This window comes from Oryzias latipes, chromosome 15 (assembly GCF_002234675.1).
Source record: "Oryzias latipes chromosome 15, ASM223467v1".
Classification (NCBI taxonomy): Eukaryota; Metazoa; Chordata; class Actinopteri; order Beloniformes; family Adrianichthyidae; genus Oryzias; species Oryzias latipes.
The window spans coordinates 25,254,573-25,356,357 of record NC_019873.2 but is presented as its reverse complement, the minus strand read 5'-3'; the positions used below and the strand labels follow the sequence as shown (position 1 = coordinate 25,356,357).

The 101,785-nt window shown below is 39.3% G+C and overlaps 4 protein-coding genes and 1 long non-coding RNA gene across 9 annotated transcripts; 3 read left to right on the top strand and 2 right to left on the bottom strand.

Moving 5' to 3' along the window:
• Nucleotides 1-4,676: 4,676 nt before the first annotated feature.
• Nucleotides 4,677-21,956, top strand: thbs2 (thrombospondin 2). Of its 2 annotated transcripts, XM_011484578.3 has the most exons (23): nucleotides 4,677-4,934; nucleotides 5,214-5,279; nucleotides 5,435-5,988; nucleotides 6,299-6,383; nucleotides 8,521-8,720; nucleotides 9,751-9,891; nucleotides 9,969-10,062; nucleotides 10,316-10,486; nucleotides 11,077-11,253; nucleotides 13,214-13,387; nucleotides 13,565-13,692; nucleotides 13,766-13,918; nucleotides 14,481-14,699; nucleotides 14,809-14,916; nucleotides 16,037-16,196; nucleotides 16,280-16,398; nucleotides 16,470-16,704; nucleotides 18,408-18,635; nucleotides 18,726-18,997; nucleotides 19,077-19,174; nucleotides 19,256-19,395; nucleotides 20,121-20,152; nucleotides 20,614-21,956. In XM_011484578.3, exons 2-23 carry the CDS (start codon nucleotides 5,219-5,221, stop codon nucleotides 20,674-20,676), a joined length of 3,612 nt encoding a protein of 1,203 aa, XP_011482880.1. In that variant the 5' UTR covers nucleotides 4,677-4,934; nucleotides 5,214-5,218; the 3' UTR covers nucleotides 20,677-21,956. The 2 variants fall into 2 exon arrangements, with proteins under 2 accessions (XP_011482880.1, XP_011482881.1); XM_011484579.3 differs by lacking the exon at nucleotides 20,121-20,152 and having other exon boundaries at nucleotides 4,678-4,934; nucleotides 20,614-21,757.
• Nucleotides 16,149-27,200, bottom strand: LOC110016538. Of its 2 annotated transcripts, none has more exons than XR_002291866.2 (3): nucleotides 27,058-27,200; nucleotides 26,793-26,846; nucleotides 16,149-16,223 (listed from the first exon to the last, which is right to left on the bottom strand). It is a non-coding gene; the product is annotated as an uncharacterized LOC110016538 (long non-coding RNA). The 2 variants fall into 2 exon arrangements; XR_002291867.2 differs by lacking the exon at nucleotides 16,149-16,223 and adding an exon at nucleotides 23,754-23,857.
• A 9,669-nt stretch (nucleotides 27,201-36,869) lies between these two features.
• Nucleotides 36,870-40,170, top strand: agpat4 (1-acylglycerol-3-phosphate O-acyltransferase 4). 2 transcript variants are annotated; one of them, XM_023963609.1, is made up of 10 exons: nucleotides 36,870-37,033; nucleotides 37,395-37,585; nucleotides 37,711-37,880; nucleotides 37,975-38,136; nucleotides 38,225-38,378; nucleotides 38,459-38,561; nucleotides 38,645-38,720; nucleotides 38,813-39,011; nucleotides 39,378-39,507; nucleotides 39,589-40,170. In XM_023963609.1, the coding sequence occupies exons 2-9, from the start codon at nucleotides 37,408-37,410 to the stop codon at nucleotides 39,476-39,478; spliced, it is 1,143 nt and encodes a 380-aa protein (XP_023819377.1). In that variant the 5' UTR covers nucleotides 36,870-37,033; nucleotides 37,395-37,407; the 3' UTR covers nucleotides 39,479-39,507; nucleotides 39,589-40,170. The 2 variants fall into 2 exon arrangements, with proteins under 2 accessions (XP_023819377.1, XP_011482877.1); XM_011484575.3 differs by having other exon boundaries at nucleotides 39,378-40,170.
• Nucleotides 40,171-41,670: 1,500 nt separating this feature from the next.
• On the bottom strand, nucleotides 41,671-68,162 carry map3k4 (mitogen-activated protein kinase kinase kinase 4). 2 transcript variants are annotated; one of them, XM_023963251.1, is made up of 27 exons: nucleotides 67,915-68,162; nucleotides 60,852-61,042; nucleotides 57,661-59,075; nucleotides 57,164-57,424; nucleotides 55,614-55,766; nucleotides 54,458-54,615; nucleotides 53,768-53,884; nucleotides 53,588-53,687; nucleotides 53,368-53,451; nucleotides 53,026-53,295; nucleotides 52,800-52,949; nucleotides 51,923-52,084; nucleotides 51,701-51,834; nucleotides 49,953-50,031; nucleotides 49,777-49,855; nucleotides 49,352-49,454; nucleotides 48,919-49,041; nucleotides 47,505-47,599; nucleotides 47,322-47,402; nucleotides 47,049-47,240; nucleotides 46,899-46,969; nucleotides 46,692-46,808; nucleotides 46,448-46,607; nucleotides 46,232-46,354; nucleotides 44,859-44,965; nucleotides 44,133-44,312; nucleotides 41,671-42,561 (listed from the first exon to the last, which is right to left on the bottom strand). In XM_023963251.1, exons 1-27 carry the CDS (start codon nucleotides 67,947-67,949, stop codon nucleotides 42,541-42,543), a joined length of 4,761 nt encoding a protein of 1,586 aa, XP_023819019.1. In that variant the 5' UTR covers nucleotides 67,950-68,162; the 3' UTR covers nucleotides 41,671-42,540. The 2 variants fall into 2 exon arrangements, with proteins under 2 accessions (XP_023819019.1, XP_023819020.1); XM_023963252.1 differs by lacking the exon at nucleotides 48,919-49,041 and having other exon boundaries at nucleotides 67,915-68,161.
• A 12,333-nt stretch (nucleotides 68,163-80,495) lies between these two features.
• Nucleotides 80,496-88,363, top strand: kcnk1 (potassium two pore domain channel subfamily K member 1). Its single transcript, XM_004077438.4, has 3 exons — nucleotides 80,496-81,212; nucleotides 84,487-84,882; nucleotides 86,923-88,363. The coding sequence occupies exons 1-3, from the start codon at nucleotides 80,858-80,860 to the stop codon at nucleotides 87,177-87,179; spliced, it is 1,008 nt and encodes a 335-aa protein (XP_004077486.1). The 5' UTR covers nucleotides 80,496-80,857; the 3' UTR covers nucleotides 87,180-88,363.
• The last annotated feature ends 13,422 nt before the right edge of the window (nucleotides 88,364-101,785 follow it).

Sequence of the window (101,785 nt, the reverse complement as noted above, 5' to 3'; positions counted from 1 at the left end):
GCGCGCACGAGAAAAGGTTTCAAACGGGTTCAAACGGGTAAAACTGTTAATGTTCCACAGTTGTTAATGGTATACAGTGACTTTGTTAACTAAAGAGTAGTACCATCTGGGAAACTTTTATTTTGTGACATTTATTTTGTAAATTGGGTTGAAAACCAGTGTTTACCTTTGTTTAGATTAGGCCAAAAGGGGACATTTTGAGTATATTTTAGGGTAAGTGGAGTAATTTAATTTTATACATTTTTTAGACTTACTGGAGTCTAGCCGAATCTTCATGCTGGCTATCGTCATGATCGGCATGATCACTAGACCTACTACTTTCTGCTATATCCTCCTCACTTTCGCAAAAGGGTTCGAATCGATACGGTTGCAAAAGTGACTCATCATCATGATAATCTCCGCAACTTTCCTCTTCATCTTTCTGTTCATCTGATGATAAATCGCTAATAGAGACGGTAGCATCACTCTGTGCTTCGCTATCGGTGCTAGCCATGTTGTCTGCCTTGTCTTCCTTTCGTTACGTCACAAACAGGGCGGCGCGAATTCGGCGGAATGCGTGAAGCCGGCGGCCGTCCTCGTTGTTTATATTGCGTTTTTCGCTATTTATTCTTTTTCGAAAAATATTAAAAACAATCGCAACATGAAATAGAAACTATTTACTATATTTTGGCTTATTAAAATAGGCCATGTCACCCACACTTTAATCCAATAGAAAAGCTCTGGAAGGAGTTGAAAGTCTACATGAAATAATGGACCAAAAAAGCAGCTATAGTGTGAGCAAACCCGGTGAAGACCTACAACGTAAACTTTTGCTGTGACAAAATACTTTACCTTTGTGCCATTCTGCAAATGAATTCTTAATTTACTGAATACGTTTTAACTTTCTCACTCCCAGTTTATCTACAATGAACATTAGACCTCTCTCATCCTAATAAGTGGGGTAAATGTTTTCAAGCCTCGCTGTAAGTACGTTTAAATTGAAATCTAGAGTGGACAGTGAGCCAGTAGACTTATTTTAGAATGGGGGTAACTTTATGAGAAGGATTAGTTTGGGCATTGATCCAGGCAGCAGAATTCTGGACAAACTGGAGTTTGTTTTGGGGAAACAAAAAAAGAGGAGAGTTGCAGTCATCAGTGCAGGAATATACCTGTCAGGTAATCAGCTTTGTGCTCTCCACTTTTGAATAAGGCTTTACCAGTAGATCTCTGTCAAAGGATTTACTCTTCATTAAAGGCTCATGTTGTGGGTATTTTTTACTGCTATTGCCACATTCTGGATTTTAATCTTGCTGCCTTTTAACCACAGTCTTTCATACAGATTCACCTTCTTTAAAATGATTTCTTGAATAGATTTTGTTAGGAATGATTAGAAACAGAATAGTTAGAAACTCCCTTTTTACATTTTATTATACTAACTTTTACCTTTTATCACATTAATGGCTTAAACTCGATTCACTATGTATTATAATCTCAATATTATATTACACTCCAGACAGAGCACAACCAAGACTATTGTCTTGCAAACATTCCTTTAACATCCTCCCTTTTCATCTTTGTGTGTTCTGGTGTTTGCGTTCTGGCAAATGTCTGTAATAACCCCAGAGAGATCTGACACTTTAGGTGCTCTGACCTTCGAACATCTAGCCTGCAACAGTCTGTGGGTGGGTTTTTCACACCATGATCCATCGAATGAAGTTCTGAATATGCAAATGCAAGGTATATATGTCAACCCTTTTTCTGAACCCCTTTGTTCAGACTTTGAATGCACCATGTTCATCTGTCTGTAACCCTGTGTACAAATCCGTGGTCTTTGTGCGGAGTAAACCTAAAAAAGATAAGTTACTGTCTCTGAGTCATTATTCATTATTTCTGTGTGCAAGAAACTGACGGGGTTACGAACTAATACAATACAGTCCTTTCTAGAGAATCCAGTTTCTTCACAGATTTCTAGGGATTTAAACAGTATTTCACATCTTGACAGTAAGGAGGGAGATGGTGTTATGCATGATATCAGTGGAACTGCATCAGACCAGTGACCTGCCAAGGGTGTACTCCTCTGTCTTCACCCTACAGTCGTCAGTTTAGGCCATCCATCAGGATGGATGGATGGATGGATGCTGACTGAGTAACTGTATTGATATGTATTAATATGGGGCTGGACAACAGAAGGCTGCCAAGGATCGCAGCATTTTGAAGCTTTACTCAGCTACTTCTAGACCTCTAAATAAATTAATCTGTTGCCATAAGATTAGCTGTGTCCATATGAATCAATAAACAAGTTTTATATAAGTAGATTTGAAAATATTTGAATCTTATTTGCTTTATATGGTTTCCTTCAGACCATCTTCCTGATTTTACAATGTTTTATCTTTCTTCTTCAAAAGACATTGATGTGATGTAAAATAACATCCAATGGTTGCTTCAAGCTGAAGCTCCAGATGATGGATTCCTATTCATTAATCAGTTTCAAAGTGTTTAAACTGTTCAAAAGTCTTGGCACCAAATGAAAGCATTAGTGGGCTCGTGCTCTAGCCAAAACATTGAGGCTTTTACAGGCTACCTGTTCCTGACTGTTCCAACAACAACAGCCTTTGTTTAATGGTTGCTCCAAAACAGTAGAACAACAATAAACTCTACACAGATTAGAACTGCTTCTTTTTAAATCAAATTTGAATCAGGCAATCTGTTTTAGGGTTTTAAGTCATTTCTGTTTTAAACGATAAATTTTAGTTGTTTTGATTTTTTTGCATCCATTGAGTTATTGCTTTAATTGAAACTTACTTAGTTTTTTTTATTTGGTAGCTGATAATAGCACGCAGTTGATGACCCAGATTTGGTACACTGCAGGGATTTTCTACGGGTGTATTCAGATCGGACACATTTGGTCTACTTAAAGTGAACCAGAGTTTGTTACTTCCAATAATCCAGAACAACTTTCAGTTTAAATACACCCAAGCGGACCCTGGTCCTGGAACAGGAATCACTTTCTAACCCATCTTTTGAGGTGGTCTCGATTGATTTTCAAACTGAGCTTTGGTTCTGAGGTTCCTCAGTCTGAATACTCCTGGTGCCCAGAGTGGAACAAGTGGACCAAAACGGAGACCAGAGCGAGGCATAACAACTCAGCAAAATCTGGTTGAATGAATCCAGGCTTATTTAAATAACTTTTAACATGATACACATTGCCTCTCACCGTTTTCCTGACAATCTATATGTCATAAACACTGATCAGCGTACCTTCTTAGCCGTTTCCTCAGCAACTACCTTGCATGCCTCCCCTTTATCAAATAAAAAGTGTTGTACCTGACGTTGACACAAACGTTCAACACCGGTCAGTGAAATATAATGTTACCAACAGAATCTTCCGTAATTTCTTCCTCTCATTGTTTTCCCCCAGTCTTATAATACCCGGCCAATGACTAAAGAGCCTTTTAGTCATGTGGTTTTGTTTACAAGCTTCGGTTCAAAACAGGAAAGTCTGCTTGACGGAAGTCTGAATACAGACCAAAATAAGAGGACCTGGTCCGGACCAACGGATTTTCCTAGTCTGAGTACACACCAGGTTTTCCTTCCTTTTTTTTTTTTTTCATATAGCGTAATTGCTACTTTTTGTGTCACAAAGACCACACACACACTGGGGAAAAAGGGTAAAAGATCAAACATGACCATAAAAAGCATAAATAACAAATGTGTGTGTATATATATTTATATATTATTTGTTATTTATGCTTTTTATGGTTGTTTTTGCCATAATATTGTAACAACAAACAACACTATGTAAAACATCTGTTTTCATAGCAGAGTTACATCAAAAAATTACCTGCCAGACAGGGACTGAAACATCAATGCACAAAGACTACTTGCTTTAAAAAAATATTAATATTATTTGTTAGGTTGAAAGGTAATATGACTCTGCTGATTGATTTTTTAGACCAAGTCTGATGTTTGCAATCACTGCTTTTCTGGAGAAATTCTAAGTGACAAGTGTATCTACTTTAAATGAGATTAAATCTGCAGAGAGCTTCAACTTCTTTCCACTCCTAATAACTTTAATCTGGTCAAGTCTGGTATCCGCAGATGCTTTGATTATCAGCCAGCATTGTATCATGTATGTCTGACAAACTAATCATTTCTGCCCCCATAACTCTAAAATTTTCCCCTGAATGGAATGCACGATTCAAAATTGATTCAAACCATTCCACAAACCAAAGATGATGCTGCAGTAAGGGGATTTGGCAAAAATGGGGATTCAGAAACAAAGCATGGACATATAACACAAGGGTATAGGAATACATATATTTATCAAACCATTCCAGAAAGTCCAGAATGCTGTGATGGACGTTTTCCATCATTCTCATTTTTAGAATCTTTCCATTTTGCATGAAACTGTGGGAACACCAGAAGAAGTGCAGCTCTTCGTGTTTCTCTGGAGGATACCTGCGGATCTGGGCAGAGAAAGCGATTCTTACGCGCGCGCTGGAGAAGAGAAGGTTTTTTTGGGGGATGAAGACATCAAGGTGGGAGACCTAAGGGAGAGGGGGTCATGTATCACACAATTGTAGCTTCTGATTGAGCAACGATCAGAACATTACGCAATCGGAAGAGAATTATAAAACTCTGTCGCCTAACAACCGGACATAAAACTCGCATACCCCCAGACACTGTGATTGACGGGCGCACGGCGAGGCACGGTATATAAGAGGAGGGAACAGGGAGCCGCAGCCACTGTTGCGCCTCAAGTCTGCCAGACTGGATGTAGAGCGCCAAAGAAGCGGACCAAAACGCCCTTTACGCAGGGGGAGATACTGGGGATCCCACTTCTAATTCAATGGTCCCTGGATTCAAACCATCGTCCAGTCCATAATCGATTAATTTCGTCGTTGCTGGTGGATATTTGCTTGAATTTTATTCTTTATTTTTATTCAATTTCACAGGTGAGTTTTTCGGCGGATTTTACACGCGCGAATCTGAACACAAATATGGATGAGTGTAAAAAAATATGTAGATTTTAATCCGACAAGTCAAAACTGCTCTGCTACAACATTTAAGCGTCCAGAAACTTAAATCCTATATATGTTACAACAATATATCTTTATTTCAAACTAAAATTATTTTTTTGCACTTATTTTACTTTATGTGATGTAGTGCAAACTAAACTTTCACTTAAAGTGGGAACAAAAAATAACTTAAACTGCTTTTTTTCTTTTGTGAAGGAGAAATGAAACTGTGGAGACATCTCTTCTTGTTTTTATCTGTGTTTCATCAAGCAGCATCTCAAGGTTGGTGGAAAATGTGCATGTCACTGCCATTTGTATATTTTTGACACAGCATAGTGTCAACATGAAAAGAAGACTAACAGGGAGATTAACCAGTCTGTTAGTTTGATTTGAAAAGAGGGACATAAAATTTATTTTCACTTTGTCTGATTTTCTAGATGAAGAGCAGTTGGACGAGACATCATTTGACTTGTTTGAAATCAGTCATATCACACGGAAGACTCTGGGTGCCAAACAATTTCGGGGCCAAAATTTAGATGCCCCTGCCTACCGCTTCATCCGCTTTGACTTTCTGCCTCCAGTAGATCCCCCAATACTCAAACAAATACTGGAACAGATCCAGAACAATGAGGGCTTTGTCTTTGTGGCCAGTATGCGGCAGGATCACACCTCACGCGGCACTCTGGTGGCTCTGGAGGGTCCTGGTGGCAGGCGACAATTTGAGATCATATCCAATGGACCGGCCAACACTCTGGATCTAGTGTACTGGGTCGATGGCTCACAAAACGTGGTCTCATTCGAGGATGTGGACCTATCTGACTCTCAGTGGAAAAATATCACACTTCATATTCACGGGGAGAACGCAAACCTTTTTGTGGGCTGCAACCTGTTAGACAGCTTTGTCCTGGATGAGCCGTTCTATGAGCACCTGCGGGCTGAAGGGAGTCGCATGTATGTCGCAAAAGGATCCAACCGAGAAAACCACTTCAGGGTAAGATGGAGATGGCGGCTTTAAGCAGCAGGTTACGTCTTATGTTTCCTTTGAAGGAACTAGATTACTGCCTTTGCTGAACCTGTGATGACAGTTTACATGAAACAAAGGCTTCCCAAAGCAGATTGTGGCAAAGGAAATGTTTTGTATTTCCTTATAGTTCTTGTGTGGAATACATTTCCATTTTTAGGTCTGAAATTGCCACTTGGGTAAAAAAAACTAAGAGGGTGACCGGATTATACCACTTTATGGTATAAACCTTTAAAGTAAATGAATGTTTGTACAGTAACTGCATTTTCCTGCCTCACAGGGCCTTCTTCAAAGTGTGCGTTTCATCTTTGACACGCCGGTGGAAAGCATTCTCCAAAACAGAGGCTGTGAGGTCATAAAGCAAGGTGAGAGTGGAGGTCTGTCCTTTTATGTTTCCTTATCTCATCATTACCAGCATCCAAACCGGCACGCAGATTAAGGTTCCTGCTTTTCTGGAGGAGTGGAAACTATTCCTATTCTGTGTGATTTTCAGAACTCAAAAGATGAGTCAAGCTAATTATATTTCCAAAGCCTGATACCTTGCAGATGTGATTTGAAAACTCCTTCACATGCGATCCTCCCCCCTGCACACAATGCCTGTGTTTTGTTAAGTATCAACCACAACAAACACTTTAGCATGATTCTTGTCTCTCATCGGTTTGAATTCGCCACCCTTTGTTTTACTTTGAGAGTCGAAAAGCCACAGGATTCATGCCCTGCCAGATATAATGTTCAAGGAAACAACACTGTCAATTAAGGAGTTGAAGCTGAGCATTGAATAAAAGAAGATACAGATGCTTACATTTATTTCCACTGGCAGTAGACTCAGAAAACTGGCTTAAACAAAATAAAATAAAAGTTGAATTGAATGCTGCAGAGCTTCCACTTCACGCCACTCTCACACACATGCACACACAGGGTGAGGTCATGAATTGGACAATCGGCCTACTTTTCTCAGCTAAAGCTGAACTCACATGAAGAAAATGCGCAGCAGAGCTTACACAAAGAGCAACATCAACACAGACCTTTTGTTTGCAAAAATCAACACGACCATCACAAAGTGAATGCGTTTACATATCCATTCTGTGCTGTTGTTTTTATATCTGCAGCCACAAGAAAAGTCACCTAAATGAGTTTTTGTCCTCGAGATGATGAAAGACACTGCGGTCCGGGCGCTGCCTGTCTCACTTCTCAAGAGTTCAACACCAAAAGTCATCTTTGAACCCGCACAGCCCACACTCATAAAAACTGTTAAAGTGGACATTAATAAGCGGCTTTAAAATTAGGCCTGTTTGCTCACTTCAGAATACTTTCCTGTGTCTGTGTGTGCTTTGACAAATAAAGTGTCTACGGGAGAGAAGAATGTGTAAACGCTTTAACAGACGAGCCCTCCAGAGACCTAAATGAATCCAGCAGACCAAGAGGAAATAAAGCATAGCGGGACATCACTTGGCAATTTGCATGACTTCTTGATTTAGAGTCTCCAATCTGCTGTTATTCTTCACCAGCTTAAGTAGCTCCATCCAAAGCAGTTGCAGATTTGTGCTGCGCTCTGGCTGAGTGACAGGATTCCACAGAGCTTTGATACTTGCCTTGTGTGTGTTTATTTTGGAAATGCTATCATTTTCCCCCGATATTACCAAAGCTTAGGAGTTTTTTGGATGGAAATTGGGGGAAAACTAGAGGGGTAAAGTGAGGCAATGTGGGTTACTATTTGTCATATGGTCCACTGCAGCCTCCACCCTTAAATGCTGCCTGTCTTGCCGTGCGACCTCTTTTTTTTTTTTTTTTTTCCCCCGTCTGTGTTGTGCAGCTCACAGCTGGTGGACACGTTACACTTGGTTAGACTTCCTACTCCAGATGTGTTGATTGTGCAGAGAAAGCTAAACATTTAGCCCTATTACTTCATTCAAACTGCCCTCTAGTTAACAACCGTGCCTCTCCTCCATGTTATGAAAGGAAGGAGGTCATAATTTCAAGCCCTCAGTGCAAGTAATGAATGAAAACCGTTGAGGTTTCACACACTCATTAACAGACCACCTCTGGTTCTACTGTTTCTTAGCAATTAACACTAGAATCCATAGATGTTCAGTTTTTATTTGCGTAATCTAGTCTGCCAAAACTTTTGGCTCATTTAAAAAGGTGAAGGAGATTGACATCTTGAAACGTCTGCTTCTCAGCAGTGCCGGCTACTCTGGTCCTCCTATAGTCAATCCTGTTGATATTTCTGCAGAAAGATCGATTATCACAGCTTCATATAAATTTTCCTTTAAACACTACAGCTGACAGCACATCCCGATTTGGAAATGAAATAGCTGTCAGCATCAACCACTGCACATTTGAAGAAAAAAAAAATGTTCATCTTCCTTCTTCCTCACTCTTTAATTGAATTGTCTTTTGAGCAATATTTTAAATTGTCAAAATTAATATATTGAGTGATTTTATTCTGTGTGGCTCACCTTTCTAATTCACCTGACAAGCCCCACCTCTCCCTTCTTCCAGATGATCCTAACACTGTGAGAGAGAGCACAGAAGTGATAGACGTAAGGCCCTCCATCACCACCAACATCATAGGTCAGAAGACGGATGACCTTGGCTCAGATATGTGTGAACGCTCCTGTGAGGAACTTAGCACCATGTTCCACGAGCTCAAAGGACTGCGTGTTGTCGTCAGTAACCTCATCGACGGTTTGCAAAAAGTGGTAAGTTGAGAAATAGGAAAGAGTTACATGGATCACCAATCAGCATATTTTTAACTCAACCCAAATCATGACTTATGATGATTGAATTTGTGTTTTTATAAAACCCAAGTTTCAGAATAAAAGTAAAATCCAAATTTTTGCAAGCAAAAGAATTGGACATTTTTGAGTACCGATACAGCCATTGGCACAACAATGTTTCAGTTTGAAGTTTGAACTGGGCTAACAAGTACCTTTGTCTGAAAATAAATAGTACGGAGCCACAGGACTGTTTATAGCCACGATGACTGAACCCATTTGACTCCTGCTATCTCTGCAAGCATGAGTCAGACAACTTTTATGACATGTTACATGTGGAAATAGGAAGTATTCCCCTGCCAGTGACTGGGTCCAGTCTAATGTCTGGCTTTGTTTAAACAGCCTGTGTGTTTCCTCTGGGAGCCTCCCAGCTATAAGAGTGTCTGGGCATGAACCTTCGGGGAAAAAAGAAAAAAAAAAAGAGGCTGGTATGAAAAGGGTCCCCGAGGCTCTTCCAGATCGAGTGGTGTCCTAGAGTTTTGTGCTTCTATTTTACTGTTAAAAAAGACACACTCACACACATAAGCCGTTGATGGTGGTTTATCAACTGACAGTTTCTGAGTGGTCGAGTAAGAGATCCCTCAGTCTCCAAGTGGGTTTGAGGTTGCAGTGTGCTCAACTATACAGCACTTCACAGTGGGCTGTTTCCTTGTAAAAATAGAGATGTAAAGAAGATTAATGCTGTGAAAGTTGGAGTTTGTAAAAAAAATAGATCTACAGACATTACAGCTTATTAGCTTTGTGTGGAGGTGCACCTTTGAATGACAGAGAGAGCAACATTTACTCTTCCTTTTCTACATCTGGGGAAAAAGCAAACTCACACATCCAGAAAATAACTTTTGTCTGGAGCTTAAGCTCCTCTACCTGCCAGTGGCGACAACTTTGTGATGAATTTGCACTAATCACTTGCGATTGGCTTCCTAGCTAACTGCAGATGTGCTTGCTGTATGTTCAGACAGAGGAGAACACAGTCATGAAGGAGGCCCTTGGGAGAATGAAAGAGACTAAGGAGAAAAACATGTGCTGGCAGGATGGTCGCCTGTTTGAAGATAAGGAAGACTGGGTTGTAGACAGCTGCACTAAATGTACCTGCCAGGTAGAGCCAAGTACCATCAGATTTATCAAATATACTGTGGGTATATCATGTACTTTAAATATTTTTGTTACTTGCAGGAGTCCAAGATTGTGTGTCATCAAATAACATGTCCTCCAGTGGCCTGTGCAAGCCCGTCATTTGTTGATGGTGAATGCTGTCCTGTGTGCATGCGTAAGTAGTCACAACCTTCTCAGCAAGCAACACTAAGTTGTAAACATGATAAACAAGTGTGTTATAAATGATGGGGCAGATTTCCATGAACCTGGATATGAAACTTTAATGACGTGCTTGCTGCAGCCAACTTGTCTGTTGTTGGACTGAACAAGCTGCTTCCTAAATAATTTTTTTACACCAGTTTTGTAATTCTAAAAAAAAGAAGTGTTTCTGCAAAGAAAGAGAATTTAAAAATGTCTGCCTCTTCCAGCAAAGGATAGTGAAGATGGTTGGTCCCCCTGGTCTGAGTGGACAGAGTGCACAGTCACCTGTGGGATAGGAACTCAACAGAGGGGTCGGTCATGTGACGCTACCAGCAACCCCTGCAGTGGGCCTTCCATCCAGACTCGGAAGTGCAGCCTGGGCAAATGTGATAGTCGCGGTGAGAAAACTTGGGTAAACCTTTGTGTGAGACTATAGGAGGGAAATAGAACTTTGTGGGGGGAAAAAAAACCCCAGAAAAGCTCAGATGTTATGAGGTTAGATCCCTCAAAGTGTGAACTGATTGACTGAAATCTGAATCTCATGTTTGGGATGCGTGAATCACCTTCTAAGATGCTATTCCACATAAAATTACTCATCACTGACTTGAGTGTAAAAAAAATTAAATATTTATGCATCCCTATATTGGGATTTAGTACAAAATAGACTCTAAAGATGATAAAATTTTAACATGACACATAATGGGAGCAACGTGTGTTATTGTTTGTATCTTAAATTACTTTAATGTTATACTAAATCAGTCTTATAAGGATACACTTTATCCACAAAGCCATAAATAGCAGCACCAGAATCTGAGGCCACTGCCAGCATCACCCAGTGTTTACTTGTAAAAATCTGGTGACCATTTCTTTTCCGTACTGGTTCAAAGTATACAGTCTGTAAGTGTTTAGATGAAGAAAAAACAGAGGATGAAAAATGGCTTGGATGTTTTGGTGATCTTTGTCTGATGCTTTGATGACTTACATCCAGTTCGCCAAGACGGAGGGTGGAGTTTGTGGTCACCATGGTCGTCTTGCTCCGTGACGTGTGGGGAGGGACAAATCACCAGGATACGCCACTGCAATGCTCCTGTGCCACAGCTGGGGGGCACAGACTGTGAGGGCAGTGGAAGGGAGACTCAGAACTGCACTGCCACGCCATGTCCGAGTGAGTATTTTAGTCCAAGAGAACTTTGGTCCAAAGCAGCATCTCTGTTACAGAAACCAGTGCACCTGTTTGTCCAACAGTCATTCTTTGAGGTCCCTCAGGCAACATTCCTTGTGCTTCAGACAAGCCAGCTTCAAATCTTGATCTATGTTCTCTCTTGGAGCCTTATGTTCTTTCCTTTTGCTTCCAACTTCAATTGAAAACCCTCAGCCGTTACATTTTGGGATTTGCAAAGGCATTGACCTCTTTGGAAATGTTTTACATTTTTCTGACCTCAAGCCTAAACATCTAATGGAATCTCAGAGGCCTAACCTAAGAGTAAAAAATCTGATGCCATCCATACATTCATTTTCAATATTCACCTATTCTTGGACAGTTCACCGGTCCATTGCAGGCCCATGCATGAACCCAGTTTTCAATTCACACCCAAAGGACAACTTAGAATCACCAACTAACATATTAAGTAGGATTGTGGCCACAATCTATAAATTTCAAGTTCACCTCCAAGAAGTCAATGTCTGTAGTGCTCCTTTGCAGTTTAGTCTCTGGTGTTTTCCTCGTCAGGTTTGTCACATCTACAAAAGGTCATTGGGATCCCATTCCTGAAGATCATGTCAAATCTGTTCACGCTAATTTTACTTGAAGGTATTCTTCAGGGGAACATCTTTTTTTTTGGAAATACCACAGATTCCAAATGGGATTTTGCTCCAGGCGAAGCAATTTTCAGATACTGAAGCATTTTCTTTTAAACCAACTTAGTTTTGCTTTAGAATTGTATTGATAGGTATGTCCCAAAGAGAGGCCACGGGGGAGACCATTGGTAATCTATTAGGGCCCACTCAAGTTGAAAAAATAAATATTATATAAAAACAATTGGAGAAGTAGTTAAGTTCCTTGCAGTAAACCAACTTCCACTTCGTGGCAGCGTGGAAAGCTTAAATGATGAGGATTTCTCTGCAGGACTGTTCTTAAAAATGATTGACTACACACTGACATGTTTAACGAAATAAACAACTTCCACAAACTGCAAAATACACCTCTCACAGCATCCGAAACAAAATTATTGAATCATTGGCCAAAAGGATTTTAAATTAAATCAAGGATAATTATGACAAAAGCAGATTCTGCTGGGTTTTGCATCAAATGGGATGGAACCAGAGACAGATGAAATGTGGAGAACCTGTCAGTCATGATTGCATTTGTTTGTAAAGGTATTCCAGAGGAACACCTCATGTGTTCTGCGTGACATCATGGTAAATGGTAAATGGTGTATACTTATATAGTGCTTTTCTACCTTGTTCAAGGCCCAAAGCGCTTTACAGTCACAGACCCATTTACCCATGCACACACACATTCACACATCAGTCAGTTAAATTCAGAATTTATAATCCCCCAAATTCTTGAACATCTTTCTGCATCAGGTTACAGTGCAGCTGAAATTGTCAGTCAGTGCTATGATGGAGCTCCTGTCATGAGTGGGGTTAGGGATGGTGTTCAGACCTTATTGTAAAAGAAGGTTGGAAAGGATATCCACTACTATTACCACCAGCTGCATTTGGCAGTGGTCCGGGCAGTGCAAGCAGAGCCATGTGCAAAAACCTTTTCTGATCTCAGAAACAGAACTATGATGTTCCCTTCCTAAAACAAGTGTTGGAAATCAGGTGGACAAGCCATCATGATGTGACCAAGTGCCTAGTGGAGAATCAGGATGTTATTATGAGTATCCTGTTAGAGGTTACAGAGGACAGAGCTGCTGCTGTTGACATCTGCCCCGAGGCATCAGGGTTACTGATGATGTTAAGAAGGGAACATTTCTTTGAAACAGGAAAGTTTATTTTAAAAGTTTTGGGTTCCTTAAAGTCTTCATCTTGATTCACGTCCAGCTCCAGCTATAGAGTGTAATTCTTGTTTGTTTGGGAAAAACAATTCAAATGTGTTTCCAAACTACAAATTTTTTTAGTTGATGGCGGATGGGGGCCGTGGTCTCCATGGGCTAGCTGTTCTGCAACCTGTGGAGGGGGCATAAAAAGTCGGACGCGCGAGTGCAACAGCCCTCAACCTCAGCACGGTGGCAAGAAGTGTCTTGGGGAAGCAAGTGACAGTGACAGTTGTAACAAGAAAGACTGTCCTATTGGTGAGCATCAGTAACGAACATCTTTACTTCTAAAAAAATAAATAAATAAAGCTCCTCTGGAAAGCCAACACTTTGGTCCAAATAAAAATCGTTCTAAAAACTTCTGCTTCTCAATTGTTGGCAAACCTTAAGGCTGAGACTTGTGGTTTTGTTTTATAAAATGTCATCTTCTCTCAGATGGCTGCCTCTCTAACCCCTGTTTTGGTGGAGTGGACTGCAGCAGCTCTCCAGACGGCTCTTGGGAGTGTGGTCCATGCCCGGCTGGTTTTCGTGGAAATGGTACCCATTGTGAGGACATTAATGAGGTGAGGGAAATGTCATTTCTCTTGTGTGTACTGCTGTTTTTCAAGTGTTAAATTCATTTTCTTCTTCTTCTAGTGTGACATGGTGTCTGATGTTTGCTACAAAGTCAGTGGAACACAGCGCTGCGTCAACACAAATCCAGGTTTCCACTGCCTGCCCTGTCCAAAGCGATACAAGGGGACCCAGCCTTTCGGCATGGGTGTGGAATCGGCCAAGAGAAACAAACAAGTGAGTTTGTGTTACTCCTATTTGTTCACAACAAATCAAAAGTTGAGGGAAGTAATCTGAGCTTTCTGCTTCAAGGTAAGTAGCTGAGTGAATTTTTACATGTCAGATGTCAATTTTAAAACTAGTAACACACTGAGGTAGTTTAGTTGTCTTGGGAGAGTACATTAGAAAAACCTTTGAACAGGCAAAGAAAAAAAGAGGCATATTTTAGGCTTTTTTACACTTTTGACTATTTTGATTGTACTCTTTATTGCAGTTGAAATAATACTTTGTGAAGTTGTAACAAAAAAATAACATCAAGTTATACTAGTATTGCAGTAAATGTTCTGTATCTCTCATCAGCCATTGTTTATGAACATCCCTCGTGAGCTATTGTGCTCCTCTTTGCTTTCAGTAGTTGTTTAAAGAAGCTAAGTTGTGTCAAATGTGTTTGGAAGTGCTCTACAATATAGACTGCTATAAAAATCAATCCAGCAACCAATCATTTTGGTTTGTGTAGCTCTGAATCTGGTCTTCCAATATTTCCACCTTAAGATATATGTCTGGTCTTTCTCTATTGAAGGTTTGTGAGCCAGAGAACCCATGCAAAGACAAAACTCACAGCTGTCACAAATTCGCCGAATGCATTTACATCAGCCATTTCAGTGACCCGATGTACAAGTGCGAGTGTCGAACTGGTTATGCCGGGGACGGCTTCATTTGCGGCGAAGACTCAGACTTGGATGGATGGCCCAATCAGAACCTTGTATGTGGAGCCAATACCACCTATAACTGCCAGAAGGTATTTCACTCCATGTTTATTTTTTTTCAAAGTAGATAATTTGCTTCTTTTTGACTTACTCTTGACTGCAATCATACATCAAAACCGAAAATGTAATTTTCTTTTTTAGGATAACTGTCCTGATTTACCAAATTCTGGACAAGAAGACTTTGACAGAGATGGTCAAGGAGATGCTTGTGATAAGGATGATGACAATGATGGAATCCTGGATGAAAGGGTGTGTAATTTTTACAAATGATACTGCTATATGTGCTATGTGTTTTTTTTTGTTTTTTTTTTTCTCTGATGACAGCTGACACTGTGGTGTAGGACCCAATATGCACCAGAAACATAAACCTTTTATAAATAAACAAACCTCATTGCCGAAAAGAAAGGCAGAAAAGCAGAAGATGAACAGATAGAACTGAAAACCAGACACTTATGTGCATGTGCATGCATATGTAGATGATTGGCAACCTAAACCTAGTGTGACGGACAGTGGGAAAACAGCAAACAGAACATGACCAAAACCAAGAACACAAATGAAACACCAAACTAAAGCTCTCAGTCTTCACAGAGTCTTAATAGACTTCAAAACTAAACAACATTAACCACTATAAATAGGTGATATTTCAATGACTAAGAGTATTTACAGGTTGAAAGAAATGCCTGGAATACATCCTGTTAGGGTGTAGATCTGAGGATGGGATGGTCACCTTTGAACAAGCACAGATTTTTGGGTAACAATTTGGATGGATGCTAAAGATGGGCATAATTAGGATAATTTTTGGTGCTGGCTTATCCCAAGATGTTCTCACAAAGTAGTCACATTTTGCTGCTGCAGCTAAAGCATCCTTTCTCATGCATGCAGAATTAGTTCACAGCTGTTTTGTTGCATGGAGTTAGATGTTTTTTATTTTTTACTTGGCAGAGGTTTTGCCTGTTAGTATCCCACCGTTCACACAGAGTAAAAATGAAAGGTTGTAAATGTGCAAAGAACAGTTTGGCCAGTGGTTAATAGTTCTTGACGCACACAAGGTCCAGAGTTAAACCCCACTGAGAGTCTTTAGGATGTTGAGAGAAACTGGAAAGAGTAAAAAGACTCTCCCATCATCAATCAAGAACAGTCCAGAAATTTTATTTAACTCTAAATGGGAAAAATATGCTGCAATGTTGCATAATTGGGAAACTACAATTGCAATAATTCCAAACTTAAAGTGGGCCAAGAACATATTTAAGAACATGTTGGGTTGGTTTAGGGATCAGATACAAATGCTGATTTAAAAAGAACATTTCTGCCTCTGTGAATCAATTCTCAATTAAATGCATTTTCTTAATGAAAACCTTTCTCTCCACAGGACAACTGCGCCCTTCTCTACAATCCACGTCAGTTTGACTTTGACAAAGATGAAGTGGGTGACCGCTGTGATAACTGTCCCTATGAACACAATCCGGCACAGATCGATACAGACCATAATGGAGAAGGAGACGCCTGTGCAGTGGACATTGATGGAGATGGTAAACAAGTCCAAACTGTGCTAAAACCTAAAAAAACACACAAAACAATAGAACATATAATTAAACTTTTTTTCCCCCTCCAGATATTCATAATGACAATGACAACTGCCCCTATGTTTACAACACTGACCAGAAGGACACAGATATGGATGGAGTTGGTGACCAGTGTGACAACTGCCCATTGCTTCATAACCCTGACCAGGTCAAATACAGATAATCACTACAGTCTTCACTCTAAGATAGTTCATGCTAACTTTGCTATTTTCCCCACAGTCAGACATAGACAATGACCTGGTTGGAGATCAGTGTGACAATAATCAGGACATTGATGAAGATGGCCACCAAAACAACTTGGATAACTGTCCATATGTGGCCAATGCCAACCAGGCTGACCATGACAAGGATGGCAAAGGAGACGCATGTGACTATGATGATGATAACGACGGGGTACCTGACGACAAAGATAATTGCAGACTTACACCCAACGCAGACCAGGTGGATTCTGATGGTGAGTGTTATTTGATGCGTTTGATCAGGATTCTATTTGGAAATTATCGAGCACATAGGCCACCTCATATTTCAGCAATACAGCTGTTTTCAGTTACGTTTTAAAATGAGTCGATGAAGGACACCCATTGGAGCAATGTTGCAATACAGAAAAAAGTGCTCGATTTTGAATGCGTGCAATGACTAAAGTGGATCATTTTTACCAAATTAATCTTTCTATGCATTGCCATGGAATTGCGTTATTTTATGTAAGTGTTTTTGATCAATGAAACGTGACTTCACTCTATATTACTGTTTGTAGGATTCCTAAGTTTATCCTTTTGGTTGCGAATTTTTGGAGCTGCAGTTACTCAGATTTCAGTTTGTATTCCACCAGTTTCTCTCTGGGATGATGGTTCATTATAGAGCACGTCTGACATAAGCATGGATGGTAAGCATCTTTGAAAGCATCCCCATAGGATGGCAGCTGAGAGATTTATGGTCAAATCAGATGCCATGAGCCACTTCTCACTTACCATCTTAGAATGACATGAAATGAAGTAATCAAGGGTATTTAAGGTGAAATTTACTATGTTTCCATATATAATCAGTTTGTAACAGTAAAAAGATCTACTTTGGTCACTTAGGTAAGAGCTAAAAAAATTTCTTGTTGAAGCAGCTTTTAGGGGTTTATATTATTTCATTAAAAAAAATGCTGAATGCTCAAAAATGCTCCCTGTGTTTAATTTAGAAGCATCTGCCATATCACTGCACAAATGAAATTGCTGCAGTGTTATAACACAGATAATGCTGCACAACATATACAAATAATTACATTACAATCCAAGTAGCACAGATATGCCACCTTTGCTTAGGTTTTTTTTAGACCTTGAAAGGCAAAGAATATCCTCCAGTTTAACATTTCCCTAATATCTTAGCATTTGATGTTATTTATATGATACTATTTACAATACAAATTTAAAATCTGAAAACAAAAAGAAAATATAGTCTATAGAACACCAAGTAATGGAAAAACACATTTGGTGTCTGTGCAGTGTGTGTAGAATATGGCAAATGTGGAAAAAGCTAGCAGCAGAGGTTGGTGTGGGTGATGTCATTCCAGCTTGCGTTTAGTTAGCCGGCCAGGAGGAGACATGCCAGGCTGTGAAGTTCTTATTTCCATCAAGTTTTGCTCACGTTTAATCCAGAGCACCCAATTAAAACAAGGTTACTTAGATTTTTGCAGCTGTTTGTAACTGGAAACATACTAAGAAGAAGGAATGCTTGGACACTGCGCTTTCACCCTCCTCAAAGCTTGTCAGATAGTGTTTATTTGATAGAACTGTTTGAGCCCCTTGTGTAATAAAAAAAAAGAAAACTAGTGACAGAAGCTACTTCCAGGCAGTGGTCTTCATTAGCCACTGGCATTTTTCCCTCTGTGAGTTCCTGGCCTGCAGTCAAGCTTTAATAGACCTCAGGCTTCTCATCCTTGCTAGTATCAGTGAAAGCTGATTTGCTTTTGCAGACTTGGCCCGATATTTAAGGTCAGATTCCTTAGAGGATTTGTTATTTTTCCAGTCATTTTTCATACTGACCTGGAGGAGCTCCTCTTTAGTCATTGCAGTGGGAGTATTCGGATATTCACTTTAGCTGCTGTCAATATTTTTCCAACCTATTCAAAATTAGGTCAACCATTTCCATGTGTATGCTGCTCTCGTCAATCAGGTGATGGAAGAGGGGATGCCTGCAAAGACGACTTTGACAACGACAGCATCCCAGATATCCTTGATGTTTGTCCGGAGAACAATGCCATCAGTGTGACAGATTTTAGGAAGTTCCAGATGGTCCACTTGGATCCAAAGGGAACCACTCAAATTGATCCCAACTGGGTGGTAAGACACCAAGGCAAAGAACTAGTTCAGACTGCCAACTCTGATCCAGGAATTGCAGTAGGTGAGTGGCACACCCAGCACTTTTGCTCTCAAATCAACTGGTTTGAAACTTTTGGGTCTCCAGTTGACCATTTTGCTAACATCGTTACAGGTTTTGATGAATTCAACGCCGTGGACTTCAGTGGAACAATGTATGTAAACACAGACAGAGATGATGACTATGCTGGCTTTGTGTTCGGATACCAGTCGAGTGGGCGTTTCTATGTGGTGATGTGGAAGCAGATCACCCAGACCTACTGGGAGTACAAGCCATCCAAAGCTTTTGGCATCTCAGGTGTTTCGCTTAAGGTTGTCAACTCAACCACAGGCACTGGAGAAAACCTAAGAAATGCTTTATGGCACACAGGCAACACTCAAGGACAGGTGGGAGGGGAGACTTCATGCTACATGGTCTATTTTAAAGGCTGGAATTATATCCTGTGTTATTAAATATTTCACATAGGTGCGCACTCTGTGGCATGACCCAAAAAACATTGGTTGGAAGGATTACACAGCATACAGGTGGCATCTCATCCACAGACCAAAGACTGGTTTTATAAGGTAAATCTGTCTGTTTCTCCTGCGTCTGCATCACTGGTGAACTTCAGCAAATCCTGACAAAATGTTTTTACTGCTTTTCAGGGTAGTGGTCTATGAGGGAAAACAGATCATGGCCGACTCGGGACCCATTTACGATAAGACATTTGCAGGAGGGAGGTTAGGCTTGTTTGTCTTTTCGCAGGAGCTGGTTTTCTTTTCCGACCTCAAATATGAATGCAGAGGTGAGTTTTAAGCCGAATTTTATGTTTTCATTTGAAGAAATTGACACATGCATGTGTGCGTGAGAGCAATAATACCGTTTTTTTTTTTGTGGCTTACTTTTAGAAACTGCCACCATGTTTGGCTATTTATTTCTTTGTTTTACCAGTTTATCCACTGTAACAAAAAAGTTGCGCACACTGCTAAAAACTTCAAATAAATAATTACTGCTTATAAATCAAAAGCTGAAAGCATTTGGAGCTTTCTTAACTACCAAAAGCTAGCATTGTTAAAGACCCATTTCAATCATCTTTTAATCTATTTGAAAAGCCTTTCCAGTGTTTTTTTATTATTATTATGCCATCTTTAACCAAAATAATAATAATAACAATATAATATAACGTTATTTTTTTCAAATAGCATTCTTTTCCTGTTTACTCTCGACTTGAGTGCAAATAAATACTTAGAAATGCTCTTTTAAACTGAATTTTGTTACTATATGTCATCCATCATCAGAGAAATGGGACAAGAACACCTTAAAAAAAAAAAAAAACACTATTCTCATTGGATTGGCTCTTTAAGAGTAGAGGCAAAATCTATATTTGTGTTTTGTCCTGAGCAAATTTTTTCCTCTCGATAAACAATTTAGTGCATTTTGCAGCAAAAAACTACAAGAGAGAAATATATCTCTGTTTCTGTTCAATGTGGTTCAAATCTTTAAACCTTCAACATCTTTCTCAAACCTCAGATAAGCCGGAGTACCGTACAGTGATTCTCAAGGTAACGGTTAAAGGGGTTTTGTGTTGTATCTTGCCTGAAGAAACTTTTAACCCCTTGATGCCTGAATTGATTTCCAGCTATGAAAAAAAAAAATCCCTCATGTTCAAGTAGATTCTAAATTAAGGTGAGTTTGCAGCAGAAGGGGCTTAATGCATATTACCATCAAGAGGAGTCAAGGGGTTAAAAAACAAAGTTGTTCTTTTTTCTGCTTGTTAGCTTGTACAATGCCCCAGACGCATTGTGAAAGACCTTGTGTTTTAGTCCAAGGACTTTAAATCGGCTGATTGCAAAACACACTGTGGTCTTTTTTTCCAGAGCACAGCTGCATCACTGAGCACACGCTTCCTAATGCACACATTTCACATGTTCCTGCACTCCAGCACTTCAAATGCGAGTCTCTTCTCTTTTTTTCTCTTTTCTAATGCACAAGTAATGAAGCCGTTTTCTCAATCTTTCCACAGACAACTGAACCAGGTTGGGAAGACAATTCAAAAAGGGCGAAAGAGAAGACTCCTTTGCAGTAAACCACATTGCTGAGGATGTTTAAGCATCAGACTTTGCACTTTGCATGCTTGATCCACTAACTGAAGGAGATTTGGAAAAAAAAAGTCCTACTCACTTGTGATCAATACAACCCTTCTTTGACACAAAATTTGATGAAAGTGGATTTTTTTTTAAAGCATCCCAAAAATTATATTTAGTGTACTTACTCTACTTTTTAGCCACTTTGCAACCACTTCAGCTTCATTTTTTCCAAACAAATAATGTAAAATAAATATGGACTATAGCCAGAAATGTCAATATTTTCTGATTTTTCTGATCCCAATTGTGCCATTTTTAGATGCTGAACTTAAGTGGAGCATTTCCAAAGATGTTTATAATAAGTCTGTACTATAATTTCTTTTTGTAAATTATTTAAGCCTTGCCTTTTTGTTTTTTTTTTGTTGACATTTTTGCAAGATTGTAAATAATTTATTTATTTGTGTACACTGACTCATATATATGAATATCAAAATGACAAGAAAACACATTACAGTATTGCAGTATTTTCTTTTTGTGTGTATTCTGAGCTTCCTGCGAGGTTAAAAATCTAACAAAGAAATTGTTGCATTAAGTTTTTTTTTTTTTTATTCTGTTTTGAAACAATTTTTATAGTTGAGTTTATATGTCATCCTCATAATTTTTAGGCAACATAAAAAATAAAATAAAAAAGCTGATCTATATCTTTCAAGTAACATGGATGCTGTGGTTTTCATTTTAGAGGAGTCCCGCTCAGAGCTTCAAATGATTTATCAACACCTGAGAGTCTGAGGTTCAACAGTCAGCATTTTAGTGTTGGATTTGTGACGACTAAATATACAAAGTTAGATTTTTTTGTTTCATTCGAAAGTTATAAATATCAATACTGTTATTTTTTTTTGCGTGGAAGTGTCCAGAAGTCAGTCTATGATGACGTTTGTTTTTGGTTCACTCTGAGGTGAATTTCTTTTTTTACAAAAATGCCCATAAATGTTTTTGCACACTTCTGTCTTTGAATACACATTTTCTAAAAATAAAAGAATGGATCAAGTTTGCTTTATTTAATAAACAAAAACTTCTGTACTACTTTGTTGTTGTTGTTTTTTTACTTCAACAGAGTATGCACAGACTATTAAAATCAATGTGTCAATTTTGGAAGCATTTTTGGTACTTTTCCATCTCTAAAGTGCACACAAGGATCTGGGTTTTTCTGAGACAGGCCCTTCAATCCTTTCATTTGTGGAGTTTGTAGCTCACCCTCTGGACAATAAAGGAATTACAGCCTTTGTTTGTGCCACGGTGAGTTTTTACTTCTTTTTATTCCATTTTCGATTAAATCAGATGGTAAAAAAAGAGTCATTGGCAAGAACTTAGAGAAATTTAATATTTTCTCTCGTATATTTCTCAGACTGCATTGGTTTCTAAATTGTAGTACAATTAAAACATGGCAGTCTGAACACCTACCACCCAGCAAATTAAAAAGTGTATTATTCTAGCTTAAATTTTAGAATTTTAAATAGTCTCCCTTTTCCTTTGAGAAATGTCATTTTTTATCTATATTCACGTCTTTGGTTGATTATTTTGTGACAAAACAGTTTGTTAAGACAGTTTTACATACAATTCAAATGAGAAAATTGAAAAAGAAAAACAACCAAACAAAAATATTATTTGTTCTTTATCCAATCGATATGACTTTTTTTTTCCATTTACTGCTGTTTATAGCTTGTACTATAATAGGTTGAAGTTGAATTTCCCTCAAAAGGCAATCTCTGCACATTAGTGTCAGGTTTATCCATTAAATTTAACCTCCTTTTACCAACAAACTGACTCAATACCAGTCACTTCCACCACCTCCGGCAGTGGATGTTGATACCATGCGGCTTCATCGGTGTTTATTCCCATTGCAAACATTTGACCAATAGACGCTCACCAAAGTGTAACACTTTGGCAATGCAAGTGTCACTCAGTCGTTTTAGTTGCAGAAAGTTGCCGAAAGGGCTAAAAAAAAATGAAACAAGTAAAAAGCTAAAAGTTTGACTACAAGTGTGACATTTAGCTTCTTGCTCCTTTGCTTTTTTGGCTTGACGTAAAGAACTCCCGGCTGATGTTAGAGTTATGGCGACTTATCCGCCTTAGCCAGATATTCATCTACCCAGGATTCATTTCTGGAGAGCTTCTGATAGTTTTGCTGATTTATAATCTAAAGAGAAAAGGGTTTGACGCAAACCCAGACTTTGCTGGCAGAATTGTATCCTGTGGTTGGCTTTAGAACGCCTCTGCACCCTCAGACAACCTAAAGAAGAAAACTGGGGATAGAAGAGGGAAATGGATTTGCATGAGAGCTAGATTAAGAAATGATGGATGAACGGATGGATTCCAGGATTTATTTTCCTCCAGACACCCAAACCTTGACTCCCATGAGCTAGTATGACAGTGCTATTATTTATTTTGTGCCACCAGCTGGCACCAGTTTCCTTTTCCATGTCAAATGCTCTCTATACCAACGTCTCTGCACTTTCCAAGAAAATTTAAAAGGATCCTCAATTTTTTACTAAGTCCCCCCACTGTGGTCTGTGGTTCACACTGGCCAAAAAAAAAAAAAAAAGAAGTCTATCAAGTTATGTAACATATGACACTTGCACAGAGATTTGTCTAGTTTTATATCAGAAAACGTCGTCGTAAAGAGAAAATGCATCACATCAGCAGTTATGTTTTTAAAAAATCTGGTACAATTTTCTATAAAAGTCTGGTTGCATTAACTCAAAGTCCCTAAATCCTCATCTGCAGAAAATAAAATAACAGTTTACATCAGCTCAAATTTAAATACAGCTGATTCCAATGCTCCATTGCCTAAAGATCTACAGGTTTTAGGGTTTGAATTAACACAATGTGCCTCATATCCTGCAGAATCTGGGACATGAAGGGGTTAAAAATATGTGAGAGCGGGGGGGACAAAAAAGCTCTATTAGGGGAAAATGTGACAGGAAAATCTGGGTTCAAGTTTGCAGAATTGTCCACGTGGCACAAAGACTTGCAATCTGGCTCTGAGGCTGAGCTGGTTTAAAGGCCAGAACTTATTCCATGGTGGTTCATAAGAGGATGCCAAAGACTGGTTTTAAACCAGCAGTTTCCAGCAGAGGCAAGCACTTCAACACTGTTGAACTGAAGACGACAACCTGCTGCAAACTGGATCAAATGGGAGAGAAAAAAAAAAGCTTTTTAGGAGACGTTCGTTGTGATGTGTCAAGAGGTTTGGGGTTACATTTCGTTTAAAGTTCTCCTTTAAAGTCTCTTCGGTTCTTTCAAAGTTGTTTCGGCTTTTCCCATCAGGGGTCGCCACAGCGAACGAGTCGCACGGTAAACTTGGCAATGTTTTATGCTGGATGCCCTTCCTGACGCAACCCTCTCAAAGCAACCGGGCTTGGGACCGGCACAGAAGTAGAGAAGGGAACAGGGAGCAGCCCGGAGTCAAACCCTGGTTTCACGGACGGAAGGCGCCGCAAACCAGCACGAGCTAAACCGGCTCCCTCTTCAGTTCTTTCAAAGTAAAAGACTTTAAACGAGTCCAGTTAGTGTTTAAGTGTTCAGTTCAACTAAAAGGCATGTGTCATCTCAAAGACCCACTCTGATAAAAATAAAGCTTAAAGCATTTCTGAGGATTTCTTTATTCAAATCGCTGTGAACCTGAAGCAGAAAAAAACACAGAGTTTGAAAAAAGACTGTATTTGTGACAGCAAACAAACTAGCTCCCTACTCCACTTCATTCTTGCAGAGAAATAGATCCTCGTATGAGCTGGCATCTGGCTGAATACCTCCAATATTTCTCGTCATTTTTGTTGCACTGGTAATGCTAGGTTGGGGGTTGAGGGGCTGTAAGCTAGCTGGAGAGCTTGAAACAGATGGCTCTCAGTGATAGGAAGGGGAAGAGGGGTAGGGGTTGCACAGTACCAACAGTCCCGCCCACAACTCAGAGTTGAATTTCAAATGAACTCCTGCTGCTCTGCAGAAACTGTTCTAGACAAAGACTGTTGTTTTTTTTGTTTTTTTTTTATTTGTCTTTGTTTTTTTGACCTTCTCCAACAGATTTTTCCTCCTAGTGTGTATGTGGTGGAGTTTGAGACAAAAAAAGGGTTTTTGGAAAATTATTTGTTTTATTTAGGCACCATTTGAGGTGTTATTGACGGCCTTCTAGCAGAGAATTTCCTAAAATCAATCATTCAAAAAAATAAATATCCAGCCTTGGCTACTGGAAAGCTCTTTTTTTTTTCATCCTTCCCAGAAACCAAATGCAGTCTGCCTTTCAGTTTTGCCGCTCGCTCCTTTAAAGGTAGAACCCCTGTTGTTGCTGAAAAAGTGACTAAGATGCAGCTGAGGGAAAGCGTGCTCGGAAAGAAGTGGGTCTGTCTCTTGAAATAAAGTAAGCCATTCATTTTTGGCCGTGAGCCCCTCCAGTCACTGGAAAGTATCCACAGTTTTTCACTTCACCAGCTCTGTGGACACTCACTCATTTCTCCCTGACAACAGAGAAGCCAAAAGTAACGGGCTGCAATTGGAGGCGAAGTGGCACTTTGAAACTGTTCAGATTCCAGTAAACCAAGCAGAAAAAAAGTTAAATGGTTCAGATGCATTCTGTGGTTAATTCCAACAAATTTGAAATGTTGCGAGTTGGTCCACATTTGCAGGCTCTTTCTATTGACCTGATTTTAGCCATAAATGGCTGCAGATGAATGCAGACACTCAGATTTTGCTTTTAGGTTGCGACGTTTCGATTTTAAGAGACTTACAGATGAAAGCAACAACTAAGGAGCAACTGTAATTCATGCAGGCAAACACGCTTGTTTTCCAGCACAGAAATGAAATGATTTTTTTTCCTTTTTTTGTTCATGGAGTTTTAGGAAAAAGAGGAACAACAACTGATTGGAAACAGGAAATAAAGTGGATTCCAAAGTTTCATAACTGGTTGTCTATTTAGAGATTAACAAGAAAAAAAATATGGCAAAATCAAAGATGTGCAGAAAGCTGCCACCTATAAGCTACCACAAATAGACAGAGATGGGGTCCCTCCTGTTATCACAGCCTCATTGATGTCAAGTAATGATCTGGAGGGAGGCAAAACTGTTCAGTAGGAATAATATTAACCTTTTTTTTTAAACAAACTCAAAGCCTGATGCATTATATTTTTTGTAATTCTCAATAAAAAAAATATTTTTTCCTTTAAAGTTGCAATCAGGAAACAAACTGCACATTTGCCCAATCAAAATGTGGATAAAAATAAAGATTTTATAGCATTAGATTTGATGTAAAAATATGAATTTGAGACACACAAAATCTGGTTTTAAACTTTGTACTTAAAATCTTTACACAGTGTGAATTTCTGAAACCCTCAAATCGTGATCAACTACAACCTTCGGGATTTCCATTATTTTCTGGAATTCCAGAAATGGGCGCCGCCTGAGTGGCAGCCTCTTGCAGCATCTCGCTGATAAGTCTTAAGTCCTTCTTTAGCCACAGGCTTCTTCAATCCAGCTGCTCCAAGGAGCAAAATGAAAAATCTTTCATGCCAGCAGCTATACATTTCATTTACTTCAGCCCCTATTGGTACATAAACTAAGCAATTAATCTATGATTTGTAAATTAATGTATTGTATATTGTGCAAATGTGTGTTTTGTAAATTTGCTGCATATTATTATTAGTTTGGTAATTCTTCATTGTAAATTTCTGTAAGTTAAACTTTTTTACCCACTATTATTGATAATACTGTTGTTGAGCTACCGTACTAATCCGATTTCCCAGATGGGATAAATTAAGTAACTATTCAATTCTATTCAATTAACAGGCCTATCTTCTGAAGAACAAGAACACGTGAAATAATTCTCTCTTTCCTGTAATCATTTTTACATAATAATTTGGATTTGAGATCTAGCCTTTTCTAACAAAATTGGTAAAAAACTTGATGTGTTCATTTAACATTAAGTTAAGGTTTGCACAAGTTCACAGAAACTTTTGTTTAACTGTAAAATAAAAGTTAAGCAAAAGACAAAAAGACATTGTTTTCAACTCGAAGAGAACATGGACATTAAACACTGAGGCAAATTTGTGCAGGATGTACAAAGCACCTACCAGAGACACGTGTATGACGGTGAGTTTGACAGTCAGTCCAGTCATCCTGTACATCTGGAATAATAGAGGGCAAAGCAGCTTCTATTAGTTATTAAAAGTCCACTTTGCGATTTATTGTTACAACTAAAGATAATAAATTATAAATTACAAGAACCTTTAATTTAAAACCCTCAAAAAAGGGTTAAAATTCACCTCGTTTAAGAGGTGTAAAGCTTAGAAATATGAGTTCTCTCTGTTTGGTCTCAAAAATAAAGAGAAACCTTACTGGTGATGTTGTATAATTACTGTAGCCTCCATCATCTATGGCTCCTGGTCATTCTTGTCACTGTAAGGGATCTGCGGTTTAGTTTGGTTGTGTTTTGGTCATGTTCTTAGTTGCTCTTTGTCCATCCCAGCAGTTTCAGGTTAATCATGATCCACAGCTGCCTTCATTTCAGTTAATTGCCCTCACCCTCTAGAAGTGTCTGGTTTTCAGCTCATCTGATCTGTTGTGTCACCTTTTTGTTTCTCCAGTGTTTGTTAGTGGTTCCGTTTTCGTATTAAATGTTTTAGTTTCGGTCACCATGCCTTGTCTCCTGCATTTTGGGTCCTTCACCTCCAGTTCTTGACAGTCCCAGTTCTCATCATTGACTGCACACCATAACATCAGAAAAGGGAAGCTTTCTGACCTTTTTGGCCCTCAAAACTCAAAACTGAGCTTCTAAACATATTACTATTGCTTCCATTTAAGATTTTGGACTGACAAACCAAAATGACAGAATTCGTGGGAATCCCTTTTCCTTTTCACGCCATGGATGGCACTACTGGTAGCGTTTGACTATTAATTCCTTCCGTCTTCCAAACCAACTGATTGCATCTTAGGGTCATGGGGTTGCTGGAGCCTATTCCACCTACTGTTGGGCAAAGTGTGACAGTGAGGCCTGGGGGGGGAGGCAAGAGCAGGAAGAATCAACACAGGTCCCAATTCCAAGTAGAAGACTTTTAATGCAAAGAGCAAACCCAAAACTCGACCTTGAGCATAGACATAAAGATGCTTTGACACAGAGCATAGAATGGTCACAGCTTAAATAGAGAGAACATAATACACATGATGCAGAACACCTGTGACTCTTGCAGGAGACCTCAGGAAGGGGAGGGCCTCCAGGAGAGACTGCAGCTGAAACTAAGTCAGACCTTTCCATGACACAAAATCAGGGTACACGCTAAGGTCCACACGGTCAGTTGAGAGACATCAATGAACCAACAGTTTCCTGAGAAAACGGAACCGGGAATTATTTCAGTTTTTTAAATTACATTATTTGATGCTCTTGCTCTAATGTTAAAACCGTTTTTTACAGGCGTGTTTGACACGTCAGATCATGGAGACAGTGTGAGGCTCGTTTGATTCAGTAGAACATCCCTACAAGGTCACACAGTAAGCGTTCATTTTTCAGCAGTGGAAACAAGAGATCAGCCCAAATCCTTTTCTGATGGCTTTTCAGACTTGTGTGTACAGTTGTAAAGGAACGTCTCATGAAAACGCACAAACTGTTCACTGCTTAAAGGGAATCTTAAAGTAAAATGTCCCAAGTTTCAAGAAAAGAGTCTTATTTTCTGTATTGTAGGGAAAAGATTCATCTAGTAAGTTTTTAAATTGCAAAAAAAAAAATCTTAGTTTAAAAAAAAAAACACCTTTTTAGGGACTAGTATATTTTCTTTAAAAAATGTAAGATTATTTTTCTTACCTAAGTGACAGATTTTTTTATTTTATTCTTTTGCTTAAAGAAAATCTGCCGATGGGGTAATAACTTGACTTATTTCCAAGGGGCCAGTTTTTGCAGTATACTAGCTCTTAAATCCTCCCTTTTTCTGTTTCTATTTGGTTTATTTAGGGTTTTTTAAGAGCTGCACATATAAAGAATTACTGATAGTCAAGACTAAAAACACAGAATGGCTGTTTTCCATGTAGTTCCATTTAAAGGGGTGGTTTTAAATTTCCAGCACAGAAATACGTAGAAATATCGTGCTGTCATTGCAGTTTAGTGCCACTGCTTTTGCCGTTTACATCCTTTAGTTCTGTGTGTGACCTCTGCCTGAATCACTTTCTCACTCCCCAGCATTAAAATGCCAAACCTGACATCTGTCACACAAAGCAGGAGGAAAAGTTTGAAGTAAGGGCCTCAAAGTTCCACAAATGTTCAGTATTACGTCTTCCTCATCTTGATGATGGCCTTACTTCAAATAATTTCACTCCTGCCGGTCTCAGGGACCCCTGGGAGCAGCAGAGCAGGTGTCTCCAGGAAAAAAATAAGAACAATGTAAGCATCAGGTTCTCATTACTGACAAAATGGACTCTGTGTCGAGTTTAAGCTCATACGCATCCACTTCCTGTGTTCAGAACGGCTGAGCACCATCGCTCCATGACTTTACAATGTGGATCCTTATAAAATCTGGCTTTCTGATTTGTTTTTTTCTACTGAAACCATTTTAATGCACAAAAAAAGAAAAAACCTTTAAATAGGAAAATAATCTTAAGAAGAAGAACATTTTTTAAAAAAAATCACTAGAAAGTAGAAATATATGTCAATGCAGAAGGTATTTTTACTTCACTGTCAGGACATGGTGGTGAAGGACCCAAAATGCAGGAGACAAAGCTTGGTGACAGAAAAAAAAACTTAAATTGATAAATTGAAACTTGGCAAAAACCCTGGGAGCAACAAACAAGTGACAAAGCAGAACAGAGTAGATGACCTGACAAGGACAAACAGAAAACCAGTAACTAAAATAGGCTGAAGGCAATTAACTGAACTGAAGTGGATCATCCACCTGAAACTGGTGTGAGTGACAAAAAGGAAACCAAAAACATGATCAAGAACAACAAAACCAAACTAAACCACAGAATAGAAATCTTATAATATGACATTTAAATCTAGAAATTCAAAACAAGAAACATAACATTGCTTACCTATAAGGCCTTACATGGTATGGCCCCGTCCTATATTAAGGACCTCATAGTCCCTTACCACCCAAACAGAATAGAAGCCCATCGAGACGACTGTTGTTGTGAATTCGGGCCATATAAATAACATTGAAATGAATCGAATAAGTTAAAAAAGCTTACTATTAGACTTACTTCAAATCTAATGTTATACAGCCCATAAGAAGTATCTTTGGTAGTTCTAAGCAAATTGAATTGTTTGAGGGGGTTTTTTTTGTTCCTATTGTAGTTTATTTTGATTACAGTGGCAAATAACTAGTATAATAAGTGACTCATTTTAGAACAAAAAATGAACAAAATACGAACAAAATCTTAGTACATCTAAATAAATCCTCATTAATCATAAAACTAACATTTATTTTTTGAGCAATTATCTATTTTTTTGTTTCCACAATGATGACAATGAAGGTTAATCAATGAGTGATGTGTAATGATCTTTACAGAAATGACTCGAAAGTGTTTTTCTGATGACAAACAACAAGCTTTCACATCTGCAATGAGTGGTGGTGATTTCTGGATTAATATGATGATGTATTCTGATGATAACCTTTGAGTTTTATCCAGTAAATGACATGTGATTCAAGTCAATGTCTACTGAAATATGAAAGGATTTTTTCTTAAGGTAATCCGAGGATAACCTTGTCACTTAACAAAAGAATCTACACTTGATCTGACAAGATCTGGATTATTGCAACAATCCAAAAATATCAAAAGGTAATATAGTATAGCTTGAAATAAACCAATAAATCAAATCAAATCAAATTTCAGTCTAAATTGTCAACATTTTTTTTATTTCAAAATAATATCCTAAAATTATATTAAAATTTGACGCATTACTTGAGTATTACATCAGGTTTTTCTATTGTCAATAGTAAGAGAATTTTGACTCATTTTATTATTTTTTTTCATTCATCTTCTTCTGTTTTATCCCTTTCGGGGTCACAGGGCTGCCAGAGCCTATCCCAGCCACTTATGGGCGAAGGCAGGGGATGCCATGGACAGGTCACCGGTCTGCCGCAGGGCCACATATCACACATCCATTCACTGTCACACCTCTGGACAATTTAGAGTTGCCAATTGACCTATGAAGCATGTTTTTGGATGGTGGGAGGAGGCCGGAGACCCTGGAGAGAACCCACGCATGCACGGGGAGAACATGCAAACTCCACACAGAAAGGTCCCCCCATTGATGTTCTGTTTCAAGTCCCCCAGCCCGGAATTGAACCAGCGACCTTCTTGCTGTGGGGCACGAGCGCTAACCACTGTGCAGCCCTTTTTTTTTTATAATAATTCTCATATTTGAACATCCAAGCTTTTAATAAGACAAAAGATTCTCGACTGACTCGATTTTGAGAAAAGTTGGGAAAGATGTAGAGCAAAGCTAAGAAGTTGAAACCTGGCAAAATGTAAAAAAAAATGTCTGAAAACAGGGTTTGCAAGTGTTTAAGTAGTTAGTGCATTACCTGTGGATTTATTAACAATTACATTTTGGATTTATATCATTGAAATGAATCTTGTGCCATTTGAATTTCTTGCAAGACAGTCACACCAACTGCAAGCTTTCCCATAGTGGGAGTGAGTGTCTAGAGACATCCAGTGACAAACATTTTTCCTTTAAAAAATTGGGAGACAGGCTGAATGTGTGTCAATTTTTCAAAGCCGGTCTCAGTCAGGTGACGCAGAAGACTCCGTAAATCACATTCGTGCAGCAATTTCACTTAATCCCCTGCACATTCTTTATGGAGCATTTTCTTCCAGTTTACCCCCCCTCCCTTGTGCTGCCGTGCCAAAAAGCAGAGCTCGTCCTGGCCACAAGTGTCTGAAAGCTGTTGGCTTTGGCAAGTCGAGTCCGTCTGACTCAAAGACATCATAAGCGTTTTTTTAATGGTTTTTTTTAAAAAAAACGAATTATTTTAGATCAAACAGGGGCCAAACAGAGAGCGTTATTCCAGTTAAATAGGATATTTAGGTGTCTAAACTGATGTTATTTTATTCATGCCACAAAAATCCATCTCTTCTAACTGGCTTTACCTGTTACAAAAGTTTTTTTTTTTTTTTGTTTCATTATCTTTTTGTTTTATTTTAAGGAGAACAATGAAAACAGAGTGGGATCTTACCAAGCAACAAATGTCAAAAGTTCCACTCACATTCACAACATGACACAGCTCTTATATGGTATCCAGTTCCACTTGGTACCAGAAAAAGGACCCTCAGGGCAAATTTAAGGGTAACCCATTACTTATTTAATTGGAGATGGCAGTTCTTGGAAAGGGGAACTTCTTGTGGTGTACAGCCTCTCTGTTACATCTTAAACTCCTGTTACCTTTTTTTTCATTCAGCCTCCATAACATTGTGTTCACTTAACATATGCTTCTATTTAGGCTGACCTGTGTGTCAGCAACTTACTGGATGGAAACGTGGAACTCGGTATCTTGTTCAAGGGTACTCAGCTTGAGCCCCAAAGCTAATTGAAGGACAAATACTGCTCCTCTTGAGAGGAAGACGCACCACCATAAAGAGAAATATGTGTATTGTAAAGACAAATTCCCCTATGGTTGAGGTTTGAGAAGCTTTTAGGTACTGTGTTTCAATCAAATTTCTTTTTCATTGTTGTTTTGGAGTTTAGTGACGGTGGCCGACACCCGTCATTGCAGTAAAAAAAAAAGTATCTGCAAACAAAAACAAAAACCTCTGCAAATAAAAGAAACACTGCCGCAAATAAAATAAATGAAATTGTAAATAAAAGAGAGGATATGGATACCGACTCAGAAATGGGGCCACCATCAGTCACCTCCTCTACATGGATGACATCAAGCCATATGCTAAGACATTGACTCCCCGATCCACACCACCAGGATCTACAGTACTGACATTGGGGTGACATTCAGGCTCGAGAAATGAACTTGGATAGTGACAAAAAGAGGCAAGGTAGTCCACACAGGAGGGGTCTCACTCCCAGAAGGAACAATAGCAGACATTGAGGACGTTACAAGTACCTTGGAATTCCACAGGCAAATGGCAACCTGGAGCAGGCAACAAGGAAAGCTGCAACAGCTAAATACCTCCAACGACAAAGGCAAGTCCTGAGAAGCCAGCTCAATGGCAAAAATAAGACCTGGGCAATAAACAGCTACGCACTGCCAGTTATCAGATACCCTGCAGGAATAATAAGATGGCCAAAGGAAGAGGTGCAGACCATGGATGTTAAAACACGAAAGCTCCTCACAGTAAATGGAGGGTTCCATCCCAAATCCAGCACCCTGAGACTGTATGCTAGCCGCAAGGAAGGAGGCTGAGGACTAGTGAACGTAGAAGCCACTATCCAGGATGAAACATCCAAGATCCATGAGTACATCCAGCTCAAGGCCCCAACTGACAGTGTGCTCAGTGAATGTCTCAGGCAATGGAGAGCAGAGGATGCAGTGCTGGAGGACAGACCCTCATGGGAGGACAAACCCCTGCATGGGATGTACCACCGGACCATAACTGAAGTGGCTGATATCAAGAAGTCTTACCAATGGCTAGAAAGGGCTGGCCTACAGGACAGCACTGAAGCGCTTAGCCTGGCAGCTCAGGAACAAGCCCTGAGCACCAGAGCCATAGAGGCTCAGATCTACCACACCAGACAAGACCCAAGGTGTAGGCTGTGCAAAGAGGCGCCTGAAACAATCCAGCACATAACTGCAGGATGTAAAATGCTGGCAGGGAAAGCATACATGGAGCGCCACAATCAAGTGGCTGGAATAATATACAGGAACATGTGTGCAGAATATGAACTGGAAACCCCAAGGTCAAAATGGGAAACACCTCCGAAGGTGGTAAAGAATGAGAGGGCAAAGATCCTGTGGGACCTCCAGATCCAGACTGATAGAATGGTAATGGTGAACCAACCAGACATTGTAGTGGTGGATAAAGAACAGAGGAAAGCCGTTGTAGTGGATGTGGCAGTGCCAAGCGATGGGAACATCAGGAAGAAGGAACATGAGAAACTGGAGAAATACCAGGGACTCAGAGAAGAACTGGAAAAAGTCTGGAAAGTGAAGGTGACAGTGGTGCCTGTGATAATTGGAGCACTAGAGGCAGTAACCCCCAAGCTGGAAGAGTGGCTACAACAGATACCTGGAAGGACCTCAGACCTCTCAGTCCAGAAAAGCGCAGTGCTAGGAACAGCTAAGATACTGTGCAGGACCCTCGAGCTCCCAGGCCTCTGGTAGAGGACCCGAGCTTGCGGAGGGTGAGAGGGGAAAGAATATGTTTAATTGCTTTTATTGTTAGATAAAATTCTTTTATGTTTTTAATAGGCTGCTAAACGTTTGCCTCATTTCTCCAAAAACTTTTATTCATACTGGTCAAGATTAAAATATTTCTGACTTACATACTTTTGCAGTTTTGCCAACAAATTTTCCTTTACAGCAATGACTTTAGCCAAAGTCCTTAATATTCCTTGAAATATCTCTTTTTTACCACAACTGTGAAAACATTCCTGAAGAAATCGTTGATTTGGAAAAACATTGGAGTTTTGTTCATTGATTTTAATGTCTGTTTGCATTTACATACCTTGTAATGAACCGAGTAAAATGAGTAAAGTGCTGCTGTCTTAAAATAATTCTTACCACAAAGATTAGCCACAACATGATGGTACCATGTTGTGTATTTTCAATTATTTTCAAGTTGAAGAAAATAGTTACAGGATTACTGCAATATTTTACTTTAGACATAAAAGTGTTCATTTTACTCTCCAAGTTAGAAAAAAATGCTTTATCTGTATGAATATTTCTAACAGTACTGACTCAAATCAGGGCTTCTAAAATATTAAAAGCGTTGAAATGTTGAAATAGACATTTTGTGTGTCTAAATGTATGACCCAGTTTCACTTTTACTTTTACTAAACAAAAAAAAAAACTGAGGCATTTTTTAAAATGCCTTGTGTCTGTGGCTTTTAGTATCAAATATATTGCACTTTAACTCTTGCACTTTAACTCCTCTCAACCCGCACAGTGACTCTTAGTGTTTAAACCTGCTTCCCATAGGGACTTGTGTAACGCTGACAGAGAACCATTTGAACATGAAGGACTTCCTGAGCTTTTCACCAGCTCTTAAGTTGTAAAAGCCACAAGGGCTAAGCATTACAGCGCCTCAGAAACTCCCCTCTACCATCATACTTGTACCTCATTGCTCACCTTGCAAGTGTTTCTAGGGGGGGAAAAAATACGTTTCTACATATGATAAAAAATTTAATTTCATCTAGAAAATGTATTTTTAATCTTTCAGCTGCAAATCTAAAAATGACAATGAAAGCTTCCTTCCTGAGATAGGCTATTATGTCATTTCTCATGTAATATATTTTTACCTATTGTCATTTGCTGTCCTTAGTGGAAGTGTTCAAAACTTACAATAAAAGAAATAAACAATTCTTTATTTATGCCCAAATTTTAGACATTTTTAACACTTGCAATTTAAAAATGCCAAAAAAAAATTTAGAATAATAGAAAAAATATATCATTACATTTGTGTTATAAGAACAAATATCACGCTGATAGCTTTCAAACATTTTGTAAAACATTTATGGGGCAGCAATAAAAACAAATTTAAAGTATTTACTGTCCCTCAAGCAGCCAAGGTAAAAAGGAAACCCAAACCCTGAAGATGTATTTATTTATCTTCCTTTTCTTTTCAACGGCGACGTTTTATGTTTCATCACTGGTTTTATTTATGAGTCTACATGTTGCGACCAGCAGAGGGAGCTATTCATTAAGGCAATGTTGTGGCTGAGAGAAATGGAGAAAAAATGAAGTTTATTAAACTATATGAATGAAATATCACTTTTGGGGGTAAATAATTCAATTTTTTTACATAGAAAAGACATAAAATATAATAATCCTTCATTCTTTCATCCTGTGCATTTTTATGTAATTATTCATTGTGAGATTTTTTTCTACTCTTCTTGTTCTCTATCAGTTCTTCAAGCTGTAGTTAAAATGTTTTTAGTTCAATTCTAATGTTCCAAGAATCCAACTTAGACTGAAGAAAAACATAGCAAACAGCACAACTCATTCGTATTGACATGTTTTCAGTCATTTTAAGAATAATAAAGCATAACCTTGCTTTAAAATCTTTTCTACTTTATTTGCATTTTTATTTTTTATTTTACTGGATTTTCATTCAAAATAATGCTTAAAGTAAAAAATAATAAAAGTAAAGTAAAGTAATTATGCTGTAACAAGCCTAGTGAGACATAATAGCCAAAGTTAAGCTCAATATCTCAATTTTTTTTAATAAAGTAGTCTAAAGTCAAAATCTAAAGAATGTTTTTTTGCATTGGGTCACACGGCCAAAGGGCAGCCATCTTTTTTCAGTCTTCTCACCTTTTTTTATCTACTTTCTGCACGTTCAACTTATCTTCTATTCTTTTGCCTCTAAATTAGAAGTTCACAGAACATAAAAAAAATAATAATAATAATTGCATTTAAAAAAAATGCACCTCTGACATGTCAGCAGCAGCAAGTAAAACATTAAGTGCAACTTATTCTACTTGAATTAAAAAATGGCAAAATCCCAAGAGGTATATTTTAACCAAAACATTTTACCCAATGTTGTAAACATGCATAATAGATCATTAAGATCAAAAGTTGTTGTTAGAAATGACATTTTCAAATAAAACCTTCTAAACTTGAAGCCACTTCTTTGTTTTAGGACATACAATACTAGATCTAAACACTGAATTAATAGCATTTCTTCCTGTAGATTTAAATTGTTTTCTACCTTTATAGTTTATACGTGATTCACATCTTGTTTCATAAGTGCGATAAAGTCATTGAGCTTGCAAAAGATGAACATTTCCTGCAGCTGAACATGGGTAAAACAGAGAATGCTAATTGTGGAAAGCTGACTCACTCTGTCGCGTTTTACGGCAAAAGACAAACCCCAATCATATTATATTATTTTATCCTTTTTAATTTTTATTATGGTTTCCCTCATTTATATTAGTGACTAATGTATTTGTTGTAAATGTAACGAGCAGATGGCATCAGTAACTTGGTTTGGGAGCGGCGCTCTGCGGACAGCCTGAGATGAATAGACGATCTTCGTAGAAGGGCGTGGTGCTCCTCATCGGGAAGTTTCTTCTAGGAGGTGAACCTTCTTACCGTTTAATGAATCACACCTAAAATCTAAAGGACGAAGCGGGGAAGTTTCTTTTATAGAATTAATCTGTGCAGAGAGAGTCTAAAAACGTCAGAGAAAGAATAGCTGCTCATCCGAAACGGTAATATTTCATGTTTTATATCAATGGTTTGCTTAAAATTTGAATGTCAAGTACAACTGTCATAAACGTGCTATAAAAATAAATTAAAGTGAATTATTTGACTTTTGAGTCCAGTTTGACACCACTGGATGACACCACTAGAAGGTTCTTACTGATGTTCAGCTGTATTCTGGCCTGGATGGGTCTTTGGAGAGCTCTGTAACTACAGACTCCCAGCTCAAAGGCTTCTTTCATTTATTCAAACAAGAAAGACTTGTCAGGGATTTTTTTTTAGACAAGTAAATACCAGGATGACCCACAACAGTTGGTATGTAAACAAGAAAATCATGTTTACTTTTAGAGTAAATGTAGTGTTTTTTAGGCTTTCCTGGAGGATGGGGCTGCTGTCCACGCTGAAATCCCTGTTCATCTGCCACCTGATCATCGGCTATGTGTTTCTGGTGAGCGGCCTCCTCATCAACCTGCTTCAGGTGTGCACTTTACCCGTGGGGTTGGTCAGCAAGCAGCTGGCTCGCAGGATCAACATCCGGCTGGGCTACTGCATCGCCAGTCGTGAGTACTCCCTGTCTCTTTTATCCTAGTACATTCTGTCCTCTTTTTTTTGTCCGAATCTGTCCTTCCAGATGATAAGATAACCAACGTGACAATTCTCATGAAAATGCATTTGTGTGTCGCAGAGGTAGTTGCAGTCCTGGAGTGGTGGTCTGGCACGGAATGCACACTTTACACCGACCCAAAAAGCTATCCTCTGTATGGAAAGGAGAACGCGATTGTTCTTCTCAACCATAATTTTGAGATCGACTTTCTGTGTGGCTGGACCTTCTGTGAACGCTTTGGAGTTCTGGGAGTGAGATGGCACAAAGATGAGGAAATGATCTTCGCCGACTTAAACACCACTTAACCCACCCTTCTTGTTTTTGTTTTTTCTTGATACTTTTCAGAGCTCAAAGGTTTTGGCCAAACAGGAGCTGGCATATGTGCCGGTGATTGGCTGGATGTGGTACTTCCTGGAGATAGTTTTCTGCAAGAGGAAGTGGGAAGAGGACCGGAGGTTGGTGGCTCAGAGTCTTCAGAATCTGCGGGATTACCCAGAAAACTACTGGGTGGGTTTTTCGCCTCCCTTTGTAGTTTTTTTTTTTATCAATAAAAGTGATATGTATAAAAAGTTTCTTATATATTTCTTTAAACTAGTTTCTGCTGTTCTGTGAGGGAACACGCTTCACACCAGAGAAACACCAGGCCAGCATGCAAGTGGCTGAGAGTAAAGGCTTACCTAAACTTAAGTACCATCTTCTGCCCAGAACAAAGGGGTTCTGGATGACGGTCCAAAACCTTAGGGGAACTGGTGAGCATCCCTTCTACCTTCAGTCTGGATCCAGTTCCCCCGAAAGCTGCTAACCCCTTCTGTTTGCCTGTCCTGAGCAGTCTCCGCTGTTTATGACTCCACCCTGAACTTCAGGGACAACGAAACGCCAACCATGCTTGGAGTCCTCAATGGGAAGAAGTATCATGCAGATTTATACGTTCGGTAGACAAATATTTGGTATTGTTTGACTTTTGCTCCAATTTAGCTCCAGGTTCTTGATGTTTTGCCTCTGTTTAACTTCACAGGAGAATTCCTCTGGAGTTGATTCCTGAAGAGGAGAAGGAGTGCGCTGCCTGGCTCCACAAACTTTACCAGGAAAAGGTGGGAAAGTGTTCCAACTGAAAGGTTTTAGTGAGTCGCAGGCAGCAGCTCTTTTCAGCCATACATATTTCACTCCGCTGTGTCGTGTACAGGATGAGCTGCAGGGGGCTTATGAAAAGACGGGACTCTTCCCTGGCCCTAAAACGAGTCCTCCCCGTCAGCTGCGGACTCTGATGAACTGGTTGTTCTGGTCCTGTGTGGTTCTCTACCCTCTGGGCCTCATGCTCACTCACGTAATCAGCTCTGGATCGGCGCTTACCATCATCGCCGCTGTGGTGGTCTCCTCAGCAGGTCGGTTTCCTAAATTCACTTTTTCTGAGAACATGAATCGGTCGACTTAATCAATACATTTTTATCCAACATTTCAATAAAGCAGCAGATTTGCCGTCTTCACTGTAAGTTCTTTCTTCCTATTTTACAAACTGGAAACTATCCAGACTTGAGATTTCCAAAATAGAGATGTAGATTCAAACGTATAACTACTTTTTTTTTCTTTTTTAAAAGGCATGACTGTTCAAAAGCTTAAAAGTTTGCCAGATTTTTTCCTAAAAATCTGTAAAAGGTTCACCTGGATCACAATGAGTAGAAAAACCTGAAATTAAACCCCAATAACTTGATTCTTTCTAAATGAACAGGACATCCTTTCTGTTTTTGCAGCGTCGGTGGCTGTTCGGTGGATGATTGGCCAGACTGAGATCGGAAAAGGTTCTAAATATGGTAACAGGGAGGTTCCTCCAAACACCAACGGAAGCAGCTAGGCCTGTGAACTGCTGTCAGACAAGACGAGGTCTGCTCAACAAGTTCCGACCTGCACCCATTCACCTCTGATCCGACTGAAACACACCTAACAGCCTTTTCACTGTTCAAGGGAAACTCAATCGAGCGACGCAAAGATGGACTCCCTCTTTAAGAAGCTACAATACTATCTTTTTACAGTTAAATGCATCATTTGACATTATACCACACATGTAAAAAAGCACAACAGCTCCTCTTGTTACACTTTTGAACCAGGAGTTTTGCCACAAGTGTCTCCAGTCAAAGTGAAATATATGAGGTTATTTTGACAGCAGAAGCAGCCAAAGAGGAGGCAGAACCTTCATGGAGTTCTAGAAGAAACCGGACTACAGCCTGGTCAACACAGATGATCTTCCTAAGCTTTCTATTTGCCAAGAGCCCTGCAGTGTTAAAACAAAAATGTTTCGATTACCTTACATTTGTTCTGAATGGTGCCAACAAGCCATCTCCAAAGGGAATAAAGGGTCAAACTATGACAATCCAAGTAATGATATGATTACCTTCCTGCTGCTGTAAATGTGCTGCAATCACATCTGTTTTTGTTTTGTTTTTGTGCAACATTCTTTAGATTTTAAGAGTTGATTTTTCAAAAGTACAAGGAATTGTCTCAGAAAGTTACTATATATTAAATAAAAAAGTGTCTCAACCTCAAAAACGTTTTTTTTTTACGTTCAATACCAGTAAATCGAAAATGGTTTCGTTTTTTTGTTAATAGGTTTACGTTTTAGCAGTTTTTCACGATTTTATATTTTGGTTTTTCTGTAGAGATCTGTCCTTAAGTCTTGATCATTCAGAGAACTTTTATTTGACATTAAAAGAAAAATGATAAGATAAAAAGATAAAGATAAATGAATCCCTTTTGGGGGCAAGGGTCACTGAAAACATGGATCATTTTTGTTTCCCTCAAATTTGTAACAGTGGGGAAACATTTCATGTTTCAGGTCAGCTAGCAGCCACGCTTTTATTTATTTTAGGGGTGTAGTTTAATCAAAATGGAAATAAGACATTTTCTTGTGCGAGTTAAACATTTGCTTGCGTACAGCTGCCTCTTCCAAAGTGTAGAGCGTTTGGTTCAATCCTGATGTTTTTCTGGACTTCCTTTTGGCAAAGCTGATGGAGCAGTTTGCCTTCTTACTCACACGCCTGTTTGGATCCAACATAACCAACTACCTCTTGGACTGAGGTCAAGGATTTCTGCTCTAGTAAATTTTTCTTGCATGTTTCTGTTTTAACTAAATGCTTTGGGAGCCTTAGACATGTATCTGACTCATCTAAGGATGAGTCAAACTTGTGAAAGTCGACCTTTTTTTTATATATAAATTTTTTGTCCTGTTCTTAACTTTTTCCATTTAATAAAGAAAAGCTTGAGTTTAAAAGTGTGTCTTAGAATCTTAGATCAATCAAATTTAGATCAATCCAGACTGAGTTTCTCCTTTCTTTTTTAATTTTTGGATGCTGGTGTGCCGCGGGATTTTTTTTAAGGTTAAAGTGTGCCGTGGCTCAGAAAAGGTTGAAAAACACTGCCTTAGATAAACTCCTGGTGCTTTGACATTTTTTTCTTTTTGGCTCCAGAAAGTGATCTGAAGGATCAGGTCACTGGAACCTTGATGTTTAGAGTAAATATGGGTCCCACAGAACAACACTGAGATGCGGGAAACATTTCAAATAATGGATGTAAAGATCATGTAGACTGAATAAGGTGTAAAAGTCTTGAGAGTTCCTTTATTTATAACAAAGGAATTTGCTTCAAAAGAAAAAAAACTGTTATCAAAGTGGTTTAGTGCAAGAGAATTTGGCTCCGGTTTTGGTTCATTGGCGTGGCTGAACAAACACAAATGGAACAAAACAAAAACAAAAAATTCACCTGAAATGACAAGTCTAAAAACTACTTGTTTGGAGAACAAGAAATTTTAGATTTAAAGACTGGCTCTTTGAAAGCAAAGTAAAGTTTTAGATAAATTGGGTCTTTAAGATTTGTTTTTGCAGATTTTGAAAAAAAATCCATAAATTATCAATTCTCTGTTTTGATCTAATCTGGGCCTGATTTAGATTTGAGCATTTTTCAATTCTATTTTTTATAAAAATATTTTAATTTTAATATAATTAGAAAGCTGTGTTCGAATTCTCGGACATAAAAAGAACAAAACAAGCAAGCTTTAAAAAAATGTCTGGTTTATTAATATTGTTTGTACATAGCAAACACTGTAAGAGCAGCAGAGGACTAGACGTGTGTCAGTGTGTGTTTGGTTGTGTTCAGCAGCAGGGAGGGAGAGCTGGTCCGTTTCTCCTCTCATTTGGCTCCGCCCCTCTCATGGGCAGCTCTTCACTGGTGACCAGCAGACTTGACTATTGCTCCATCTTGACTTTTTTTCCTCCTCAGTGGAGGCAAAAAAAAAAAAAAAAAAAAGAAAGGAAATCCTTCTAAGGTTTATGAGCTTGTTGGAAGTGATAAATGCATTTAAATATTCAGATGCTTTTCATTTTAAGGTAAACCGACGCCTCCTTCCATTCACTGAGGCTCACCACACCCCCTTTTCAGCCTCGTCGGATAACTGAACTAAAAATTCAGCCCACATCTAATCAACTGCCCCCTTGGGAGAGCAGTTTGAAAGTGCTATAGATATCTTCGTTCCCTCTCCCTCCCGTTCATTAAAAAAAAAAAAAGTTTTCCTCAGCATCTTTTTAGAGGTCTCTTCACCAGTAAGAAAAAGCAAAGGCGCCAATAATTACTTTAACTTTACAATATCATTTATACAGGAATTAAAGCCAATCCTATTCTTACAGAATGTACAGTGTCACCCCAGCTCTCCTCTGTGGTCATAATAGAGACACAATCCTAAAATCCATAGATCCAGTTGTCGTCTGAAATGATATCTGAATAGTTCCTCAGTTTAACTCCATGTGCCTTCAGCTGTTCCTCTTCTTCCTCCTCCTCCTCTTCCTCCACAGTTCAGCTTTCTTTAGCCAACAGTATGTACAGTAGTGCTTTGTTCTGTAAACGTACGAGCTAACAGGGAGAGGCCTTTCACTCTTCATCTGTGCACACCTGAAACAGAGGAGAGTGCTGTGAGAACATGCAGGAGCGATGGGACAGTCTGGGGTTTCCATGACGAAACGCAGGGAGGCGACGTCTGAATTCCTTCACTGCAGCCTAACCCGGGGTCTGCAACACTCAGCTGGGTCCATTTCTGACTGACCACAACCCAGTAAAAGACGCAAAGTCTCATCACGGCACTGCTTTTGTTACTATTAGGATAAATATAAATTAACTATTATTTTTTTAGATTTAATACAATATAAAAGAGAAAAAACAGTTCCTAACTTCCTCTATAAATGAAATGCATAATTTAAAAAAAAAAAAGTCCCACTCAAATCATCTTTTGATCTATTTTAAAAGCTGGTCTTTTAATTATTATTTTTTACAGTTTTATCCAAAATATAATTTGTCGTTTTTGCAGAACGGCAGTAGTTTATAAGAAATTTGCCTCCGAGTTATGGGCGGGACCGCCGGTGCAGCATAAGCCCACCCCTTCCCATCATCCATCTGTTTGCACTCACTCCCACTAGTTTACAGCTCCAACCTAAAATCACCGGTGTAACAAAAGTGGCGAGCAATATTGGAGCCGTCCATGAGTACAGTCTTAAGCCAGACTGCAGCTGAGATGAGGAAAACAAAGACGTTCATGGATCTATTTGTCTGCTGCATTGTCGGAATGGAGCAGAGAGCTCTCAGTTTGCCGTTGTAGCTTCTACATCAAACCTACAAGCTTTTTTCATTTTTTTCGACTGCTCCTGATTATAAACATATTGATAAATTGCAGAAATGCAATTTTAAGCTTAGTTTTCTTTCTATATGTCCTGCATCATCAGAAAAATATCCCATGAACCTGTTATAAACACCAAAAACTCATCTTTCATCATCTTTTTCCTCATTATTTGACCTTTGTTGGTGCACCTCAAATATACATTTGTAAAATAAACCAGAGGAAACCAAGTAACCTGACCTGTATTTGTGGAAACTTAAAAAGCGTTTAATATTTTTCAAAAATTGACTGTGCGCTCAAAGACTTTGGTAATCGACGAAGCTGCACCACATCAGGGACTGTTGGAGCATTATGGGTACCGTAGTCAGAAGCCTCATTGAGTGAAACATACGGTGCTTGAACTGTTTGTGAATGGGTTGAATTACTTATATTAAATTATAAAAAATTTAAAACATATTAATTTTCACAATGGAGGGATAAAAGAGCCACATGTGGCGCCAAAGCAGACCCCCCCCGATCTAACCCCGAAAACACTGTTTTAAACAGTTTTAGGGGTTAGAGTGCAGGACCATCCAGCGCCCTGGATTTTAATGCAATGTGGACAAATGCTCACTACTTTTTCTGAATAAATTAAAAACTAATTTTTTTCAACTGAAAAAGCGTTTAATCATGTAATCGTCTATATACGCAAATCCAGTCAGCGTGGATGCACAACAGTTCTGCAAAGAGACTTCTGGGAACATTTCCAGCACACTGCATATTGAAATTGTGGATTCAGAAACCTCGACAAAACGGCGAACACCCTATATGGTGCACTAATGGTGAGTGAATTTGGACAAAGCCCGAGTCTGACCTTTACAAACGGGTGGTCCAGCAGCATGCTAGCAGTCCAGCGGCGTTTGGGTTCACTCTCCAGACAGTGGCAGAGGAAGTCCTTCCCCTCTGTGCTCAGCTTCTCAGGAATGGGGGGTTTGTGGCCCATGCCCACTTTGTACATGATCTGAAAGTTGTGCTCGTACTCGTGCCAGGGCCTCTGCACAGAGACATCAGCGCCGCCACAGAGTGAGTCACTTTCTTCTGGCTTTCATTCGTTTCCTCTTTAATGAGGAAGGAACACAGCAAGTTTATTGCTAAGTGGGAAGCTACGTACACACTGGGCACGGGTGGTGCATTCAAGAACGCGCCGAGCGTGGGGATTTAGAACACACTTTTAGCATACGGTGTTCACAGCGGACTGTTGCTACTCGAAACAACACCTCAATGCACGAGTTCACATAGACTTTTCGTTGGAAGTGGTCGCTTGAACACGCGTTTCCGAGCCCAGTGTGAACATAGCATAAAACTCATTTCTTAATTGCAGCAGAAACTGTAGGTGTTTCTTTCAAAATATTACAGTGATAACAGAACTACCAGCTAAACACTAATGTGTGTAATGATTAAATACATAAAGCATACATGCTGATCAACCAGTGTCAAACCTTCTGTTAAACTCTTTTCCACCACAGTGTGGGGCTGCAGTTGATCTGCTGTACAGGGTGGTAGGAGATAGTTTTATTTTTTCATTTCTTCTGCATCTCACCTTTCCGGTAACCATTTCTATCAGGACACAGCCCAAACTCCAGATGTCAGCTGCTCGTCCATGACCTTCTCCCTTTGCTCTGGTGATGACTTCAGGAGCCATGTAAGCTGAAACGATAAATGAGCTGGAATTAACAAATTAAGAAACACACACACACAAAAACTAGAACTAGAACCTAGAAAAACAGGAAAAACTTGGAAAAATGTACCGTTCCTTTATTATAGCTATGTTTTTTTTAAGAGCTTTTAAAGATTTATTGGCCGTTTTTGCTTGTTTTCTTCATTTAGGGTAGCAGCAATTAACAGCAGCCCAAAAACAAATAAAACATTTTTGAAAACAAAATAAAAAATTTGACCTGTGGTTTTATCTCCAGAGATAAAATAAATATTTTTGTTTTATTTCCCATATCTGTGAGGAGAACTACAAACACATGTGTACAGCAGGAATCACTAAATGCAGTTCTTCTGTCTATAGTCTTTTTCTATGAAACCGCAAAAAGGCAAAAATAAGAAGGCTCTGCTTAAAATTGCAATTACTCCTTCTACTGACTTATTACTGAGCAGCTAAACGGGTGAAAGCCCCTCCAAGGTATGACACCTTTCCAGATGTTCAATGTAATGTTTTTACATCTCTTTAAATCAATTTACTAACCACATTTTTGAAATAATTATCAGTTTAAAACTACAGAAGAGTTAACTACCTCTAAAGGTAATAAATTTATGATTTCTTAAAATAAAGACTTGTTTTTATTTCAGTGGAGACAAGAAGTCCTGATCTGTTTCAGCCATGCGGAAAACCGTGTCGGAGTAAAATGGAAACAAAAGAAGCAACAAGGACCTGGAATTTAGGACTAACTAACTCTTTAAAAATGTATACAATTATACTTCTTAAGCATTTGTATCTGTTGCTTATTGCAGTTTTTTTAAAAGATTAATTTGACAATTTTTTTATTTTTTTCATCTCTAGAGTATATTAATGCGCAGTGCAAACAAAGCATCCCGACTCCAAAAGAAAGTTATGAACTCTTAAGTTATTTTTGCTCACCAAACATACACTGGACAGATACTCTGACACCATCTGTTGAATTCTGCCCTCTAAAAACGAAGCCTGAGGTTGGATAGCTTTATCATTTTTGGTGTAAACTTTGAAAAAACAACTTAATTATTGGGAAACTGCCTCCAGTGGTCTTTGATAGAACTGCAACATGTGGTTTGTATCTAAAAACTACTAACACCTAAAAAGAAATCTGCATAAATGCATATGCACACATATTCATAAATGTGGTTAAAACTTTACTTTTGTACACTAAAGCAGAAAATAAAAAAGGAAACTTGTTAAATATGGTAAAAAACAAAACATTTTTCTTTTCCCACCTGCTGTTCCCAGCGTGCTGTTCACCTCCCCTGGCATTGTGTGAGTGTTGTTCCTTAACTTCACAGAGCAGCCAAAGTCCCCCAGCTTAATCAGGCCTGAAGATGTCAGGAAAATGTTGGCTCCTGTTCCAAAACACAGTTCCTGGTCACGGACGCCTTTCTTCTGATTGCAGATATATACTTTTTTTTTGCATGTAGCTAGCACACACCACTGACCCTTAATGTCCCGGTGCACAATGCCGTGCTCATGGAGGACATTGATGGCTGTAGTGATCTGTTTGCTGTACAGTCGGATGACGTGCTCCTGCAGCCCCAGCTTGGACACCTCCTCCAGAGTGCCCTCATCACAGTACTCCATGAAGATGTACATCTCCTCCTAGAAATGAGCAAATGCACGTCGGTGCTGTACTTCTGTAGCTCACATGCTGGCTGATTTGATGCTAAAATTCCAGAATCTCACCCGATGAAGCTCCACTCCGAAATATCGCACCAGGTTGGGGTGTTTGATGCCCTCAAAGATTTTCAGCTCGTCTGCGGTCTCCTTGATGGTTTTGTGGTCGTTTGGCTGAAATCGGATCTTTAAAAAGGAGAGGAAATGTTTCCTCCTTTAGCATGTAACATTTTTTTGTTTTCCTACTTCTTCAATAAAGTTGCCTGTGCTGCATACCTCCTTCATGGCCATTAATTCTCCAGTGTCAACGTTAATGCAGGTGTAGACCTTCCCATACTGGCCTTCGCCTAATATCACACACAAAGATCTGACTGAATGCATCCTTAGGAAAAAAATACTTTAGAAGAAGTTTTTACACCGTCATACCTATCTTGTTGCCTCTCTGCCACTTGAAAGTAACCTTCCTGAGCCCGACATGCATCACATTGTCGAAGGACTTGGGCGTGTGACACACTTGACCAATGATGTTGCGCTGCTTCATCATGGCGTACCGTTTCTCCTCAAACTTGTGAATGGAGCAACGGACAGACTCCATGGGGTTCTGCTGCGCGGCGATGCCTGAAAACAGAAACCAGCTTTAGTCGGATTCCATTCATTAGATTAGTGGGCGGAGTTTTGCTCATCGTCCAGCGAGCTCACCCTTCAATTGTGCGATGTAGTTGCGGAGTTCCCAGCTTCGGCGTGAGGCATTGTTTGGGTCTATTTTAGGATATGAAGGTTCTAAAGGAAAAAAAACGTTAACCCATCAGGAAAAAAAGTTACGTAAAAAGTTCGATATGCTAAAACGGGTAACAAACCCTGCGGATCCCCACATGCACCCACCTTCTCTGTCCTCAGTAGGGCTCGAGTGACGACTAAGGGATCTGAACTCTGCTGCAACCGATGACAGACGGTCATTCTCATGAAGACTGGATATCCTTCAATTTGTAAGGACAGAACGCTCTGATTCAGTCTCTTTTTAGCTTATATGGTCATTCTGAAAACAATTATTTTGTTCAACTGAGAAAAATAAATATATAAGAAAAGAATATGTAAGAAAAAATTGCCTTAAATAAGCCAATACTTTCAGAAGTATATATATATTTTAACGTCTTCTCAACCATTTCTTTTATTTGAAATCATTTCTTCTCCACAATCTCCCTTTGTTATAAGCAACAAAATGTTTTTTGATGTTTTTTGTAAATTTCCAGTCATTAAAAACCTCATCATACTGCCCCTCATCATCCTACAATGAAGCACAGCGGCGGAAGTTACATTACTTCGTTTTTTTTCTTTCCAATGATTTAGGAAAGATTTCCAAAACATCAAATTGACTGAAAACTATGTTTTAAATAAAATTGCATTTACAAATGAACAAAAAGTACATTAGTTCAGTAAAAAACAGTTACTTCATTTGAAGCTTGCCATGCATCAAAATGAAATATTTGCAGAACAAATACGAGTCTCAGTACCAAACAGGAATATGCTGGAAATGTTAACAGCACTGAAGCGCAGAGCAAGAGGCGTGTAGAGCGGGAGAAAGCTCAAAAGCAGAATATCACAGCCATTCTGCCAGCAAAGTAGTGTTCACTTTCACACCGTCAACAATCACAGTCACCAGCATGATTGGCAACAGGACTTGTGAGCTGAGATTTTTCCTGCAGACTTACCGATGCTTTCCTGAAACTATAAGAGAAGAACATTTGTTTTATTTTAATGACTATGCGGAGTTGAGCTGAGGTGAATTTGATGTTCTCTATCAAAATATCAAAGAGTTATCAGTTTTATGCAAATAAAATTAAGCAAACTAATAGAAAGTAATATTTTTAATTAAAAAATTGAATTTAAAAAATTTGGGTTTAACTTCAACAGATTTAACTGAGGTGAATTTCATGTTCTATATTTCTATAAAAATCGGTCATCCGTTCTAAGCAAATAAACTGATTAAACTAAAGTGAAAAGGACACATTTTAATTAAAACAGAGGTGAAAATTATGTCTTTTATTAAAGAATCTTGTTTATGCAAATTTGAAGCCTTTGGCAGCAAGGGAAATTGATGCAAATAACTTTGGCAAACATACATCCTGCATAATCTTTTTGATTACTAAAAGATTATATTTTAGGAGAGGCAAAAAATAACATTTCTTTGTGCATAAGCCCTCGAAAACTGAGCTTGTATAAGAGAATTCTGAAGAGCTAGGGTTGGCAATTTCCTTTATGCTAGATCTTCTCCAAGAGTTTCTAAAGACAGGGCTACCTGACGTCACTGGGGCTGTTGCCGGGCGGTTTGGCGTTGCCGTGCTCCCCTGGGCCCTGAGGAACAGGGCGAGGGCCGCTGGGCAACAGCTGGTTCCGGAGATCGCAGGGGAGACTTCGAGAGCTGTGTGGCGAAAAAACAAACTGAGCAGCACCGCTTTAGGAGGCGAGATGGTTTGTGTGGGATGTGTGTGTAGATATGCGAGCGTGCTGGGTGAGGAACAGATGTGCACATTCATTCCAGACGCTATAAACATGAAGGGGGGACAAAATGAAATGTTTTTTTTTTTTAAATCTGCTGACAATAGCATATGTGAGAACACACCATCACATATGCTAAATTTAAGAACAAAGAGATGAAAAAACAAAAACAAAAGAGCTAAGCCAAGCAGAATAGAGAAGAATGACAGAGGTTTTTACAATGTTGCCCCTACCTAAAACTTTCAGGGTTTGGAATAAATGAATTAGGGTTTGGTGGGTCACTGTAGCAACGAACAGGAGCAGGAACCTTCACAGGACGAGGGCTGTTCCTGGGAGCTGAAAAGAAACAGAGTTTCAACCTGATCTCTCAATGTCATCCATGCATTGTAAATATACTGTCGATGCTTCCATGTAGTGATGAGGCTAAAAACGTGATGGTAGCTCCTCCCACACGCGTTTGGTGTGAACGCAGCATCACGCTGGGCTTGGTGGATTTGTTCAAATGTGTGGCACTTTTCTCCCATAAGTGCGACTCCAGGAAATATGGTAATACTCTTCTTAATTGTCTTCACGAAAACATTAATTTTATTGCTTATTTTATTAAATAAGTCAGTTTAAGCTCTGGAAACTTGAGAAAACTGGCATACGAACATCTTACCGTTGTAAAGGGCGGTAACCGGACTATGAGGTTTTCCGATCACATGCCCAATACATTCATTCATCAGGGCTTGCAGGTTCTGCAGAAACAAATGTCTTTCTTTAACAGAAAGATCCTAACCCAAGGATAACCACTGTGTCATTTAAAAAAAAAAGAAAGAAAACATCCCACTTTACCAGGAAATCATCCTCTGGTAATGCAGATATGAAGGCCGGCTCGATAGCCTGAAGAAAGTCAAAACCCTGAGTCGCCCACCTGCGGAGGCGTAGGACAGATCAGTGCGTCAAATCATTGTTAAAAAACAAAACCAATGGAGTCTCAAAAATAGAAAGAAAATGCTGCTGAGACAGAAATCTGTTCTTTCCAGGCTGTTTGAATTACAGCCTCATAATAAACAGATAAAGGTAGGCGTCACTAATCGACATGAATCATTTGCAGGAAGTGAAGAAACCTTTTCCTTCGGCAAATCCGTCCAATTGTCCTTTGATTTGTCAACTGTAGAACAAGGTTGCCTTCACAGTATGTTCTGACTGATTGTCCATCTGTGCTGAGAAACACTGTTCAGGCGGCTTTATTGCATTCGGCTGAAACTGTCTATGTGCGTTTCAGAGTCCATCTGTCAGCGTCCGCTTTCTGTCACATTTTACGCATGAGCTTTAGATGATGTCATCTGAAAGGTTTTGGTCTTTAATAAAAATAAAATCCTTCTTTACTATTAAAAAAAAAAAATCCAAAACAGAAATCTGTACTTCATTTAGGCAAAGGCTCAGAGAAAGTTAAAGCAGAATGTGGGAGAGCAGGATGAGTGAAAGATTTGAGTACGGAAACCATGAGGCTTCACATGAAGTTGGATGATATTCAAAATTCTAACTCATACATGCTCTCCGTTACATAAGAAAGTTCTTCCACAGCTAGAACGCAGCTCAGCTTTCACGGTATTGCAGATTTTTTTGCTGCAATTTTGCTTCATCTTCAGCACAGTCTTTATATCACTATCAATTAATCTGTTCGGTTCTGTGTCTCCAGTGCAGAATGGATTCAGCTGGCAAAGATGATTTTTGCTTTCATTCTATGGAACAGTTTTTTTGGGGGGGGTTTTATGAGGGTGTGAACTTTCAGAGTTAAAAAAAAAGTTTAAAAATGTTCATGTCTGTCTGAGAAAAGTGGGTAAAGTGTGTAGTGAGGAGTTTTACAACTTAAAAACATCTAGAATTATTCTAACAAAAATGAAGATGACTGTAACGAGTTACTTTTTGGAACGCAACTTTGGCGAATAACTGTACTTCAAATGTGTGATGGTGTTCTGATGGCTGTTCAAGAAAACAAAAAAAATAATAAAACCCATCTGGGTCTCCCTGAGCCTTGAAACTACAGAGCTGTATGTGGCATAAAAAAACTATGCCAAACCACCTGTGCAAATCAGTGAAAGCTGATTTGCTAATAGGATAAGCTGAAAGGTGAACAACTGTTCAATTTTGTTTTTACCAAAGCGCCCACATCTTTAAAATCCATAATAAGCCTCGCATGAACAGAATTGTTGTCATGTTGGCCTGCACTTCAGCCTTGTACAGGCCGATCCTTAAAAGATTGACGGACATGAAACCGATCAATGGTTTGAAAAAGATTGGGAATCCCTGCTCTTCGTTGTTTAATGTTAACTTAAGGCAAGCAATGGTTTGAATTTAAATAAAGCAATAAAAGATAACAATAAAAACATAAGAGAAATAAAAAAAAAAAAAAGCCAACTACTATGTGAAATTGTGATTGTTTCTATAAAGAGGGCATTTTTTGGCTAATTTATCTTACTAATTCTAATCTTTTACAAATTGATGAATATTTTCAAACGACAGAGAGCAACGTGAGCTTCTGCTAAATTGACCATATATGAGCGTTCTTGTTTGTCGACGTAAACGTTTCTTCTCACCTGGGTTTGGTTCCTCTGCCGCTCTCACATTTGGTGAGGACGTAGGTCATCCATTTGCGGGCAAAAGCGATGTAGCGCTCCCCGATCCTCTGCCTGAACTCCCCCGACATGAGGCGCACCACCTCTTTATGGTACTGTAAATAATAAACAGCAGCAGCACATCCCATGAGGCTTTGAGAGGCACTTACTGTGGATGCTTGTTATGACCAGAAGACCTTTTACCTCAAAGGCAAAGTTGTAGCCCTGGATCATTGCTTCCCTGTAGTACTGATGCAGAGTGGCGGACTCTGATTCCTCCACTTCTGCCTCAAACTCTGTGGTGAACATGTACTCCACTCGGTCAATGGCCATGCTTATCTTTATGCATAGCTGGAGAGCCTTGTTCTGCAAAAAAAAATAGAATATTGTTGAAAAAATGTCTCGGTTTTCCTTGTTTTAACATACAAGTCTAGAAGGCCTGCACAATAAATTGCAAATTTAGCGTTATCGCGATATCAAGCTTTGCAATAGATGGCAAAAATTCAGATAAATGGTTACTACAATGTGCTAAAACAATCTTATGGCAGCTTGAAGTATTTAACCCATCAAATAAATCGCTTTATCCATTTAACCAATCGGATGAACTCCTTCAGGTTGTTGACCAATCAGATGGAGCCCTTTTATGTTAGATGTTCACCTCCTATGTAGACGAGGGTCATTTGGAGCATAATTTAAGGTATGTTGACTCTTGTTTAAATTAAACTGTTGCAGTGAAAAGGTAATTATGTTTTTGGTTGTTTTGCTATTTGTTCATGTTCATGTTCATGTATCGCATTATTGATCACTAATTTTGCAAATGGCGAGTTTTCCTCATATCGTGCGGCCCTAAAGTTTTTTTCTGTTGTAGCTGCTTTTAATTTCACAGCTATAAACATCTACCAACTTCCCGTGAGGCAAAACCTCACAGATTTGGCCTAGATATGGCAAACTCTTTTTTTTTCCAAGCACCATTAATGTAGAGTGGAAATTCAGGTTAACAGCTGCAGAAGAAGCAGATTTTAAAAGTAGGACACGGAAATGCATTAGCGTTTTTGCAGCAGTCTGCTGTTATAGGGGGTACCTTGAGATCTTCCAAAGCGCTTGCGATGAGAGGCTGACTGGATGTCTGCTCCCGGCAGAGGGTGAGCACATCCTCCATGGACTGCTGAAAAGCTTTCCTCTGGGCCACCAGGTGAGCCGACTGCATCACCACTAGGAGCATGTTCTCCACCTGAAAGGCAAAAAAAAAAAGGTGTTGACAAAACGCAGAGACGCACAGTAACCCAGATCTGAACGCGTTTAGAAACCTTTATTGCCCTCAACGTGTCGACGGTTTCCATTTGAGGGACCAGTTTTAAAACTTCTCCATTCCACTGAGCCCATTCGGAGTCGCTACTGAAGTCCCCGGCTCCATGTTTGCTCATGAGCAGGTAAGCATCGTCCTCCGTAATTTCATCATGCTCTTTGGAGCAGTCGTTCCCAGCAGCAGCATTCAGCAGCTGCAGGATGAGGGGACGCTGATCTAACAAACCACAAGGCACAAAAACTTGGAGTTCCTCCAAGCCAGGAATCTGAACCTGGGAGAGTAAAAAGACACATAAATAACTTGAACACAAAAAAACTTACAAAATTAGCTTATACAAGCACACCTTGACATAGTTCCTCTTTTTCAGGGCCTCAAGGAGGCAAGTCACCCCACTAGTGATACTAAAATCAGCAGCAACTTCCAGGTCCTGCAGAGGAGGAAGAAGAAGTCGTCAACACAGAGCCAGAAGTTTAAAACTCAGACAAAACTGGGCTAAATAAACTCTAAACCTTATCAGATCACAGACTTATACTGAGAGTGTTTAAAAATCTTTTTCAACTTGCCTTGCGGAGCATTTTGGCAAAGCCCAGGGCCTTAGACGCTCTTTCTCTGGCCTCGTGGAACAATTCTTTGAGTGACCGGCTTGTCTCAATTACTGACCGTCTAGGGAGGAAAGGTCATGTTCAGAGACTGCCACTAGAGGGGGAAAAACCATCTGCCATCATTTCAAAACCTCACTTCACCTGATTTCATCGGAGGCTGTGCTGTCATCGGCACTTTCCCAAAATTCATTGCCACTTTTTTGCAGTCCAGCATCAAGAAACTCTCCAGTGGATTCCAGTAGCATTCCAGCAATGTTACTATAAAGCAAAGACAATTTCAGTTTTGCATTAGAAACACATTAAAGTAAATCATTTTTGCTTTTCCTTGGAAGAAAAGCTCAGTCTTTCAATCTAATTCATGCTTGTTCTATTTAATTTTTATTTTTTAACTCCACTGTTCTTCTTTTAGTAATTTAGAACTCAAATATAGCATAACATGAACATTATGATTTAAAGGAAAAAAGCTTTCATATTTCAGTGGATGATTGGAAGTGTGGTATATTATTTTAGTGATTAAAAAATGAGTTTCAATGTAACACTAGCAAGACTAAGCTTATAATTATTTTAGTTTAGAATTAACATCACATCCTTTCTGACTACCAGAAAATAAAAATATTTCCAGTCAATTTTATTATACACCAACTTGGAAATTTTCCTATTAAAACAATTGGCGTCGGACTAAATACGGTACTTTTTTGCCCCATTGTATATATCAACGTATAGTGATACATCCTGTATGTGCCACATAATACCACTTATTTTCTCCTTTTAAATCGCCTCAGATCCACTCCAGACAATGAGTCCATCAAAAACACATTCAGGAAAACTCACCAGAAGAGTTCCCCGGACTGGGCTTCCCCTCCACGAATGTAAGGGGTGATGACCTTGGTGAAGTTCCATTCCTCCTCCAACAGATTCTTTAGGCTGTGAGACGCCTGAGGCAACTGCTGCAGCATTTTGATCCAACTGCGCATATACTCAAAATAAACCTACAAAAACAGCAGAAATTTGATTCCTTTTTGCGTGCAACTCAGAGTTTTAACACTTAGCAATGATAAACTTGCTCAACACTTTCACATTTCTGTGAAAGTGTGAAGTTATTTAGTGATTTTCCACAACATATACATTTGGGAATGATGGAGCTCTGGATGATGTAGATCCAGGGTTGTGTTGGATTAGTAAAAACAGGCTGGTGTGAACGCGAGCTGCTGCATCATGGTTTCCAACTACCAACTCTGAGGCCTGAAGGCTTCAGACTGCATCCATCAAAGTCTGGATGTTATGTCAGGCATCTTATCTGTATGGGATTCAGGTTCTCCAACATTCCCACCTCCCTGCTGCAGAAAGTCACCACGGTGCAGGAAATGAACTGACCAGCTCTTGTGTGGATTTTGTTGGAAATCAAAGAACAGTCCATCACCTCTCCCTGAATTCTAATCTCTCTTCCTGTCTCTTGTATATCATTCTTCGTCATGATTACTTATCAGTGTTGTGCGAGTTTCTTTGAATCCTGATAGTGGAGAAGACAAAGCTGTCTTGGGCTCACCAGATAAGATGCTGTCAGCTAGTCTGCCTGTCTGCTGTGCCACTAATTCACAAGGTTATCCTTTTTTCCCCCAAGCGATTGTTTCTGATTCTTATTTTGACCATATTGATAGACTGGCGACCTGCCCAGGGTGACCTCCGTCTTTACCAAACAGTTGATAATAATAAACTTTATTTGAAGAGCACCTATCAAGATAAAAATTACAAAGTGTTTCACAGTAAAACACGATAAAACACAGAAATTATTTTAAAAAGATATGTTTTTAGTTGCAACCCCAAACAGAAATTAGTGAGAGTAAACATGGCGATTACATCAAAATTGCACGTACACTTCATCCTCCATACATTTAAAATTAAACTTTTTCTTTTTCTTTCCATTTCACTGCTTCTGTTAGGTTTGTTAACTTGATCTAAATGGTGTGGAGACGGTTGCAGGACTTACCACCAACATCTTGTGAAGGTCCTCTTCAAATTCATCTATGCTGGCACTGGTTTGTAAGCCTTGAGCATCAGTGGCCACCCCTCGGAGCATGAACTGATAATACTGCTTCATCAGAAGGCCACCTTTCAGAACCTCTTTACATTCACGCACCAACTGCAGAGGGACAAACAATACATGTCAGGGCAATTCTACGCACCGAGGGGTAGGGCTGTAACGAGTATCCGAATACTCGGATATTCAGAATCTGTTCTACAATAACAGAGGGCAAATATCGATGACGTGCGTGATAGCCGATTTGCGAGCAAATCTATAAATACAGTAAAGGATAGAAGAAAAAAACGTACTTCATTATCGCTCTAAATCTACATAATGCTGGATTTTAGGTATATACACTTAAACCACAGATATTTAGTCTTAAGTGTAGGTGAAGGTTCTCATTTTCTAAGTAAAACACTCAAGTGTTGTTCATAGATGAAAAAACAATTGACAGAAGTTAATTTTTGTGAAATAAAGCCCTTAAGTGCTTAAAGCCTCTCACAACATTACCAGTGCAACAGAAATGTAATATAATAATATCAGTGCTATCCAGCCATACAGTTTTGAGCCAAATGCCAAGTCAGACGAGAAAAAACAACAATTGTGTTTGTTGTCTGTAAGTGGTTGAATAAAATGGAGAGGAACAGGGAGCTTCTGGAATATCCAGCATATTTTTTATGTCACAAATATGATCTTTTTCAATAGACCTTTTATCATCTGCTCCTCATTCACGATTTGAAAAAAGAAATACTCAGAAATCTTATTTAAGGCTTAATATTCTCTACATGTGTTCTTAATCTTTTGGAAAAATGCCACAAGATCATATCTATCTTTCTATCTATCTATCTATCTATAATTTAATCGAATAGGGTCTTTAAAATCTCATGATCAGATTTTTGACGTAATTTGAGTGTATGCTAGCGTGGCTGATAGTCCGCACCAGAACACATCTGCAAAATGTTCATCTAAAGTTTTGTAGTTCTGACATTTTCACTGAAGATGGGAAAAAAAGTCGGTTTATAAAACATGTCTGTTGTAAACACTGTTGTCAGCTTACATAAAGTGACATAATTTTTATGTATCTACTGGAACTGTACATTACATGTAATACATTTATTTCCTTCAAAACTTTTGTAAAAAAATGGTGTTTAAATAGATTTTATATTAATTTTTGTACATTACGTATAGAGAAATGCATAATGAAACCATTTAAACATAATGGAAAGTGAGAATTGTGGTTTGATCTGTGAATCGTTGATGTCGATTAGTGAATCGCCGCCTAAGTAACGATCCAAAGCCCTACTAATTGGTTACTGCAACAGCCATGAATTTTCTTTGGAAAATAAAGTTATTTAAAGTCAAATACTAATCTTAAGTAAGCAAACTGTTACTTGACTAAAGAAGTAGACATTAAAGCAAACATGAGATGGAAAAATGGATCACCTGCAGCCTAATAATCTGATTAATTACGTGCAAAGAAACCAAAAAAATGAAGACTTTGATGAGCTGCTTACCTGTTTTATACTGAGCAGAGACGGATCCCCAGCAGGTCTCTGTTCAAGTCTTAGTTTAAGGCATTCGTGAATGACATTGAGGAGGACTCGGCACAGCACCAGGAATGCTGGACGAAAGGACGGGAGATCCATGTCCAGCAAGTCCTCCCTGGACACCTGATCCACTCCTTGCTCTGGATCAGTGGGATCGCTATAGGACACATGACGAGACAGCTCCGGCAAGTAATCGCTGTACAGCATGGGATCTGGAAAGTCAGCAAACTGCAGAGATAAAAATGAGAGTTAGCTTGGAGTTTCTGCTCGCTTTTTCCGTCTGCCACTAAAACAATATTGACTCCATAAAACACAAAAGAATTATTTAATATTTAAGAGATGTCTTCCTCTCACTGGAAGCTGAATAAAATTCAAATGAACACATATTCTCTGGCATTCATTCAAACAGCTGCTCACAGCAGGATGATCTAAAATAACCTGCTAACTGAGTGTTTGAGTCTTACTTCCAGAGCAGGAATCTGCTGCAGCAGAGCTGCTCTGGCTCTCTGAAGAGAGCGGTCCATTAGTTTGTGCAGTCTGAGGATCAGTTTACGCAGTCCCATCTGTTTCAGAGCTTTATCCACAAACGGCCTGTAAATGGCTGTGGGACACAGTGCTTCACATCCCGCAGTCGCTTCAGGATTTCCCGAAGCTGCGGTCGGGAGAAACTCGTCTCCTGACAATAATCGAGCAAATTTTGGAGTCAGGACGGGAGACAAATCTCCCTGTGCAACGTCTGCCTCAACCTCCTCGACGTCTCGGTCCTCGCCGTCACTTTCAGGTGTGAAAGTGGCCGTGGAGTCGTTCTCATCTTCTTCCGTTTCTGCTTCTTCATTTCCGTGAGAACAGCGAGGGGAGGGGATCTCAAAGACGGGCCAACCAATGCGAGAGAGATCGTGAAGGCCCAGCACCGTGGCCATTACACGCAGCTTCTGATTAAGGTCCTGGGTGATATTAAGCCACAAACAGAGTGCCTGCACCCTGCCTTGGAAGTCTCGAGCAGCATACTTTTCATAGTCCTTCTGTAGAGCCTGCAATGAGGGGTATAAAGCTTCGACGTCCTCCAAGAGTTCTATAACCCGCTTAACTTGCTCGAAGGCCAGTCGCTGGCGCTGAAGGTTTTCCCTGTAATCAGCTCCTGAGCCCAAAGGCTCTGCTGCATTCATGGTTGTTGAAGGGCAGGCATTAAAACCCCAAGAATCTACTCCACAGTGGTTAGTCTGAGCTACAGCAATCTCCCTGTCCTCACCAGGGAGAAGATCCGGGACACTCTGACAGTTCCCCTTGATTGTGTGAGACCCTGCAGACTGAGCCCCTCTGAGGCCGGCATAGTTGACCTTAAAGTGCAGCACTTCACTGATGATGTCAGGGATAGCTTGGCGGGCAGTAAAAAGGAAAAGGTCTTGGTCATTGGTGGAGCGGCGTGCATGCCATGCCTGCAGCTCCAGCCAAATGACCTCATTGTTGTGGCCCATAAAGGCCATGTTTTCTAAGCCTCTTTGCTCCTTCTCTTTCCTCTTGGAGGACATAGATGTGAGCTTGAGCAGCAACCGCAGAGTTTCAAAGAACTTGAGCCGATCAGCGGGACAGTCAGTCCGGGACGTTTGACGGTGGGTCCGGGCCATATGAGGCACAGTAACAGGAAGTTTGCAGCTGCTGCAGCCCAAACTCAAGTAATGCTTCCGGGGATCCATGTTGATGGAACTAAAATGGCCCGACTTTGAAAGGGGATCCAGCATGAAAGAGCCTTCAAAGGTCTTCTTGTGGTCTCTCTCAGTAGAACGCAAAGTGGCCCGATGCTTTTTTCCCTGTTTGTAGTTGGGCTCCTCACTGGTCTCTGTTAGCTTGGGCGTCTGTTTCTGGACAGATGGACTGGAATCTGCAAAAAAAAAAAAAAGAAAAAAAAGGCAGAATTAAACTTAGTGCAAGTTAACATTTTCCAAAAGTACATTTATCTTTAGCCTACGTCACATGCACCTGTGCGGGGGGTTGACTCATCCGGGTAATGCGGGTTTTTGTGATGTCTACACCGATGGAGAGTCACAGAGAGGAGTGGCTGCATCTAAAGGGGAGCATGGGTGTGTCTTGGAGTTTCCTTGACGCTCTTACGGCCAACTTAAGGGAACTCCAAGAACTGGAACGTACCATTTTTGTATGTTTGGTGGGTGTACTTGTACGTAGTAAGTTACACACAGTTATGACGTATGGGAGATGCTGCACTAAGGCCACACTCTAGCTATTAGTAGGATGCCCGCGCTGGTTTGTTATTGACGGTATGCAAATGCCACATGCACCTGTACCTAAGGGTCCAAACTACAAACGCCGCCCAGGCCGCGGAGCGACCGCCATCGTTTTCCTGGACTTTATTCGTTGCCACATCATGGAAAACAAGACGAGTAGCTTGGGTTTATAAGTTTTGGGAAGCTTAACAGAGACACCGCAAACATGTCGCTGTGCCTGGGTTCACCAGATGCTTCAGAGTCTCTCCCAGTGCACTTCAGTCCTGCAGCGTTTTAAACAATACCGTCTGTGGCCCAAGTTTGAGCATTAAAGTGGGAAAATCTGAATACAACTGGGGTGTATTTTAATTATTGCCTCAATGAAAATAAGATAAACATCATCAGAAGCGATCGTGGCCACTGTTGGCCACAACTCGCTATGCTGAGTTGCTGGTCCCGGTTACTGCTGGGCGAAGAGGGGGCACACCCTGGACAGGTCGCCAGCCTGTCGCAGAGCCCACAGAGATGGAGCTAGCAAACGTCGCTTCCCAAGGTCCAGCCAGGCCGCGGGTGTCGTCGTAACGGGCTCGATTGCTGGCGACCTGTCTGGGGTGTATCCCTAGACAGGATCCCCTAACCCAGGGGGGTCAAACTCAGTTTCACCGAGGGCCACATCAGCATAGCTGCTGTTCTCAAAGGGCCAAATACAACTTATCCATGTAACTAAATGTGATGAAAAATAAATGCAACTACTCCTTAATGTTAAATAACTAATTTATTTATTATAACTTTTTAAAGGGACAATTACAGTTGCATAAAAAACATATTTTTACTTGTTACTCTAGCATAAATCCTTTGAAATTTTGTCCGCTTAATAAAACCTACATAACTCCATTAATGAAGGATCAAACTGTACAAGTGAATAAAGACAAACAACGTAAAACTGAGCTAGAAAGAACATGTATTACACAGTCTTGTGCAACTTTTTGTCTGCATACACACATAAGACCTCCAAACATTGAATAATTACCGCAACTACACATAAATAATATGTAATCAACTAAAGAAAAATTGTATTTCTAAGAAATTAAAAACTTTTATGCTCTCGCGGGCCACATAAAATGACATGGCGGGCCACATTTGGCCCCCGGGTCTTGAGGTTGACACATGTGCCCAAACCCAACAGCCGGTTATGAAAACGGACGGATGTTTAGGAAGAAAATCCTCGCATCAAGCAGCCATTTTTATTGGATTTACTGCTCTACCCTTCAATCGACTCACTGAAAATGTCACGTGCCCAAACCTGAGCCCAAAGCCGGCAGAAAACCGTACATGAATCTTTTCACTCTAAGGGGCTCACAGAGCGGTCTATAACCTTGATATTTCATACAGGTTTCCATTACTACCTTTAAGGGCTGTCGCGCTTAAGGCCTTACCTTTGTTGGGAGACCGACCAGAACCCCTCGACTGACTGCTCTTCTGATGTTTGCCAGACTTTCGCTTATTCTGACGGGAGTTATATGGAGGCGATGTGCTGTACACAGGCAGGTCATCCTCACTAGGAGATTCCCAGGATTCATTCAACTCGGAGTTCTGTTGAGATGTATCTTCCGCTGGCTTGGCCTGCCTGTTAACATCGTATGACAAAGCCAGACAGGGAGCATGTAAGTTAGTGGCGTTGCACTGATTAACAGAGACCACAGTTTTATATATGTATAAAAGGGAAACCTAAAAAGTGTGAAGAAGGTCAGAACATGCAGGATTGTTTGTATCCATAACAAATCTCTTCTGATGCAAGGCAAACAGGTTGCCAAAGTGCAACTGGTGCTGCTTTTAGACTGACAGATCACCTGATTTTTAAGTCTTAAATGTACAGCAGCAACAGTCTGTGTGACTAAAGCCGCCCTGATGCCTGATAATAACCTCTGGTGAAAATAATAGCTCACCCAAAGGGGTCCATAGTGACTCAAATTAACTATGACTGCTAAGTCATCAACCACACAGCTTGAGTCAGGATTACAAGGAGAAGTCTGTCACTGCAGAGGGAATGGAGAAAGGGGCCAGACCAAACGCAAACAACCCTAACATACTTGAAGTGGATAACGAATAATATAAAACAGCATTTTTGTCAAACATATGTAGGAGGAAGAACCACAAGGCTTCAATCTCTTTTTCTTTTAAACATACATGGGGGAAAAGTGAAGAAGAACGAAACCAAAGAAGCACGGATGTCTGAGCTTTGTTCCAAAATGCCTTTTCTGAAGGGTTAGAAGGTCTGACCCCGCTCACAGAAACAGAAAAAGGAAGAAAAGAAATGGATGACAAAAGGAAGGAAAATTTGTGATATCTATACTGGCTGCCATGTGTCCCTTCATTCATCATCTGACTGAAAGGCATTGTCTAACACGTGCCTGCTGGACAGAGTAGACGACTTTAAAGAAGCGGGGCTGGACCCGGACTGTCCCTGGGGAGGGTGGGTGTGCAGGGGAGTCCGTTTAATCTGGAAAATCAGCCCCAGCTTTTCAAGAGGCCCCAGTGAGCGAGTGTCCAGATTCAACAGCCCCATCTGCCCCAAAGCAGAATCCCTCTCAATGCTGCACAGTCTGGGAGCAGCTGGAGAATCAAGACATGCAAGGAGACAGACACCTGCTGCTGATTCCTGCACATGCATATGTCTACATTTGTTATGTATTGATTAGATACTGAATCTATCCAGTTATATATGCAATACATGTCTCTTATAACTCATAAACTACAAGAAATTTTAGATTGCATACCATAAATATATATTTCTTGTCTAAAAATTGTGTTTAACATTCATAAAAACCTGTCATCAAAGCTTAGTCAAACAGAATACCTGCATTCAGGGATCAGAAACCAAACAATTAGCCAGTTAGTCCTTGTTTTCACTGATAAACCATCAATCCACTCATTATCCATATATTCCCCCTCGTTGAATTGCAAGCTGCTCCATCCCAACCAGCTGTCCTCAAGCAGGAGTATGAACATGCCACCACTTCATGGCAGCACCACAGGGACGCGAAGCACATAACTGAGCATGCTCACTTCCTCTGCTCCTACACTTAATTCATTATGATCATCACTGTAGTTGACGAGAGCGACGAGGGGAAAAACACTCAAACCTGACTTGAAAAAGCCTGGGCTGGAGTGTCTTTGCTTTGGGAGGATAAAGTAAACCGTCGCACCTGCTGCTCCTTAATCATTAAACTGTCTTTTTTAAAAAGCAGCCAACTCTTTGTTGAAGCATTGCTTAGATTTATGCTTTCCCCAGTGCAAATGCTGAACTGCTTTCATATCAACTGTGCTCGTTTAAAACAAGTGTAAGCAATTATCCAACCGTTTCATGCCATTCCAAACGTCTGTAAAAGAAGAAAGGGAAAAAACAGCTCATCAGTGCCAAATGATAAAACACGAGGCTCTGTTTTGAATCGTGAGATCCCGTGTAAGACGTTGATATCACGAGTCTGTGTGAAATATCTAAACTAAAGGCAAGATTGTTGTATGTTATCTTTAAAGATGTTGAGTTAAATGAAGGGAATTTGTGTCAAATTGGATCATTTTTCCTCCTTTAAGACTCACTGTGATGAAAATGATGGTTTTAGTGTTTTTGACATGTTCCTGTGGCATTTTTCTGATGATGGAGAGTAGAGTAGAGGTTTATTTGCCATTTGCACAGATACATCGCAAGATATGTAGATTGGAATTCTTGTGTGTTTGGAGGACATATATTAAGAAAATGAGGCTTAAAAATTGCATTTCTGGGTGTTTGTTGGGTTATTTATTCAAACTGTCGTGAATCGGGAGCAGACAAAAAAATGCCTGCTGATTTTGACATAGAAGCAACAGTTGGCAGGCCACAAGCTCTTTGCTCTGCTCCATTCTGATGCATCCACTCGTAGACGATTACCGGTAGATCCATGAACGTCTTTGTTTTCCTCGTCTGAGCTGGAATCTGGATCAAAACTCTAGAGCTGGATAGCTCCGATATTGCTCACCATTTTTGTTGCACCGCTAATGTTAGGTTGGCATTGAGTTAAGTTGTAAGCTAGCGGGAGAGAGTGTAAAAAAAATGAATGATGGGAAGTGTTGGCGGGCTTACACCATCCCTATGGCCCCGCCCACAACTCAAGAAGAGGATTTCTAATGAATTACTGCAGCTTTGCAGAAATTACGACACAGGTTTTTGGATTTTGGCTAGAAATAGCATAATCAGAATTAGAAGACTACTGGGCAACGATTAAAAGACGATCGACTATAAATCTAATGACAATTAAAGCAATGCAGAGTTAAAAAGCACAGCACATTAACTTCTTTAAGATAAGCCTTTTTTAGCCCAAATAAAAAAAACTGTCATTTTCTAGGACATAGTTTCTGCAGTAGGTTTTAAGACATTTGCTTGAGTTGTTGATGGACGGGGCTGTTGGCAACCCCGCCCGCTTCCTTGCCATCCCCAATGCTGCAAGCTCTCTGATTATGGGCTCTCCTGTTAGCTTGCAGCCCCCCATACCCCCAATCTAATGTTACCAGTTCAAAAAAATGGCGAGCGATACAGGAGGTGAGCAGCAGATGCCAGCTCAGACGAGGAAAAGAAGATGTGCATGGATCTAGTCGTCAACAAGTGGATCCATCAGAACGGAGCGGAGCAGGGAGCATATTTTCGTGGTCACAAATACGATCTGACGGCGTTTTTTCGTCTGCTCCTGATTCATAACGATTTAAATAAAGAAATACTCAGAAATGCGATTTTAAGCTCAATTTTCTTTATACGTGCCCTCTATCATGAGAAGAATGCTAAAAGAACACGTTACAAATACGATTTTTGAACCACAGCAGTTGTAAAAGAACAAAAACGTCAGGTGGATTCAATATAAACTTTTCTTAAACGAAGGTCATCAATCATAGACACTGTCACACTGTTGCATGTTTATTTAGTTATGTATTCCTATATGAACCTTTTATTACTTTTTTTTTTTATTATCCTTTTTGGTCTTACTCCTTTACACCTTTTTATACCTTGCAGGTTTGCATGAGAGCACAAGACACCAAAGCCAGATTCCTTGTACATGCACATAAAGCTGATTCGGATTCTGATCAGCATTGTTTCTGCAGGCAGACGATCTTGCAGTGACCTTTCGGTTTGAAGGCACGAGACAGCCCAGTAAGCAATTTGGTGTTACGACACAGCATTAAGAAATTGCACATTTAATTTTGCAATTTTAAAGTTAACAACAGCATCCAAAGCAAAAAAAAAAAAAAAAAATTCTAACTATTTCAGACTAATTACCCACATGGCGCCTGTCATATGCATAATAGTGACTTATCAGTCATGCACAACAACTCATGCATGACTGATAAGTGTTTGAGCACTAATATGACATGAAGGGAATGAGACAAAGTTTGGGAAAGGCTTTGGTCTGCACATAACAGCACGACTAAACCACTCAGGAATGAAAGCAGAACCAGTGACGGAATCGCTGACAGTTGTTTGTTTGGTTGCTATGGGACATTTCTGCTGCACTAAAGCCTGTGCAGATTATTCTTCAGAACTCTTTTGTGTTTCTTTTTCTGAAAGGTACTCCCTGGCTGCACGGGGAAGTTAACCACAGCCCCACTACGGTCCTCAAGCTGCTTCTGCTGGCAGCCACCAGTGAATTATCACTGCAGATGGTGTCTGGCTGCTCTCAATGGCTCATCGGATGGCTCATTGGGGCTCCAATAAAGGCCAGAGGAATGCTGGAGCCACTAGAGAATAAGACACAAAATCGAAAGTCTTTTCTGTATAGCCACAGATACCAAGGGCTACCGAAATCAGGGGGGGTCTGACCTTTGACACCAGCCATCCACACTATTGTACCGGCAACGGGCAGGCTTTTGTAATGTTGTGACACGTGGCCCGTGAGGCCCACAGATGAATACCTCACAGCTGGTTGGTGAGCACACTTACTCACAATGCCTGAGCTAAAGGGTTTTTTTTGTTTTGTTTTGTTTAAAGGGAGAAGGGGGCAAGGTCTTTGTAAAAGCACACTTTGCTATAATTAGCTCATGCTGGCAAAACTAGAGCTTTCTAGGAGAACAGTTTAATTTAGCTATCCCCCTATGTGCCTTCTAGCAACCAATTTCAGCCTACACATTAGACAAAAACATTTGTTTAATCACAGCTTCTCTCGTATATATAATGCTTAACTAAACAAGCCAAATCTCTGGGCCATAGCTCGAGTGAAGTAAACACGCGGGGCTGAAGCACAGTTCCATTTTTGAATCATACTCTGACACAATTCAGAAAACAATGAACACAGCATATTTGACCACACCCATTCTCTGGAACAGTGTGTCACTTTGCCAGTATCGGACCTCCCAGACCCCCCTGACGTGCAACTCTGCAGTCTAAAACGTGTATGTGCAACAGATGATTTTGATTCTGCAGAGTTCGAGCACTCACTTTACCCGCAAAACGTGTCTTTTAGTTTTGCACATTTAACTAGGAACATCAAACTATTCTGAAGCACATTTCTACACATTACTATAAATCCTAAGGTTAATAACTAAAGGCCACAAGCTATAAACAAAGCCTCATGTATGCAAGTTCTGTTGGTGCATCACAGGTTTAAAGGTAAAACATATTATTTACCTTATACCACTTAAGTCAGAGGGCAGCTGTCAGCTTTAAACCCAATCTGAAACTGTGGAATCATAAGTAACCCTTTATTCCATTGCAACTTGCACTTTGTTTTGCAGCCATGCACATCATAAAATGTCAAGTCAAGTAGACATGTAATTCTCCGACACCTAACTCCCTGATTTCTGTGTGTCCTTATCACTAATCGTCTTCCACAACCTCCGTAGCATCAGCTGCCACATTTTAGTAGATACAGAGATGCCATTGTTTCAAAGGAAACGGCAGATGAGAGAGACAGAATGTGAGAACACCAGAGTCTCTCTCTGAAGCAGGTGTGGATGCAGAGACACGATGCAGTTAGGAAATGCTAGAGGCCAGTCCATCTGTATTCTGCAGCCTGAACTGCTGGCAGTAATGAGTTTTACCCGGCGAGTGCATCCAGGGCTCAAGGCAGCAATCTGCAGCACACGGTGCACCACATCCTGATAACTCTGGAATGCTGGAGAGCCACAACGTCTTCAAAAGTGCACAGAGAAAGAGGCCTTATTGACAAAAGGCATCTGTACTTGCAAATATAGTTGGCCTTCAAGCTGCGCATAACTCCTCTTTCTTAAAATAGTATTGCATGCTCACCAATGCAATCAGTTAGTCAAATGTCTGCTGATTATTGCATCTCTCAAATGCATGTCATGCTGCTGTCGCAATGTGATGCATTTTTTGCAGGGCTTCTTTGTATCCGCACCCAGAAATGCTGCAAATGCAAAGTTAAAGTACATTGATGGGATTCCTGGAGCAGTTGCATGTCCAGCAGCAATAGCATCAGCTGCAGCAATGTTGCACAAGTCCTGTTTGTGTATCAACTTCGATCCTATAGAGGCAACAACAACAACAGACTTGTACTCGATCATTATGAGGAATATTTGTTCGCTCAAAAGCAGGATGACAGAAGCTGATCCAGCGTGATAAATGCTCACAAAGTTACTGCAGACAAACAACTGCTTGTGGACGAAAGGGAGTGGAGGGGTAGAGACATAACAATCATAACAGCGGATTCCCGAGGGTCTGTCGCCAGCGGTCAGGGACAAACACTGCAGCATTTTCTGTTTTCCCTTCCCAGGATGCGCACTTATAACAAATAATCGCCAAAGAAAGTGTGCACACTGGAATGCAGAATTGATCATTAACTTGTCCGTAGAGAGCCATAGTACAGGAACAACAAGCACACGCTCTCCCGACGCTACAGTCCAAAGAAACATTTACAGCTGCGCATTTGGAGCATTTCTGAGCGTGGCCGCAAACATTTCTGATGCAAATTTAAGGAGGGAAAAAAGCCAACAACAAGTGTAGCTGAAAACATCAAAACTCGAGACAAACAGTGCGGCAAACATGCTAGCTGTACTAGTAGCGAAGTTATTGATATAATTGGCAGCTGAGATAAATGCATATTCTCCAGAGCTGGAAGAAAATCAACAATAGCAACTTCCTTTTAGTCATTTTTGCAAAAAATAATCCAAATGCAGCTCTTTTAGTTAGTTTCTGAATTCGCGGTGAACAATAAACTGTCAAGTGGACGGTGGCTAACTGACATGTTACGCTGTTGCAGCCGATATTTTCTTCGTCATGTTACCTTATTGTTCAGTTAAACATTTTTCTTTCCTCCCTCTGGGAACTTAAAGGCAAACGAAAAAATAAAAAATAAAAAACAAGACCATTGAAAAAGATTCCTTCAAAAAAGTTTGCAACTCCCTAAATGCAATAACTGCAAGCGCACCACTATTTGACAGGAAGTTGGTGCTCGAGCGCTCCCATGGTCCCGAGCGCAGATCCCTATTTGGCAAGGCGAGTTGAAGATATTCGCGTACCTGCTGCTGGGCTCGTTGCGATCCGGAGGCTCCATGGCTAAACAAAACAGCGGCTTCTGTTTGCTAGTTGTGCATAAGCTACACCATTTCTAAGCGATATCAGACACACTTTGCACTGCTAAGTCCTTGCAAAAAGGGGTTGGTAATTCCCTCCTGGAAAACTCTTTCTATCCGCCGGCACGGTTGACTCTCGCCAGTGCGTATGCCGTCGCCATCTTTCCAACGTTCATTGTGGAGGAGCGCCACAGCCTTTCATTACTACGGAAGCCCGAGTGGGTCAGCGTCTGTTGTAAGAAGGCCGGTTCACAACCCCGAGGCGTTTCTTATTCGTTTCCACACAAGAAAAATTTGCCGTAACCTGTTGGATTATTTTTTAGAAATAATGCCCATTGTTCAACAACACTTCTAATTTGTAGTTTTGTTATATTTGTATAATAATCGCTTTTTCACGCTATAGGTCATACTTTCAGTTGAAATAGTTGCTCTACATCTATCAAAACAATGAAATCAACGTGTCAAAAATAACAAACAATAACTTTAAAAACAACAATATTTTTTTCTTTTTTTAAACAAAAACATAAAATATATAAATTGCATGTACTTTTTTTGTGTTGTTGTTTTTGCTTTAACTTTGTTTTGGAGAAAATTAGGTTGATTGCACTTTAAATATCTTTTAAGTTATATTCCATCCATCCACCTTCCTCTGCTCGTCCGGGACCAGGTCACGGGGGCAGCAGTCTAAGCAAAGATGCCCAGACTTCCTTCTCCCCGGCCACTTCCTCCAGCTCCTCTGGGGGGACCCTGAGACGTTCCCAAGCCAGCCGAGAGACATTCAGCGTGTCCTGGGTCTTTCTTGGGGCTTCCGGCCAGTGGGACATGCCCGAAACACGCAGGGAGGCGTCTAGAGGCATCCGAATCAGATCAAAAAGCTTTTGGATTAAATGAAAACTACAATTTAGATTTATTAACAGAAAATTCAAGAGATTGTGCAAAGATTTGAAAAAATAAAACATATGTTCGACAAGAGGAAAGCACTAGCTAAAAAAATGTACTGATAACAGTATTATGTAAACAAAGAATTGGGAGTTAGGAAAACAACAAAACCAACATGGATGGATTGAGTAAAGATTCCCTGATTCCCTGAGCAGCCATTTTCCAGATGGACCTGTGCAACTTTGCATGCTTAGTTTTTCTCAACTTCAAAATAGCTCTAATAAAGTACAATTATTTATTATTTATATTATTTAGTGCAAGAAATGTTTTTTTTTAAGAGCACGCTCAATGACTGCCACCACTTTAGAGCAAGAGAGATGAGAGAGAGAGCTGGCAGTCATTCAGGTGCTTGAAAAAAAATAAAATGCATTTTTTTACATGTTCTGCTTTCAACAGAATTTTAAAATATATTTTAAGAGTTCATGTTCCATTTGTATATGTCTATAAATTGAATTTTTTTTTTCAGCAAAACATCTACATGCATGGTTCCTAATTGATATCTTGACTAGAGGTCCAGTAAAAAGGAACGTTCAGGTCAGATTCCTCCTCCAAATATCCTTTAAGGCAATTAAGGACTGAATTGCAACATAATTGTTAAGTCTTAGTGTTTTATTATTCTCGATCCTAAAAGAAGAGACAGCAAATTATATTGCATTAGTAAAAATGTAAGCTTCAAATTTGAAATTTAGTTTTTTTTCCCAAAAAAAACCTTGGAAACCTGCTTATCCTATTTGTCTAGCTGCAAACATGTCAGCCTGACATTAAAAAATTTAGGTTGTAACAAAATCATCTCTTGCTTCTAATTCATCTTGCAATTTGAGGCTTTTGACAAGTTCCTGGGATGTCAAATCTGTCTTTGGACATTTACAGTCCTTGCCTTTTCTTGTAGTTGCAAAATGACTCAAATTTAACATTTTGATTAAAAAAAAACGACAAAACCATGATCCCCTCTGACTTAACTACATTGAACTGGTGGCAGTCAACGTTCGGCCATACTACGTTCCACGGGAGTTCTCCCATGTGCTGGTGATCACTGTTTACATCCCTTCGTCGGCCGACGCTGCTGTTGCTTGTGAGCGCGTGCACAACACCGTGTCCCAGCTGCAGACACAACACCTGCAGGCTGTGATTCGGATTCAATCAAATCAATCAAATCTTTATTTATATAGCACTTTCACATCTTCCAGACATCCAAAGTGCTGCACACGTATAACTACACCAAAACCATAGGTAAAATTCAAAGAAAAACAGTAAAATGATAATAAAATCATCAATAAAAGAAAACACACACACAAAAAAAAACAAAAAAAAAACTGTCTAATTATCATTCTCTCTGGTGTTAAAAGCCAATGTAAAAAGATGAGTTTTTAGCAGAGATTTAAAATCGTTTAAGGATCTGGCAGATCTCATAGACAGGGGGAGACGATTCCAGAGTTTGGGAGCAACCACTGAAAACGCTCTGTCCCCCCTGGTCACCAGTCGAGTCCTTGGAACCTCTAAGAGCATCTGGTCTACAGATCGCAGAGCTCTACGAGGACAATGGCTCTGCAGGAGCTCAGAAAGATAAGGAGGTGCCAGACCATTTAAACATTTAAAAACCAAGAGTAAGATTTTAAAATCAATTCTAAAAGAAACAGGCAGCCAGTGCAGAGAGCGCAGTATTGGTGTGATATGATCACGCCGTCTGGTCCCCGTTAGAAGTCGGGCAGCGGAGTTCTGGACCAGCTGAAGACGGTGGAGGAGAGACTGGTCGATCCCGGAATAAAGGGAGTTACAATAGTCAAGTCTGGAAAAGATGAATGCATCACTAACCCTTTCCAGGGTGTCATGGGGGAGATATGGCTTTGCTTTACTTATTAATCTCAGATGATAAAAGCTGGACTGGACCACTGCACTAACTTGTTTGTCAAATTTAAAATGACAATCTAAAATGACCCCAAGATTCCTAATAAAAGACTGGTTAGAGTCTAATGACCCAATGGCACTGCTGCATCCTGTAAGGAGGTCCGTTTTCCCAAACCGAAGGACCTCGGTTTTGCTTTCATTCAAGTTGAGGAAGTTTAGGTTCATCCAGGCTTTAACCTCCTCTAAACACCTTTGTAAGTTCTCTACACACTGGACTCCCCCAGATTTGATTGATTGGATTGCTGGGGACTTTAACCATGCAGGCACCCCCTCTCCGCCACCCTGTCCAACTTCACCCAGCATGTAAACTGTCATACAAGGGACAGTAAAACCCTGGACCTTTTATATGCTAATGTCAAACATGCATATACTTCTGCACCCCTTTCCCCTTTAGGACACTCTGATTACAACCTGGTTCATCTCTTCTCTGCTTACACTCCAGTGGTGAAACAGCAGAAACCACAGGTCAAAACGGTGAAGATCTGGAATGAGGAGGTAACAGAGCAACTACGGACTGTTTTAACACCACAGACTGGGACGTTCTCTGCAGTCCACATGGGGAGGACATTGACGGTCTCCTAACTGGATCATGGACCATGTTAGTTTTTGCGTGGAAAACACAGTGCCAACAAAAACAGTGCAGTGTTTTTCCAACAATAAGCCCTGGGTCACTCCTGAGTTGAAGACCCTCTTAAATGAGAAGAAGAGGACTTTTCTCTCTGGGGAAGACGAAGAGCAGCGCAGAGTACAGAGGGACCTGAAATATAAGGTCAGAAGGTGCAAGGACTGCTACAGGAAGAAGCTGGAGCAGCGCCTGGAACAGAACCACATCCGTGATGCGTGGAGAGGTCTAAAACACATCTCGGACCACGGTGAGGCTAGAAATGGTCGCCAGGTCACAGGTGACCAAGCCTGGGCAAATGAACTGAACCTGTTCTTTAACAGATTTGATTCTGCCCAGCCCCCAGTCTCCATCCACATGGCCCCCTCTTCACACCTTTCCAGCTCAGGCAGCTCCTCCCAGCTTTAGCTGTAACCACCTCAGCACCAAGCAGGCCACTCTGCCCTTCTTCCAACTGAAGCAAAGGGCCCCCCCCAACAACTCAGAGCTCCAGACCAGCCACCGTACACCCACCCTCCACCCCCCTCGGCCTCACTCTAAATAATATTAGGATGGAGTTAAGAAGGCCAAAAGGGCAACAGGCCCTGACAACATCACCCCCAGGCTCCTCAGGGTGTGTGCAGACCAGATCTGTGAGGGGGGGGGGGGGGGGGGGGTTCATATTTAATATGAGCCTCAGACTGGAGAAGGTACCGGTCCTCTGGAGGACTTCCTGCTTGGTTCCGGTTCCAAAAGTACCTCGTCCTACGGAACCGAACCACTTCACACCTGTCACCTTAACCTCTCACCCGATGAAGGCCATGGAGAGGATCATCGTCAGTCACCTCCGCACCCAGGTAAGCTCAGCATTGGACCCGCTGCAGTTTGCACATCGGCCAGGCGTCGGGGTGGATGACGCCATCATCTACCTGCAGCATCGGGCCCTGTCTCACCTGGAGTCCCCCTGGGAGCACTGTGGCATGACACATAGTGATGTTTTTTTTTATTTCTTCAGTGCTTTCAACACCATCCAGCCTTCACTGCAGAGGATGAAGCTGGAGGTTGCAGGTGTGGACCAACATCTTACTGCTTGGACCTTCAACTACCTCACAGACAGGCCACAGTTTGTGAGGCTGCATGACTGTGTGTCTGATGTGGTGGTCTGCAGCACGGGGGCACCTCAAGGGACTGTGCTCTCCCCTCTCCTGTTCACCCTGTACACATCGGACTACACCTACAACTCCCACCACTGTCATCTGCAGAAGTTCTCAGATGACAGTGCCATTGTGGGCTGTGTATCGGGGGCGGGGGCGAGCAGGAGTACAGGGGGGTCATCACTGACTTTGTGGGCTGGTGTGAAGTTAACCGCCTGCTGCTAAACAACAGCAAGACGAAGGAGCTGGTCCTGGACTTCAGGAGGTCCCCTACACCACACTCACCGGTGAACATCCAGGGTTCAGACATTGAGTTTGTGGACAATTTTAAATGCCTGGGTGTTTACATTAACAACAGACTGGACTGGTCCAACAACACGGATGCTCTGTCCAGGAAGGGTCAGAGTCGCCTTCACCTGCTGAGGAGACTGAGGTCTTTTGGCGTGTGCAGAAAGCTGCTCAGGACTTCCTGTGGTGGCCTCAGTGGTCCTTTATAGAGTTGTGTGCTGGGCGGGGGGCAAAATAATAAAACTTATTCTTAATAGGCACCTTATCATTTGATGCTTAAAAATAACCTTGGTTCTAATAATTCAGTCAATTAAAAATGGTTTTCAAATTGTGAAAATACTTAAATCTTGTAAAAACCATGTTTTTACTTGTTTTTATTGATTTCTCTAATCTCAAGTTTTCCAAATTTGCCATGCTTATGAAACTCAGATATTGGCTTATCTGTCAAAAAGAGCCCATATTTAATATAGAGGCAGCTTTTGTGCAGGAGCTACATTTATTTGTGAACTTTTATGTTTTCTTCACCAATAATTTACTTTTTAGCATCACTTTATACCATTTTTTTCCCCTTAAGACTTTGAAGACTGTTTCATAATCTAAACCTTTGTTTAATTAAGTTGAGAGAAAAAAAGCCTGAAATGCTGCTTGCTTCTTACTTCATTACTAATGAAGAGAACAGAACCCCTTTACGTGCATGAGCAGAATAAAGTAACCTTTTTTATATTTATATATTGCATTTGCGTACCACTGCTACACATGTTTCCTTTATTACAGACCACACTTCTCTTTCTTATCTGATACAAATTTAAATAACAGTCATTCAAAAATACTTCCTTGCTGCTTCCTTGTTCTAATACACATCAGCAAACTTGTTGATGATCTTTATTCCAGAGGAGGCAGACATTTCGCCTCCAGGTGGAGCTCTAATAACCGTCTTCAAAGGCATACCTCACATTGGTAACTCCTGATATTACCTTATTCAAAAAAATACACATTTAAATCAGCCCTGGACTAGCAAATTAAAATATGTTGTGGTTACTCAAGGAGGATGAAAAGGTACTTTGTTTTCTTTTAGCTTTTATTGAACTGTAGACTTCTTATATTAAAAATAAACACATCTAAGTGGTTTTCCTCTTCTAATAATTTAACCCAGATGCTCTTGATTGACCAAAGTTGGCAGCCCTTCTCAAATTCACTTTTATTCATTGTAAATAATATTTTTATGTTGAGCGTCTCATAAGTCATTCAGTTTGTACTGTGGCATTAAATATGTTTGATTACCTAAATTTTTGCCTTGAATAAGTATGCTCAAATGCTGCTCATAAGGCATGTAAATCCTCAGAATGAAATAACAATTCTCTGTAATAGTACATTAATTATACTCATTCTCTGTTAGTAGTTGTCAATATCTTGGCAAACCTTTTTGTCAGTTGGGGTGGTGGTTGGGTTATTTTTGACTGATAATTTTCTTGTTCTTCATCAACCACCATGCCAGCCACAGATGCTTCTGACAGTTTCATACAATTATGGAATTAGGAGATGATTAAAGTATTTCCAATCGATGTACTTTAAAGTGAATCGGTTAAAGAGGCTCTTACAAATGCAGTTGAAAAAGTGCAAGAATCAACTGCTGTAACTGGTAAAAGAATTATGTAATTTCCCTCAAGATCAATGAAGTATCTATCTATCTATCTATCTATCTATCTATCTATCTATCTATCTATCTATCTATCTATCTATCTATCTATCTATCTATCTATCTATCGATCGATCGATCTATCTATCTATCTATCTATCTATCTATCTATCTATCTATCTATCTATCTATCTATCTATCTATCTATCTATCTATCTATCTATCTATCGATCTATCTATCTATCTAAATCTGTTATTATTCTTTCTTTTTTACATTTTAAGCTTTGATAGCTATTTTGTTTCAACATCTTTTTTCAGAGGAGTAAGAAATGCCAGATGGATTCTCAGCAGTGTTACAAATATCTGTCTTTAAGTTTTTTTTCACTTTCAGTTTTTACTTAAAACACGGCCATTTTACAGCCAAATTAATGTTTTCCGCTGTCTAAATAACAAAACAGTGACATTCTGAAATGTTTTGAGGTAGGAGTCATACTTTATTTGACACTTGAATTTCAAAAAAAGAAAAAAGCAATACTTCATTTAGTGCTCCAAGGCAAGCTTGCATCACAACCAGCGAGTTTTAAAAAATGTAAAAACATCATCTGGGCACAAACGATGAGACAAACACTAATCACACTTTCCAGAATCATTTAAAAAATTAAACCAGTTCAAACAATATCATGATCTGGTAAAAGTCTTTAATTAACACTTCTAAATTTTTAACTCCTTCAGCAACAAAGTGAAGCTGGGACAACAGGTAAGTCAGCTGCTTAAGCTAGCCCAGTAGTTAAAAGGTAAAGTATGATACACCACCAAGTGTAGTTTATTACATTATGTCAAATCTATTTTTCCTGCTTCACTTCCTTTTTAACACTATTGAATACATATCAAATCAAATCAAATCAAACTTTATTTATAAAATAGCGCTTCTCATGCACTTTGTGCAGCTCGAAGCGCTTTAACACTAAAAACAGTAAACACACAACATTACAATAAAAACCCCAACCCACCCTTCACCCTTCCCACTTCCCTCCATTAAACCACATGACCCATGGCTCCCACGTACAATGAATTATGACTATGTAACTGTAAAATAAATAAATAAATAAATAAATAAACAAACAAACAAGTATGGCTTGGCTCTGCTGTGAGGAAACAGTATCTGGGAATCCTTTCATACCAGGAGCCAGCCCGGCCAACGGAACATCGCCACAGTGCCCACCCAGACCGGGACAACACCGGGGTCCCCCTCACAGCCATAAAGCTGTAAAATTAGACCCCAGCTTCCCCAGCAAGGGCAACAACTGCAGCAACAACCGCTGACCAAGCCGGCAAGCCCTGGAGGAACAAACAAAAAAACAAAAACAAAAAAACAAACAAAAGAAAACATAAAATTGAGAATAAGATGCATAAAATTAAAATAAATACATAAAATAGCCTATACTAAAACTAATAGAATAAATTAGCAGCTAAAATCAACTAAAAGCTAAATTAAAAAGGTGGGTCTTGAGCCTCTTCTTAAAAACCTCTACAGTCTCTGCAGCCCTGAGGCTCTCCGGAAGGCCGTTCCACAGGCGAGGACCATAATGGCAGAACGAAGCCTCACTATAAGTTTTGGTCCTCACCTTGGGAACAACTAAGAGGCCAGCACCGGAGGACCTCAAGGTCCGCGAGGGCTCATATTTTAAAAGAATATCATTTAAATAAGAAGGCCCAAGACCATAAAAACATTTATAAACCATTAAAAGAATTTTAAAATCAATCCTGAAACGCACAGGGAGCCAATGCAGCGATTTTAAAACCGGTGTAATGTGTTCCCGCCCTCTGGTTCTCGTCAGAACTCGTGCCGCTGAGTTCTGCAATAGCTGTAGATTTGAAATAGACTTTTTGGGTAAACCAGAGAGCAGGGCATTACAATAATCTAAACGACTGAAAATAAAAGCATGCATTAGTACCTCTGTGCTGGCAAGAGAGAGGAACGGGCGGACTCTGGCAATGTTCTTAAGATGATAAAATCCTGTCTTAACGACATTTTTAATGTGTGGGATAAAATTTAGCTCAGAGTCAAAAAGTACGCCCAGGTTTCTCACACATTGAGAAGGTTTAAAATTATGAAGATGTGGTAAAATCTTCTCTCTCTTGTCTTCAGAACCGATGATTAAAACTTCAGTTTTGTCCTGGTTAAGCTGTAAGAAATTTTCTGCCATCCACAACTTTATATCTAAAATGCAGTTTAAAAGAGTGTTAACCGGTTCAAGGTCATCAGGAGACACGGCGATGTAAAGCTGTGTATCATCAGCATAGCTGTGAAAGTCAACGCCATGTCTCCTGATGACCCCCCCAAGAGGCAACATATATAAATTAAACAGTATTGGCCCTAAAATCGACCCCTGGGGAACCCCACAACTTATTTCGTGGATTCTTGAAGAGCACGTATCCATACTTACATAAAAGTGTCGATCTGTCAGGTAAGAGTAAAACCACTTAAGAACATTTCCAGAGAGGCCCACTAGACTACTAAGTCTGTCTAATAAAATCTGGTGATCTACTGTATCAAAAGCGGCACTAAGATCCAGCAGCACCACGACAGAAAGTTTCTGAGAGTCATAGTTTAATCTAAGATCATTAACGATCTTTAAAAGAGCCGTTTCTGTACTATGGCTTTTCCTAAAACCAGACTGATATTTTTCTAAAATTTTTTGGGCATTTAAAAACTCATGCAGTTGAGTTGCGACACTTTTTTCTATTATTTTACTTAAAAATGGTAAGTTGGATACGGGTCTATAGTTATCCAGATTTTTTGGATCTAACTGACTCTTCTTCAGAAGGGGCCTCACCACCGCCGTCTTACAGGCAGAAGGGAAGACCCCCGTCTGAAGAGAGCAATTTACTATATTTAAAAGCTCTGACTCAAAGAATCCATAAAATGTTTTAAAAAGTGAAGTGGGAATGGGATCTAAAAGGCAGGTTGTAGTGTTTACTTGGGATACAACTCGACCAAGCATCTCTGCGTCAACCAGTACAAAACTCCCCAGTGTTTCTTCTGGTAAAATCAATGCTGGAGGTCTGTTAAGATCCGTGTTTTGCATAGATGACATGTTTAATCTTATAGCATTGATTTTACCCATGAAGTGGTCTGCGAAGTCCTCACATGCAGCATTAGATGATGGCATGGAGGACTTGTTGAAGTCTTTGTTTATTAAAATATCAATGGTTTTAAAAAGAAATTTGGGGTTGTTTTTATTTTCTGAAATGATTTTTGAAAAATAGGAGGTTCTGGCCCGTTTAACTGAGTTATTGTAGATTTTGAGTTGTTCTTTAAAAATGTCTTTGTGAATTATTAATTTTGTCTTCCTGTATCTTCTCTCTGCTCTCCTGCAGTTCTGCTTCAGACCCTTAATGTCGTCAGTCTTCCATGGCATTTTAGGAGTGGCTGTTAATGTTTTTGTTTTGAGTGGAGCCACTGCATCTATGGAAGACTGAAGTCTGTTATTAAAATGATCAACAATAAAATCACAGGGTGCAGGTAAAATCTGAGCAGGAGTTTGCTTAAAAACATCAATAAAACTTGCAGCCACTTCAGGAGTTAAATACCGTTTCCTCACAGTTCTCACTGAGGCTTCCTGCTGGATTTCACTGGTGACAGTAAAAAACACACAATAATGGTCTGATATGGCCAAATCAACAACAGAGGACACCCCAGTGGACAGACCATAGGTAACGACCATGTCCAGGGTGTGTCCTCTGTTGTGAGTTGGCTGTGTGACATGCTGCTGAAAGTCCATGCTGTTTAGAATATTTAAAAACTCGCAGGCATAGATATCATCATGATTGTCAACATGCAAATTAAAATCACCAGTAATTAAAATCCTATTGTACCTAATATGAAGAGATGATAAAAGTTCCGAAAATTCTTGGATAAAACAGGAAGGAGGGGTTGGTGGTCTGTATACTGTGACAGTTAAAAATATGCTAATATCTAATATTATGTTGAACACTAGAGCCAAAATTTACTAATTTTATAAGTAGGTTTCATGCACATGTACGTTTTTTGCTTGTTCTGTTTATTAGTTCCTTTTATGAATGAATACCACAGTACGTTAACACATTCAATACACAGCATAAGTCCACACATAGGAGTCGAAAGGAGAAGCGAAGAAAGTAAAATCTTTTTTATTTCTGCCCCTATTCAAATCTTTAAGGAAGAAACAGATACAATACCAGATGATTTTTACCACCTGCTATTACGCACAACACTAACTTAACATATTCCTCAAGTTTCTTCTTAACAATTATTTTCTTGAATAAAAGTTTATCATGTTTGTTTTAAAGTAGTCCGAGCAAATTGAAACTTAAAATCATCTCTCCTTTTGGGACTTTCATCTTCTGAAATAAAAACAAATGACTTTTGTAAGCTTTATGGCAACTCTCTATTTTTAACTTTAAACATGTTAGATTGTTTACAGAACCAAATAATAAAATCAAACATGTAAATGTTAAAATTCGTGTTTTCATCCCAAATTTCTTCAGCAGACAAATTTATTGTTGATGCATCTTTTTCTGGGACTCAAATTCTTTTATTGGTAACCCTCAGTGGTCCCTTTTCACAAAGGCAGGAATGGAACTGACCCCCCTCCCGCCATTAGCATTGTCTTCATTCAAAATTTAATGTAAATGATTCAAAACGTTTTTAGCTTTGAATTATTTTGCTTAAAACAAAAATAAGAGTTTTGACTCATAAATGTGATCCTTCTTGAAATAAATCCTTGGAACTTTGTATAGTTCAGTTGAGATTCATCTGGGTTTTTACACTTTTTTTTCAAATTGATTTCACCTTGTCCTTGTTTTGTGAATTTATGTTGTGTCTGCATAGATCTTTTTACGGAACCCCTAAAGGGCCATATTTAGAAGTAAAAAAAAAAAAGTAGGTTTCTTGTGTGTATTGCAAAGTATCGGCTCACCAGATACCAGTACTAGTTCTAACTTTACTCATGCGTGCGACTTACTTTCTGGTGAGAACTACCGCTAGATTTTTTTCTCACATTCACAAGCAACTGGCACTTTCTTTTTACTTAAATGTTCCTTTAAGGGCTCCATACTTTTGTTATAAAACATAACAACTATTTAATCTCAATTTTTGTGATTTTCACAGAAAGAAAATGACCTAATATTTAATTGGAATCGAGTTTTTTTTCTACTGTTTCAGGTTTTTTGTGAAATTATTGTGTAAGATAACCAAAGGGCTAATGTTATTTGCACGCACTTCCGAGCGGTCAAGCACAAAAACTGATTGAAATTCATGTTGGCCATATGTAATACCTGTGGCCAAGATGCACATTGATGCATTGCCTGGACATTGTTGTTGATCGCGCGGATTAACCTAACCCTAACCCTTGTTCCGGGTCCGTGCGGTCAAGAAAAAAGTTTAGTACTGGCCGTACACATTTAAAAAAATTATGTGATAATAGTCACTTTCTATTGAAAAATATATCTAAAAAAATAAGATGGCCTTTTACTTAGAAGATATGAAGCATTGCCAAAAAATAAAAGAATAACAGAAAGAAGCATTGTCCTATATAAATGCCTGGCAACCAATTATGCAAATTGAGGATAAAAAAGAAAATTTAAAACAATATATTTAAAGAAAATAGCAGAAAATTTGTATTCATACACACAAAACAACCGTGCATTTCTCATGATGTAGGTGCAAAGTCTACTTGAAAGTGGGGCAGATTCCTTTGTTGTCTGAAACCTGTTTCTCAGAGTCTCATTTTCTCCTAAACATTTCATCTGCGTGGCCTGTTCGGGGGGTTTAAGTTTCAACCCTCCTCCAGACCTCTGACGGCATTGCCCGCGGCACGTTGGCGTCTGCATTGTACTCTGTAGAAACAAAAGATGCTAAAACAGGACTCACTACCTGGAGGGAGAGGACGAAACGCTCTGACGTCACGGGTTTTGTTGCTACCACTTCACGGGGGGTGTCGGTGTACGGAAATAAGACAATAAATACATCTGGAAGGCGCCATGTGGGATTTATCCCAATATTTTGAATAGTTTAGGGGCACAAATACAAAGGGAAAATTTGTGGGGCAATTTCATGAAATAATTAGCTGAATAGAGTAGCTCCGAGTTGAGTTATCAAAAAGAATTGTCTAAACGCAGCTCACGTCAGAGTGGGTGTATCATCTTTCCGATTGTACCTGAAAGCCTCAGCAACAGCAGGTCTCGCGGACGAGGAAGAGGATGACCATTTGAACAAAACCCTTCGCGTTGAGGGAGTTTGAGGGAGATTTGTTTTATTTTGATTCGATTTAAACGAACAAGACGTCGTAACGTAGCGTAGCAGCGATCCCGCACCTCCTAAAAATGCTCCAGTCACTCGCCAGCAATTCTTGCGTTCGTTTAATTCAAAATCACAAATCGATGTGGTATTTTTTATCGCTAGTTTTAGGCTATATCCTTTATCTAATTTTCGGGGCCGTGGTCTTCTCCTCGGTGGAGCTGCCTTATGAAGACCTCCTGCGTCAGGAGCTACGGGCCATCAAAAGGCAGTTCCTCCAAGAAAACGACTGCCTCTCGGAGGAGAGGCTGGAGAGGTTCCTGAAGAAAGCCCTGGAGGCCAGCAATTATGGGGTTTCCATCCTCAACAACGCCTCTGCCAACTGGAACTGGGACTTCACCTCTGCCCTGTTTTTCGCCAGCACGGTGCTGTCCACCACAGGTAGGTCACCGCGCCGACTCGCCTGCATGATGGTGATGCTAGCCTCTGCAGTGTAAACACGCACGAGCTCTGCTTCCCGCGAGGCCCCATCAGGCCAAAATAGAACCACAAATTAGTAAAAAAAAGTACATTTTTCATTATTTAAGCTTTGACTAAACGAAATAATATAAGAATGTTCAGAGAAAATAACCTTATACCTGCATAGCATCACATTTCTAAAATGTTGCATACTTTATTTTGAAAAAATATGTTATTGTTTAGGTTTTTATACAGTTGATTACTGGTGTTTTATTAACTTATTTGAATTAGATTCCCAAACTTTATGGTTTGTTTAGATGTACTTTTTCATCAAATTTGATCAAAAATTAGATTAATATTAATATGGCCAGTTTTGTTTTCCTTTTTGAAAAACAAATTCACCAAAGCACCAATGTTGTAAACTGATAAAAAGTGAAAGAAAGGTGAAGAAATTGCGATTTTGAAAGTAAATACATATTAGAATTGACTAAATGTTTTTTTAAGCCCAGCCCTACTTATTAGTTATTAGTTTGACACACTGTTGGGTTCTTTTTGCGCTTTGTGTTGTGACAGAGGTTACAACATACATTCCCAGACATTGTTAAGCTTTTGTTTATCTTTATCCTTCAAAGGGGTGTAACCCTGCATTTATCCCATTGTAAACATATTTTGTGGCACTTTGTTATATCACATAGCATTTAAACTGTATTTTTGTGAATTTATAATTAAGTCCTGTTGTCATTTCAACATTTTGTATTATTTAACACAAACTGGAACTTGAAATGCTTCATTTAAAGGTTTTACTCTCCTTTGCTTTTGTGATTCCAGCCTTTTTTTTAAACAAACTGCATTATTAACATGGACTTCGTCACTTGAAAACAGTATTAAAATGATCAATAAGCTAAGCTGCATTAAAAAACATGCAGAAAACAGGGTGACTGTGATACAAACTGTTTTATTTTAATGATTCATTTCATTTAGGAAGAGTTTTTCTCTCTTCCCCTATACACAGGGAAGTAAGACTAGTCCTAAAACATGAGATCAGGAGACTCTTCTACAGTTTTCTGGGACATGGTTGTGTCAGTGCTGATAGAAGAAGAGCTGTAAAACAAAATTCAGCTTTCAGCATTACCTAATGAACTTTGCAGCCTGCCTGCAAGTGGAATGCTTTCAAGAAAATCACACCACTAATCAGTCTTGACCTTAAAAAGATAACCCTTTTACTTTGAAAATGCTATTTTCAAAAAGGCTTGTTTCAAGCCCAAAGCCAGGACCTTCTCTGACTGTTCTGATCCATGACGGACAACACAACGTCTTCATCAATTGAAGAGGTTTTGTGGTTTAGTGGCACTTAGAGAAGCAAGACTTTCATTTCAAGCTGTTTACTTTCTCGCTTCACTTTTTTAACAGCTTAGTATCAGTAAAAGGCCTTGAAGATATAAGGTTAAGATATTATAGCCAGATTGAAAAAAATCCAATTGTCCCATAGGAAATGCAACAGCAATTCTGTTTTTTTTCTTCCTTTTTTACCCAATTATGTTTGTAATTAATTTTCTATTGTGAATATATTTCTTACTTTATCAATGGAAGTTCCACATTTTTTCTTTTAAATAACTAATTAGGTAAAAAATGTTTGAAGCTGTATCAAATTTGAGAAATATTTAAATATTTCTTCATAGTGGAATTGAAGGCAAACACCCAGGTCTAAAAGATGCATACTTTTTCTAACATAGTAGTAAAATATTTCATTTGAAAGTACTCCTAAATGCTACATTTGTATCTCAGATGTCTCTGCTTTATGACATCTTCGGCTCCTTCTGCCCTTAAATTAGGCCAAACAAGATGGGCCGTCAATTTAAACTGTGAAACTAGTAATGAGGAAGGTTGTTCCACATGGAGTCTGGTCGCTGATGTTGGTTGTTCTCTGCCAGCTGTGTCAAAGTTCAAAGCACACATGAAGATGGGAGATAATAAAGGATCCCAGTAAATCCTTGAGACGCACAATAGGAAGTTATAGTATTTAAAAAAAAAAAGACAACTAAAAATCTTTGGTATTTTTGTCATTCATGAAAAGTTTGAAAATAAAAAAAATCAGCAACATGGCAATAAAGCTTTTCATGAGGAAAGGAGAGTCAACTCAGTTCGCAGGCAGGTTAACAGTCCTGAAATCAGAATGATTAAAAAAAAGAAAATAAAAGGAAAAAGGTTTCATGACAAAACTCTCCACAGCAACGCTGATTTATGAAAAGTGCTTACAAGAGAAGTTTTTTGGTATTTGCTGGTGAAAAAATATTTTGATTTGAATGGTTTATTTCAAGCAATTAAATAAGAATAATAAACAAAAAACATAACAATCTACAGTCATGCATTCATACCGTGACGTATCAAACTTTGGATAATTAGACATAAAAGTAAATATTGCTTGAAAGGGAGTGGAAGGAAGCGAATTGATATAATCCCACCAAGAATGCCTAATTCCTTTGTCTTTATCTTAGTTTTTTTTATTCTAGTTTGGATTATTTAAGTGAAACTGCTTTTATTTGTGTTTTGATTTCATCCCTGGCTTACAGTAAATACCTAAAAGTAGAAACTTTTCAGTTAAAGACCCACTACTCAAAGTGTTCCCAGGGATCTTTTAACTATGATTATGTCGTTTTTAGCCAAAATAAAAGAAACCCAAGAAGTTTTTTGGGACATAGTTTCTGCAGAGCAGCAGGAGTTCATTGGAAATTCCCCCTTAAAGTTGTGGGCGGGACCGCTGGTGTTCCAGGAAAATGACCAGGAAAATGAAAACATACATGGATCTATTTGTCTGCAAGTGGATTTATCGGAATGGAGCGGAGCAGGGAGCGTGTCGTCTGCCGATTGTAGTTTCTACGTCACAAATGCGCTCCTTCTCAAACAGCTTTTTTTTGTCTGCTCCTAATTGACAATGATTTAAATAAAGAAATACTTTAGGAAAATGCCACAAGAACATGTTAAAAACATGATTTTCATCTTTAATGATTACTTGATTTTCCCAAATAATGCAGAATATATGCAAATAGTCAATTTGTTATGATTACAAACATACATCAATGAGAAAACTAGATTTTGAAATCCTCTGATAGTACACAACAGGTACTAGATGGTATAACGAATACCTTTCACAGTAAAATACGTCTATAAACTCGTAATGTGTGAACTATGTTCTTCATAATTTTTCCGAGTATCTTTAAGTAATCCAAACATTTTTGTGTCTATTTTTTCTCAACAGGATACGGTCACACAGCCCCTCTGTCCGATGGTGGGAAGGCCTTCTGCATCATTTACTCTGTGATTGGCATTCCCTTTACCCTCCTCTTCCTCACCGCTGTGGTGCAAAGGATCATGGTGTTCACCACGCGGAGGCCAGTCGTGTACATACACACTCGCTGGGGGCTGTCCAAGCCACTCGTGGCCATCGTACACGCCACTCTGCTCGCCATGCTGGCCGTCTCCTGCTTCTTCCTCATCCCCGCTGCTATTTTCTCTGCGCTGGAGGAGAACTGGAACTTCCTGGAGTCCTTCTACTTCTGCTTCATCTCTTTGAGCACCATTGGTCTGGGAGACTACGTACCTGGAGAGGCGGCTAACCAGAAGTTCAGGGAGCTCTACAAAGTGGGCATCACTGGTGAGTTTATCTCATGGCTAGAAGACGGTCACATTATTTTAATTTCTGCTAACAAAAAATGTATATTTCTTTGTATTTGTACTAAATTCAGCAAAAAAGACAACCTTAAAAATCTTTCCTCTACACAGAAATCCATTCTGGATTTAAAGCAAAGCTCACTGAGATGTAATGATTAACTGACATGAAACTGTTACCTTTAGGTGATTTATGACATGACCTTTGACTCAGATAATGGATCTATTTCTCAACTACTTTTCTGGAAATATTAACCATATGCAGGATAGTTAGATGTTTTTATTTACATATTTTATTTTACAAAACATTATTTTTTTTCTCTCCAAAATGCTTTTAGACAGGCAGATCTCAGGACAGCTTATTTTTATAGATCAAGGCATAACAGATAAGGATGAACATCCTTTTCATAAAGATTTTAGAAGTAGATTAAACTGTGAAAGTCGGTGCTAAACAACCACAGACAATTTCCCTGGCTTTTAAACCACTTAAAACCTGTGATATTTTCCAATTAATGCAAATTTTATATATATTTTTTCTTATTTAAGCCATCATAAAACTGAAATACAGCTTACTGGGGAGCGGTAAAGCACTGACTTCACTTCCTGGGTGATTTGTGTGACAGATTGTCTTCGCTGCCTGAGAGCGTCTAGAATGAAAATCATTTTGGGAGCAGAGAGTCTTGACAAGCTGTGGGCATGCATGACTGCTGAATGCTCCCCTCCTAAAGCGTCTCCAGCATGCGCCATGTGGGTGTGCGGTGCGCAGCGGCTACAGAAATGACGTCAGTTAGCAGGAACAATGTGCCAACCTCCGGGAACAGAGAAGGCTTGGACAGAAGGTGTTTGCACATATGACGCCTCCTTTTATTTTTCACTGCGTCTTTTTATGGAGTTTTAAATATTTGGTTAGGAAGAGGCACCGTTAGTATACAGGATATAAGACAGGAGACTGAGAGAATCGAGCTGAGCAAATATGACATGTATGCTGAATATGTAATACCATATGCACACAGTTGTCCCTTTCTCGTTTTTTTCCATGACTTGACAGTCATTTGTGGATATTGTTTTATAAATAGGTCAAGAAACACCAGACAGTAGATGTGCAAGATTTAAAAAGGTTGTGTTTTTCTTACACTGCCTTGCAAAGCCTCCACGACAAGTGAACTACTGCCACCTAGTGTCAGTGTGAAAAACAACCTGTAAAGGAACAAGAAAGCAGCTTCAGTTTGAACAGTGACTTGCAAAAACCCCTGTTAAAAATAGCTGCAAGTATTATTTTCCTTATATTTCCCTCTTTGGGCTATTGTCTCTTAAAAATGATCAAATCTAGTCCTAGAGGTACTTGACAGCATTCGAAAAACTTAACATTTGTAATAAAATACATTATTATCCAAGATAAATGTATGTAGTTGACTTTGAATTCAGCCGAATATTCAATTTTGAGAGTCCTAAATTTAAAAAACTATCTGCTTTAGTGTCTAATTGAATTCGTTTATTTTTGACCAACCAAAACAAAATATAGACCACAAATATAGACTGATGTATCAAACCTAATTAAGATATTTAGTCATAAATAAGTTTGAAAATAATGCCAATATAATTCATCTAAATCATAGACATATTTGCAGTTATACATGTACAAACCATTTAGTCCATTAAATATACTGTTTGTCAAATAGTTTGATTAATTGCTTGAAAAAGAGTGGTAGATTTATTCTTTTACTTTTTTTCATTGCAAAATCGTTTTGCAGATATTTTATCTTTATTTTAATAAAGATATTTATTTTCATTAATAATTTACTTTATTTTATTTTTAAGAATTTAGACCAAAACATGACTGTTATGTCTTTTTTTATGCCTTTATTGTTTTAATACCGGAAATCCTTTGTAAAATGACCAATTTCTTTTACCTTACATGGTTGAAAAAAGGTTGAAATCGCTGATAAATCTGGTAATACCGTTTTTGATTGATCTCAACAGATTGTACTGTTTCTTTAAATCCTGGCCTGTTTGTTTGTGTCCTCAGTTTACCTGATTCTGGGTCTGATCGTCATGCTGGTGGTGCTGGAGACCTTCTGCGAGCTGCAGCAGCTGAAGCAGCTGAGGAAGATGTTCTACCTGAGGAAGGAGAAGCCCCAGGACCGCGTCCACATCCTGGAGCACGATCACCTGTCCTTCACCACCGTGTCTGACAGCACTGCAGCCCACAACGAGGAGAAAACCCAAACCTTCGTCAGCGTCCCAACTCTGGTCTCTCCCAACGACGATCCCATGATTCAGTAAAACCACGGAGGCTGGAGGTAGATGAATCGGGCCCGTCTCCACCTACGCAACAGCAGTCCGTAAGATTCAAACCAATACGTTCAAAATGTGGTCGAGACGTCTCCATCGTACCGCAGCAAACGCATTATAAAAGATAAAGTAATTAAAAAATAAAAAGGAAATCAACACAATTTCTGTTACTGACAGACGATAACAGCCTTTATAAATCCTATTTATTGCACATTATTTGCTTTACCTGCTGCCCATGGAAAAGAAGAAACTCCTTTTGCAAACTGTAGACATTGTTGTGCCATGAAGACCTTTGTATAGATCGATGCTTGACACTCATGTAGAAATAAAAGCAGGATAAATATTTTAGGTCTACGCAAGATAAGAAGTATAATCCTGAAAAACATTCACAGATAATATAATACTGGTTGAAGTATTGTACTCGTAATATGCTGTAGTATCTTTTTGTGTTCTTTTTTTTTTTAGAAATGTTTTCAGTTTTTAATGGTAACATTTAATTAAAAGATGAAGGATGAGGTACGTCTTTTAGCTAGGATTTTTTTTTTAAAGCTCGTCCTTAACAGTCTGAACAGGCTCCATTTGCTTTCAGTATTAAACGAGCATCTATAAATCAAAATTTAGGAGCACAGCTTGGTTTAAAACAACTGTACAGGCAGAATTTAGAAGATGACTTTAAAATGTAAATTACAGGGTTCGTTCAAGCGGCTGCTACTACGTTTCTGTCATCTTTCCTGGGGTGTTGCATTTCATTTTTTAGGGTTGTAAAGCTCACGACTTCACAATACTGTAGAGCTGTTTTCGGCACGTTTAGTGTGAAGCTCTTTGATTCACTGACAATAAAGGGAAGGAAGGTCCCCCCCACTTACAAAGGGGAACCCAAAACCACAGAGCTGTTGCGTGTTTGCTCATGACGCTGTTGACGGGAAGGCAGTGGATCGTGCTGCTGCTGAGCCTCTACACGCCTTTCACTGTCTTGACCACATTTGAATGTAAAAATGTATATTCTGAAGGTTTACAAAGTGCGTCGAGTGGAAATAAGGCTGTGTTCTGAAAAAAGGCACCTTGGGAAAACTTGACCTTCCAGGACCAACACGATTTCTGAAAACACGCTGTCATTATTTATTTAGCAAAAAAAAAAAAAAAAAGGATTTCAAAATGCAGAAGAATTGTGAGGACATCTGCTTTTGAGATTTCAAATGTGTTCAAATGTATTTGGACTCTAATGTCAGAATGAAGGTGATTATAAAACCCTACAAAAAGAAGGGAAAGCTGCAAAATAGTTCAAATGACTTAATCACAGGTTTGCTCATTTTTAAACCACAATCTGCATTTTTCTTTATTTCTATGGAAGACTGAGTAATACATTTTCAAAGAGGGACTTTGTGTTGTACTGAAAAAACACTTGAACATAGCCGTTAGGATCATGGACTTACTGGTAAAATGGGTTTTTCTGTCACACCCTGCTGTCCTTTCAAAGTAATGTAAAACATTGGGATTTTATTTCCCATAGTGGGAAAATGTTCCTTCAATAGAATGAAGGAGACTTGACAGATGCCTCAAATCCTGAATCAGTTTTAAATTCAAGAGACTTTTATCTAAAGGGCATCTTGCAGAAAGAAATCCAAAGGGCGCAGAGCTGTTTTTCCACCCAAATGTGGTTAAAATACTTTTTTTTTTTTTACCACAAAGCCTCTCACGTCTGTATTCAAATGTCCAAAACAGCTGAAAAAACTCTGAAAACCCCTGCGGAAGTTTTGAATTCTGAAAGGAAAAATGTTGGATGATCTTGTCAATGTCAGCTTTAATTGCCTTTTGTTTACCATAACCCTCAATAAAACAGTTTTTCTTAGGATTTAAGCTCCCTTTTAATCTGGAAATTGCATCAGATATACTCCTGATGTAATATCTGTCTGCACATTTCAGGGAGATTTAATGATATAAACATAAACAAAAATGACAGAGGCTCATAAATGATCTTTTTCAGGTATTTGTTGGATTTGTTCTGTTCATGGTTACCTTTATTTTTCTGTTATTGATTGACACTGAAAAAGGAAGGTTAAGAAATGTGCCTGCATTTAAAGCCATCGTCTCTTTTTAGCTGTGAACTGTAATTCCGACTGTAAATGTACAAATGTTTGATGTTGATTGAAGCTTTTGTCCCGCAAAACTCTGTTTCTCATGCTGGTTGTCTAAGTTAAAGATTAAAGTATTAGTTCTGGGGGTTATTTCCAAGAAAATTGTCATTTTGTGAGGAATAGTCAACCACTGAAACCATTTATTTAAGCTGAGAAAAAATGAAATGTTCTTGTACATATATTGAATGGATTCATTTTCACATTAAAATTAAAGGACAGATCTGTCTCTTAACTGTCTTAAGTTTTGGCTCAACTTCAACTAAGAAAATCTCAGATTGTAATATGCCAGTACATCTTAAATAAAAATGTCATTTCATTGTTATTTAATCCGACTTTTGTCCTCATTTTTCTTCCTTTCGCCTGATTAGTACCCTAAAGATTTTTGACACTGGCTGATCCTGCAGTGGCTCATGGGAAATGTGCTCTGAAGGCAACACGCGTGATTATATAATGGGAAATTACCATAAAATTGTTCCTTTAGATGAACAGGAGTAAGTGCAGGGGTCTGTGATAAACAGTTAAGCTTTTGTTTGCATGAATCCACTCGGATGAGTCGGAAAGAAGAGCGGAAAAAAAGAAGAATGGAAGTGATTAACTGCAGGGACTAGGGCAGCTTCAGAAAAAAAAGTGTTGATACTTGGATGCTTTAGTAGGGGATTACATTTCTGCCATTAATTGAAAGGGCGTAAAGACAACTGAGCAGGCGTATTCAGGAACTTAGCCTTTCAGCTCATTTTTGAATTAGAAATGAAGGTACATCTTTGAAGAGAGCTCTAATTGAAGTTGGAGTTCTAACAAATTGATTACCTGGAAATGATTTATTTACTTGGGTTGGAAAACATTGCTCAGACTTAATCTATGAGCTTGTTTACAAGGCAGAGGTAATTTAATAATTATATAGGACATGGAAAGAACTAAGATTTTAATGCAGAACAGAATTTTCTTTACATAAAATCATTTTTAGATGCATAATTCATGTCATTGCTGCAGAGCATGTTGTGCTTTATATCTACAGCAGTGAATGTCTTGCAAAAGAAGAGGGAATGTAATAGCGTTATGCTTTTGTTTTATTCAGCAGCTGTATTTCCTTTAGAAGAGTAATTACCTCTGACACACAGGCAGTTCTCCCCACTGAGGCACTGAGCTGACATCCACACTGTGAAGTTCATGAGCAAAAGCAGCTCAAACGGCTCACTAGCAGTGAGTGTTTGTTGGATCCGTGTTGCGAGAACACAATTACCTGTGGGCGCAAGCCGAAATAACTCACAACTGTAGCGCAAAGGCACTTTGTCTTGAATTGACAAAGAAGAGCAGTTTTTCTTCTGTCAGTGTAGAAAGCCACAATGATCTGGCTAACATGGTCCTTTAGGGTTTATACATTTTGAGTTGGTTTTAAATCATAAATGACTTGCATGAAATAAACAGCCCACAATGCTTTTTCTGCATTGCTGAAAGTCCTTGTATATTTTATAAGTACATCTTCAACAACGGTATGTGGGTGAGATAAGGCTATGCAAGCTAAGCATTGGAAGAAAAAAATTAAATACAGTGGGGCAAAAAAGTATTTAGTCTGCCACCAATTATGCAAGTTCTCCCACTTAAAAATAGGAGTGAGACCTGTAATTTTCATCATAGGTATACCTCAACTATTCTTCTGATTTTTAAAGAATTTATCTGTAAATTACGGTGGATAAAAACTATCTGGTCCTGGACCTTAAAAACAAACAAGATTTCTGGCGTTCACAGACCTGTAACTTCTTCTGTAGGAGGATCTTCGAAAATGAAATGAACCCGTTTGAACTGGTTCTCCATATAAACGAGACCTGTCCACAACCTCAAACAGTCACACACCAAACTCCACTACGGCCAAGACCAAAGAGCTGTCAAAGGACACCAGAACCAAAGTGTTGACCTGCACCAGGCTGGGAAGACTGAATCTGCAATAGGTAAATCAACTGTGGGTGCAAATATTAATTAATGGAAGACAAACAAGACACCTGATAATCTCCCTCCATCCGGGCCACCTCGCGAGATCTCACCCCGTGGGGTCAAAATGATGACAAGAATGGTGAGCTAAAATCCAAGAACCACAGGAGGGGACCCAGTTAATGACTTGCAGAGAGCTGGTGCCAAAGTAACAAAGGCTACCATCAGTAACACACTAAGCCGCCAGGAACTTTAACCCTGCAGAGCCAGACGTGTCCCCCCTGCTAAAGCCATGTGGAGGCCCGTCTAAAGTTTGCTAGAGAGGTGATTTGGATGATTCAGAAGAGGATTGGGAGAAAGTCCCAATTCTCAAACCAAAATAGAACTTTTTGGTAAGAACTCTACTCGTCTCTCAGAATGCTGAGTTGCATCCAAAGAACACCATGCCAATACTGTAAAGCATGGGGTTGGAAACATCATGCTTTTGGGCTGTTTTTCAGCAAAGGGACCAGGACGACTGATCCGTGTAAAGGAAAGAATGAATGGGGTCACGTAATGTCAGATTTTGACTGAAAACCTCCTTCCATCAGCAAGGGCATTGAAGCATGACAACGATCCCAAACACACTGACGGCGAAACAAATGAGTGGCTTCATAAGAAGCATTTCAAGGTCCTGGAGTTGCCTAGCCAGTCTCCAGATCTCAACCTCCTAGAAAATCTTTGGAAGGAGTTGAAAGTCTGTGTTGCCCAGCGACAGTCCCAAAACATCACTGCTCTAGAGGAGATCTGAGTGGGGGAATAGGCCAAAATACCAGCCACAGTTTGTGAAAACCTTGTGAAGACTTACAGAAAATGTTTGACTGATGTCATTGCCAACAAAGGGTATATAACAAAGTACTTAGTTGAACTTTTGTTATTGACCAATTACCTATTTTCTACCATAACTTTCCCTCTCACTTGATTAGATATGCATCTCGATACATGGTCCACAAATTGATTCAAGTAACTTTGTGGTGATACGATACAGTCCAATTCTTTTACCTAAATGGATATAATATACAGTTGTGCTGATACGGTTACACATCCTGGAAGAAATTATGATTTCTTGGTCACTTTTCAGAGAGCATGAATAATAACACAAAGACTTTTTTCCACTCATAGTTAGTGGTTGGGTGAAGTTATTTATCGTCAAAGAAATTCTGTTGACAACAGAAACTTCCCAAATGACCTGGTTAAAAAGTTTACATACCCTGATGGTTTTGTTTTGAAAACATGTACACATGCTGATATGAAAGGGTTTGAACGGCAGCTAGAGGTACCCACATGTCACTTGTTTTTCGGCAATCAATGTTTGTGCACAATGGTGTCTGAGTCTCTGGACTCCCAACAGACCTTTACATCCGTCCTCCAGTGCTGCACTGACATTTCTGGATCCTGAGTCATGGGGAAAGCTAAAGAGCTGTGAAAAGATCTACGGGAAAAGGTAACTGAACTGTACGAAACAGGAAAGGAATAGAAGAAGAAATCCAAGGAACTGAGAATGCCAGACAGCAGTGCTCAAACTTTGTGGAAGGTGAGGGGGGTTCTGTTGAAACCAAACCACGGTCACAAACATTTCTGCCAGAAAAATTGTCAGGGTTGCCAAGAAAAAGCCACAAATAACTTCATCTGTGATCCAGCCTATCTGAGAAACTGTGGTATGGATATTTCAAGATGTACAATAAGGAGGCACCTGAAGAGACAAGCCTCCAAACTTCTGCACCAAGGTCATTTGGAATGATGAAACCAAGAACGAGCTTTTTGGCAATAACCATAAACATAAACATCAACAAGTGCCCTTGGTGGGCAGTAGCCCCCAGACTTGAGGTGTGGCTACAGTAGATCCCTGGAAAACCCTCACACATCTCAGTCCAGAAAAGCGCAGTGGTAGGAACAACTACAATATAAAAACTTTTTGATCTTTCTAATATTCCTGACTTTTTTAGAAGAGGACAGAAATATTAAAGTCCTCTCTGCTTTCTTTTTGGCGCTCTTGGTTTAAATCTTCCCATCTTCCGCAGCAGAGTGATCAGAAGATGTAGTGAAATGGGCTGCAGCAGAACCACCTAGACTCCCTCGCTCATCTGAGTGGAAATTAGCAGCTTAATATTTCAATTTGATCATTTCTTGTAATTGAAAGAAGATAAGAATCTGCTGAGGTTTTCTCCCCAAAAGATGAAAAGAATTTGAAATGATGTTTAAAATGCCATCACCACTCCTACCCCCATCCTGAATAATGAATAAAAAGAACCTCACTGGTCTGCAGATTTGACGAAACATGAAACATGAATGTATGCATGGATGAAATGATGAACCGCCCACTCTTTCTGACACGATTTCATGGAAATGCAGAAGCTCCCTGGGGTCATTTGTGTGACATTTCACAACTTTGGTGAATTTGATTGTTGTGACTGTCACTCCCAGTACGATAGAGGTGGAAGTGGTCCGGGTTCATCCAGGACAGGGAGGTCTTTTTGACTGTGACGACTGACTTCCCCTTCCTAAATAACTGCTCTGTGATGTTGGAGCAACTCGATTTAGAAACACTCGTATACACAGAGGGACTGTGTGAAAGCAGGGGCCTGAAGCAAAAACATTTCCCAGCACTGTTACTGCTCTCACTGCCAGTGTCACATTTAAGTCAAAACTTCACATTTGTCCATTTTTTAATTTCTAAAATCAGAACCTGGTTCTTCATAAGAATCACACATCTAAAGTGTAAACATTTGTGCCACAACAAAAGGGAGACAATGGTAAATACTTGTATAGTGCTTTCTACCTTCCTCGAAGGCCCAACCTAACCCATTCACACACTTGTGGCAGCTCTGCTGCTGAACGCTGACGCCATCATTCCACCAGCGACAAGATGGGGTTTGGTGCCTTGCCCAAGGACACTTAAACACATGTGGGAATTGAACCTGCAATCTTCCAATCAGAGGTCGACCAGCCTACCGCTGCACCACGGCTGCCCCAGTGCTAAGTGGGTTCTGGAACTACATGCGTTCCTCTTCTTGTAGCCATTCGGGAACCAGCTTTCTCTCTTTCTGCGTTTGAGATAATCAAAACATGGAATAAGTTCACATTTGCATTTATAAGGGGCTGGAGTACAAAGAGGAAAACACAAAACACACCATCTGCTCTGAGTTTTCCCAAGAGTTCATTTATCTGACTAAACCATCAAAAGTTTTTGCTCCATGAAAGGGAAACAAACAGACAGGAAAATCCCTGGGATAATTTTTAAAGATGCACACATCAATGAAAGGAAAAATGACCCAAAATTTGTAAAAGATCAATGGTATTAAATTAAAGGGATGTAAAAAAAACATGACTGACTGTTCATTTAAAAGCATTCCCAGGACACAGTTTCAGCAGAGCAACAGAAGTTCATCAGAAATTCTGTGACTACGGAGCAACCCCGAGCCCCATTCCCATCATCCATAACTGGGCTGTTTACACGCTCTCCTGCCAGCTTACATTCCCTCACACCCCCCAACCTAACATCAACTGTGCAAAAAAAATGGCGAGCAATATCTGAGCTATTCAGTTTTCCTTGTCAACCCAGACAAGGAAAACAAAGACGTAGGTGGATCTAGTCGTCTACAAGTGGATGCATCAGTGCAGGGAACTTGTGGCCCGTCCAACGTAGTTTCTACATCCCAATGAAAGTGTCCATCAGATGATCCCAAGTTAAGCTTGCTTCTTAATGTGCATTGAACAATTACAAAAACAGTGGCCCAAAACCAGAAAACGAACGAAGATTCCCCTGAGTCTTTGGTTTTCATTTTCAGGTTAATTTTACTAACGTTTATTCAGTTTGTGTGTTCGTCTTCTTCTTCCAATACTTTCCGGCAGGTACACAGGTAGGTGTAAGGCTGCCCTCCACCGGTCCCCAATATAATATAATATAATATAATATAATATAATATAATATAATATAATATAATATAATATAATATAATATAATATAATATAATATAATATAATATAATATAATATAATATAATATAATATAATATAATATAATATAATATAATATAATATAATATAATATAATATAATATAATATAATATAATATAATATAATATAATATAATATAATATAATATAATACAATACAATACAATACAATACAATACAATACAATACAATACAATACAATACAATACAATACAATACAATACAATACAATACAATACAATACAATACAATACAATACAATACAATACAATACAATACAATACAATACAATACAATACAATACAATACAATACAATACAATACAATACAATACAATACAATACAATACAATACAATACAATACAATACAATACAATACAATACAATACAATACAATACAATACAATATAATATAATATAATATATTTGTTGTTTATTTGCGTTCATGTTACTCTGTTCAATTATTCAGGTTCCCCTTCGTGATTCCACCCGATTCATTAAGTAATCCTCCACAGCTGTTTCTGATTCTGTTAATTGCTTCCTCAGTGAATGTCAGAGAAGATCCACCTCTTCCAGTTCAGAAGAGTGGGAAGGAATTTCTCTTCCTGACAGCATCTAGATTTAAAAATTGGCTCTGTTCATTTATCAGTTCTGTGTGCTGATGAGGAGGTTATCTATCTATCCATCCATCCATCCATCCGCTTCAATGAGTCTAATTCGATGAGCTTTAATTAGTCAAAGCTCTTTATTTTGTTTTTGTTTTTGTGTTTAGTTCTATTAACTGTTAATAGTTTTTATTTATTCTCATCTAGTCTCCAGCTCTTGGGTTTTGCACAAACATGAGGTTTTTGAATGTTTTTTTTACTACTTCACAATTTGTTCAAGTAATTCATCATTAAAACAGTTTTTGTGGCAATGCTTCATTTCCATTTTTTAATACAGCCTCAGATTCTTTGTTTTGTATGTATTTTTCATTATATTGCATAATAGTCCCACAATTAAACTACAAAAAAATCAATTCTGAGTAGTAAACTTTGAGATCAAGCAGCTTTTATGTAATGTAGTAAAGATCAAAAGTATCGAGACAAAAAAAAAAAAATCCTAAAACAAAACAATATGAGTCAGAAATGATGTGAAAATATCTAAAAACAACAACAGGCGAAGCTCGGCTAAACTATATAAAAATTTCCATTGATGTATTCCAAGGGGAATTATGAAAATTTAATGTCATAACTTTTCTTGTTTTTGTTTTCGAATGAAAGCCAAAGCTAAAAACCTTTTTGAAACCTTCAAGTTCAATTTTGAATGATAACCACACGAACAGGGGGGGGGGGGTCATTACTACATCTCTGTAAACAGTTGATATGATTGGCAGACGCAAAGGTGAGTTGACATGTCTTTAAATACCTGATGGTGTTGTCACACCTTTCTGTGGCTGTTTGAAAACAAAAACAAAAAAGTCTGATCTGGGGGGGGGGGGGGGGGGGGGGGTGTTCCAGGAAGCATGTTTAAACTACACTGACTTTAACCCTGAACTCTGGCTGAAACTTGCTTACTCTGCGTATGTCGGTTCCAAAAGGCCGGATATGGGTTAGCGTAATTAAGCTCGAATTGATAACCCTGGGTTAATGCGAATGCACGGCAAGTACATAAAGATATTCTCAATGGATCACCGATTTCCGGAGTCACCATGGAAACGCGTGGAGAAAAAAAGGAGAGCCCTATACTCCAGTGAGACGGAGTCTGAGATTTTAATGACGGGGTGTGAATATTATACGTCCATCAAAAATTGAAGAGATGTTGTAGATCAGCCGAAAGACTTTGGAGAAAACACAAACTTGATTTCTGTAAGTAAAAATAACCCCAGAGTCCTCTTCACCACAATTGAGTTCTTGATCAGCTGAAATGTGAACAAAAACACAATGCCAGCCTCCGCCTCATTGTGTGAGGACTTTGCAGACAACTTCAGGAGCAAGATCGATTCTGTTAGATCTAAAATCATGAATGAACAGAAATGCCTTTTTATTGGTAATTTCTTGATTTTACCTGAGGAAGCACTGGACAGTTTTGACCTGGTTGAAGCTGCAACACTTGGTCGAGTTTTCTCCCAAGTTAATCCAACGACCTGTTTTTTAGATCCCATCCCTACATCACTTTTTACGTCTTTTGAGAGTGAGATTTTAAATATCATGAACTCCTCTCTACAGACGGGAATTTTTCCAGCTGCCTTTTATATGGCAGTGGTGAAAACGTTACTTAAGAAAACTAATTTAGACCCTTCAGTTTTTAATAACTACAGACCTGTGTCCAACCTGCCATTTTTAAGCAAGGTTTCAGAAAAACTTATTTTTAGTCAGCTAAATGAGTTTCTCTTACAAAACAGCATTTTTGAGATAAACCAGTTTGGTTTTAGAACGAACCACAGTACTGAGACAGCCTTGTTAAAAATCGTTAATGATGTCAGGTGTGCCTTTGATTCAGGTCAAATCTCAGTACTAGTTCTACTAGATCTAAGCGCAGCTTTTGATACTGTTGATCACCTGATCCTTGTAAACAGACTTAAAAGTCTTGGCCTTTCAGGGACTGATCTCAAGTGGTTGGAATCGTATCTCATGGAGAGAAACTTTATGGTAAGCATGGACACACACTTTTATGGGGTCCATGAAATGAATTGTGGTGTGCCTCAAGGTTCCGTCCTTGGCCCCTTGCTTTTTAACATTTGCATGCTTCCTCTGGGGAATGTCATCAGAAGCCATAACATCATCTTTCATAGCTATGATGATGATACCCATCTGTACATAGCTATGTCTCCTGATGACACAAGACCAGTAGAAGCACATTTTAACTGTATTTTAGATGTGAAATCATGGATGTCAAGTAATTTTCTGCAGCTCAACCAGGAAAGAACTGAAATTTTAATTATTGGTCCTGAAGCCAAGAGAGAGAAACAGTTTCTGAAGCTACAGGAACTTTCAGTAAGTCATTCAGAAACAGTCAGAAACCTGGGTGTTATCTTCAACTCTAAGCTAACTTTTATCCCCCATATAAAACAGGTGGTTAAAACTGTTTTTTTATCATCTTAGAAATCTGGCTAGGGTCCGCCCACTACTCTCTCTTGCTAACATGGAGATGCTAATGTATGCTTTTATCATGAGTAAAATTGATTACTGTAACGCCCTGCTTGCTGGTCTTCCAAAAACCAACATTAGAAACCATCAGCTTCTCCAAAGTTCTGCTGCACGAGTTCTCAATCTTTTAGCAAGGTATAAATAAAACGTATCCAACTTAAATAAGTTACTTCAGTTGGTAATTAGTAATTGAGTTACATTTTTTTAACCTAATTCATTACGTGTACCCAACTCGATATTTTTTTACAACTCAAATTTACATATTGATCTAATTAAATGTCATATTACTCGAATTCAATTACGGTAAATGTTTTTCCATCTTCATTTATTGTACTTCTTGGACTTTTATATGTCTAAGTTTGAGCCTGCAGATATACCGGTACTCATTTTTATAACAACAAAATAATTGAAACAAACTGGATTCAAAACAAATAACTAGGCAAAACAAACAGCTAGACAACTAGACACCTTTGGTCAAAAACCAACACTTAAACCCAAATCCGTCCAGACAGGCAAAGGGAATGGTATCCCACAATTCCTTGCGGTGCCGACCCTGAATCATACCTCCATTTCTGGAACCGAAAGCTGAGGTTATCAACTTCCTTAGCCTCAAACTTATTGTGGTAACTCCCATAACCTGCTTTCTGGAATACCCCCTTGGCATTCAAAGCAGCATTTCTGGAGTTTTGATATCTGTAGCCACAGAACAAAGACAGAACAGAACTAGTCTTCACTTAGAGGTTTATTAATTCAGTATTTCTGACTTGTTCTAATGTTTTTGTGTTCATAAAATCAAAAAACGTAGAGCGCCTAATGGTGGGTTTTAATAGATTCCACAACAAACTTTTTTTTTTTTGTCATGCAATGCACCTTTTAGAGTGGGAGAGTGTGCTTCCTCCTGTGGGAGCCTCACTGGTATTGACAAATGAATATCAAAAACAGCCTAAAGCAGTGACAGACCTTTGGAACAACACTTCTCCAACACCCAAAGGGGTTTCTGCTGAAATCTAAAAGTTGGACAAATAACAGAGAAGCAACAGATAAAAGATTTGCTCTGCTCTAGTATGTGCATGCTCACAATTCTTTAATTGGACACCAAATAATGAAAAACACAATGTCTTTTAATTGCTAAGGGCGGAAACTAACAGATTTTTCACTAGTGAAGAGTTTCACTTCCTTTACACCGTGGACCAATCAGCAGTGGATTGTTACTCTGTCTCCAGGCTGAAAGCTGCTTTAAATATTGATGTGAGAAGAGACATGGCTTGCATCATACTTCTAAAAAAAAGAAGAAAATAGTAAAATACTGGACACAGTGCTGTGGAAAGGACCTGGGAAATGGATCCATGTTTGCTGCCTTCTATAGAAACTGTGCAAAACAAAAAATAAAAAATAAAAACCACAGAAGATATTGAAAAACTATATATTTTTTATCATATCATAAAGTACAGAGCTTTTCATAAATATTCTAAACAAATGTTCAGTTCCATGAACTTTTGGGTAAAAATTCTCATAGTTTGAGGTAACGCATTTCATGGATTATGTCTAAAAGTATGACTATACAAGTATGCTTCTTAATGAAATTAATCAAAAACAAATTGCACTTTTCTTCCACAGAACTTGCATTTTTAATTAATGATTTTTAGATTTATGTTTGTCTGTGTCTGTCTTACACACTATCACAAAAACAAGTTGAAAAAAATCTATTAAATAAAAACATAAGAACAGAAACAAGTCAGCAGAAGATAATTTGTGCTTTAAGCTTATTCCAATAATAAACCACCGCAAAACATTAAAGAAAACTAACTACAAACCCATTATTTATTCAAACTGTTTGCATTTTGCTTCAAATCCTAAAAAAACCACAATGGAGGAATTTAGCATAAGCATTTGAGTTGCTCACTGTGTGCTCATTTTATTCCTCCCAATTTGAGCTTTGGTTCTCACTTCACTTCACACCCATATTTAGACGAGACTACAGTGCTCTGTAGATTGAGGGCAACAATTAGATCACTATTAGAGGCCTGCTGAAGTGGAACATGGCGTGCTGCACAGTTGTGGATGGCTTTAATCTATGAACACCCCTTCAGAATTGCTGTTTTGATATGTATGAGCAGTGTCTCCCTGGAACGAGACGCACAGCTCTTGATGAATTTGTGTTGGCAGAGAGGAGAGTCCAGGAGTGAGAATCAATTTGGCTTTGGCTGAGCTGGGAAGTTGAGAGGTGCATTATGCAAGATGAACTTGATCCTCTCCCCTCCAAGACTGTCGATAAACAATGTTGACCCCCTTGTTGATGACTGGACACCACTTTTCTGCTTGAGTAAGCACAGGTTACTCTCCCTCAGGCCTCCACCATTCACACACCTGGCATCCTGTGGGCGTGTGGGCATTGATCTGTGCAGAACCTGTCTCCAAGAACCAGTCGGAGCTCTGCAGTAAGGTGTGCACATCAAACTGATGCAATGCAGCGGTCGGACCTCAGACCAGAAATAGGTGGACAACACTTTCCTGCAAGGTACAGTTTGATTTCTGGCTGCTTCCATTGCATGAAGTTGCATTATTTTAGGAATCCTAGAAATTGCCAAACGAGACTGATCAGGCTCCAAATTGTTTTTCTTAGCCGACTTTATAGGCAATCAGAATTCAAACAGCAGAGCTCACAGAGTGCCTTGTTAATGTTGCACAGCAACGCTTGTAAACAGAGACATTGATTTGATGAAATTACCACCACTGATCATAATTACCCCCATTAATAGAAGCTCTGATTGGATGCAATCAGCTGTATCCCTGCAGTTGCCTTGACTTCTGTTCCACTGTTTTAGTTTCTGCAACTGCATGCCTACAGAAATCTTGCTTGGCATCATCTTGACATTCCCGAGAAAGTTTCAGTTGAGGCAAACATTAAATTATTGAACAAAAATTGATCTGTAACCTTCAGCATGAGTTTTTTGAAGCCAGAGAAACAAAGGTTTGGTCTTCCTGAATTGGATATTATCTAAATAAAAACCCCACAAAGGAAATAAGACAGTAGAAAGAAAGAAATGATAATAATAAACTTTATTTGTATAGCACCTTTCAAGATAAAACTTACAAAGTGCTTAACAGTAAAACACAGAATGTAAAAAGAATTATGAAAAAGCAATTTGAAAAAGACAGGTATTTAGCTGCTTTTAAAAAGAAAACACAGAGTATACAGATCTGGGGATGAGAGGAAGGGAGTTCCAGAGGGATGGAGCCACTACTGCAAAGGCTCTGTCAAATTTAGTTTTTTAACCGAGTTCTCTTAACAACCAGCAGATCCTGGTCACATGATCTCAGGGACCTGCTGGGAGTGTACAGCTGCACAAGGTCTTATATGTAGACCGGCGCTTGGTTATTAAGAGCTCTGCATTTTAAAACCAGGATTTTA

Bases quoted from the DNA above. Each gene is read 5' to 3' on its own strand.
- agpat4 (XM_023963609.1), top strand. From the start codon at position 37,408: ATGGGGCTGCTGTCCACGCTGAAATCCCTGTTCATCTGCCACCTGATC. The intron at 38,721-38,812 runs GTGGGAAAGTGT...TGTCGTGTACAG, and splicing joins ACAAACTTTACCAGGAAAAG to GATGAGCTGCAGGGGGCTTA. The intron at 39,012-39,377 runs GTCGGTTTCCTA...CTGTTTTTGCAG, and splicing joins TGTGGTGGTCTCCTCAGCAG to CGTCGGTGGCTGTTCGGTGG.
- thbs2 (XM_011484578.3), top strand. From the start codon at position 5,219: ATGAAACTGTGGAGACATCTCTTCTTGTTTTTATCTGTGTTTCATCAA. The intron at 5,989-6,298 runs GTAAGATGGAGA...CCTGCCTCACAG, and splicing joins ACCGAGAAAACCACTTCAGG to GGCCTTCTTCAAAGTGTGCG. The intron at 13,919-14,480 runs GTGAGTTTGTGT...TCTCTATTGAAG, and splicing joins CGGCCAAGAGAAACAAACAA to GTTTGTGAGCCAGAGAACCC.
- kcnk1 (XM_004077438.4), top strand. From the start codon at position 80,858: ATGCTCCAGTCACTCGCCAGCAATTCTTGCGTTCGTTTAATTCAAAAT. The intron at 81,213-84,486 runs GTAGGTCACCGC...TTTTCTCAACAG, and splicing joins CACGGTGCTGTCCACCACAG to GATACGGTCACACAGCCCCT. The intron at 84,883-86,922 runs GTGAGTTTATCT...TTGTGTCCTCAG, and splicing joins CTACAAAGTGGGCATCACTG to TTTACCTGATTCTGGGTCTG.
- map3k4 (XM_023963251.1), bottom strand. From the start codon at position 67,949: ATGGAGCCTCCGGATCGCAACGAGCCCAGCAGCAG. The intron at 57,425-57,660 runs GTAAGACTCAAA...TTATCTCTGCAG, and splicing joins AGCAGATTCCTGCTCTGGAA to TTTGCTGACTTTCCAGATCC. The intron at 49,455-49,776 runs GTAAGATGTTCG...GTTTCTTTTCAG, and splicing joins GGTTACCGCCCTTTACAACG to CTCCCAGGAACAGCCCTCGT.